The sequence below is a fragment of the Numenius arquata genome, chromosome 1 (genome assembly GCF_964106895.1).
Source record: "Numenius arquata chromosome 1, bNumArq3.hap1.1, whole genome shotgun sequence".
Taxonomy (NCBI): Eukaryota; Metazoa; Chordata; class Aves; order Charadriiformes; family Scolopacidae; genus Numenius; species Numenius arquata.
Genome location: NC_133576.1, coordinates 57,484,409 through 57,628,587, shown reverse-complemented (window position 1 = coordinate 57,628,587; position 144,179 = coordinate 57,484,409). Strand labels below are relative to the sequence as shown.

At 39.9% G+C, this 144,179-nt stretch overlaps 2 protein-coding genes across 2 annotated transcripts; one reads left to right on the top strand and one right to left on the bottom strand.

Moving 5' to 3' along the window:
* Nucleotides 1-41,336: 41,336 nt before the first annotated feature.
* Nucleotides 41,337-119,239, bottom strand: CTPS2 (CTP synthase 2). The gene is made up of 19 exons (XM_074159617.1): nucleotides 118,983-119,239; nucleotides 115,726-115,931; nucleotides 113,195-113,365; nucleotides 112,809-112,909; nucleotides 110,835-110,951; nucleotides 109,365-109,448; nucleotides 105,978-106,058; nucleotides 103,660-103,811; nucleotides 103,274-103,406; nucleotides 94,013-94,101; nucleotides 93,108-93,202; nucleotides 92,220-92,282; nucleotides 91,550-91,593; nucleotides 60,807-60,903; nucleotides 58,683-58,738; nucleotides 56,697-56,793; nucleotides 53,149-53,293; nucleotides 44,459-44,569; nucleotides 41,337-42,768 (listed from the first exon to the last, which is right to left on the bottom strand). Exons 2-18 carry the CDS (start codon nucleotides 115,889-115,891, stop codon nucleotides 44,500-44,502), a joined length of 1,761 nt encoding a protein of 586 aa, XP_074015718.1. The 5' UTR covers nucleotides 115,892-115,931; nucleotides 118,983-119,239; the 3' UTR covers nucleotides 41,337-42,768; nucleotides 44,459-44,499.
* Nucleotides 119,079-141,636, top strand: SYAP1 (synapse associated protein 1). Its single transcript, XM_074159629.1, has 9 exons — nucleotides 119,079-119,628; nucleotides 123,453-123,571; nucleotides 125,860-125,926; nucleotides 127,583-127,656; nucleotides 128,006-128,145; nucleotides 129,889-130,034; nucleotides 137,296-137,354; nucleotides 138,341-138,488; nucleotides 140,041-141,636. The coding sequence occupies exons 1-9, from the start codon at nucleotides 119,427-119,429 to the stop codon at nucleotides 140,166-140,168; spliced, it is 1,083 nt and encodes a 360-aa protein (XP_074015730.1). The 5' UTR covers nucleotides 119,079-119,426; the 3' UTR covers nucleotides 140,169-141,636.
* Nucleotides 141,637-144,179: the final 2,543 nt, after the last annotated feature.

Sequence of the window (144,179 nt, the reverse complement as noted above, 5' to 3'; positions counted from 1 at the left end):
TCACTTTGATGGTCTAAAACACAGCCCTCCTGTTGTCTTAGCCACAGAAAGTAAAAGAACACACAGAAGAGCAAACCCAGCTTTAGAGCAGAGGAGCATCCACACGGGCCCAGCAGAAACCCAGGGCCACATGGCTTAGACATGACCAATCTGCACTAGCAGCGGGAGCAATAGAGACATGATTCAGTCCGCATCCATGCAGCCAGGGAAATCCCTTACCTGGCCTTGTAACTGGAATGTTATCTCCCCTACTAGAGGCCTTTAGTTTAGGTGACACTGTGCAGCCAAAAAAGCCAACTGAAAGCCATATATTGCTGGGTAATAGTGACCATAGCACGAATTTGTGGATCCCATCCGAAGGGGTTAGGGGAAAGTTACAGACCACATGGGTTTTCCCTTTCCTGCTCCTGTGCTCATAAAACTGAGTCACAGGGAATTCCTCCAGGCAGGCCAGGGGCAAGAAATATCCCCATTATGCGCATAAAGGGAAGTCTTACTGACCAACCCTTTCAGATATCTCAATATAAATTGTGAGGTGAACAGGGAGGGATAATTTCTCTCAGTGTTCCTTAGCAGTTATGTGTTCTTTCATATTGAAGGAAAACCATATCATTTCTCTCAGCAGATAACCCAAAATGTTTTTGATAGTCTGTATGGCGAAAAACACTTACTTACTTATTAACATGCAGAAATTGTAATGTATAAAATTACAGCTTTTAATTGAAAACTGGCATTGATACAAGTACGTTGCTGGAAAGGGAAATATGGTTTGTGATACTAGCAGTGTTGAGCCCCATAGTGGGCTGTTACTTCCTAATGTTTTTATACATACAAAGCATACACCCATTAGCAAGCTACAGTAAACAAGTAGAGTACAACTGTAGTTAACAATTATTGCAACTGAGCTAGTACTGCATACAGGCTCTCCCAATCTGCGCTCAGACATACAGGCTTTCCCCTTTAAGCTTGATGCTTATGCTTACGTGTGAAAAAATGAGCTCTGTTTTTTATATGATTTGCCTTTCTACATTATCTGCAGAATACAAGTATAGCAGCAGGGCTGAAACTCTCCAGCATGACTCAGAGAGCTAAGAAAAGCCATCAGCCACCCTGCTAATGTGATGAGAACTCGCACGCAGAGCTGCTAACTGCTTCCCTGCAAAAAGCCTCCCCCGTGCTAATACATCTCTGCTCACTGTCTTCATATCATCTCTTCCACATGTATATATATACACACAGTGGGGATGAGCATGTCGCAAAAAAAGTGGCCTCAGTGAAGTCAATCATCATACCCTTGGTGAGTTAAACAGGGACAAGAGTTTGCCTCGGGTCTTGAAGTCAATGTGCCTGTGTAAAATTACATCTGAACTGTGGGCCTGATCTTAGCATGGGGTGTTTGCATTTCAGTTTACCCTGGAGGGAACCCCAGGAAAGTCAGTGTGTCTTAAGGTTGACACAGTCTCCATACATCAGCAGTCCCCTGGCTGAGGCATGAAGAAAGTGTCCCCACTGCTGCGATCCATGGCCAGCCCAAGTTCCCCAAGTACTGCAGCCCAGCCTTTAACCAGGTTTGCTGTTCCAGTAGGCACAGGATCCCCCAGTGTCAGCACGCCCTGTAACCCCGTTTATTGACAGACCCGTCTTAAGGGAAAAGAAAAAAAATATTTGTTCTCACAGAAGGCAGGGACAATGTAATTTATTTATGGAACTGGGAACAAAGTTACAAAAAAAACCCCAAACAAAAGAAAACCTAATGGTAACAGCCACCTGAAGTATTTCTCTGTCCTCATCTGCTCTGTCAGGACTCACTTGCAGATATTGCTGTCATGGATAAATTTTCACAAGCAAATACCCATCGGAGTGTTATTTTGGAGATCCTGCTTATTCCTCTGCTCACAGTCCCCTGTTTTTATGCTTTCTTAAAAAAAAAAAAAAAAAAACAGAACCTGTAAATAGTAACCAACTTTCAAAATTTGACCTATCTCCCCAGTATTCCCCGTTTCAGCTATTAACATCGGAGTTTGCACTGTATTTCTTCATTCTTACTTCATTGCTTTTTTCCCCTCCTGCCAGTCAATGCAGACAGGTCCCTCATGGCCAGCTTGGTGGCATCCTGGTTGAAATCTTGGCCTCAGGCATCCAGTGGGACCATGGGAGGTTGCGTTGCCCCTCCATGCCCAAGGATAAAGCACAGTCATTCTGATTCAGCAGCCCTTCAGAGATGCTCATGCAGCCCGACCGTGCAGCAGTACCTGACGCCCTCCCCTCCGCTCCAGTTTTCTGCTCATAGGATGAAAACAAAACCCATTACTGACCAGCAAAACACAGCAGATCAAAAACCAACCCATGCTGCAGGGAGTACGTGTTTCTCTAATTAGGGCACCTTCCCGGTATCTCTGTTTTTAACTGCTATGGCAACAGGCAGTATGGACATGAACCAATCGAATAGAATGGGAGGGGAGGCTCTGAAATAAAGAGAAAGACCACATTACACGAGTGGACTGTGCAAAATGACGCAGAAGCCAGTGAGCCTGGAATTGATTTAATAAGTGACACGCAACAGGTACAAATGTCTTGTGTCTAGAAAATAGGGTAAGAAGTATAAAGACTTATCAGCTGAATCCTGGTAAGTTGTATCCCATATAATTATCTTAACATCTTGAAGTGCAGAGGCGTTGGTTGAAGTAACCAGCATTTGTTATCTACAACAAACCCAAGCAATTACTCTTCAATGTAAAAAATATGTTTAAAGCAAATTCAGGGCAGTGCAGCAGTGCTAAAGTGGTTTCTGTTTCTCATGGCTGCAGTGTTTTCCTGAAGGAGCTCTAGTGTCTGGCTGCACTCACCCGCCAGGACAAGTACTTCATCCACTCCAAAGACCAGGAGGCAAATATCAATGCTACAAAAGTCCTTCTAAAGCAGGATGGGCAAGCAGGAGAAAATGAAATACAGCTCTTAATCTGCAGTTACAGACAAATGCAGATACAAAAATCAAAGTAATGCAAGACAAGTGTATTTCAAGAGAAAGGGACTGAAATATTAGATAATATACCGGAACAACATACTTAATGCATGACATGTGATTCCTATTTCCTTACTTCTCTTTCTCTTTTCTAGATGGGAATTCAGTTCACCCTTTTCCCTCTTTACTGGCAAGCCCTTATTTTTGTACTGTGTTGCGATACCGCAAAATACATGGAAAGAAGAGCCTGTGAGGGGACAAACCCAGTAAGTTCTTACCTCACCCTATTGACTGCAGACCCATTTTTCCAACTTTCTCTTTTAAAGTTCTTTTTAACATATATGTACATCAAATTCATATACCTACAGAGCATAATGCAACCAAATCAATAAAAAGGCGAAGTTGTTTTCTCCTGGAAAATCACCAAGAAAACAAACACAGAGTGATTACTACTGAGGATTCTTTAATATTGGAGTGCTGCTCACTCACTACTGTTACTTGTTAAGTAGCTACTTCTAGTTAAATAAATAGAACTAACTAGTTGCACTGGTTACTAGGAGCCATAAAAACAGCCTTCATATGAACTGGTATCAAACCCTATCACACTGTCCATCAAGCAATCTTCTAGGAAAAGCTTCAAGGGTCAATACACACGTATTCCTCAATTGGTGATATTGCTTACTCTCAAACTTTGAAAAGAAACTACAAACTAGCAAGGTCTCTGACACAAGTCTGTGTGCTCCTGAAGGTACCCAGCACTTCGCGCAGCTGAGCTCAGTCCCAGTGGAATTTACAGATGTTAATAATAATTTGTCAGTTAAAAGTTATCATATTGAAAGAATACATATTACTTTAAGTAATTCCAGAAAGAAAAGAAAATAAATCATATCAGCTTTGAAGCTGAACTCAGTCTGCCCATCTGTCCAACAGTGTCAGAGGCTGTCAGGACCTCCCAGGCATTCAGTTGCCTCTGGGAGAGTCACAGGACCTCGGCTAAACATGAGCTGCCACCTCCCTTGCAGCGCTGCCATCTCCAGGGCTCTGCTCACTGCTCTCTGTTCACCAGAGCTCCACAAACTCCTCATGAGCTACCAAAGCAGAACCTTAATTTCAGGAAATTAGTTTTCTCATTGAGCAATTTATTATAATTTTGGCTTGGAAGTAATGAGTGAGCGTTGCTTTCAGAATGTTCTCTGGGCTACACAGCAACACAGGTGAAGGTGACGATGTCTAATCAATTTTATTGGTTTCAGCATTGAAATCCAGTCTTCTCCAGCAGACATGCTGAAAGAATAATATTTAGTATACAGTACATAAAATGAGAAGCTTTGCAGTTTAGAGGCTTAAATTCATACAGTGTGTCTATGAAAGACAAGGCTTGAATACCTATGGATTTAGACATGTTCAGTTTTCTTTTACAAGTATATGAATCCTATGCTCAAGTTCACTATACATACAGTTTTCTAAATCCCTTTTAAAAGACATAAATAAGACTCATTTTTAGTTCACAGTGTTCCAAGTTTTATCAGCAGAATACTGTGTCCCATATATTCTTCCAAAGTCCAAACACAAATACATGCTGAAAATAAACCCTGATTACTTTGCTAGCTTTACTTACTGGGACATTCTTGCCTGTTTTTTTAACTCTAGGCACTGCTGTATATTTATGGATTCAAATACAAACAGCATGAAAAGGAAGGCAAGTGGGTTTTCTAAACAGCTTCTGTAAAGACCACTCTGAAAAAACTAAAGGAAAGACTGGTCTTGCCTCAGCTTTACCTGGTCATCTGCCATAGCTGCCCAGTGGAACAATTTTTTAAAGGCAGAAAAGAGACGCTGGATAAAGGGAGCTTTCTCCTGCAGGAAACACATGGGGTTTCCTTTCCTTACAGGTGAAGTTAACCAAGTGCTCTACTACGTTTCATCCAGTTTTCTCCAGAAGTCTCAGGGCTTCTAGAGAAGCTGCTGTGAGGAGTGCAGACAAACAAAGCAGCAGGTGTTATGCAGGACTGCAAATACCAGTAATCCCAAGGAGGTCTGCTTTGGGCACCCAAGAAGCAGAACTGTTGTGAAACGGGATCAGCATCTGAGACCAAGACACGCTGGGCAGTGAAGTTGCCATCACCCCTGAGCCCCTGTCCCCACAGCAGTACGGGTTGTCCCAGTGCAATTCCCGCTCCGAACCAAAAGAGTTTTTCCCTGTTTGCAACTAGCATGAACTACCTGGACCACAGGCACCGTGCTGCTACTGCATCTTGTCATGCTGTGGGCTGCTTCCCTGCCGAGACTTCCCGGGTGGGACTCAGGCATTCTCCCATTCTCAGTGCTGAGAAGTGATAGAGCCTGGCCTGAGTACTTACATATAATGCTTAAAGAGTACTTTCAGCTCTGTCTGGTAAAGCGTTATTGCCCAAAGGATCTTTTTAATCAGGAGAGAAAGAGGACTTTGTCCTCTTGACACCTTCGTCAAGCAGCTGCTGCCAGCGTATAAGGTCCAGGGAAGAACATCCTGGGTCCTGCAGAGCAGACTGATAGAGAGCCTGAAATGCTCGAAGCCAAAAAAAAAGTTTGGAATTACAGCGAGCTACAGCCCTCTGGAGGTCATGAAGTTCAACTCTCAGGAGCTGAGAGATGACTGGAAAGCTGTCATGACAAACCTGGACCCCAGAGATGACCACTGAAACAACCTTTCGTCAAGCAAGTTATGCATATAAATTATCCATTCCTGCTTTCAGATGCAAAAGTGTCTACTCCCCAAACATGAGCACCTATAAACTTCCAAGTCCGTACAGATCTAGGAGGAAAGCCTGATTTAGTCAAATAAGCCAGACCTGTGGCAGAAGAAGGAGCAAGCTACAGGGGAAGAACAAGTTCACAAGGACAATGATGGCTTTCCAAATTGTACCTGTGCCCTGAAGGGCCTTGCAGTTCCTCAGGAGGGGGAAAGGAGCAGGTCCTCACTTTGCCTCACTCCTTTCCCTAGGGTTTGCCAGCCAACTAATCTACAGCAACCTCTATTCAGTTCTGCCACTTTTTGGTCCTCATTCATACTTTTTATAGCAAATTTTGGCTTTGGAATTAACTGATTTTCCCACAATTCCCAAGACACTACAGAGAGCCCCTTGGAGGCTTCAGGGTAGAAGAGCAGTGGGATACATGGTTTAGAAGTGAAATAGGGATGGGCAGTTTCTGGGAGATGGCAAAGAAGAAGTGTCTTTGGGCTAACAAGGGAAAAGCCTTTCTTACTCCACCAGCTGTGGGGAGAAACAGGACCAGTCTGTTGGGAAGTACTGCCCACAGCTCCAGAGTGGGGAGGGAGCCTGGCATAGCGCTGTGCCCCAGGGGAGGGGAGAAAGGCAGTACCAAGAGCATCTGAGCACCAATGGTTTTGCTAACTCATCTTCCAGCTATGAAAAATCATAACAATGGCAGGTATCTCCTTGATAAAATAGGCCTTTCACTGGAAGGAATCTAAAAGGGACCTAGAGACCATTTTTTGCACTCTGTTAGATTCTGTGTGTTTTATGGTAATTTCTGTTGAATTTTATTTTCCATGTAGTTCTAAAACTTATCCCCCAGAATTCTACAGTTACAGTTTGTCTTTCTTTTAAAGAGATAAATTGCCTTGAGAATCCTTTTCAAATATTATCATTTTCTATGAAGTTTATTTAGGAAAATCCATATGCACAGGAACTTCAAATACATAAATAGCAGGTATGGATATTTTGCAGGTATGTATCCATACATAGTAACTCATATTATGCAGGTTTCCCAAATCAAACAATCCATGGGAGGGAATGAAGAAGTTATTTTCTTTACCAGATGTGTTTTTTTCATTTCTTCTGGCAAATGAAAAGTAAACATCTCAATACACATCATTTGCTCTAAATAAATACAGAAATTGACTTACTTTCCACAACTTCAAAATACCATTCATTATCATCAAACCCTGCCACCTCATACCAATTAATTTATTAATTTATAAGCAGCCAAAGGGAATGGATTTAGATAATACCTTAACATATAATTGATGAGCTCAGTGTTGCAGACGCCTTTGAGTTAAATAGCAGGACCAAGCTACTCCAGTCTGACTGAAGAGGTTTTTAATGAAATGTCCCATGTGATGAGTTATTGCCCATGAACACTGTATATCAGTTGGTCTACTGACTGGACAACTATGCATCGCCTGCAGCTGCTGCAAGTCCTCCTTACTTCCAGCTTTTAACATAGGGCAGTTTCTGCAGGTGCTGATTTTCAATAGCTTGCAGTGAAATACATTGTCCCAGACGTGAAGTTTACAAAATCATAAAAAATAATTTCTGTTTTCCATTATTAAGAAAGGAGTTGGGCTTTGGCACATTCATTGAATTCATTGCTCAGCCTCATGGCTAATATTTTATTCCAAACTTTCTTTTCAAAAAATCTGAAAGGCCCTGACATTTTCTTACGCTCTTAAAAGGTACAAAGTCTCCCATGTTTTTACTCTCAAAAGGAGGGAGAACGAAAAGAACAGAGAAAAAAAATCTTTTCTTCCTACCCCTTCCTCCTATTCCCCCAAGCTCTCCTCATTTTCCCCATAGTTTGAAAACCAGATGTAGCTGCAGTGGCAATGGAAGAGGGTGGGGACATGAGCGCTGTCTGAGGCGGCTTTGATATCTTCTGACTCTCACACCTTTTAATGTGCAGTTGAAGCGGGTGCTTGTCCTCTGGCCTCTCTGGCGTAGCCGAGGAACGACTGAGCATTTGCAGGTCCAGCTTGTGGCTTCTGCTACCTACGGCACTGGCCCCAAGGCAGCAGGGCAGGGCAGGGATGCTTTGAGCTGGGATTCCTGTGGGCAGAGGAGTTCAGGGGCTTGCCTAGTTATTGTGGTCCTCACCGCCAGCCAAAATTTCTTTATCCTTCCCATTTCTGTTAGCAGGAAAAGAGAACTAACCCATTTGAGACATTTCCAATGTTACTGGCCAAGACTATTAAGGGAAGTATTTTTCCATTGGCAAATCCTGACTGCATTTGCTATTTCATAGCATGCCACAGAATAAAAGGTACACTCCTGGGTGGCCTAGAAGGGAACATAAAGTGAAATTTCTGTGTGCACTGCGAGATATCTCTTGTGAAAATCAAAGCCATGACTGTGGATTCAAGTTGTACTGAAAAGACCTTTAGCTAGCTCATTAGAAACATTCTCCTAACATCAGCAACCCGCTTTTCAATTCCTCTGCCGGTTTCTCTCCTCTAGAGGTTGAAATTTAGCTACTGCAGAGAAACACAGAGACTCTCCCTCACAGCTGCAAACTATTTTTGTTTTTATTTATACTTAGGGCCTATTGTCAGTAGTCATACAGAGAAGGTGGCACATTTTCTTTTTCCAGGCCAGGGGCACGCTGCTGGGTGTGACACAGGCCAGGTGTAGTCCTTTCATAGAGAAACAGATTCAAGTTGAATCAAACGGGGTGAGGGAAAATCACATAAGGCACTCCACACCACTTACGAGTTGGTGACTTTTCTTGGGTAGGCCAAAGAGGGCACTAAGGGGAAGAGAAAGCTCTGCCTTACCCCTTTTGGCTCAGTTTGGCCTGACCAGTGCCTTTTAAAGCAATTGCACAATATTAGTTCAGGGGCAGTCCATTAAGGTCACAAGGAACTGATGAACAGATCCACATTGGTTCAGCTTCACTGGTCTCCAGTTACTCTGTCCTCTCCAACCAGTGTTTGCTCCCACCCTGCCCCGACCCCTCACAGATAAAAGTCAGTAGAAAGCCCCCAGGGTTTACCCTTCTTTAAGATGATGTTGCATTTCTCTCACTTCCACTAGCAGAATAAAAATTCTGGGATTTTTTTGCACTAATATCACTGTGGAAAATGTGAATAGATTTTGTCAGCATCATAGGAACAAACTCTCACAATAATTTGGCTTTGATTTGTGGGGATGATGATTGTATCAGTGAGGGTAAGTAGATGTTTTAATTTTCACCTGTAGCAAGATTTATTCTGAAGAGTTAAAATATATTCTAACACATACGCACGCACACAGGCACCCACATGCACATACACCCCTGCCCACAGAATTTGACCTGCTTAATTTAAAGCATTTTAAAACATTTTGCCCTTAGGTCTACAAACAGTTCATCCATGAGGACATCAATATGCATTATGTAGTACAGAGAATTAAATGTAAAAAAACCTGTACTGGCATTACAAAAGAACGGGCACCGATACTATAAAGATCTGAGCAAGAAACAAACTCCCCTTGTAATAGCAGACAGGGATGTGATTTTTCTCTCTAAAGCCATATCTGCCTCTTTTTAGGATCCTATACATTCAATTCACTCGGAGCTGTTTCGTTCCAGCAGTGGGTGTTGCACAACTTCCCACACAGCTGTTGTCATTTAATAACAATGGATTATTATAATAAAGCGAATAGCCTATTAGTTCACATCCTGGTTTATTTTCACGCCTTACTCTTTAGAAAACCAATAGGCAGCTGCTCTGTGACTTTAAACTGATCCTTATTCATTTCCTACAGGGTGTGCCTGGACACCAAAATGTATTATGCATGTACACCAACACAAAGGAGTCTCGTTCTTGATTCAAGCGTGTGAAAATAATACATTGGATCTGATGGTTATATAAATAGTAGTAATTATGCAGAAAACAGCCCATGTTCCCTTGGTAATGGCACCTCATTAATTTTGCTGAAGTCTCCCTAAATTATAGCAATGAATTCTGCTGTCAGGTTTTGGTTGGGTTTTTTCTGTTTGTTTGTTTTTCCCTTTCATGAGCAAATTGTGCCATAGAAGAGTAAGAAGGGAACGTTTCTGCTGGGTTGCAGTGGACAAATTGCCCATCAGATAAAACAGCGGTGGGAGAGAGGAAGAGCTGTGATAGATAGTATACACTAAAATTGTGCTTGCTAACAGCTGTAGAGAAAGTATTACTTTGACAAAAAAATTCAAGAAGTAGTTCCAGAAGTGGTGGAGCCCAGTTTCCAATGGATTTTTGTCTTGTGGGTAGCTAAATTGCATGAAGACTCTAGCATGAACTCACCGTGTCAGTAGACATGAGAGAACACTCTGAGGAGAAAGAAATAATATGAATTTTGAGAAAAAATGCAATTAGCTAATTTGGTTTTTTTTATTAGTAGTAGATGTCAGACAATGTCCTTAGGAACCAACCATTGACAGAGGAGAGGACTCTTCACTTGTTACTGTCCCTATGATTCGTGCAGCTGAAAGTCAGCCATGGAATACAAATTGCTGGAGGCCTTGAAGACAGCCAGAGCGTCTCTTCAGTCTCCATATGGATCCTCTGGCAACTAGTACGATTTGGGCTCAGGCTGGAATATCTCTCCCTCAATAAGGAAATGAGTGAAAATGCAGTGTATTTGAGACCTTCAGTAGTCTGTCAGATTTGGTTGAAATTGAACTGCAAATTTGAAAGTTATTGAGAAGGGAGCTGATGGTGGACAGATCTGTGCAGCAATGGAGAATGAGCTTAGTCTCTTCAGAAACCAGGCTAATAAAGAGATACATTTTCATGATTGTCACCTTTCTGGTTCCCAGGGCTAGCTGGAAATAGTGTCACCAAGCTGATGGTCTCTACATAAAAGTCTACATGTATTCCTTTCAACCTCTCTGTCTTTGGAAGTCCAGGCCTTTAATATATGTATTTCTCTTCAACGGACAAACACTAGCCTTCTACTTTCTAAAATTAAGTATCACATAACTTTTCACATGGAAAACTGTTCCTACTCAATGGGTAAGAGGAGTAACTAACCTCAGAATAAGACAACACTGGCAGGTACATTGTAATAGATCGATTAGCTTGTGTGCTGAAACAGTCAATGAAAACATAGCTCAGTATATGTGACCAGTTTTTAGAGTGCAGCCTGGGAACTGGAGGTCACAGAGACTCCCTTCTCCTCATGCATGGAGATGGAGCAAGCAGGTACTGTTCCAGTGGTGTTGAACTCAAACAGCCTCAGCACTTTTCAAAATATAATTATTTCAAAATATAATTATTTCATTCTTTATTCCCACTTTCAAAAGACTACGAGGAGGCTTTTTCAAAGACTGAGAAGAGACTCAAAGCTGGTTCGATTCCATTTACAAAATATTGGCTAGATAACTAACTGCTAATCAATAGTCTACAAATCCCAGTTGTGTGTGAAATTTTGTCCCTTACTACTCTTTGTGAAGTCCTACAAAGGGCTTCCTTTGATTTGCATTTGGAAGCGGGGGGGAATTGTTATTGTAGAGCCTCCTATACGACTAACATCGATTGTTAAGTAAAGTGCTTCTAATGCATTTCATTTTTTTCTCTATACTACTGGATGCAGCAATAGGAAGAGCTGATTGGGTTAATTCACCATTGTTGCCCTCCTGCACATACAGAAGCATACAGTCTCAACTGCCATTTCTCTACCTTGCAACTTCAGTTAGTTATCAGTGTGTTTCTGATCATCATTTTTTCCAATCCTTCGTTAGTTTTACCTCGTCTAACCTTGTAACTCCTGGTGAGGAAAGCTCCCAAAGAATCCCAAGAATCAGTTATTTCATGAGTTTCCCTCACTCCCAGCTGTGTCCCAGCTTTTACCCTGTATGGTTCGCATAGCTGAAAGTGTTGATGAATGCTTTAGTATTCATGTATGCCATGCCTTTCTGTCTCTTGAGGTCAGCAAGCTGCAGCTATATAACGTCACTGCTTTATTTCATTCTGCCTTATTCATTTCTTTCATAAATTGCATGCCTGTGATATGTTTTTCCAAACACTTCTCAACAAATATGACTGTGCTACAGAATCTTGATGCAGTAAATAGTTAATAAAACTGTAAAACAAGTATTAAAATATAATCTGAAAAAAAAAAAAATAGAACAAAATTTGTGTAGATGAAGTAATTGGCATGAGTATGTAGTATTTCTAAAAAGGCCAGTGAGAAGGTTGGAGAACACTAGGGAAACCCCTGGGCCACTCCTCCTTTCTACCGCACTGCCAGAAGTGTGCAATTTATTAGAGCCAACATACCTGTACAGCCAGGTCATCACTTTCAAACTCAGTTAATCCGACAGTTAGAATATTGAGTAGAGGTTGACTAGAGTTCTTAGTGACTGTAAAAAATAGTGTTTTCTAAATTAAATCCCCAAGTGGGAAAAATATCAGTCAATGCCTTTCTTACTAGCTCTTTCAAATTATTCTCCTATTTCATTGTATTTGGTTTACATGGCAAGGTTTTGGCAGCATGCAGGCTGCAGGGGCAGCTCCTGTGAAGAGACACCAGAAACTGTCCCCATGATGGACAGAACCAGTTCCAGATGGCTCCAAGATGGATTTGCCACTGGCCAAAGTGGAGCCCATTAGTGATATGGTGGTGCCTCTGTAATAACATATTTAAGAAAGGGTGAAAAACTTTGTACGGCAACTGGAAGAAAGGGGTGGGAAAATGTGAGAAAAACGGCCCTGCAGATACCAAGGTCAGTGAGGAAGGAGAGAGAGGAGATGCTCCAGGCACTGGAGCAGAGATTTCCGTGCAGCCCATGGAGCTCTACAGCAGAGCAGTGGAGCTTGGAGGACCCCACGCTGGAGCAGTTGGATGTGCCCTGAAGGAAGCTGCAGCCTGTGGAGACCCCACACTGGAGAAAGCTTCTGCGAGTCCATGCAGGAGCAGGTTTTCTGGCAGGATCTGTGAGCCTATGGTGGCCACAGGTGACCCATGCTGGAGCAGTCTGTTCCTGAAGGACTGCACCCCATGGAAAGGACTTATGCTGGAGAAGTTCATGATGACCTGTATCCCATGGGACGGTCCCCACAGTGGAGCCAGGGAAGAGGATCAGTTCATCATGTTATCTCTGCACAACCCCCATTCCTAGTCCCCCTGCGTCACTCAGGAAGCAGGACAGTGCAGAATGAAGTTGAGCCTGGGAAGAAGGAGGGTCAGGGAAGACAGTGGTTTTAGTTTTGTTTTATTTCTCACTACCGTAGTCTGTTACACTTAATTGGCAATAAATTAAATTAATTTCCCCAAGTTGAGTCTGTTTTGCCCGTGACGTCAATTGGTACGTGATCTCTCTATCCTTATCTCAACCCATGAGTTTTCTTCAAATTTTGTCCCCCTGATCTGTTGATGCAGGGGATTGGTGGACACCTGGCAGCCAGCCAAAGGAAGCCCACCGCATTCATCTATATATTTACTCTTTTTCAAAAGTCCTTCTGTGTCTATTTTCTCTGTTAGTCTCCCTATCTGGTACACCTTATTTTGACTCTCTTCTGTTGAAGTGTTTCTTATGTAAATACATAATCACCCATGTTTTTACTAAGCTTTAGTTACTGAAATTGCTTCATTTTTATTCACAAGTTGTGCTACTTAATAATTTTATTTCATTTTGCTTGACCCTTTGAAGTCCATATTCAGTCTTTACTGGTGCAACACATTATTCATTCAATTCCTGAGGTACACATAGTAATTTTGACAAATGCAACAATAGTCTGTTCTCTAACAAGCTTACAGCTGAAATAGATGACAGAAGAAGCCAGAGCTGGGGGCCATCAGGGAATGATAAGATTTGCACAGTATACACTTGAGAATGAATTGACACAGGATATATATAGATCATCACATCCTTGATGGCATGTAACCATATAATCAGGGTCTGATAAAGGCTTCAAGACATCAAACCAATGAGGTTTTAGAACAACCGTCTTGTTAGAGGTGTGGGGACTAAAAAATAAGTCATCCTTAAGCTGAAGCCCGGTGTGTTTCTGAAAAGGACTGAATGATGCAGTTGCCTGCAGCAGCAGGAGAGTGTTTTGGAATTGTTTACTTTTTTTGACAGTATTTTTGTATTTGCTTGTTGTGAACATGGGAGGGAAAGGGGCTTGCTTGAGTGTAGGTTTGCAGAAAGTAAATGTCAAAGATGAACGCATGAAGGACAGCAATCAAGGAATAGCATCTCGTGAATGGATGAAGAAGTGCTAGCACAAGATCTAGTGAGAAAGCATTGTTACTCAATGGCTTTCCAGTGGTTTTCCCATCTGCTCCTGTGGTAGTTCCTGTCCATGCTCAAGAGGTGAAAGTATTTGATTTATTGCACAAGAGACAGGCATTGTGCTGCAGACCAGCCAATCGTGGACTAACCCAATGATGGCTGCCAATCATGCGGCATGCAGAGCTGTAATCAATTGTCACCAACCCTGCTGACTTGCCAAACCGTGTTAAAAAAAAAACAACCATAAACTACTTTCCAAATAAGCAGTTGCTCTATTAGAGAGCTAATAAAGGCAAGAAGAGGAAGGAAGGTGGTCTGCTGGGTGGGGAAAAGAAGGAGTGGGGGGTGGGGAGAATGGCCAGACAATGATCTTGCAATTGACTGTGATCTGTTTTTCAAAAATAGTTTGTACTCCATCTGCAAACAGTATATTTCATAATAAATAGCACTGCTGGTAGAGTGGCTAGACGTTTTAAGAAAAAATTAAATGGTTTATTTGATTATATGGAGATAAAGCATTTGCGCAGGCAAAGTATAATTAAATACCAGGTTCTCTACAGCCCTCAGAACGTTGCTGCAAGGTCAAGCTATTGTCTTTTTCCCTTGTGCACCGCTTGCTTGTTGATTACACACACATACATATGCACGTGCACAAACACACATCTTCCCCCAAATCTGTCAGTCTGCTGGATTTGCAGTTTGTTTCCTGATTTGAAACAGTAGTATCCTACCGGAGAAAATACTTTTATACCACCACTGGTAGCTTCCCAAATACTGGTGGCATTCAGGAAGCAATGACAGGAAATGGCTTATTCAGCCTGTGTATTTCTGTCACCAATATCTAGAGACTGAGTCCTATTTAAAATGCAGCTTTAATTCCTAACAGACTGTTTGCCTAGAAAAACAGAGGTATGAATGAAAAAGTCTAACTTAGGAGGAAGGTGAGGTGTGATTACAGCCTTTAAGTTTTTTATTGGATTTCAAATAGGAAGAATTTTTTTACAGTGCTACATGTCACGGAAATCAAGAGTTTCTGCACAGCACCTGCTTGGTGGCTTCGGAGCCCCGGGTCCCAGGAGCCACACTGGCATGTAATCAGGCTGCTTTCTCCCTGGTTTCTGCCGTGCCTGAGCTATCTCCACTGAACATTTCATTTTTGTCACTCCACAGAAGCCAGGCAACGCTGTTTTGTTGGACTTTTCCAAGCACTTCTAGGCGCTCTGGCATGTAATTATTTCTACAAAAACCTTCTTCAGCTCCTTCATTCTCTCCTTACTCCACCCTCCTCCACAAGTCCCCTTTTGCTGCGCGGCTGCTGAAACCTTGACACGGGAAAGGCACCTGCTGTTTCTGCAATTGCTGCTCCCTTCTGCCCGGCCCGTCTCTCCACATCTACCCATGGAAACTTGTCAGCCAATTGTATTGTCCAGTGTGGGGGCAAGGATGGGCCTTGGCTGGCACCCGACACGCTGGGATCCCTCTCTCTGCAAGCACTCCTGAGAACAGCGGCAACACAGACATATCGACAAAACTGTACTTCAAATAGAAACACTCTCAAGAGCTCCTTTCCCCCCCTCTGTTGCTGTGAGAACAGGAGTTTGACCTCTTCCTGTGCACCGCCTTCACCAGATGTCTTTTGCAGCGTGCCCTGAGGATCAGTGGGCCTGCGTTATTTCAAACCAAAGCAGCTGCCTTTAAGACCATTCCTCTCTGAGCGTGTATTTTGAATGCAGACGCAAAAGTAACATCTCCTCCTTAATTTTCTTGGAGTTTTTTTACTGCATTTCATAGTGTTTTGACTTGCTCTCTGCTATTTATTCTTAGGTGTCTTTCTGGAAATAAAGACGTATTTTGATTTTTGATCAGAAGGCTAGAGCACCTCTCCTATGAAGACAGGCTGAGAGAGTTGGGGTTGTTCAGCCTGGAGAAGAGAAGGCTCCGGGGAGACCTTAGAGCGACCTTGCAGTACAGGAAAGATGGGGAGGGACTCTTTATCAGGGAATGTAGCAATAGGACAAGGGGGAGTGGTTTTAAATTAAAAGAGGGGAAATTTAGATGAGGAAGAAATTCTTCACTTTGAGAGTGGTGAAGGACTGGAACAGGTTGCCCAGGGAAGTTGTGGGTGCCCCGTCCCTGGAAGTGTTTAAGGCCAGGCTGGATGGGGCTTTGAGCAACCTGGTCTAGTGGAGGTGTCCCTGCCCATGGCAGGGGGGTTGGAACTCGATGATCTTTAAGGTCCCTTTCAACTCTAACCATTCTGTGATTCTATGATTTTATTCCACGAGAGTGGAGAGTGTTTATTCCTCAGCTCTGTAGATGCCCATCACCTTACTCCATCTCTTTCAGGATAAGCAATCACTAGCAGGGCTGGGAAAACATAGAGCTTTCTGAAGCTAGGCAGGAGCAAAAAAATCTTGGGTGTGATGATAGGACAAGAGGAAATGGCCTCAAGTTGCACCAGGGGAGGTTCAGATTGGATATTACGAAAAACTTTTACACTGAAAGGGTTATTAAGCATTGGAATGGGCTGCCCAGGGAAGTGGTTGAGGCACCATCCCTGGAGGTATTTAAAAGACGGGTTGACATAGTGGTTAGAGACATGGTTTAGTGATGGTTTTTTATCAGAGTTAGGTTGATGGTTGGACTAGATGATCTTAAAGGTCCCTTCCAACCTAGGCAATACTATGATTCTATGATTCTATGATGCATGCATGGGATGTTACACTTGTGTTATCATCTTGGTGAGGGAAAGGAGAAGAATTCAGCAATCCTCACTGCTGAGGCCTGCAGAGACACTTCTTGCTCAAATCCGGTGGTGGCATCCACAACCTGTTCTCCAGAAGTCGACTGATGGCTGCAGGCATGGCAAGCTATGGCATATGCCTCTTAATTCTTGAAAAATATCCAAAAACTATGTCTAAAGATATATCACTCCAAATTCCCTGAAGGGAGGGAGAAATGGGACAAAATGCAGGACAGGAGAGGACTGGATGGAACGGCCATCCTGCCAGCAAGAAGTGTGGTCAGTGAAAGGCTCTCCGGAACAGAGGACTACCCCATTGCCCTGGGAATCAAATGTCACCTTGCTGTCAATCAAATTTTTTGGCAGTCAGTTCTGTGGGGAGGTTTTGTCCTCTGCCCTCTGCCCCACATCTGGAATAAAAGCAGAGAGCCTGAGAGAAGTTTCAAGTTATAACCTGGTATCTTCAAAGGGCTTCCCAGAAAACATGATTGCAGGTGCCATCAGACAAAGCTCTTCTTGTCCAGCCTTTGTCTGGAGATCCAGTTTCTCTCTTGACACTCCAGTCAACTTCATTTCAGACACCTAAAATCGGTCCTGCGTTATTCTTCTGTGATCGTATACAGATAATGGCCCAGAAGTTGCAGGCACTGTAATAGCTTAAATTTGTTTCCAGCTTAGCTTTCTTTCAAAAATAATTGCAATTTCAGATTAAGCCAAGCTTTGCTTTTGTCCTGAGTTGGGACTTCAGACCAACTGAAGTTACATGTAAGCCATTCGTAAGGCTGCCTTTGAACTTCCCTGTAAGAAAAAGGCCTACATGTGAAGAAAAAGGATATAGACGTGTGTCACTGTATCTACCTTGATATGAATTGAAATGATAATTGATACCTTGAATCTAAATCATACTTTATGCTTCTTAAATTTAAAAAAAATAGAATAAACAAAGGGTTTGTTCATAGCTGCTGTTAGGCAAGAAGAGACCAAAACACGTGCTAAAACAGAGTTTCTTTAGCACTCCCCCAGAGCCTTTGAATCTCTTTTGACTTAATAAAAATTTGGGATATTAGGAAAAACTGATTCACACTGTTACTCTAGGCAATTAAAGAAGCACTATCATGTTTTCACACTTTTAAAATTCCTGGCTTTCAGTTACTGAAGCGTCTTAAACCATATGTCATTCACCGTAGTTCTAACAACAACTGTAGTTTCCTTGGGAATACTTCACTTGTCAGAAATTAAAATTCATTATCACTAATTAGATGTTCTGATTTCAGGTTGTCATTTCCGATTCTAAATATAAAAGTAATTACCAGCACATATGACCCCCCCTAATGGAACAATTTTATCATCATTCCCGGAAGTAACATCAATACTTTTGTTGCTTCTTGTAAACAAAAAGCCTTTACCGTAATGACCCCCTGACAGTCAAGTAGAAGCCATTACACAGATACAAAGGAATGAAGTAATCACATCAGTGATTTATCAACATTTTCTACTTGAAAGAGCAAGAAACAAATACAAAAAGGTAGTTATTTAAGTTATTATGTACAGTTATATAATGCAGCTTTTGTTTTTGCTTCCAAACTCATGGAAAAAATTACCCAAAATGTGCAGTTGAGTCTCTGAAAACTGCAGCAACACCAGGCATTGAAGAGAAGTTGGTGCTACTTGTAAATCTCAATAAATAAAATGCCCTTCCCTTTCTTTCCATCATGCCAATATCTCACTTTGTAAACCATACAGCTATTCACAGGAGGCCTTTTAAAACACAAGCAGCAGATTCACAAACAAGCTGGATTTTAGGGATAATTTTGTCAAGTGCAAACCTGGCATCTGTGCCCTTCAGCACCTCTCCTTTTTCAGCATCCCTTTAGTAGTAGGCAAACGTTTCTGTAAGCATCACCATCCCTCTTACGATTTGATCCTGTCAACCCTGTATGCTCCACATGGATTTCCTGTGTTTGATATAGAATATCACAAGATTCTAAAAAGGGAGTCACACAAGTAAATGGGTATTTATAGACTCTACATTTACCTACCACTCATAGTTAAGATTATCTAAATAATTGCTGCATTCTTATACAACCTATTCCTATTCTGCAATTGCATTGAGTATCCCTGCATATGTCTATATATTATAACACAACTCTATGTAGCCCCATCCATGCTTTACAAAATGGATTTTTAGACTAGTAATAGTGAATATATTAAGAACAGTGAATGATTACATTCTTCATTACTTACTATTTGTTACTGAGAAACTGCAATCTGTACACACTTTTCTGGTTTATTTTAATTGGAAAGTTTTTCAGAAGAAAGCATTATACTGGATATCTGATGAGATCAATACTTAAACAGCCATTAACTATGTCCCCTTTTCCATTCCCATTTCACACCCATTTGAAAGACATGAGAACTTGGTGGATTTTTACCAAAATTCTTCTCCTCCTCCTGCAAGAAAGACCATGAGATGAGATAGATGAAGAAAAGACAAGTGGAAAGATCTTTGGTTGTAAGATCGAGTCTCCTGTCACTTCTGCCAGCCATGCCATACACATTTTTTCATAAAGAGACAAGTATGTAACATTTTTTTTATTCCTATTAGAAATCAGCTACTAGTTAGGAGCATTGGGTTCATTTCCACTTTGAAATTATCCTTGTCCGTGTTTATTTCCGGTCCTTCCTGTATCACCATTTAGGTCAGTTAAACACAACAAGGTCCTTTGGTTAAACATTAGAAAATGGGCTTTCCTTTCTTCTGATCCTCTTCTCCCTCTTGCCCTGTTCTTACCCCTCTTCAGAAAGGATGGGTTATGACAACTGTGTGCAGCATTTTGGGTGGGAACTTACCAGTGGTGCACACAAAGGGAAAAAAGACTTTTCCAGTCTCTGCTGGAAGTGCTCTGCCTGATCCAGCCATTGTTGGCCTTCCCGCAGTTGCATCTCAACCTGTTCACCCTGCAGCTGCTTAGCACAACAAGGTCTTGTTCTTTCCTCCTTTTTTTTCTAGTTGATGAATTCCAGCTTACAGCAGGAATTTTTGCTACTTAGCAACCTTGTAATTTTGACTTTTACAATTTCATTATTTCTTTATTATGTCAAGATTTAAGGTCATCCAGTTGTTCCTGTACTGTTCCTACCTCCCAGCTGTTACCATCAAGAGTTCATCAGCATATTCTTACATTTTCTGCCAAGCTCTAACACACTCCTAAGTCCCGCATCCAATCCCCAAGGAATTCAGGTCTTCTTTCCTCCTATTGATTAGTTCCCTTCCACTGCAAGCCTCTTGCTGTCTGCTTATTGGCCATTTCCTTAGCTATCATATACTAAATGACACACAAAACTTCAGACCAATTAGTCATTTCCAGTGAGGAAATGTGTTACTGAAGTCCAGACAGATTGGAGCTATTTCACTTCCCTCATATCAAAAATTAATTGACTCATGAGAGATAACTATTAAGTGAGACTGGCACAATCTACTGTCAGGAGATAGTAAATCTATGCTGTTTTATCCCATTCCCTATCTAGTTCCTTGACTTTAATTTAATTATTCTTTCAGATTTCTGGGACAAATATTGCCTAACTTTCTAGTTTGACTGCATTCGGCATTTTGAATTCAATTTTAGTTATGAGAATCAGCATATTTTATCATCAAGTTCAGAGTTACTGGGTTCAGTTGAAAATATGGTTACATTTCATTATTTGCAAGGCTATCTTTCGATTATGCAATATGCCTATTTGGGCATTTATACTGCTAAAGAAACTGTTCTTATTTGGTTTAGAGTGCATTTACAAAGTCCAAATGGGTGCCATTTTTCTGCAGTTCTGATTTCAGTCATAATCTTCTTGATTTCCAAATTGTCATTTTTTTGGTTGATCTACCCCTTCTTTATTATTGGTCAGTCTGACAAGCACCTGTCTCTCTATACAGGTTCTAAAGATACTCTCAGTGACTCAAATGTAGGAAGTCTTCATCAGCATTGGAGATACCTAGAAGCCAGGAAAAAGGAAAACCAGCCTGGGAGTCTTTCAAAATACACTGTAACTAATTCAGGAGTTATGGACTTGACACATGAAATAAGGCTCTAAGTCTTGTTTTGTGAAAATCAAGTATAGGATGCAAATGGTCCTGTTGGATTCTTCTCTAGGTAATTAATGAGGAAGCTTGTAACTAGCCACATCCAGGAAAATTGTGCCCTACTGTTATTACCATGGTTCTTCATTCTGCACTTGAGAAGGTAGTTTCCTCATTCATATTCCAATTCTTAACATGTTTTAGACTTGGAGAAGTACTCAAATACTACTGTACTCAAACGCATTCACACAAGCAAACACAGAGAAAAACAGTGGGGGAACAAAAGGGTCAAAGACGTGAGTGAAATAATACTGCAACGCACAGTACAGTAGTACATTTGCTTTAGCAAAACTAGTAGAAAAAGCTCTTCTCATTGCCATTCCTACTAGCATCTCTATAACCACCTGAAGCGTTTAGCTTCACACGTTTTTCTGGTGTAGTAAGAGAACTAGAGAATTTGACCTAGCTGCTAGATTTAAGAGAAACAAGACAGACAAAGGAAGAAGCTGGAAGTTTTGAAAGCAGGATGTTGCCAGGGTTACAAGAATTTGCTCATGCAATGCTCTCCACCACACTCAAACCATCCCAAGGCTGTTTCCTGGGCCCACACACTGAAATAAGTGCATATGCACAGGTCTTGAGAATGTCATTTATAGATAATGGGAAGTACAAGATGCCGTATTTGACATTGCTTTCAGCTCATTTTATTCCTTATTCCTTATCAAACCAAATGTTCTGTGTCAAAGAAAAAAGAATAAGATGACCTTGGTTTGAGGAAATTAATTGGATTGTCAAGATGTTTCAGTTGTATTCCCGGAATGGCATCATTTGAGTAGACTCTTAATAGTTCATAATGGACTTCACAGTAGTGCTATTTCAGAAAAGTTTCAGAAAAGCAAATCTACTTTTAAAGTCTGTATTAACGCATATTTCACCTTATCAGCATCTGACCAATACCAAATATTTATTACAAAACAGTACACTGTAAAAACAACTCAGAGAAAGCAAAGCATTAAGACTTGAAAGGTGTAAACCAGGAGCTTCCCTGGTCACTGTCCCTGCCTGGGATGCACCGCAGGTCCCTGTACCCTGCCACATCCCTTACCAGCTGGGCACCCTGGTCATCATCGTATCCCCAGTCCTGCCTGGCCTCGCCTCCTGCATGAACCTCAAATGCTCATCGCAGCAGTGCCTCTGCTGCTGCCAGCTGGACCCTAGACCTGACTTGTTACCTTGCTTCACCTGGGACTGTTGGCAGATCCTGCCACTGTCACCACCTCAGTCCTGATCAGACCCTGAAGGATATCAGAGAGGGCAAACTAAACCCAAGCTCCAAAGGCAGCAGGGCTGAAAACTCGGTGCAAAGAAAGCACAAGCCCTGTAGGAACTGTTCTGAGAATGAGGCTTCCCCACGCTTTAGTTCTTCTAGACTTTCCTGAGGCTCAGGATCAGTCCAACTGGGCACAGCCTGGCTACACTTCTGCCACACCTCTTCTTTTGAACACTCCTCTGTGCAAGAAGGATTACGGTAGTGTGTGCAGTAGTTAGCTTTGCATGCCAATGGGGAGTTTTCTTCGGCCTGAGAAGGTCCTCTTGCTGGATTACACTCACGGGAACAGGTTGCCCAGGGAAGTTGTGGATGCCCCATCCCTGGAAGTGTTCAAGGCCAGGCTGGATGGGCCTTTGAGCAACCTGGTCTAGTGGAAGGTGTCCCTGCCCATGGCAGGGGGGTTGGAACTAGATGACATTTAAGGTCCTTCCAACCCAAACCATTCTACAATTCTATGATTCTACGATTTAATCTCAGAAATATCCAAGCAGTTCTCTGAATGCTGATGGCGACAGATTCTTATCACACCACAGGGTGTCAGAAACTAATCTTGGTTTCTGTGAAGCAGAACCTCTGTAAAGTTTCTTTAAAGGTTCTGTAAAGAACCTCTAAAGGTACGCTCTGTAAAGCACTCCTTTCCTTCCCAGGTCATGCTGCTCGTTCTAGTCCTTGCTTTGTTTTTCATGGCTAGTCACTAATTATCCCATAGATTGGTGCAGAAAGCTGTGAGGACAGGTTGCTTTTCACATCAAACAACTTTAAAATAACCCAACTCATTAAGGAAAGTTGGAGATGTGGTTTGTCTGATGCTCATATGGATAGAGTCAAAAACCCTGTTAGACCCATAAGTAAAGCTGAGACTAGAAAGATCTCATGGGCTATATTTTTGTAAATAAAATGCACCCCAGCAAAGGGTTAACATTACTTGAGCATGTCTTACGTGGGTTTTTGTGAGAACACTTCATGTGCTTCCCAGCACATCTTAGGCTTTGAAGTACTCTGCCATCACAGCGAAGGAACGAGTTCAGCCTGCTGGTGGGCAGTCTGCCATCGTGAGCGTATTACGGTGTTACACAAACGTAATACCAACAGTCCCAACGCTGTTCAGGCACGTATGTATAAATAAAACACACAGCGTTCAGCACAGAGGCATCACGCCCTGCCTTGCATCACAGCGCACAGCTCAGCCCAGCTGCCTTTTGTGCAACCCAGCCCCAGAGCCTGACTCCACCACCTGCTCCACAAGCAACTCCTTGCACTCAGCAGCAAAGAAGGGCAGAAGGCCAGCTGTGCTTTCCCCACCTGCTCCTAAGGGCAGCTCTCCTGGCTCCCAGCCCTGCCTTAGAGAGGAGCAGGGTTCCTGTGGAGGGTCTCTGAATCCCTGCAGGAGGAGGAGATGCGGGAAAAGATTATGCTGCCATAAAGAGCTGGGCCAGGAGGAGGAAAGTCATTGTATGACCTTGACTAGCAATGTTCGCTGTGGAGACATATCCCAGGCTCATCACCTCTCCTTTGTTCCTGTTCCAGCCGAGCACTTAATGTACCAATTCTCTCCTCATCAGCGTCACCCTTTGTAAGCAATACAGGAAGTTTCCCATTTTCTAGATAGAGCAAAATAATGCCTTGATTGAATTTCCTCCATGGAGAGAGGCAGAGGGAGAAAGACCTTCTTCCACCTCTGCCCCTACACCAAGAGCCCCTCAATGAAGCATTATCTACAATACTCGGAAATAAATTTACCTCGATGCCTCCAGAACTGAAAAACGGGGCAATGAAGAATAGCATAAAATCTGTGCTGTCGCTGCTTTAAAACGCCCTTTGACTGACAGCTCTTAAACTCAGCATCCTTAAACCCAGAACTGAGGCATGTCCAGGCAGTGAATGACTTAAGATGCAGTGTGACTGACAAGGTTACCAAACCTAGACTCCTCCGTCTCATTTGTTCTAAAGTTTATCTCCATAACCTGTAAACTCCCACTGCAGCTAGTTTTTCTTTTTAAAGTGAGAGCTTGGTACTGTGTGAGCCTCAACACTAGTAGTATCATGGATAAAATACTCTAACTGGATAAGGGTAGCATATGCCTGCAAGACAATAAATAGATCTTTGCAAGCAGTTCCCACTGGGAGTCTTTGAAATCATGCAGTGTGGTTACTTAAACATTTGGCTTAGCTACTGCAAAGAGATAGCATTCAGATATAAAAAGACAATATCAGCTTGTGGGAACTTTATTCCATGGTTTAATGGTCCTTGGGGCAGCATAAGAGGCCTGTGCATGAAACAAGAAAGCAGGCAAGGAGGCAGTGGTCCTGGCAAACAGCACAGTCATTTATTCTAATTAACTGAATTAAATTACAGGAGTCAGACAAACTGTCTTTTTACAACCAGCCAACAAAATCAATACCAAAGATTAGTCATAGCAAATTTAGTAGTGTTGCCTGTTCTGAAGGTGGCTGGACATTTCCTATTAGAAGACCTGGTTTTGAGCTAATTGTTCCTTGGAAAAGTTCATCTGTCTGAACTGAAATTTTCCATATGTGATATCTAATTTTGACTGATCCTTCTGGAAAACTTTAGCAAGAAGAGCCCAACAATTTGGAAAAATTAAAATAGTGAACAGGATTCTGCTTGGCCTTGTTACTTTCCAGGACCTTTCTTTTCACCTTCTTACCCTTTGCTTTGGAGGAGGGGTTTGAAATACAGTAGAAAGTGGAACCAGATTTGTGCCTCCCCATAGGGTCTATCAAAGCTCAGCTAAGCTTCACAGTCCTCAGACATTCCACAGATGCTCTGGAGAGTTTAATAACTGTGATGCCCAGAGGTCCAGCCCTCCCTGAGGGCACTATGCCCAGCTCCCACACTGACACGACCCAGAGGATGTACAGCAGCAGTGGGAAGATCCCCTGAACAGCTGCACTCAGCCATTCCAGGCCTGCCTGGGATAAGCAAAGAATTTGTACTTAACTGTAGCTTTGAGGGAGGGATCAGTCCCACTTCGAATAAGGAAGGGATGCAAATCAACGTAACGGGAAAGGAAAAGACAGAGGAATCAGACCTAGGCCTGCGACAGGGAGAAAAGGTGGCTGTGGCAAGAGGAGCAAAAGGACCATGTTGAGACAAGCACCCAGGCGACAGCCCAAGTCCGTACTCTGTGGAGGCCCTGGCACATATCAGCATACTCTCCGAGGTGGTTTCCACGGGGAGAAAGATCCCTGGGTGCAAGCCAGACAGAAACTTCACTGCAGTCCAAGAGGTGCCGACTCAGTGTGATGAGGAAAGCCAGGACAAGGGAAGGAAAGAGAAGTGGAAGGAAGCAGAGGATATAGCATATTACCAGGCAGGAGAGAATACTGATATGAGTGAGGGAAAAAAGACAAATATTTCTTATAAAATCAAAGTTCTAATCAATAAGTATTAAGAAGACAGTAAGGTAAAATTAACACATTAATTTTTATTAATCCTCTTGCTCTCCTAGCAACTTCTGCTGACTATTTCTGGCCCACAACACAAGAGGTAAGCAAGCATTAGCCAGCTACACAATGGAGCTATCAATAACTCTGTCGCCAGGATGCCTAAGGGAATTCTCTCCTAAACTGTTTAAGTTCCAATGAGCTTGGGAGTAGCTGTCAGACCGGACTTTGATGATCTGTTCTAATCATCTTTTCAGGCCACTGGGGAAGAAATAAAACTGAGCATTTTATTATCTGACTTGCCGTGGGTTTGGGCTTGGGTTTTCATCATTTCTCATCTGAGAAATTCAACCTCCAAAACCTTTTACCTACTTCCTTGGGTTGGGGCTTCAGGGGCTACTCTAACCATGGTCAGATGTGCTCTGCAGAAATCCATACATTATCGCTTTCCTGATGGAGGTTAACACTTCTCCATCTGAATCAGGAGAACCGATTGTCGGAGTTCTCCTTAACCTGTCCTGCACCAGCTGCTAGGTTGATTTAATATTCACTATAAGGCAGTTTAACCTACCCTGGCTTACTTTGCCCTGAGGTTGATGAAGAGACCTCATGTTCCTCCAGCTGGGGGAGCAATCACCTCTGAAATCATCACAGGTATTCCAGCAGGAATCATCTGCCTCCAACCTAAACTTACCTTGTGCAAATGCTTAGCACAAAGTTTATGTCCCAGAGCATCTGTTTGCTGCCACAATTTAGCCCACATAATGTTGAAAAACAGACAAGTGAGGACAACCCAGACACTGCTGTATTTCAGCAGCTGACAAACATTCAGATTGGAGACATTGGCAGGGTGGCATACAAACACCTATAGTCGAGCAAAGTAATCTCCACTCTTTATTCATATTAGGGTTTCCAATGGCATCTATCTGTCATGGGAGAAGGCTGTCCTTTTATTCTCTGTATCTCCTCTCCTGTGAATCTGAATTCTGAAAATGCATGAAGAAAAACAGAAGCAATTCAAATATACATTAGATCACACTTTGTAAAAAAAATGACATAAATTTTAATGGTTTCAACAAAAAAGGCCAGGCACAGGGAAAGCATCTGAATGTGGCACATAGATGGGCAAATCTCTCTCTGATTTTCACCTCAAAAATAATTTGGCTTCAGTATTCTTAACAAACAGGTGTCATTGTACAATACTGAAGCAGACATGCAGAGTTGTGACCGATGAAAAGATCAGCCAGCAGTCCAACCAGGCATTTTGGCTATTTTCCTTCATCAGGCAGAGCCGCCGATGCCACTGCTAGCTATCTATAGCAGTCGTGGACACAGGTAGGGTGGCCATGTAAGTACTACATCATCTCCCTTCAGCTTCCCTATCCGTGCTGGTGGGAAAGGAGCTATGAAACAACTGGAAACGCTCTTAACTTTTAGGATTCCAATTCTTCCTTCACAAAATGGGTTGAAACCTGAAATCTGGTTTCAATCTGTGCTAGCTGTCAGATATCCTGATTTTTTCAGGGCTTTGGAACTGACTTGTGTTTTTTGAGAAAACCATGGCACAAGGACCATTCCCCAGCCTCTTTTAGAAAGTCATCACTGTGGTTCCAGCCCCAGCAAAGGAATAAACCCATTTCAGGCAAGTATAAGGAGAGGGAGAGAAAAACAGAAACACACTTTCCTCTCCTCATCTCAAGTCACTGCATTTAATAGAGTCAGCAGTGCAGTGGTGAAGTCTGGCCAGGAACCCCCACTCATAAGTTATTCCATGGAGAAGAAGGAAGCTCGGGAGCTGAAAGCCTGGGTAGGCATCATACCTGTGATTCTCTTCCTTTGTCAGGCACATCTTGCTTTAGAGAGTGTATGGGCCTCCCTAACTTGACTACAGCAAGATGTTTTAAGAATTATTAACCCTTCTTACCCAACACTTAGAGAATTTCTCTCAAATTTTTATTTGGGACATTGTTATAATACTTTGACACACGAAAATAATCAGTGGTAGGAGCTGGAAATTACCTATTGCAGAAATGACAGGAAGGAAAGAAAGAAATGTTAAAGCATTGGTTGTGGCACAGACCTTTACCTTGATACCTTCCGATGCTCAAATTCTCCTCAGCCTTCATTTCTTTTTATTTTCTGTTTATTTTCTGTTTCTTTTCTGTTTCTTTTTATTTCTCAGTTGTTGCAGCCTGTCTCTGTGTGGCCTTCTATGGTTCCTGCTTCCTTGCATCCAAAAGGCATATATTAAGCCTCAGAACCATGTTAGGCCTTTTTCCCCATGAACAATGGCCAAAAATAAAAGAGAAAAACAACAAATTCCCATTTTTTTTTAAGTCAGTGCATAACTGTACCCTCTGGCCTCTCATACTTCCAGCTCTGAAGTTCTCCTATTCCTGTAAGGATCAAATAGATAATGTTCTTGTTTTCATACAATGTGTCTTCCTGGTTTCATTCCAACATGCATTTCTTGTCATCCTTGTAGAAATAAAGCATGCAGCTGTTCATAACAACAAGAACATGACGTTTTAGCAGAAAAATAGCTCAGGGGGCTCATATTTCTCTGTTCCCTCCAGTCTAGCCTCCTCTCATCATTGGGATGAGAATACAGACAACTTGGCCTTTGGAAAGACATTACAATATTCTCTTTTTGAACCCCAGGTTGTTAAGCTGCTTCCTAGCTGACACCTTAAGAGGTCCATCCTTGCAGCTGTCTTGATGCTGACTCTCTCCATAGGACTGGCTTGCTGGCAAGGAGGCAGCCCTGTGCTCTTCACCACCCCCTGGAAGCCAGCAAACAAAACCAGAGTATTTGGATACTTAAGCACCACACGCTTTCTAACCCTGAACCCTGAGAATAACGATGAAGTTTGAAGGCCAAATCTCCCATAGCCTCATACCTAGAGTATCGTGAACTATTTCACTTTGTTAAGCTGCATTAGTTCTTCTGTGTCTCCCAGGGACAAAGCCAGCCTTGATCTTAACACCCAGCAACTGGTTTGGTGACACCCGTGCCCAGATTTTTTCACAGTGTGCTAAACTCTTTGAAATATCTGGTTCCATTTACATCAAAGAGGAGATCTGGCCTCTTAATGGGTGTATCACAGTGAGACCAGAGAAAGTCTAATGAAATCCATGCTGAGATATTTCATTATCTTGCAGGCAATAAAGCCATCAAAACAAAGCCATTCATTATCTTGCCTATTAGGGGAGAAAACAAGTGATCTATATCATTTAGATTATCTCATTGTCCTCCCTGGTCAAAAATGATAGTGGCATAACGAACACTAAAGAAAGCAATGTATATTATTCACTTGTTTGTTTCCACAGCAAGAAAGCAGTGCCTTAGAAGTAAGAATAAGCTTGAGGGCTCAGCTGCATAAAAATCGTCTATTTTACAGCTCATTGCATTGTTAAGTAACATTACAGTGTAATTTGTGTGTTGGGATGTAGTTTTACATAGGGTAAGCTAGCACTTGAACATTTTTTTTAATGTCCCAAATACGTTACACATAACTAAATTCAATATTTGGATTTTTAAATCTGTACTAAATGGAAATGGCTATCAACATACACGACAGCAGGCAGCTTCTGGACGCCAATTCTGAAAACATAATTGTTTCTAAAGTGATATATTAAACACTTCAGAATTGCTTGTCTCTGCTGTCTATCTTGTTAAAACAGATTATAAGGTCTTCATGGTAAGAGCTCTGTCACATCAGCTTGCCAGTAGGCTGTGATCATAATAAGAGATTTGGGATGCTAAAAAAATTACAGTGATAATAATAACTTTTGTCCTGTTTCATAAGAAAAAGAGACTTCCGTGACTGCAACACTTTTCCCCCATCTCTTCCTCAGCCTGTCAGTGAGCTTCTCATAACTTTCAGGAAATTTTCAATCCAGTGCAACAAAGAAACAAGGGAGTCAGAAATGTTAAATTCCTCCAAATTTTGTGGAAACAGGCTAGAAATAACTAGGTAAAAGACAGTTATTACTGATAAAAAGCACCAGGGAGCTGGGCCAGTGCATCACCTAGGTGCAGGCTGGGCTGATTTGCACTGCCACCATGGCAAGTCCTAGCCAGAGATCTTCTGGTGTGAAGTCACAGGCAACTGCTCTGGGGCTTAGTCCCTCATCTCTGATGGTAACGAGAATGCTCTCTCATGGGCTCAAACAAGGCACACCTTGCTCCAAAATACACATCTTTCACAGCTGTCTAGAATACTTGGGACAAATAAAAATAGTACCTCAGCTGTTGCAATTAGTCATGTTTTGCTTAAGCAGCAAAAGAAAATATACCAGTGAAGTATTCTCCCAGCTTATACCTTCCAGCTCCTCCTTTGCTTTTCCTGGTACTTACTGCAAGAAAAAATATATATGCAACTTTTATTCTTGCTTTATTCTTCTATGTAAATATTTGAATAGATAACACTGTATTGTGCTAATAAGCCTGACTAGCTTATAAGGACTTGTTTTTTCAGGTCATCCTCTAAAAAGGCCTAGCCATGTCCAAGGGATTACCTGTAGACAACCATCAGATCCTAACATGCGAAATGTGTCCAGTCTGAGACAGATAGCTCTCAGCTTTCTAAGCTTAAAATGGAGGGGACAGGGCCATCTTTACCACAGCAGAATCTCCATTGGTTGCATATGGAAGACACTCAGTATAGACACTGTATTTAATGATGATTACACCAGAAGTTGACCAAGGCAACTCTGGAGCAGGTTTATTGAGCATTTGGATTCAAGAAGGCTAGGATTTTACACGTAAGAAATGCCTTTTCACAGTTTCCATGGCGTTTTTATTTCAACTAAACCAGAATGAGATTCTACTCTCCCTGGCTGTGGAAAGTAATCTGAAGCCAAAACATATGGCTTAGAGGCAACAACTGAAATCAAAGAGAAATTCAGAAGAATGTGTCATTATGATATTGCCCATGTCTAGATGACTAAAGAAAACAGCATCTCAAAGAGGAGCAGCATATATTTTACTTTCAGACTGGAGCCTCCTACAAATAAATGACAACAAAAAAACCCCAACATTGGTAGTAAAGACAGTCAGACTGCGTGAAATCAAGAATGTTCCAGGTTCCCCCTGATAAGGAGTTTCCCTACAAATAATATGACTAGCACACACAGTTTTTAAAAAGCTCCCTGGTAATAAGATAATTTTTTTTTAATTTAGTAGAAGAAATTAAAACTAGGAAGAAAATAGTGAAATTTCATTTCATGAGAGGAGAGGAAATTCCGGATTATGTTCTGGAATTGGATTCTTAATAAACAAACTCATTATTGAATAGCTGTTCATTCAGGCAACTAAAATGGTTATCCTGTGGAAGAGCCTCAGTTCTATATTATTAAATAGATGGAATAAATAGATAGAAGGTCATTCTCCGAAGTTGGACTTTCATTTTCAGATTCACTGTAACACAAAAATCTTTAATTGTAGGTCCGCAATAGATGGTCCTTTGTGGTAATTTAGCTTTAAAGCAATTAAGATCTTAATGCCAATGTAACATAAATTTTCTCTACCATTTTCAGCTTAGCAGAAAAGAGAGGGCCAAATGTTGCCTTTGGCCACATTAATGTAAGTTACACAGACAGATGAATGAACTTCATATAGTATTTGAAGTTATAAATTCTCATTTGAATCCAGAATAGCTATATCTGACTCTGAAGCTGTTATCTGAAATATATCTCAGCTTAGGTCATAAAGTATGAAAACATAATCCTTCTTAAACAAATTTTTCATCTCACCAAATACTTGCATAGTACTTTTCATGCACAATGCTTTCCAAAGGACATCCATCTGGGTAAACTGAGGCACACACTGACAAACTCATTCACCTAAGGTCAGGCTGTGAGGAATAAAATTCCATCTCTCAATCCTCACTTCTGGACTCTAGCAAGAAGGCATCTTCTCCAGATCCTAAACCAGATATGATCATATATCTAACCTGCAAACTACAATACAGGTCAGAGATACTAAAGCTACCTTTAAAAAAGATATTTTAGAAACTGCACAGTCATGACAACAGGAGCAGGACGTACAGTGATATTGGGAATGAATTACCAGTTTCACAGATACTATTGCCAAAAAGGTATCATTTTCTTCACTGTAGGTTGCAGTTTTAAGAAGTAATAAAACTAAGAAGAGATGGAGTCTGTCTGAGAAACATGGAACAAAGCCTACTAGACATCCAGTTGCTGATTCATCAAAGAGGATTTTGAACTCATTTTAGAGGGAATTGTAGCTAAAATTGGTAAGAGAAATTAGAAAAGAAATTAGAAACAACATATAAATAAGTAAGCCCCCAGACTGAGCTGGTCAAAAATCTGCAATGAGGAGTAGAGAGGGTACACAAGCTCTCCTTCAGGTGACCCAAAAGCTTCTCAAAACTCTTCTAGATAAATCTTTTCGTTGCATAAAGACCGCTACATCTACCTTCGATTTTGTTTCTCCTCTCTATCTTCACAGTCAGTGTAACCGATGTGTCAAAGAGGCAGCAAAGCCCAGGGTATTAGTTCAGACAGCAGTAGGCATCTGTTCTTTTACCAAGCTCATGCTGCTGAACGCTGCAGTAAATATTACCAGAATATTTATAAGTCTGTACAGTAGAAACAAAAATGACATAAATTAGCACCTTTGTAAATTAAGGCTCCTTCCTGTTAAAGAACAAAGCAAGCAAGCAGATTGGGTGACGGGCTTTTACCCCTTTCAGAGTCACGTATTCCCCTGCCTCACACAACAAGATGACCAATGGGTGTTGAAGGTATCACCTTAGAAAAAGCAGTTTCAGAGAACTGTCACTTGAACATTTTATATTGTGCCTAGGTTTTTACTTTACACAGTCATATTTTGGCTCTTGATTAAACTCTTATATTTGCATCACTGCAACATTAAATATAAAAGCACATAAACATAAACTTTGTGGTTAGTCTAACCTGCCCTAGGAAGCCTTCTGTCAAAAGCCTCAACTAAAACAATCCCAGGACTACTTCTACACACTTCTCGATTTAACAAGCAATCGTGTCTTTGTTCCCCAGTGAACTCAGAGCCGCATTACCCTAAGCAAAAAGCAGATCGTTACATGTATAATGTCATCCCTAATTCACTTAGTTATGCAAGTAGCAAATTGTCCAATTCATGCCACTCCAGAGGTCTGATTCTCTCCTGCTCACAATACTGTGCTGCTACCTAACTTCATGTAGCCGGGAGAACTTTGTGTCTTCAATTAGTTGAAGAGAAATGTTTGTTGGTCAAAACCTTTCTTTCTTAAAGCTTGTGTAAAACTGCAAAAAGATGCTCCCAAGAGTGGTATCTTTGTAAGTTTGCATTCACAAGTCTGGCTATAATACTGATGTTAGCAGTAAGACAGCATACACAGAAATAGATCAAAATTGGGAACCTGCTTTAGACTCAACTATAAACTCGCACTGACCAAACTTTGTAAAAGATGTCACATTATGCTAGCAAGACTAAATACAGGGAAAGTACATTAGCCACCCACAAGCTTTAGAAGTTAGTGTTTTTATTGTTCAAAATTTTGGATGCCTATTCAATTTCTCAAACCTTGAGACTCAACCAAAGCATATTATTAGGCAAGTATGTTAACAGGAGTTCAAACTCTCCCAGGTAGTACTTGCATTGGAACTATGCTGAGAATAGTTTTCTTTTATGTTTACAAACTTCCTTCTATACCTTTTGGAATTAACTAAATTAAAATCTTGGGTAGGACAGATGAATGAGTAGCATATCCAGCAGAGGAAGAGATAATAAGCATTCCCCAGTCTGCAGCTGGCACTAGCTGAAGCTGGCACAGGCTCGTAGGAACTAGCAGGGATAATAACTGGATGGACAAAGCAGTGATGCAGCAAGTCCAAGCCATTACAGTGAAAACAGAGGTGCTGTCACTTCTTCCTGCTGAATCTGTGCCACCCCAGATAACAGGGTTCAAGATTTATTTGGCCAAAAAGAGAAAGCAAGAGGGGTTCATTAACCTATTTATTATGGCACTGGCTTAGCAAATGGGAGTCCTATGCTCCAGCCCCCTTGCCAACAACTGTTTCTGTCTTTTGTTGAATAACTAAAAATACATACGCAGTCTAAAGAGCTGTTCTCAGGTGCTCTCCCCGCCTCCCTCTCTTCCAAGGAACCTCCTGTTGCCTAACCTACGGGATCATATACTTGCTATTTCTCCAACACAGGACCGGTAGGGTTTGGGGGTTTTTTTGCAGATTGCCCTAACGTAGTTATGACAGCAATGAACATTGGCACTGAGAACTGACGTTTAACCTTGTTGAGTGGGCAGCCCCCAAAGGAGAGGGGGCTCTGGCTGCCTCTGAAACTCAGGAGAAAATTGGCCATGTCTTTTACAGGCCAGGGGAGTGCTCTAGGAAAGGGATTGTAATTTGGCAAGGGAGGGAGGCAGACTACATGGTAACACATGATGGCAGATGCCGATGCTACCTCTTGCATGCAGCTGGGCCCAGCAAGGGCATTCAGAGAATGTTTCCCTGGCCCACGGGAAGGATGAATGTTGCACTCTGGGGAAGCTTAGGCTACCCAGGGAAGAGTTGGCTTACCTGAGCCCCCAAAAGAAGGGAGCCAGTTAAATCTGGCTGCTTAGAAACGATGAGCAGTGGCTAATCACCACTTCAGCAGCTACACATCAGGAATAGGATCATCTAACCAAGCACAGATACCTGAGCCATTTGGGATAGGTTCTTCTTTGAGGTTCATGTCCAGAACAAGGCAATACCCATGGGTGATTCATCTGATCTGCTAAGGAGGACTGAAAAGAACCTGCTTTTCTCTGCTGATTATAAAAGGAGCCTGTGGTGAGTAGCTCACACATAGGAATCCTCATTTAACTAAACTGATACTGTGCAGGTGCATAGATGAGCATGGTTCACCTATTTTAAGAACAAGGACTGCGGTGCCGCGTTTTACATGATGTCCCACCACTCAAGTAGGACATATACCAAGCTCAAAGAGGACCCAGATCAGGCCATCCAGGGTGACTCAAGCACTCCGCTGCCTGGTTTCTCTTCTCACCTGGGAGAAGCCCCAGCAACTCAGAGCAGGATGTCTGGGTAGAAGTTTTGAGGAAGCTTTCAGCAAAAAAAAAGGCTGATAGGAAGGTGAACACAACACACATATAACACAGGAACCATTTTTCGGTGTTGCAGGAATGCTCAAAGGTTTGAGCGCCTTCTATTGGCACACACTCATGAGACACACGTTGGAGGCCCCCATGGCGGGGTGCTTCCCCAGGTGGGTTCAGAACTGAATCACGCCAGCGTTTGGAATGGATCTTCAGTTTTGTTTCCTCCAAAAGGAACTGAGGTCTGATGCGAAACAATTGCTGTGAGAAAGCAAGCACATGTTGCAAATGGAGAGGATTTGCTTCAAAACTGCACTATTTCTTCAAATTGGTAATTTAGATTTAGACAAGGAAGAGCATGTTGCAAAGGTAGCAAAAGTGCTATTCAAACTAAAAGACACCTGAGGTCACATTTTTATTTCTCAGATTGACTCTTTGAAATCAGGAGTTTATTGAAGCTGGTGTTGGGTGAGGTTATGTTATGCAGAAGCTCAGAGCAGACTATCCTAACTATTCCTTTAAATATATGGAGTTTTGGATTATGTTCTAATCCAAGATTTGAATCAGTTCTTAGGTTATCCAAACTATATTACTGTTAGCTTCACTAGCAACTTCCAACTGTTAAGTTTCTTCAATTATTAACCATACAGCCCACAGAGGTAGAAAAGACAGACTTACCTTTCCAGGAGCACTCCTGAAACACAGAAAGTGTCTACATTTCAGGCAAAACTGGATTTCTAGGCTCTGATCCAAATCTGTGAGAGTGTGTTACCAGTAAGGCATGAGACCAGTAAGGCAACCAATTTCCTCAACTGAACTAGGATGTTACAAGCCGAGAAAATATTTCACATACAAACAAACCATCAAAGTGTAAAGATTAAAGTACACAGTTTTTAAAAGATGAAAGACAGTTTAACAGACATTATTCCAGCAGTAGGTCAGCTAGGTCAGACCAGGATGTTAGATCCAGCAATCCATGAGGAATTTCAAGGAGCAAGGAACCAGACAGTACTGAAGATGACTCACTTAGATACGAATAAAGAACAACAGAACTAGTTCATCTCTGTGCTCCATGAAAAGTTAATTCCCATTTAAAAAAAAAAATTACATAGTTTAAAGAAAAAAAAAAAAGCTTAGAGAGAAAAGCAAGAGAATCAACCAGAGATTGGAAAATCAATGTTTCTGGAATTGTTATTCAGAATGAACTTCCACCTGAGGCAACATAGACATTTTCTTTGGATATCTAATAGATGCTTATGTAAATACTCTGAGTCATTTTAAGGGAATTAGACAAATATGAACCTCCTACATAATAGAAAATATGTAGATTCTTTTCATATCCTTATTTAGATGAGTCCTTAATTCATTCCACCCTGTCAGCACACAGTGGTTAACAATTCAGATACAGTTGAATACATGAAAAATCTAGAAATTACTAAGAACCTGATACAGGGAGAGATATCTGAGACACTAAGTTCATTGCCATCAAAAATATAAAGGCTGCAAATTGGGAAAAATAAGTGAAATCCCTGAAAAAAGCACTCATCATGTCAACGGTGGGAGCAGGGTGAAGTGGTAACAGTAAGAGTTTGTCTGGAAGTTGTAAGAGACCTAACAGCTACCGATCTCTATGCTCGCAGGGAAAAATTAAAAACTATGTGGGATAAAATGCTGAAGCACAGAAATATATCACTACACTCATGCAGACGCCCAAGTGAAGGAGCCTCCTTCTGCTTGTGTGCAAGGATGAGGTGCTACTCAGTCCTAGGTACAGAAAGAATTGTATTGTTTGTTTGCTTCCCTGTCATGTTGCAGTGAGTTTCCCCAGGATGCTGGAGGAGGCCACACGCTCTCCCAAGGGCAATGTTATTCTGATTCCCTCCTTGATCCACCTGACTCCCTTTCTCAGCAAATTTTAGTCACCTCACATATGCAAACAGTGAAGTTGGAGGAAATGAGCTTCTGTCAGTCCCACACAGGTTTTCACAGTCCAAGTTCATAGAATCATAGAATCGTTTCAGTTGGAAGAAACCTTTAAGATCATCAAGTCCACCTGTTAACCTAGAACTGCCAAGTCCACCTTTACACCATGTCCCTCAGCACATCTACATGTCTTTTAAATACTTCCAGGGATGGTGACTCAACCACTTCCCTGGGCAGCCTGTTCCAATGCTTGATAACCCTTTCACTGAAGAAAGTTTTCCTAATATCCAATCTAAACCTCCCCTGGTGCAACTTGAGGCCATTTTTTCTTGTCCTATTGCCTTTTACTTGGCAGAAGAGACTGACATCCACCTCACAACTTCCTCTCAGGTAATTGCAGAGAGTGATAACGTCTCCCCTCAGCCTCCTTTTCTCCAGGCTGAACAACTCCAGTTCATAGAATCATAGACTCATAGAATTGTCTAGGTTGGAGGGACCTTTATGACCATCGAGTCCAACCATCAACCTAACACTGCCAAGTCCACCACTAAAACATGTCCCTAATGCACCATGTCTACCCATCCTTTAAATACCTCCAGGCCCAGATTCCACCACTTCCCTGGGCAGCCTGTTCCAATGTTTGATAACTCTTTCCATGCAGAAATTTTTCCTAATACCAATCTAAACCTCCCCTGGTGTGCTCCCTCAGCTGCTCCTCATAACAACTTGTGCTCTAGACTCCTCACCAGTTTCACTGTCCTCTGAATACGCTTCAGCACCTCAATGTCTTTCTTGCAATGAAGGGCCCACAACTGAACACAGTAGTCAAGGTGCGACCTCACCAGTGCCAAGTACAGGGGGACTTCCCGAGTCATGCTGGCCACACTATTTCTGTGCTGATCTGGCTTCACTGCCAGCTGTAGCCAAGCTGACTCAGAAGTCCTGTATGCTGTAATTACACTTCTTACTGTCATCAAGACACACACCGAGAGTTTGGGCAGAACCTCTCATTTGCACTGCTATGGTAACTGTAACATTGCTCCCATGAGGAGGTTAGCTCAGGTTGGTAAGTCACTTGTTGCTCTTGCACTTGATCCTGCCTTAGCCTCCTCCACACCCTTTTTGGCAGGAAGCCCCTGCCCTTGTGCTCACTGCAAATCTGCCTTTTCTTTCCTGAGAACTTCCTTTCGCCTGGGACTGCAATTCCTGCTTACACAGGTTCTTGAAGAGAACTCAGCCTCTACTTTCAAGCTATTGCTCAAAACCTCCTATGTCTTCCTGGCAAGCAAGGGCTTAGACACCCGAGAGAAATATAGGAGAATCATGCTTCAGTCCCATGAATACCAGGTGACAGTAAGCCCTCTTTGGTACCACCCTGTAATCAACAAAGTCACACTTTGTGTGATATGAATATGGCACCACTTCAGTGGCTTCAGAAAACCAGCAAGCTAGTGCAGGATCCAGCCCACCCTGCCACAAGTACTCCCTAATGAGGAACAGGCTGGTTGGCCAAGCAAATCCTCCTCAGAAAAACTTAATATATGCCTCTCCATTAGATTCAACCTCTGCAGGCATTACACATGAAGGTTATCTCTCCAAGCTGCTAAATAAACTAGGAAAGATACCTCTGCTTCAAGGCAGTACATGTTAAAGTATGTGAAGCAGAAGCTAAAGGACTTCACATGTAAAGATCACAGCGAAACAGGAACCTATGCTGCCAAGATGCAATTCTTGAATAGAGATACTCAGGAAGACGCAGCTCTGGCCACAGTATCAGTTAAGCGCAACACCTACCCCACAGTCACATCCAAACTTGGATGCTGCTCCCTTTGTTTATAAACAAGCACAGCCTCTGCTCCAACTCAACCAAGCTACCAAACAGGACCACCTTCCGGATGATGTAGGCATAGATTTTAAGTGTCCTCCTCCAACATACCCAACAGGTATTCCTGACACCCCAGAGATCTTCAGTCAGGTTTTCCCAGACAGTGTGACTTAGCTATCTCTAGGCTAGTAAAATATACAAGCTCACAGAACATGCCCAGGAACAGGTACGTGATCATCCACTCTGGCAAAATATAGCACAGCTTTGTCCCAGGGTATCCAGCACTCTTCCCTGGGTACCTTTCTGAGAGTTAGCATGCACTAAGGACCTTTCCCAACAGCCAGCCTGAATGTGGCCCCCTTCTTAGGAGGTAGGTGAGTTTCATAGAATCACAGAATCGTTGAAGTTGGCGGGGACCTCTGGAGATTGTCTACTCCAACCCCTGGCTCAGAGCAGGGTCAGCTACAGCAAGTTGTTAAGGGCTGAGTCCAGTTAGGTTCTGAGCATCTCCAATGATGGAGACTCCATCACCTCTCCGGGCAAACTGTTCCAGTGTTCAACCTGCATAATAAAAAAGTTCTCCCTTTAAGTAGAATTTCCTGTGTTTTGGTTCCTGCCTATTGCCTCTTCTTCTGTTATTGGGCACCACTGAGAAGAGTCTTGCTTTGTCTTCTTTATTGCCCTCGCATCAGGTACTTATAAACATTGATAAGATTCCCCTTGAGCCATGTCTTCTCCAGGCTAAGCAATGCCAGCTCTCTTTACCTCTCATCCTAGGATGGATGCTCCATCTCCATGGTCCTTCACTGGACTCACTCCAGTACATCCATGAAAGTTTAGCTATATAGAAGCAATCTCAGCCACTGCAGTTGGGCTGAAAAGAGACTACTAACCTTGCTCTAATTTACTATTACAAATACAGCCCTTGAACCTGAGCAACTGAGCCAACATAGGATAGAAAATACAGATTTCAGACCTTGCTGTGCTTCAAGTTTATGGTAAAGAGGAGTTTCAACCAGTGGTACTGAAGTAAACATTTTAGTGTATTAGGTTACCTGCTCAACAGTTCATGCTTCCCAAAGAGGAAGACCGGATTCAAGTCTATCAAGACATGATCATGAAACATACAGATGCAGATCAAAACTCTCAGAGCAGATAAATCTTTCTTTCTACATCGCTTTCATTACATGCCCCACTTTGGAACGAAAACACCAATGCAAATTGCTTTATTTCATTGTTACCCCTTGCAAGAATCCAAATGCCATTATTCACATGCAAATGAAAAACATATGCACAATCTCGCTTTGTTAAAATTTGGTGTGTATTTCTGTATTAGCAGGCTGTCTTTCTTGTCCTGCCACAGCACTAACAAAATACCGCTCTCTGCAGGATGGCTGTATTAGGTGTAAACATAAAAAATGGAAATGAATACATTTCCACTGAAGGTCCTTACCTGAACTGGGTAAGAGGTCTGAAATAATGCAAAAAGCACGCTTCACAAACATTTTGCTTCTGAAGGGTAAGGGTCAACCTTCAAACTTTACCCTCCATCCATGCTTAGGAATTATTGCTTCAGACTTTGGACTGCGTGTGTAAGGTTTGGCTTTTTCACATTCTCCTCTCTCTTCAGTGAGAGAAGCCTAACTATAGGTTGCCTGTGACAATCATGCCTCATTTCACAAAACGGTTGAGGTTGGAAGGGACCTCAGTAGGTCATATGGTTCACCCCTGCTGCTCAAGCAGGGCCATCTAGAGACAGTTGCCCAGGACCATTATCCAGGCAGCCTTTCATTATCTCCAAGGCTGGAGACTCCACAACTTCCCTGGGCAACCTGTGCTAGTGCACAGTCACCCTCACAGTAGAAAAAGCGTTTCCTGATGTTCAGACGGAGCCTCCTATCTCAGTTTGTGCCCATTGTCTCTGGTCCTCTCACTGGGTACCTCTGAGAAGAGCCTGGCTCTGTCCTCTTTGCACCCTCCCTCCAGGTCCTCATAGAGATTTCCCCTTCTCGAGCCTTCTCTTCTCTAGGCTAAACAGTCCCAGCTCTGGCAGGAAGGTGTTCAGCCATCCCCAGGAAAACAGGGCTTCATCGTGTTTAACAGTAACCTGGGAAGATAAATGCCATAACTCTGAACATCCCCCCTTCTTCCTTCTTCCCCCAGCATTTATTGCTGACCATGACGTCATATGGCATGGCATATCCCTTTGGTCAGTTGGGCTCAGCTGTCCCAGCTGTGTCCCCTCCCAACTTCTTGTGCAGTTCCAGCCTCCTCACTAGCAGGGTGGTGTGAGAAGCATTGCTCAGCAGTAGCTAAAACATCCCTGTTATCAACACTATTTCCGGCACAAATACGAAACAGAGCACCATACAAGCTACTGTTAAGAAAATTAACTGTATCCCAGCCAGAACCAGTACACTCTCAGCCTTTCCTCACCACAGGGATGCTCCAGTCCTTTAATCACCTTAGTGGCCCTTTGCTGGATTCCCTCCAGTATGCCCATGTCTCTCCTGTACTGGGCAGTCCAGAACTGGACACAGCACTCCACATGTGGTTTCACCAGGACTGAATAGAGGGGAAGGATTACCCCCCTCAATCTGGTGGCAACCCTCCTAATGCAGCCCGGGATTTGGCTGGAAAAGGCTCATTTGCCTTCTTCAATTTTGGAAATGGCACGCTGCTGCTTCTGTCAGCTCAAGTGGGAGGTGGATCCCTTGTGACAGTGATGTGTTTATCTCCAGGATAATGCTTTTTGTAGCACAGTAAGCAGGAAGAGGATTGATAAGGACGCTGGGACATTAAGGTGCTGTTTCCAGTTTCACTCCAGGCTGTATGTCTTTTCGTCCCCTCATTTTTTTTTTGATAAATCGCAGCTTCTCACAGACAATGCAACTCCGACATGACTAAATGAAAAATTCCCTCCTTGACACCACAGTTCACAACTGGCACTATGATTCTTTTAACAAAGCATCTAAACACATCTGAGTAACATAATTCAATATATTTGAAAATACATTTGCACATTAGAGACAATCTTAGGAAATGCTTCACCTCTCACAAACCAGTGGCCAGTGTCTTTCACTGGGGAAGACAAACAGTGACACCAATTCTGTCAATATCTGTTATTTCTAAGGCACGTATTTGCAGACCACTTTAGAAAAACACTGCCATAGGCATACATTTTATATTTCATTAGCATTAAAGCTTTTTTTCTAGTGAAGAGATAAATTGGCTGTGTAACCTGAGATTTTCTAAAGCAATGCAAAGTCTCAAATGTATTGTTCTACTAAGCTGTAATATGGGACGTGGTGCTTTCAATTTTTGTTCAGATATTTACCTTTTGATGAATTAAAAAAGTCACTTTGCCCAAAACCAAAATGAAATACAAAGCTCACAATTTAGAAGTTTTCTTTAGAGGAAAGGGTGTCCCAGGCATTCGGAGGCCATCAGTTACATAGCTCAGGTCCAGGTTCTGTTCTATTCTTCTAATCATTCTATTCTACTGGGGAATGAGTGCCACGACCATGAAGTGGATCCAGTGCTCACCGGATGAGGGAAAACAAGGGTGAACCTCAATTCACCTTTATACTCATTTATTGACATTAACTGAGTGTTGCACGGCTAGAGCCCAGCTAAAGCTCCAGGTCAATGACTGGTTCTTCTACAACTTTCATACAAGTCTTCAAATTACATTTTAACATATAAGTGTATTTACTTTCTCTCTTACAAAATACAAATACAAATACAAAACCACCTTCTAGTATCACTCCTGTAATTTTGTAGGTCAGAATTACATTCAGTATTACCAGACTTTCAGGAGAAATAGAGCAAACAGACCTGAACTTTTGTAAAGTGAAATCACTTATAAAAGCAAAGTGAAAAGATGTGTATCCAACATCAATTATTATAATCACAAAGAGCTGAAATACAGCAACAATTTCTCATTTGTACATTTTGAACAGCAAAAAAGTAAAAAAAAAAATATATATACAACAAGCTTAATAGGGAAACAAACCTGAAACAGCTCTCTTCTGCTCATGGATAAGACAACTTCCCCTTAAATTTTTTAATGCATTCCCTCTTATTCACAGGAACTAACACATTTTATCTTCCTGTTCTAAGGCGAACTGAAAACAATCAAATCTTCCTTCAAATCAAGAACAGTTGTGAACTAGTGAATTAATATATATTCACCTGAGATCATTCTGAACTATAGGACAAGAACAATAATGATTAACAGCTAAGGTACACAACCATTTTGTCATTTTTTAAGAGAAACAGCATTTATACAGAACAGTAAAACTGCCGTTTGTAAAGAGAATTATTGAAAACAGTATAGGAGGAGACACTATGAGGACCGTAACCAGCTTCTACTTCTACTTTCTTCTATTCGGTATTGTCCTGTTCCCAACTTTCTGTAACATAAAAAGAAGGAGGGGAAGGAAAAAATTTAAATTAAATGGGAAAAAATGAATTATTAAAAATATTTCTTCTGTAACTGTTTATTTCATGTGTATGTCAGTTTCTCTCAAATCCATTGACTGACTTCATAGTCCTATGGTAAATACTACAAGTAGATGCATTTCATCTAGGTCAAACAGCATAAAGCAAAACCACAAAGCTATATATAGTCTACATGTGTATCCAGCTCTGATTAACAAGTAGAATTAACCCTGAGATAAAAATAAATGAGTCAATGCTTCTATCCTTCTTTTATATATGGAATTAGTTATTTAATCCTTTCTAGAGTAATTCTGTTGGATACAACTGGCATCCACTAGTGACATGTTCAAACAAAATCAGCTTGCTTTTGTTACTGATAATTACTTAAAAGCATCACAAAAGTACATTCATCCAAGCACTGAAAAAGTCACATCTGTAATGATAAACAGATAATTATCATTCATAAATGCTATTGAGGAAAGCAAGGTCAAAGCAAAAGGGGCTGTCCTGTACTATGTGTTGGCGTCAAGAAACAGAACCATGATATTTGGAGGTGGGAAGGATCCAGGCAAGAGTGAAAAGGAACATTTTGTCACTCTAGGACATGGATCAGGATTGTATTTGCATGCACCAGGTCATGAAATCATTTAACAGTCTGTTCTCCACTCTCATGATTTGGGGATGTATTATTATCTTTAACATGTGGTACATGAGAAGAAAAAAGAAATAAATAAAAAATCACACAAGAAACCCATGCTGTGGCTAGGGACTAAACTCTAATTTCCAGCATCTCATGACAGTATTTTAATCAGGAGCCCATCAGGCAGAAATGCATCATTCATACACAGCCTTAATCATCTGCTTGGCACAGCTGCTTAGTGACTACACCATGTGAGAGGAATAAAATCAGAGGGGAAAGTTGTGTCCTGCTTACAGAAGTGCTCAGAAATCCTGAAAAGCATGAATGTATACATATATCAGAGTACCATACCAGCCACAACTCTGTTGAGTCTGTGTAGGGAAAATAAAGACTAAGATTCAAACCCAGATCCTGCAGAGATCGGGTGTCTCACAGGAAGTATCACCTCCGAACTGTAAGGAAATCTATGGCTACCGTGTTTACAGGTGAAAAAACAACCAATCCAACATCACTTTGGCAAAGCCTATGGCAAACAAAGTTACAATTTTATAAAACTTGTTTGTATCTCTATCACTCTGCAGATTAAATCCAAGTATTTATCTTGGGATGTCTTTGTGGTATCAATGCATCAAATGCAATTACAGGTGAATATTAATGCAAAACGAAAAGCCACATCAACATGGTGTACTCAAAGCGATCCAAACTTGCAAACCAAAGCAACAAAAAAAAGGAAAACATAATTTAAAAATGCGTTTTCATTGTATCTTCAAACACTAACACAACTTGATTTTGTACAGCATCCTACATATAAGCTGCATCCAAAACACTTAGCAGACTTTAATACAACAATTGTAGAGTTAAGCAGCAGAAGAGGAAAACAATTAAGTGCTGCAGGCAAGGAAGAAAACATAAGCTCTCAGATGGGATTTGAAACAAAATGGAGAATCAAGATAACTTTGTCTCCTGTTTCAAGTCTAGAAGAAATAAGTGTCATAATGCAGTATCAAAATGACTCTGTTTACCTCAGTAGCATCATCCATTTCTGTGATCTCATGCAATCATTTCAGCTCATTTCTGAATTAGAGAACCCTTTCTCTGGAGAGCTGTCATCGCTGAGGTCACTGTAGCTGTCACTGTTAAAAGCATTACACAGTCAGAAGAATCTAAAATACTGTATTTCAAACCCTCCAACCTAGATGATGCATATGACAAACACTTTCCTCAAATGCAACCCATTTCCAGAAAACTACTTTAAGCTCATGCTCAATTTTGGTATTTTAGAACATCTTTCTCTACAGGAATAGGCTTAAGTTTGGAGTCTAAGAACTGATGAGAAAAAATATTCCACCATATAAACAGTATGTTCCTTTTTTTTTTTTTTTCTGCTTGGCTCCCGTACATTCGTTCTGCAGTTTGCTGGTGCTGTGTGCCTGCAACCGTGATTAAAACTATGGAGAATAACAGGTATTTAGAGCAAGGCTAAAAGGAATTTCTCCTTTATGATAAAGAAAATGACTGTTTTGATCAAAGAAAAAGTTAAGACAACTTTATTTACTCAGAATGCTTCAATTTATGCTTAAATTACAATTCTTGCTCTTCCAATCACAACATAAATAATTTTCATTGCACCAAGCAGTATCCTCACAGTTTCTCCTGAGGTTTCATTCTCTTCTGCTGTTTTCTTAGAGAAGTGGACTGGTTTTCACAGAACAAACTGCCATGCAAGTGACCGTTTGTAAGTGGCCAGAACAAGTAAACAGTGAAGGACAGGAATCACCATAGCGACTAAGAGAAAGAAGTGCCTACAAACCACATTTTCAGTCAGTTGTGACAATTACCAGGTCTCCAGGTTTATCTTAACTCTAAGTGCACCCCTTCAGAAGAACCTCCAGCCTCAACCTCCCCCTGCTACACTTCACTTCTACGGGCTGTTTTCCAGATACTTGAATTTCCCAAGATCAGAAGGCAGCACAGGGAGCCCAGGGAACTGACAAGTACGTTTGAGCGGCCAGTTCTGTGATATATCAGAGCGCAGGTCATGATTAACACAGCACAGGTGGGAATCTCAGATCTCATTTGTGTGGGTACGGCAGTGCCAGCCTTGGGTACCAACTCTACTCCAGCCACTGTACGCCCCTCTTGTCACATCTCTCTCATCGCATACACCTTCATCCTCCAACCAACAGGACCTCGGTCACATCAGGCTCCCCTGCTGTGGGCGTGATCTCCCACTGAGACATCAAGCCCATAACCAGCCCGTGGCCCACCCGGACGCAGCCTTAGCAGTTGATCCGCAGTGACCGCCTGCTGTGTGGTGTTTCAAGGGGAACTACGTAACCCCGCAGCTGGAGAGCTTTGATCTGGACTGCAATGTGGAACAGTGAACAAACTGCGCTCAATTATACCGGTGCTTGTTACTGAGTGCTGCTTTGTAGCCTGAATTTCACCCTCTCTTCTTTGCAAAAAAAAAAAACCACCTAAAAATCACAGCCATTTAATAGAGCGGGACAGGAGGAGTGGCACCAACAGTCATCTCATTTAATTTCTACCTCTGTTCGGAAAGCCTCCCACAGTTACAGCAAATCACTGTACCAAATTCTGTACAAGACAGCACAGATACTCCGACTTTTCTAACATTAAGACTTTGCCTACAGCATTCTGCCCTTTCTTCGCATGACATGCATGTTGCTGCTGCGTTTCTTATAAAGAATGTGTCGTATCAGGCTAGCGAGAAATGCTCAATTGGATCATTTCACCAGCTGGCAAACAATTACACAGTTCAAGTGAGGAAAGTGTTGTTAACAGTACGATCAAGCATGCCAGATGCACACAGACAAACACAACATCGCCAAGGTTGTACTTACTTCTTTCTGAAAGTACCCATGGAAACATGGAATAAAAATTCAGTATTATTAAAACAGTTTTGCATTTTCACATCACAGCAAAATACCAAAAATTGTCCATAGAACAGAGGGTAAAACTGCGATTGCGGAGAGCTGCATAATCTCATCAGTTTAAGCCCAAAGTCTTCAGAGAACATTTTTTTATGGTCTCTGCTGCCCAGTGGCAGTCACAGCCCAAAACCATATGCTAGAGCTCCATATACAACACTCTACAGGAGACAGATACTTAAGTAAAAATGCTCAGGGGCCAATGAGGTGAGTGGAGAACTGCCCAGCTTCCTCTCTTGAAGACAGTTAGGCGCTGATCCCCACCCAGCACTCTCATCATGGGTCCTCCCCCAACTCAGTGACATGGGGTTTAGAGGCATTTGCCCACAGACGCAGTCACACAACGCTGGCTGCTTCCGTCACTTCACTGACTTACCACCCCAGCTTCTCAGGCCTGTTGCCAGCTTGTGGAAGCTGAGCGTCATTTGGATAGCCACTAGCCCAGAGGCTAAAACGCTTATTCGGCTGGTGACAATTTTGTTCCTGTTTCCACGCTGCCCAATTCAGCACAAGGTTTGACTCCACCGCATTTTTGACTGTTTTGCAGTAGCACCTCAAGTTCTCCCCTACTTTAAGGCTGTCCTGCTGGCTGTAAGTCAGTTTTATTTCTAACAGGCAGGCCACAGTGGCAAGAAAGGTAGAGGAAATATCCAGGTAACGGTCAGCCCATGGGTTTCAGACTCAGGTAACTGTCAGTCTCACAGTTTCAGCTGCTTGGATGATATAAGCACCCCAGAAGCGGTGGCATCGTGTTAGCAACAACTTGGGCTCCAAGGAAACCTGAACTTCTCCAAGAATTAAGTTGCCAGTGGACTTGAAAGCGAACAGGTACTCACGAATCTTGGCGTATCTGCATCTGGGTGCTACAGCTTCAAACCAGTGCTGATGTCCAGTTTGTAAGATTTACTGTGATATGAACTGTACTCAACTGATAAGTAATCTGAAGAAAAACTCCAGGTGGTATTAACCGCAAATGAGTCATCACCTCTCTTTGGCATAAATGTGTACTTCCTTCCAAATTACACTGAGCTGCTACACAGATATTAAACACAAAAACCAAGTGGATATTTTGTGCTCACAGTTGCTAACATTATGTAACATTACTTAAATGTGCTGGCTATGAAAATGGTGGAAAATCCAATAAGCCTGGCTTTTCCTTCATGAAATCCTTTTTCACATTAAGCCTTTAACTGAAAAAATATGCTTACATTTCCTTCGGCAAGTTTTCTCCCAGTTTGTGTACCAATTAATTAGTAATTATCTTGGGCAGGAACCTGACACCCACTTAATCTTGTTTGTAACCATTCCCACAACACTGGTCTCCAACAAAAAGGAGCTAGTGAGCAGATGTAAGGCCACCATGGTGGTTCTATTCCATCTCTTTTTTTTTCATGGGACCTGAAGTATAAAAATGTGGCCAAGAGAAAAACAGAACAAAACTCAAGAGTATGCAGTGTCACTGCATCTAGTCAGTCACTTCAGTCTTCAAGATGAAGAATTTTGGTCACTTTGATCCTTACACATAATCTACCTGTAGTTAATGGAAATATATTCACTGCAAAGTGAACTATTACCCAGTACATAGCTGGTATTTCACTTTGCAGTGAACTGCAACATATTTCCAGACTGGAGCAAGGAAAATATCCTCTGTTGAGAAATTACATTATGGGGTTTTGGTTTGTTTTAAAGTTCACTTATCCTCAGATGCCTGTCTTCTCAAGACGTAAGCAATAAAAAGAGCTTTCCCCTGCATGTGCTCCATTATTTCCAAATTCATGCCCTTTTCAGATCTCTCTGTTCTACTGACAGAGGCGTCATCGTGCCTCTGCTGTGCATCAGTCTAAAGCAGGGAAGGAGGCAAGATGAGAAGATTCCCTATTGGTATGGTACAGAAGGCACCTGATAGCTGGGGCCACACAGCATGAAGCTGGAATACATTACCTCACAAAACCACTAGAATTAAGACTCAAGATCAATTTTAAACCTGTATTTCTCAAACAGCTGCTCAAAAGCACCAAACGACCTGCTTTCAACGCTTTTATTAAGAAACAAGAGCAACTGTAAAATGGGGTTTGTTTCATTTGGAAAACCCAGATCAACATTCTTTAAAAACAAAGGATTTGACACAGTTTCAGAGGGGCTTTTTTCATCCTTTTTTAATGTATCATTAAGAAAAAAAAAAGTCCTTTTCCAGAAATGTAAGCAATTTAAACAACTGTTACAGTAATGTTATTCCCTGCAAAGGCAGGAGCCAAGCTAAATGCATTTCTTCTTCAATGCAAATTAAAGATAAATGTAATTCCATTTAGTGCAGGCTGTGGCTGTTTAAAACAATTGTTATAGCTTTTGAGAACCTAGCAAAAAGCAACCTGTCAATTATTATTATTTATTCTCCCCACATAAAGCTGAATGATTAAAATTATTATAGTAATTAAAACATTATTTAAAATAAATGCATATTTGATTGTGCAATGGTTATAATTGCAGTCACCCATATTTCTCAGTGCATTTTTTATGATCATTATATGATTATAAAAATCAACATATTTATTATAATCCCCATCGTTATATGATCCTGTGCTTCCATGAAACATCATTTCATTAAAGAATCCCTCACCACATACCTAAGACTCCCCAGTTCCAACCTGCCAGACATTTGCACTCACATAACTGAGTGCATGGGATTCAATTCATATAGCTTTAGACATACTCATCTGAGATAGCTGCCACCAGCTTCTTACAGTCAATGGAGAGAAAAAGGCACTTGTAGAGCATAATGCTTCTGATCCACTCAACCATTAGTATGAGCTATTTGGCTCCTTTGAAGTGCATATTAACTTAGACACTACAGAAAAAGACTTGGGGTGACTAGCTCCGAAGTCTTCACTGTAAACATCTAACATTAAAATGACAAAGTAACTGCCATAATTAACCATGACAAAGTTCATCACTAAGTATCACTATGGCCAAAAAGGGATTTCCTTTAAAACTTTTTTTGTCATTTTCTGTAAGAGCTCTGAGGGCTGGATTTGGCCAATGGCAGAAATACGATGCTGTACCAGATGTGTTATTGGTTAGGAACAACGTCCAAGGGATATCAGAGATAGCCCTGCCCATATCTCCTTTGTCCCTCATACACCAGAAGACACCACACAGGCTGTTTACTGTCCTGTTTATAGGTTCTTGCGCAAACCTGCCCAACACAGCTGGTTTGGGACACAGCTGGACCATGTTAGTGCAGTAAGCATCATAGGGACAAGCTTTCTGAGGTTTTTTTCTTGATGCACCGCTCCTTCTGTCCTCTGGCCACTTCTGTTCCTTGTCTCTGAATGCAACTCCTAAGTCATCTTTTACTAATAACCTGCCCAGAACTTAACAGATTACTCTGACTAGATGGCATTGGATTGGTGCCTTCCATTAACACATTCACTAATGACTTGCAAAGATTTCTTTTGGCAGCAGTCTCAGTTGCCCACACTTTCTTACCTAGCAACATCTCTCACTTCCTACATTTCCTCCCATCTACTGGACATTTGCGTTTAAATTATTTATCTTTAGCCTGTTACTCTCCTCCTCCAAAGAAACACAATATTTCATTATTTTCAGCTCAGGTTTCTAAATTCTCTATATCTTTTTATGTTATTTCTTTGTCATGAATAGCACTTTCAGCTCCTCTTTGAATTATATTATTTGCAAATATCATTAATACACTGTGGTCTACTCTTGCAGGCCATTAATAAAGATGTTGGTTGAGGAGAAAGAAGAAGTAAAACCTGTTGATGCTAAACTTGCTCTGGGAAAACAAACAAACAAACAAACAAACATGGTTTTATCATACATCAGTGGTTTTGCAATCCATATGACACTGTTCCCAAAGATAAGCCAGTTTTTATTATTTTCTCCAAGTGAAATTCTGTAAGACTCAGTAGAAGCCAACACTACATCTGAAGTTCTTCTCTTAATCCACTGGTTTTCTATTAAAATCTTTTGGTTTCTCTTGAAAAGCAGGCATCTCCTGTGCTTCTCGTGCTCTCTGTCCTTTAAAAGCAAATATGTAAACTGGCAGCCTCTCACCTTCCTCAGCTCCTTATGAACTGGTGACTTCAGTATTTCCATTGAAAGATTTTGAAAAGGTCATGATTTAAAAGCATTCACAAGGAAATGAAGTGCATGGCTTTGTCTGATGGTTGGGCACTCATGCTGTAAAGCACGAGAGGCTGAAACCACGAAGGGAACTTAGATGCTGAACTACCACTTCGGGTAACTAAGAAATAACTCATCACTGAGTTACTCCAATCATTTGCTCAGTTCTTAACTGCCTCTGTACACACCAAAGCTCCTGGGAACTAAGTTTACCCCAGAGGATGCATTCCAGTCTCAAGCTAGGTATGCTCATGCCTATGTGTAAGCATTCTCAGACTGTCTACCAGACTAGGCCTCACAAAAATTTAAGAGAAGGTTTATTCACTTTTATTTATTTAGGGCACTCTCCTGGGAGGTGTGACACATCTTTACGTTTACTGTTTGCTTTGCTTTGAAGCTAGGGCTTCTGTCCAGGTGTCAGATGTTCTAAAATTGCATCCTAATTATGGGGCTGTTAAATGTTTTGGGGTAATGATTTCCTGTTAAGAATCTTACGCTGAAATATGTATTTCCTTTTGTCTCAGGACTTCATCATTAACTCTCTTTTTAGTGTTTTTAATAGCCTAGTATAGGTAATCTGCTCAAGTTGCTGGCCTCCACAGGTTACGTGTTTGCTCTAGTCAACGGCATGACTACAACTCACGTAGGCAGTGCTGGATGAGGTGTGCAGAAAACCCCCTCCTCAGATTTGTTTCAGTCTTCTTATGACAAACTTCAGCTTTACTGTTCAATGAAATCACTAGCATTCTGGGGTTTAAAGGTTTAAATTGGAAATCCTTTCCACTCAGCAGGTGGATATGTTAATATGAGTGGGTGTGATCTACTTAGCACTGAAATTCCCTCCTCAACGTTCTTCCCTGCAAAATGCTCCTCTTTTCACCTCAAAATGTTTTTCTATTCCAGTGCTCTTTCTCAAGACAGAGGGGTTTGCTTGATTGGTGTGTAACCAGGTAAATGGTAAAATTTGTATTTTTTATATATAAAGTTTTGGGCAATGGATTTTTGTCTTTGCTAAATGTTTAAGTGTTGGTTGGAGTTTATTGTATGAGCATGAAGAAAAAGATACTTGGCTATACTTTTTTACTGATTATATATTAATTTAAATAAATGTACGTGCAGCACATTCAGTAATTGCTGAAACTTAAAAGTCAAGGTTAGAAAACATTTGCTGTAATACTAAGGGATGTAAATTTAAAGTAGTGGGACACATGCAGATCACTCATTTAAAAAAAGTAATTTTTCTTTAGCTCAGAGACATGAATAGGTATAGTCATGGGAGGAAGGAGTAAAAGAAAGGACATTGGGACCTGGGAAACAAGATGAACTGGGAGACAGAGAGTGTCCACAAGAGGAAAACACTGAAGATCTTTGTGCTTGAAGACTCTCCTTCCTGCCCAAGCACCATAAAAATTTGACCTGTGTAACGCACTGGCACAAATTTTAAAAGGTAAATAATGTTATGACCGCTAATAACAATGAAAGGCTAAGGTAAGAGAAGTATTTCAATCAAGCTGTAGTTTGCAGATGTCCTGGTTTGAGAGATTCTCTCTGTATCTACATCATTGCAAAATTGGCTAGAGAGAGCGAAGATGAAGTGCATTTATGAAAGACAACTGATACCCATAAGGAGAAGGGTACCAAAATAGATTAATCTGGTCTGGCTTGGCTATTTTCCATTACTACTGAAACCTGAATAAAATTTCTATTTCTCACTTAAGAAAAGGACTTAATTTTAAGAATATAAAGCAACACTCAAAAAAAACCCAACCAGAAAAACCCAACCAAAATGAGTAAGTTTGGTGCCTTGTTTAGACGAAAAGCCAGTAAGCCAGGCTTAGATCTGTTTTGTTATTATTCAGTCATCCTGTGATTATTTTTTTTAGGTTTTTTTTTTTCATTTTTGTTATTGTACCCTAGGCTGCCCTCTGACCTCTTTATTATTGTTATTGTAATGAAATTGTAACTGTTATTAGTATCATTCAAATAAACAAGAATGAGTTAACACTGGCTAAAAACTACTGCTACATTCCACAAACCAAAAACTCCGTGTCCAAGGGAACCAAGACAAAGTATTTTAGTTTGGCTGAACCACATAGTTTTGGTCTAGATCCAAACCCTTCCATAAGTCTAAAGATATCCCAACTGTTTTGTTTCAGGCCCATCTCTGCTAGATGGTATTAATTATTTAGCTACTGCAAAATAAAATCAGTGTTTTTCATTTTTGTTACTGTCATCATTCAAATACAACTAGGTAAGAATTTCACTCCATTATTTCACCCTCTAGGAAATCTCTTTCCCTGTGGAACTACTGCTAATGAAAGTTAACATAGGAGGCAACTAACTTCACATGAATTGACTACAGGTTTTTTACTTCCTTTTGGTTGTAACGTATGGATCTGGCTTTAGCTCTAATAGCCTCTGAAAAGGAGGAAGTCAGGAACTGTGCTTAGTGCTTACAGATACTTTTACACCAGGGTTTACGTTAGGCATGCAGAGGAGCAAGTAAATCAATACATGAATAACTCCTTTTCCTCTTATGGACTTCTAAATTGAAGGATGGGCTAGTTTGGACAAAAATGTGACCATCAAACTGCAAGAAAGTAAGAAAGAAAGATTACCTTGGAGACAATTTACATCCACGTTGCAAGTATGCATTGAGTGTCCCAGTTGCCGCTAGCAACAGCCCAAGGTACGGAGGTGAAGGTTTCATAGGCCTTGAGGAAAACTCTGGGTGGAATTGTACTCCCACAAAATATGGGTGATCTACAAGATAGGTGTCAAAGAAAATTATAAGATGTAGGAAGAAGAAAGTAGAACAACTGTTAGGAAAAAAGTTTATTGAAGATTTCGCACAGGAGTCCAGAAGCCAGATCAGCATGTGTGAATTTAAGGGCGAGGCAGCAGGAACCTTAACTTTTTCCACAAAAAGCAACTGACAACAGAGGCAGAAGGTTAGTAAGACAAATTAAGGGAAAATCATCGTGTGATTCAACCTTAACGTGCACAATGAGGTAATTAAAAGCTAAATAATAAACCTGTACTGACATGTAAGGGGGGGTGGGGGGGGAGAGGGGGAAACAACCACAAAGTCTACATTTATCATTTATTTTCATAGTATTTTGGTTTCCGATACATATTTATGCATGTATATTCAGAACATGCACCCGTACCTATCTAAGGGAAAAATAAAACAGTTCTCAAACACCAAGCATTACCATACAGCAACTATTTACACACTAAGAGATGGATATGAAAGCAATGTACAGAGAAAAATGGGGAAAACAAGCTTCAAATAATTAGGCCTAGAAGGGATCTCCTGGGACGTTAAGTCCAGTCTCCTGTTAGCGAATGCAGCTACATTGCGTAGTCTCACGCACAAAGGGTCAAGGCTCTGCCATAACACTTGCTAGGTTATTTTGCTCCCACTGGAAAGCTCTTCTGATACTCTCTCTATTTGCTTGGAAACTTTTTGCTTTTCCTTTTTGCTTTTCCTAATTCACAGGCCATCTTCGTTACAGTCAACTTATACCCATTTCTTATGGTGCTGTTCTTTCCTGCTCTTTGTCCTGTGTAAATAAGTATGACAATATCACCATCATTCAACTCCGTCTGCTAAGCTAAACAAGCCAGGCTGCTTCACCTTCTCTTAAATCTTCAGCTCACTTTTTCCCAAACAAAGCACCTCTTTACTACTGCTTCTGCTTCCCTTCTGTCTTCTTTGAAAGAACGGAACAATGTTTTCATACTCTTCCATGCTGTGCCCCTTTTCCTTCTTTGAATATTGTTTTAAAGGAACTAACATTAACCACTTCTAGTGCCAGGATACTGGACAAAACTAACCACAGATGTCTTCTGGTTCAACAATTTCCAAAACAATCCCAAACATTCAAGGAATTTCTCTGCAGTATAGAATAAGCGATAACAAGAAAGCTGGGGGGCTCTTCTATGAAGATAAAGCAGATGATCTAGTATACTGCTAGAACTAGTCTGCTGCTATGTCTTAAAGAGAACCTGGATCCTAAATTTATCCCGTAACTTCTTTCTCCCTACCATGCAATTTAGTTCTTTAAAGCTGTAAAACAAGACAATGACAAAGCATCAAATATTTCCTGTGGGGTTATTTTGCTTAAAAGCTTTCCCTAAGCTACCTGGTGTACCGCTATTTCTATGCTTCCTCTCCAACCCACCCTCCTCCCAATGATGATTGTTTTTCTTTAGTAATCAGAATCTCCTTGCAGCCCATTCTGAAATAATTCCAGGTTTTACTGCCGCTTTTATTCTTTTCACAGTAACATGCAATTTAAAAATCCTGCCTGATTTATTTCACAATGCTTTCTATAGAAGTTGTTTCATGCAGGGCAGACAAAATAGCCTCCCAACACCAGCATGCATAACAGAGGTAATCTATCAGGAGCAAACTAAACAAAGAACACCATGACAATTAGGAGTTTATGAATTCACATGTATCCTTTGCTCTCAGATTACCCTCTATGGTGCAGTTGCTTGACATTGAATATAGACACCTACTTATAAACCCAGGTTCGAAATTACAGCACTGTTCTTCAGCATACCATGGAGTATAAACTGAATTCTTGGGAGCACCATGTCACAAATAGCACTCCATAGGATGATAATGTATTCTTATGATAAATTTATGTTGTGGAGTTTATCTTAACCAATGGTAATTAGGGGCCATGTAAGAAAAGAAAAAAAATCTTTTAAGGTAGTCTGCATCTTCAGGTGCCTGATACTCATCTAGCCCACAATGACTTAACAGCAAGGAGTTAATCAAAGAATCAAGCAAAATCAAAGGGATTATTTCCAAAAGCTGCTCTGTGTAGCATTCAACAAATATATGCAGTGTAGCTCCTTTTTATTTCAGAACCTTTCAGAAAAGATATCAAGTCTTACTTGCTAAAGTAGTCCAAATTTACCAGATTTCCACAGTATCAAACCCTTCTTTATCTGAATCACTTCTGTGAAAGAGCTTGCTTCCTATTTGATTTTCATACTTTTTTTCTATGATTCTGAAGAGCGGGTAACTGAAAGGGACACAAACTGATTGGAAGGCATCTTGGAAAATCTCTAGTCCCACCTCCTGCTCAAAGCAGGGTCAAGTTCAAAGTTAAATCAGGTTGCTGACAGCTTTACCTAATCAAGTTTTCAAGGTCTCTATAAGTAAGGATGGAGATTTCACAGCCTCTCTCGGTAATATATTCCAGTGATGTTATATACTTTGGCTATATTGCATGCATACATATTTCATATACTCAAGCAAACCAAACATATATTAGTTACTGGGACCCAACTAAGAATACTTGAGGGTGCTTAGGGAGCAGGCCAATATCATCGTGAAGCTGGTTGTTATCTTTGAAAGGCCACGGTGATCATGAGAGGTCCCTGATGACTGGAAGAAGGCAGTCACCATGTCCTTCTTCAAGAAAGACAAAAAGAAGGATCCAAGGAACTACAGGACACTCAGCCTAACCTCTGTTTATAGCAAGATTATGAAACAAATCCTCCTCCAAGGCATTTCCAGACACATGAACGACAGGAAGACAGCTGGACACAACAAGCTTGGGAATAATAAATCTCTGTATGCAGGGAGAGCAGTAGCATTCCTTTACCCTGACTTCAGCAGGGCTTTTGGTATGGTTTCCTAGCATCCAAGTTGGGAGCTACGGACTGTGGGTAGACTACAAAGTGGGTTAAAAAAGGCTGGATTCAAAGAGCAGTGGTGAGTGGTTTGAAGTCTAACCAATAGGATACTTGGAGATACTCAAAACTAGACTGATACAGCCCTCAGCAACCTGATCTATATTCAAAGGCAGCCTTGTGTTGAAGTAGAGGCTTGGACCAGATGACCTCCCAAATCCCTCTATGATTCTACATAGCCAAATTCCACTAAGCTAGAATTATGACCTTTTGGAAAAGAAGCATGTCTCCCCCCGATAATCAAATACACAGCCCTTGAGAAGTGTAAGACTTCTCCTAACATCCTCTGAATCTACACCCACTGTTGTACACAGGTGGAGTCAGCAGTATCTCCCAATATGATCTTGGCTGTTATGACAGCTAAATATTGTGCATACGTGCCATTTACCAACCAATAGTTTACATGGTTTTAATAGACGCGGAAAGTACTACAGACAAGTAAGACACTCACTCTCCAGTTCAATAATTTCCATTCTGTTTCCTTCTGTATCATGGCCAACAAATTTCAAACCTTTCTCTTCAAAGCAGTGGGTCAATTCTGGGTTCACCTGAAACAGTGAAAGTAATAATAATTGTAGTTCTATTTATTTTTGGATTTAACAAACAGTAGTAGTTAATTGTAATGTTTTTAGTATGCATACAAGAATGAAAAGAATTGAGAAAAGAGTTGGGAACTTTTATTTTCTTGTTTTAACAACTCTGGTAGAAATTTGTAAAAGTGGGCATGCTTATTTAATAAGAGATGATTCACTAATTTTAAAATTTACTACATAACACTCAAAAGATTAAAGCCAAGGTCCCTTCTGCTTGCTGTCCTCCTGATTCTGAGAAGCTTTCCTGGTTTTTTAAATGGCCCACTACAGTAGGAATAAAGACTGACCTCTTATTTGAACACTGCATTCCAGTGGTTATGACACAAGCTGTGGTTCAGGTCCTCCTTGAAAACGAGGAGCTCTGCAGTGAGCTGTTTCACTTCCTTGGTGATGTTCTAACTACTCAGTTAATATTCAAACTCTGAGCCTTTACCACCATTCTCCTTCCAGCTTTTTAAGGACACTTACCATTGTCTGAATCAGTTTGTATCACGCACACATCTCATAGCTCAGGCCCCTGCGGAGATACTGATGGAGTCAGGTCCCTTCTGAACTGCCTCAGAGATAACTCTAGGAGTCCAGCTCTTGCCTGTCTCCTTGAATGACAGTGTTTTGAATGTACACAGACACCCTTGCTTAAATGGTCTCAAGCAGAGGAGTGGGCCTATACAAGGGTCCTACAGAGTTGGATGGTAGGAATCAAGTGATCTGAATTAGCCTCCAAGATGTAGATATCTGAAGTCTGCCTACATGAGAAGAAACTTCTTTAGGGTGAGGGTGACAGAGCACTGGAACAGGCTGCCCAGGGAGGTTGTGGAGTCCCCGTCTCTGGAGATTTTCAAGACCTGCCTGGATGCAGTCCTGAGTAACATGCTCTGACATGCTCTGGGCAATCCTGCTTCGGCAGGGGAGTTGGACTAGATGATCTTTATGGTCCCTTCCAACTCTAAAAAATTCAGTGAAATTCAGTGAAATTTAGTCTATGAAAGAATATGCACTACCTGAACATAATCTAAGCCTTTAAATAAGCCAAATCGCCAAGGAGCAATGCATTTAAGGATTATAAACCTTTACCTTTCAAATACTTCACAGGAAGTCAAGTCAGGTAATATCTGACATCACTCTCCAAGACCATTTTGCTAAGTGACTGCACCATGTTTACCACAGAAACAGTGCACTACATTATTCCCCTCTATTGAACACTTGCAAGAACACCTCTGTGATATTCTGCCTAGTTTCAGGTCCCTAAGTACCAGAAAGAGATTGACAAAATGTTGCGAGTCCACAGGAGGTCCAACCCGGATCGTTAAGGGGGGTGGACCACGTGCAACATAGAAGAGACTGGATGAGCTGGATTTATTCAGCCTGGAGAAGGCAAAGGGTGGATCTCATTGCTGAATTCAACTATCTAATGGGATGGTATAAAGATGACTGAGTCAGACTCTGCTCATAGACGCACAGCACAAGACTGAGGTAAAAGAGAAATTCTCCTATTAGACATAAGGGGAAAAAAGGTTTCACAATGATGTGGTTAAGCATTGGAACAGATTGTCAAAAGATGTAGTGGAATTTCTCTCTTCAGAGAGATTCAAAACTAGATGGAAAAAAATCCTGAGCAGCCTGATCTAATTTTGAAGTTGGCTCAGCTCCAAACAGGGAGTTGGACCAGAAGACTTACAGAGGTCTCTTTCGATTTAAATTATACTATCTAGCCATTACTAAATTTTGGGCTATGTTTATGTAAGAAATCTCCCATTGGTTTTAAGGAAAATTGCATCTGCCAAGAGAAACACAATTTGCTTAAGCTTTAACTTTTGAGCACAAAGTACATGAGTAGTGCTTACCTCATACCGATGCCTGTGTCGCTCCTCTACAAACATTTCATCACCGTAAAGTTTCCCTGAATATACAACAAAAAAGATGTGTTGCAAATGTGTTGCTTTAATAGGTGTTACAACTATTTCTTGTAATCTAAACCTCAAAAAAAACTCACATGTAAAACATAACAGGACACTATTCACCTCACTCCAGCTGTCTGTTTTACAGAGGGATGACTAGTTTATTTTAATTTACTGTTCCCTGAGTTTATTCAGGAACCATATTCAGCATTCCTTCAGCAGAAATAGCTTAGGTAGACTAGAGTCTGAAGGCCATGCTTAAACTAATTTAAATTGTAAAGACCAGAACAAAATAAAAAATGTTTGAGTGAACAAGCAACATAAAATTGTTGCAGGGTTTTACAACAGTTGTACGCAAAAAATGCAGTGAAGGAAGCCTTTTAGTACCGTCTGTTCCATTTTAATATATTATGCATGGCAGCTGGCATAATACCTTTTCTGACAAACAGAGAGTATTGCTCTTCTCCGTTTTCCTGATCTCATTACCCAAATGACTCTTACAGTCCTCTGAGCCTAATCTGGAACACTCTACATTGCAGAGCAACAGGGAGTAGGTTAGAGGTATGCAGTAAACCAGTATTTAATCACATCTCTCATTTAACGTCATAGCTCAAACTTTGCTCTCAATTTATCCTAGTGTCATTAGGATTACTATCTCGATTAGGGGTTGGTACAAGAACAAGACTGCCAAGATCTCCAAAAATTGTAGAGTGATAGTACTGCGATTTTACAAAATGTGATATATGTGTTAATTTTAAGGAACCACCTTTTCAAAACCATTATTTCCATTCAAACTAAAAAGCATTAGGAACAGGAATCAGATTTCCTGAGTAAACTACCAGAGCTTTCTAGGAATCTTTGACAAACAGAGTCATCTAAACAACTCATAATAGGAGTCAAGAGTTACAACACGTTGATTTTTATTAACTTTTCCATAAAGTATATAGGCCACAGAACAACTTGTACATTGTGCTATGCATATCTGTATCACACCTAGGGAAAGTATCACCCAGATCAGTCAGATCACAAGCACAGGCATTCCCTAGAAAAGCAGATTTTTCACTAAATGGGCCTATGTATTACACTTTGGTCTCCTGCTGAAGTAGATGTCGTTTTTAAAAGCTCGGAAGGATACATTCCATAAGTTCAACATAGCTAAATATAGTAATAGCTCAGATCAATGTCAAGGGCAGAGCAATAAAAGAAATATGCCCATATTTATCGATGGACAAGAAACCACTTTACACTTTCAGCATCACTTATATTACTACTCTATAATAGGCTGATTAATAGGAGACAAGTATTACTTCAATTTTAAAATACATATAGATCAAATTGAATCTTTTGTTCTATATTCTGGTTGCTTTTATCTTGCCCTTTGAAGCATGCTGTTACAGCAAATCATTTTCCTCTTCTACAATAAATAATTTGCTTTCACAAAACAAGACTGTTTCCAGGGCTGGGCTAGGCCTAGGACAGTGCTGGATTAGAGACTGGAGTTAAGCAGAGCCTGACTATAATTAAAATATAAACTAGCAAACGCTGTCAAGAGAAGGTGAGGACTAAGGCATTGAGGCCAGATGTCATTTAAGGCTGAGGTGTACTGGCAACAACTCTAGGGAATGACAAGCAATGTTTAGGTCTGGCAAGAGCATGATGGGTAGGAGTTTGGGTTAGTTCTACCAAAAAGCTTCAAGGGTAGAACAATACGTCCTATCAACTCATAAAGAAAATAGGAAGAAAATGTGCTGATCTTCCCAAGAAAATAATTAAATAAACCACCATAAAATGCATTTCAGTTATCTAAACAGTCTCCTCATTGTTAATTTAAAGCATTGGACCCTAACTGATCTTTTCACTGGGACTTCCAGATGTCTCTCATTTCTTTCTTTATGTCCTGACCCTGGATAAATGTATAAGGGAACAGGATCATGAGCCTGGGGAAGCTGCCACCCAGATGCTTGCTTGAGGTTGTAGTCCTTTAACAAAATGTGCTTTGCTGTTTTTGCTTTGCCATGTTACAGAGTTCCTATACAAAAGGCAAGTCACAAGAGCAGAAATGTAACTTACTTAAAACAGAATTTTGTGTTTTGAAAACAGTCCTCCTCTTCCCCAGTCTCATTGTTCCACCCATATCTCCAGGATTGTGTTCTGGCATGTCAATAACCTGTAGAGAAAAATTGTTTAAACACTGTTTCATCCAACAAAGAAAAAAATTACGCAAGAATTGTTTGACAGGCTGTATGGATTTATAAAAAGTAACAACATTTATTTTTCCTCCAAGCATTCCCAATTATGACTTCTCTTTGGTATTCCTAATGCTTTGTTCTCAGTACTGGGACTGTATAGACAGAATATTAACTAACTGGTGTGAAACTTTTTCATTTAATGTTAAGATCAACAAAAGCAATTTATTAATTCCTTAATTTATTTTTGGGGGTGAAAAGAATCTTTCTTTTAAAAAAAACACCAAAACATTAGCAATAGGATAATTCTGCCAAAAGCTATTCTTGGTGCTATAAGAGTACATAGATTTTTAAAAACCAATAAACTCATAGACAAAGAAAATCCACAAAGTGATAAAGACATCATCTCTGAAAAAGTCAGTCTCTGAACCACACAGTGATAGAGGCTGAAAAATTATGCTGGGTAAATATTCCTGTACACTTGGCCCTTTCTTATACTGTTCTTCATATACAATGTTCTTTCTTATGCTAAGAGGCAGAAAGCTGTCTTATCAAGACAGCGGAACTCCTCTTTTCGGAAAGTGGGAGAAGAGAAGGGCATGGAGAAGCAGAATGAAAAGAGAGCACTTGTAACAAGACTATAATCTAATGTTGTAAATATGGAGTACTAACAGAGGTGACTCCATCGTGTGCTATTTCAGATCATATTTGTAACTAATTTATTGCAGGGAGAAAATGGAAAAACCTCTCCCCCTAATTCAGCTTTACTAAAGGGTTTCTCAAATTGCCTAAGAATCCACAAAATAGTGGGTTGCCTTGTATGAAGAACATGCTATTTAACATAACATTTAAAGAAGTGGATATACAAATACTGGTTTTGATGACTGAGGTGGGTGGGTCAAATGGCTGCCACATGGGTCAAGTGGAATCCAGGATGGTAGGATTCAGGGGATGTGAGAAACAATGGCTTACTGGGAAGGGTGCATTTAGTTTTGCTCAGTTTGAAAAATCCTGCTGGGTCTCACATTCATGTTTAGAGGAAGTCTGTCTCAGAGAGGTAAAAAAGCTCAAAATTGTAGAAACAGATGAGCTGAAACTATGACCTACGTGCTTGTATTCACATATACACACTCTGTGAGGAATACAATTGACAATGAAAGGTTCTAAAAATACAAATATTCACACATATGGGTAATCTGGAATTGGATTTTTATTAACCTTAATTTGCCCTCTGGGAGTAATGAAAACAATTTCTGATGATACACTTCATAAAGTGAAGTTATTCAATTTAGAAGGGATGGAGGAAAGTGCTTAGCCTTTGGCCTTGTGCCAATGCATTTCAGCTGTGTAATTATCTCAGTATAACCTTATACCTTCAAAATGTTATTTATAAGCTATATACTCATTATAAAATGTCACCAGCAGAAGTTGTGATCAAACCAGTGGGATATTACAAATCCCCTAATTACCTCCCAAATCATGAAGGTAAGGACTATGCAGCACAGTCAGCTAAAAAAATCCCACAAACTAAAAAAAAATAATAAATCATTCAGTACATCCTTATTACTAAAAAAAAAAAAGAGAGAGATTGTCTAATTTTACTTTATTTCCTTCCATTTACTTTCACTTCTGAAGTAGTTGCCACAGAAAACCAGAGGACATCAGAAGCGCTTAGAATGTATACAGCAAACTGTGTGTATATGTCAAACACTCTTGATCTTCTGAAATCAAACGTGTTCCATGAGGTGTTATTTACTTGCCTACACCCATGCTACAGATAACCTTAAAGTTGTGCTCCTGACTCTTGTCAAATGGAGATGAAGTGCCAACAAGCAGCCATCAAGTACTTCAAGTACATTCTTCTCTTCCAATTACAAAAATTTCACTTTATCAGGTGTTTAATGAATATTTGCAGATGACAACAAAAACTATGGGGAGGGTGGGTTGTTGTTTGTTTGAGTTTTTTTATGTTTGGAGGCTAATAATTAGCCATTCCTTCATTCTCAAAAGTGTATCAAGCACCTAAATACTGTTCCCTAACCTCGGCTTTATATTTTTCTTCCTAAAAATTTGTGGCAGGATGTCTTGGTCTAACTTTGCTAACTGAATCACGGTAATACCCAAGTATTTATGGTCTACCTCCTTATCAGAAAAAAAAAAAAAAAGATTTCACTATTTTCCCCTTCCAGTATTTGCTGTTCTAAGATACTGTATCAAAACATTTTGAGAAGGAAGCATGGTGATACAATGAGTGGGATGGTAACTTCTTGAAGGACGTTGGTGAGCTCTTAAACTCCTCAACTAAAACACTGGATCCAAATGAAGTGGACCTGTCTATGCAGTCCATGGCAGATTTCACCAATTTACTGCGCTTAAATGTGTTCTCCAGGAATACTCAGAAACATCAGTTAGAAAATATATGGCCTCCTTCATTAAACAGAGTGTATCAGTTCCAACAGGTTACAGCCACACTCTCAGTTCTTCCTTCTTTCAGTAGGCAAAAACAACTACTGGATCCTCATGAGTCCCACTAAAGGTCTAGATAATGGAATGGAACGATGCCAGGCTGTGAAAGCACAGCTTCATCTGCTCTGCTGAGGGCTTCTACCACCCTTTGGGTCAGAACTCGACATGGGGCTGCAAGGCCAATAAAAATTCCAGTGGAGAAATGACCTCACAGGGAAGATTGGAGCATTTTTCCTCAATTAATCTTTGCCTTCTAAAAGACCTGCTTCTTTGCCTGAACAGGTACGTTAGTGTGGTCAGGGGCATATATTCAGAAGAGGATCCGACCCTTAAAACTTTCACTAATGTCTATTAAGTCTTAATTGAGGTGTCTTTTAAGAAACACTGCATGATACAACTGCTCCATCTTATTTCTATCTGTGGCAGATTTTCTGCCAATACGACAGTTATACTGAGTTTCAAGATCAAGCAGATTACCATGTGTTCATGTTTTGCTATTGATACGTGCATTACAAACCAGCTCTTCATCTTCCCCAAGATTTTTAGGTTTAGGATAGTTAGAAAATAGACAAGGCTTCAAATATTAATTTTTATAGTCTGGTGAGGAAAGGAACTACTTATGAAGTAATACCTCAGGGATACTCTGACTCTGAATCTTCCTCTTTGATCTGTTCTGTGGCTCTGATCAACTTCTGCAACACAACTATCACTCACAACCCTCAACGTTTATATATTACATGAGGCTTTCTACAACAAAGTCTGTGCAAGAAGCTTTTGAAAGCAAAGTGCCACTGCTGCCCTACAGCCCACCGACAGTAATAAGTTTCAGAAAAGCAACTCATATTATGGAAAATTTTGCCATATTTTACAGATTTTATTTGATCAGATAAAAGATGAACCTTCAAGTGGTGGTTATTTTGCACAACTATGCAACTGAATATATTCTTCAAAGAGCTTATGCTTCCTTCCACAGAATAAATCAGCTCTTACTATGCATTAGTTCTTTGAAGAGCAGAGAACAGCACAGAACAGGCACCACAAGCAACAAAAAAGCATCAGCAGAGAGGGTGCAAGAAGAGATAAGGTATTAACTAGGTCTTTCTTACACAAAACTCTGAAAACTGCTAACACTACAGGGATTTTACAGAGAGCATGTATTACCTGGCAGACGGCCAACATGAAACAAATCACGAATCACTCTGACATAACACAAAGCACATTCTAGATATAAAACAGTCTGATCAGTATTTAATCATGCTACCAATGAATAGTGACTTTAACTACCCACGAGCTGCAATCTTCCTTCAGAAATCTACTGCTTGGATCGCTTCACTGTCATTTGGAAACATATAAAAGTTAATGAGAAAACCTCTCAAGCTCAGACACTCAGCAAAGGCCCTGAAAACCCATCACCTATCATTTTATTAATCATCCCAGGACCGTTAAGTTTTGTCTTTGTTTTGCCTTGCGTCCTGCAATCCCATTTTGAGGAATACATCTACCTTGATTCCTTGCAGGGGGGAGTTGTTTATTTGGGTTTTGTTTGGTGGTTTGGGTTTTTTTTTTCAGGGGAGAGGAAGCAGAGAGGGAGGGAGGGAGGAAGGAGACATTACCTGATTTGAACAGCTCCTTGGAAGTCAGCTTTGGAAGAAGGTTTTTAGGTTTTTTGCCTTTTTACTCTGTCTTTGTCTGGTGAGCAAATGATTTGTCACTGCTGAAAGAAATTGCTATACATGCAAGCACTGATCAAAGCATCAGGAGAAGCCCCGACCCTAAAGATTAATTGAACACTGTAAAGAGGTTCTAAGACAGTACAGAAGAGACAGAGGGAAAGACAGAGGGAAAGCTGACAGGAGCAGGAAATACAGTGACAGGTACTGATGAACATTGATCCCTCCTGAACACGGCTATGAAAAAATCCCAGCAACACAAACTGACAAGGACTCAACCCAAACTAGAGGAACCCATTCTTTCATTGACTCTTGCATCATTCCTCTGCAGGATTAGTCAGTACTTGCTGGATTTGATCTGATCGGTTTCAATCACCAGTTCATCAGTAAACAGACCCAGCCACCTACAAACGGGATGTTTATACTAACATTTTAGAAACAATAGTACAAACATTTTAAAGAAAAAATTGACAGATGCAACACTAAGAGGGGTACAGAAAGCTTTCCAACGTGGTGAGTAAACCAAAAAGCCACTCCCCATTCACTCAAAAACAGTAATTTAACATTTTCAGTTACTGAAAGAAGGTGCAAGGATCACATATCTGCCAGACGCCCTCACTCCCTTGTACCCCAAAGATATCCTAGTCCCAAGCAAACCCCATCATTGCCCATCTATCTAAAGCACTCAACCCTCTAGGATGAAACAAGTTGCCATAAAGCCACTTGCAGATTTCAGCTTCCTCAGTGCTCCATTACTCTGACTGAAGTAATGTTTGTTTTCAGAAAGATGAGCAGCATAATGTATAAGATCAAAGCAGAAATCATCGATAACTGGTTCATGCAGCTACATAGCAACATGAGTAACCAGTTTGAACAATCTTGTCCTCTACTCTCTTCACTAAACTACAGCACAGTATCCAAACATTCCAATAAATATCAGTATAATTATAATTTCTCAAACTCTTAAAATCCCATACCATGTCACTGCCAACCATTTTCCAGTTTGGGCAATCCTCTTTTCCAGAGATTTGTTGTTTCCTATTTTAGAATTAAGTAATTGCCCTAGAGCATTTATTTAATTAAAGCCTAAAAACTCTCTAAGAAAGATTCTGCCAGAATAAGCAGAAATTCTGATACAGAACATTTTGTAACATTTTCTTCAGAAAAAGTCATAAAGGGTGTAACTCCTTTTTCAAACAGTGCTTACTCACTCATAAGCATAGTGCAGTGAACTGAGAAAGTTAATGGAGATGTTGATATGCAAAACCCATATAGATATTGCTTAACAGCATTTTAAAACTCATTCTAGTTATTCCAATCACATGTCTCAGAGTCAGCTTAAAGACTTAATCAAGTGGAAATTTTCAGACTGTTAGTGCTAGCGAAAAGAACAGGGTGAGACAGTGCTTAGCTATAGAAATATGCCAGAGTGCCAGTCATGCCATGCCAGGAAGTGCAGGATTTGCCATAGACTTGTATAACTAAAAAGAAATAGAAGAGTTGGACTGGTCCAGCTCACATTACAATTAATTACCAGTCACTAATTTAATTTCAGGAAGATTAGCACGTCTGTAGCTCAGAGAAATCCTTCCCTTTCTACCACATACATCTATTTAAAAAATCAGAACTCTGTCACTGCCTTTGAGGGGGACTTCTCCAACTGAAACTGCTAGTAGGTGAAATTTCGCCCTTAGCAAATTCACGTAAATCCACGTATCAGAGGGAGGAAGGCATGAAGCAAGTCTGTGTTTCTGAGCATTCTAAAGCAGAGGGAAGAACCTACAGAAGGAGACAGAGCCTGATCCTCTCTTCATCAAACATCTCAGCCACAAAGATGAGATAACAAACCCCAAAACATCCCCCAAAGATGGGGATAAACAAACACAGCCCAAGATTGTTTAAACGGTAGTACGCTTGATGGTCTCTGACTCAGAGAATTATTATATCCTACAGGCAACTGCCATGAAGACTCAGCCACAGAGAAGCCACAGAGAAGCCCCGCTAGCTAAGCTATGCAAAGTAGCCAAGGAGACATGAGATTGTCCTTAGTAGAAACAAAACACAGCACGTTTTACCCTCCAAACTGTCCACCTTGTTCTGTACTCCCTCTACCCTCAATTACCACGCATGAGCGAGCATCCATTCCGCTTCTTTCTCATTCATTAACAAGGTAGCATTAGTTAGGATATCTTCATTATCAGTTATCTCTGCCTTAAGCAAGCAAGAGAGAAAAAAACATTGCTTACTTCAAAGAAAGTAAGCAGGAAAATTGCTTACTTCAAGTGCTCACTGCTCCAGACCCTCATTGAGGAGAATTTCTGGTATCAGCTTCCAGGCAACACTCAGTACCATGACCCACACTATCCTAGTATTTATTGAAGAAATTCTGTTCATTTGCCATAAAAATCAGTATCTTCATAGGGAACAGGAGGAGAACTAGCAACTGTTTTCCATCCTATTTCCCTAATGTAATCAGACCACTTCCAGACTTGCAAGCAAGACTGCCTGGATTCTAACCATTGATTCTTCTCACAGAACAGTGTCACCAATCATCCTGATACCCTGTCCATCTTCCAGATCTGCCCAGTGGTGATTTGATACTTGATGATCAGAGATGCAGAAACTGAGTCATTTCTTTTAGAAGGGAAGCAAGTGGGCAGCAAGTAGAAAATTTTAGATTGACCTATTTTAATTTTTATTCTAGTTGGAAGGTACTTTTGTTGTGCTATAAAACTTTCCAGCTAACTTAAGAGCTTAGAAGAAATCCTTGCAAAGGTCCTGGATCAGTTGAAAGAATTTTTTTGAGTAATGTATCTCAAATGCTAATCAGAACAGCAAACCATGGCCATTTTTTGTAAGTCATCCTCCTTTTTCAGGCCTGCCAAGGCAGGTGCAGAGGCATGTTTGCCCCAAATTTGTTGAAATTGTGTGTGTACGTGCTAAAATATACCACTTGTTGCAATGGAAATAAAATACATCTGTGGACATTTCTTTAATTTACTGGAGATGGAAAAGCATCCTATTGAAAGGACAGCTATTTGAACAGAAGAAGTAAGGTAATGATACAATACTGTACTTTGATATTGAAAATAAACTGGAAGTCTTTGAGTAAGAGTTCTACTCCCAGAGGAAAGTAAGACATACAAATGCTATCTAGAGCTTGAAATCCATGTCAGTCGTAAGAATACAAACCTGAATTTATTTTTTTTTTGTTTAACTTCTGTTTTAGAAAAATGGCGTTACTCTGTGATTCAGCCTGATAAATCATTTTTACGTAATCTGACAACATATGACTGATTAACAACTTCATGCATACAGTTTAAGATGATTGCACCAATTAACATTTGTTACTGTACATTTGGTTAATATATGACTAAAATGAGGTTTAAAACTGAAGGGAAAAAAAAGATACTATCACATTGCTTGATACTGTCACAAGAAAATGCCTTATTTTGAATTTGAAGTAAATGAATGAAACAGAAATAAAAAAGTATTCTAGCTCCATAAGGACTTCCGTGCTACAGATAGGGTAGGAAGCAGCCCGTTACCAGTCTTTCCACAATTAGGATACCATGCTTTGTATCATGACCAAAGATTAGTGGCAGACCATGAGATTTAACGATTGATTGATCAGCTTTCGAAACAGACACCAGAATTTAAAACACGGCACTTCTACATTGAGAATTCTCTACCAGCTGAACTAAATCTCTAATAGGTGAGCATTTTATGAAAATCAGTTGAGAAGAAGGAAAACAGAATATACTTACTCATAAAAAAAATCCCTAATGTTTAACTCATAACTTCTAAGAACAAAAAACCCCACAATACAATCCAAGATCCCAAGTAAAGGCAAAGTAGTGAGAAAATATCTTGAAATGCTTTAAAGACACTGCTGAGCAAATATGTTAAACTTCTACAAGGTATTTTGCAGGTTGTGTATCTTTGCAAAAAAATCCCACTGAAGTTGTAGACAACTGTAGACAGTTCGTGAAAGTAAATGTTACTCTACTCCTGGTGCCAAAATCCTGTGCCAATCTAATTCGTTTAACAAGCAGCTCAGCTGAGTCCACCCTGCAAAACCACGCAAAACAACCAGCTATTGCCAACCACTGTAACCTTTAATTGAAGCAATTTGTTCTGACGAGCAAGTCTATTTTCTTTTCAACTCTTTTTTACATTTAAACTGTAAATTTATTGAAATGAAGATAGATATAGATAATGAAGAAATGTAGACAATGAAAGCTGGAGTAGTTCTCATACTCATTTACATTATAGTCATGCTTCTTCCTACCTTGCATCTCCTTTTCTTTGTTTCCGTTTTTGCGTTTTGAAATGGCATCTCACAAAGGATCACAACCAGGAATAACAAACACTGTGCAAGCTAAAGTAACTGGTTTTGGAAGGCAAGCACTTTTGCTGTTTAAACAGAGATTCATATCTACTATGCAGATATCTTGTAATGTTTTATAGGCATTTTTGTATTGCCCTCCTTCCCTCTTCCCCTTTGGAAGCTTTTGTTTTGCTCTAACTCCTGTTTAAATGTCATGCCAGTTCCCTCGCCTCTATCACTCAGTAGCATTCTGCTTCCCATAACAAAAGCATACAAAATAAAAGGACCTATAGAACTGAAGTTGGCCACCCCATTGCTTAGTGGTCCTCTCCTTTAATTTATTAATTTGAGACATTCTAGTAGTGACAATCTTATGGACTAATTGTGTAACAGACATATTATAACAGGCAATTTCTAGGCACAAAGTCTCTGGCACCACAACTGTAATTTTAACTACTACTACTTGTCTTCCATGGCATACCCAAGACAATAAAAGTACCTTGTCCTATCAAGTCTCTCATGCCTGTAATTTGGCCAAAATAACAGAGAAAAACCTGAATGCTGGATATCACATTAGTCATACAGAATGGACATCTAGTCCCTTAGAAAGCTCTCTAGCAAAGAGTTACGGGATTCTCTTTCCCCCACAGAGTAGTAGAGAAAGCAGTAGTGGAGATTACTTTCATGAGTCGTTATCCTCCCTCCCACACACATCATAACATTTCTCATTCCAGCTGGAGAACTGTAAGAACTAAAGCAAGTGCCATATATCATATGATGGTAATCAAGGTACTGACTTTTTATTCTAGGATTTCCTAAGAATGCTGTAAACTATGTAAGAAAAAATAAAAAAGACGACAGCATAGATAGATAATTACAATGATACAACGTTAACCAGTGAGATTATCTTGCAAAAAAGTACCTTGGCATTTTCACTACTGTCTATCCAACATAACATATCTCACCAGCTTCAGAAAACCAAAAGGAATTCTATATATTAATATCATAGCAGAGATCAATTATCTTAATTGCCTCTGCCAGCCATTTCAGGGATGCTTTGAGTCACAAGCTGTACATTACATTTAATAGTTTCCTGCTTCCACTCAGAAAAGCTTCAGCTGGCCAAAGATCATCTTGTCTGGAAGAATCTTCATTCTGGTAGAAGATTTATGACCTACAATTCAAATCCTTTTTATTTCAAGCAGAAGCTACGAAGTCTTCCTTCAGAACAGAATCCCTCCTGTCTTGCTTTGTCTGTTCTGCCTCCTCCAAAAACCTGGTAAATATCACTGTCCAGATCTTAAGTTAATTCTGCAGTCCTTGTGATCCTCCCCCTAGCACATTAACTCTATCCCCCTTAACTTCAAATGACAAGAATTCTTTGAAATTTGCTTTCCTTAATTGTCTTTATACAGGTATCAGGGGTCAAGTTCAGACTGTGTTTAAAAAGATAAGTGCCTTGACCAGTTGCATCCATGCCACCTACATCGGCAGAGCTCAAATGTTAATCACTTCCTCCCCCAACAAAGCACCAGTGAGCACCACCAGCACGCTTGGATTCAGCTACAATGTCCAGAGTTAACATGACAGTACAGACATAGCTGTGCAGCTCTTGTTTGCTAACATCATAAAAACAGAATTGAAAATCTACATATTCATTTTTAGAGATGAATATGGTACACACTTTTAAGATATAATCAGATAGGAGGAGATACATACAAGGAAGAAGAAGAGAAGCAGAGAGGATGTGTGCATGCATGTGGAGAACCATTAGCAAAAAGACCAGAAAGAAGGAGAAATGATCTTCAGATTATTTCTCATTTAGCAACAAGACGGTGAAAGCCTACAGGAAATATTTTACCAACATTGTTTCTAAGAATGTAACATCTATAGAATAATGTCACCTTTATACTAGCACAAATCAAATAAGCATTTAATGAACGTGACATCAGATGAACACACCCAGCATAATTCAGACATCCTCTGTGAAAAGCGTGGGTGGCCAGGTACAGATCGATTCAACAGATAATCCAGTGATCCACTCAAATGCTACAACTGTTTACCAAGCAACCAGCAAAAGATATTGCCACACAGCAAAAGTTCTAGCCTGTGTCACCAGCTGGCACAGCATCACACACAGCATTGCATCTAGCACAGCAGCCAGCTCTCATACAAAACAACACAGAACTGCTACAACCTCACAAAGTAATCAGTTATTTAACGGTGCCCATAAAAATATCATTTTTATCCTCCCCCTGCACCTCTAATAGTTTGTGTTTCCAATGGCAGAATGAAAGTTAGGGTGCATGAGAAACAATTTCTAGTTAAAAAGCACAAGTCTACAGAGAATCACTGTCAAATCTAGTTCTGCAAATGCAGTTCTGTTGTTCAGTGCGTAACTGCACAGTATGGAATACCATATAAGCACATAAAAGTCAAGGATGGGAGGCAAATCATAGAATCATAGAATGGTTAGAGTTGGAAGGGAGCTTAAAGATCATCGAGTTCCAACCCTCCTGCCATGGGCAGGGACACCTCCACTAGAGCAGGTTGCTCAATAAATACAGAATTAAGGAAACAGAAAACCTCATTTAATAAAAAAAGATCTTCCTTTTGGTGGAACCTTTGTATTATTCTTCTACCTTGCTTCCAACAGATAATTTGATAGTAGGATATGTTTTAAAAATAAAACTTTGGCTAACTTTTTTTATTTTTAAATAAAATTATACAGTTCAGAACATAATGAACAGACCACTCACATCTCATTAAATCCACCCTCCAATACAGCTACGCAACCGATCTGAATTGCTCAGGTTTTTCTTGCCTGTGCACTTTTAGGTACAAGTTCAATTCCAGTTCTCACTCCTGGATGTCTACAAGGCTGTTACGAAAAGGGTGGAAATCCTCAGCTTCACACACCTTCTCTTTGCAGGTATCAAGACACTTTACAAAGGCAAGTGTGATTCATTACCTCCACTTGGTATGAGAAAAACAAGGCAGATTAAGTGATTTGTTTAAACCGCCAGAACCAGGACTTCTGTGACACCTGATCTTGCTCCTACAGTTTAGAAACAAGGCAACTAACAATACAGAAACTCACACATTTCCAGGTGAGCTTCTAACAAGGCCAGTGCTGTAATGTAACTTGGTCAGTTATCTAGGCAGGAGAAACTTCTATGGAAATGGCATTCATAATATTGAACATGATTTCATATCGTTTTCCACACGTGAACTGCAGTATACAGGTAATCTATTTCATGTTTCCTATCTTCTTTTTTTTTAATACACAATTTCCACAAGCTTGTTTGTGTGGGTGTTTTTTTGGGGCCAGGGCTGTGGAGGAGGTGCTTTGGAGGCGTTATATTCAGCAACATAATCACAGTATTAAGGGATCTGGACAAACCCCTTCCATATTTACTTTATTTCATTGATCAATATTGCATTTTTAACTTGTCAAACAGGACAGCTGTGAGGAACTAGTTTACCACAGTGCTTCCAAGTTAGTCCCTGTCTGTGGGAATCACCTCACATAACTTTGGCTGCATATCTTTCAAATAGATAATTTAAGGGGCCCGCCTGAGTGCTCCTCTCTATAGAGAGCAGAGCACATCCAGAGGCCAACAGATTCCAGATGGAGAATCACACAAAAACACTTGGCAGCCTGAAATCCTCATCTAAGCCATAAGGCAGGCAGGGCTGCTCTGCCCCAACACGTACAACCTGCTTGCACAAGACGGTTTTGTGAATAGCTCTTCCACATCCATACTTCGACAACACTATATATAACTCCCCCGGAGCATCCGTAGTTCATACTGAAGTGACACACTATTCAAACATATTGCAGCATTACCGAGACAGACTTGGGCATACAGCCCTCCATAATATGAATGTTCTCTGCTTGTTAAATCAGACATTGACAGATACTCACCTACGTCCACTTCATCCAGAAAATTGTTTTGTACATAGCATAAATTTCCATATTCAATTTAGAATTAGTTACAAATAATGCCTCAGGTAAGTACTGGAAAGCTCAAAGACTTTCTGAAAATGTAACATGCAATTCTATTTAGAAAAATCCTTCTTATGAAGAAAACCTTAAGAAAGCAAAAAAGTGGGAGGTTATTTACAGCAAGAAGGCATCCTTCACAAAAACTAAATCTATGTCCAAATGAAGATAAACACAAATACTTTTAAGTTGAATATATAAACACTAAATCATTAGTCTGCCCTAAAATAGTCGAGAAGCAACTTCTAAAAGGCATCAATAACTAAGAGTAAATGATTTTTCATTCTTTTTCATTTAAGGTGAAAAATCTGACATTGTAGAGCTAATCAATTATCAGGATTAAAAAAATAATATAAAACTCATACTCGAAGCTATCACCATGGCATAAAAAAAAAATGAGCATTTCACTTGTGTGCACTGTCAAGGAGTTTGAAAGACATGCACAAGCTAAAAGCTTTCTTCATGGGAGGCTGATGTGCCCATCTCAAATTGAATCATAGAATCATAGAATAGTTAGAGTTGGAAGGGACCTTAAAGATCATTGAGTTCCAACCCCCCTGCCATGGGCAGGGACACCTCCACTAGAGCAGGTTGCTCAAAGAAATTTTCTGACAAAGAGTCCCTCTCCGGCTCCCCTGTAGGCCCCCTTCAGATATTGAAAGGCTGCTATGAGGTCTCCCCGGAGCCTTCTCTTCTCCAGGTTGAACAACCCCAGCTCCCTCAGCCTGTCTTCATAGGGGAGGTGCTCCATCCCTCTGATCATCTTCGTAGCCCTCCGAAGTGTTAAAAGAAGTGCTTACTAAACAAACAGATGAAATAAGGCAGTAAAAAATCAATGGAAACGGATGGTAATCACTCAGTTTTGACGCAACTGAAGTGTGAAATAGCTGATCTAGTAACTATGGTAAATAACCTCTCAGCAGCCTTGTCACCCAAAGACTCTGAAGTCGCAAATGCTTCAGAGGAGATACAGAGATCTACAGACTGAAACACCTCATCTACTTGCCATGCACCCTAGAAGAACCTTTAACAAAAATATAGAAGTAAGGGGCACCTGGGCAGCTTTAACAGGCTGGGACACTGCCAACAAAGATTTTGTAAAGGGTGGTTGTCTGTCTGTCACCTAGCTATGGAAGTTCTTCAGTGGAAAAGTACATGGGTAAGGGAGATTTGGTTGATAATCAAAGTCCACTTGGATTTCTAACAGACATTACCAAGGCATGTAAAACATGTCATCAAAGATTCTTATAAAAATCTAAGCAGCTATGGGATTAACATACACAAAATACAGTTAAAGTACAAGAGTAGAATACAGTTCAGTTTTTCACAGTGGAAGAAATTCACTAGTAGAGTTGAACAAGCCTCTAGGAATAGTACATTTAACTTATTTGATAAAAAGCAAAAAGAACGAACAGTAGGTGACAGCCTGCTGATGACACCTAATTTACTGAGGGTAATAAAGATGATGGCTTACTACAAAGAATCATGAAAGGACCTTCTGAAACTTAGTGATCAAAGATTAAAATGTCAGGTGAAATTCAGCAGAATCAAATATAAATCCATGCACATGGGATAAAACAAGCTTAATTTCACATCACAGTTACAGGCTTTGAGCTCATCACAGCTCCTTGGGAACAGGACCTTAAGACTACAATAGACAGTTCTATGAAGATGTCAGTTCAACACTCAGTAACAGTCAAAAGCTATTCAACTTTATTAGCAATTACAAAAGGAAAAAAAAAAAACCACAACAGAGGGGATCATTGTAACACTTCTTATGTTTGTGCTGGCAACAGTTTATATTGGGCAGTTTAAGTCTTCCAGTCTTCTCTGGTGTGAAAACATCTGAGCTGTAAGTTGTAGGACACGAGAAAATATACTGGGGAAACATCACTTTACACCTGCTCTACAATTACTCATAGATGACAATGGAGACAGGTGATGGGCCAAATGGGCCTCTGATCTAGATGGAGCTGTGGTCTGATCCAGTGTGTTTTTCTTAAGTAAAGGCAATACCATGACGTGCACTGGAGAACACCAAACACATTTCCTACGTGTGATATAACCATAGGTGTGCTCAGTTCACAAATATATTTCATCAGTTCAACCTGGGTTCCAAGAGGAAAGCAGCATTCTTTCTTTTAATTAGTTACCTCAACTAATGGTCCTCCCAGTGCTACTTGTCACTTGAACTTCAGGTTTTGTTAATTTTCAAGGACATGGTGGATGAAGAAGTTAAATAAAGTCACTGAAGAAGGAATTTTTAGAAACTTTTTCGTTGTTTCCTTAAGTAATGGCTCTCTAATGCCCCCAAGAAGACAGAGACAATACGTGTCACTTAAATTTCAACTCAGAAAACACAGACAAAAAGCAGTGAAATTGGGTGAGAAAGTGCTTATATAAATATATTCACCACATAATGTTGCTAATGATACTGAATTTCAAAAACAGTATTTTATTTGGTGTTACAGAATTCATATCATTTCTGTATACTGTCACTTACTATTCCAGATTCACAGTGAAACAGCAAGACAACACAAACCTTGTAAAAAATCTAATTATCTCTACTTAAAATGGATTATTTTGAGGAAGTTTAGAGCATTTTTCTGCCACAAGACAAAAAAGTTTTGCACGAAGTCAAGCTGTGCAAGAAGCAATGGTTGCTGATCTGTGTTGTTTGCAGACACAGCATGTCTGCTGTGATTTGTCAAAACTTACTTTTCATCTTACAGATTGAGCAATACTGAGGCTTTGGTATTTTTGCCAGGCTCTTGGGCAACTGTTGGGTTCCCTTCTCATCAGTGAAGACCAATGTTAACAGTTTCATGGCAAGTTACATCTCGGATCCCTATGCAGCCTCTCTGTAATTAGCCGGGCCAAATCATAATCCCAATGGAAGCCACAGCTAATTAAATCCATATTATCTTTTAGCCACAATGCAATAATCACCAAGTGGCTTTATACATATATTTTCATTATTTTCAAATCTATTTTTCCAGATTCTTCATAGCTAGATATTATGGCTTTTTAACCCTAGGGTGTGATGGACAACAGAAGGTGAGTATGTAGAGGTGCTGGGAAAAATCAACTTTAGTAACACCTCAGAAGAAAACAAATGTTTCTCCTTTTTTGATGTTTTAGCAGTTACGACATACAAAGGCCACACAGCATGCAGAGGTATCTTGGGCTTATTGGAACAAAGGTCTGTTCCAAACTGATGCTAGCCTTAAGGCCAAGCTCCACATGGCACCTGGTGCACACCCTTACAAGCTAAAGACACTTAAAACTTCTTTAGAAAACCCCTTCCACTCTTGATTCTGAATCTTAAGAAACGTCTTAAAGCTGTAATTTTTTACAGCTTAGCTGTGAACTTCTGTGTATTACAGGAAAGAAAGAAAAGCAAAAATCAAAGCCTTTCTGTGTTGAAGGCAAGACTAGTCACTAACCTAAAATAAATGAAACTGGAGGTTGAATCTTCAATTCAACTTACTTGATACTCAGGTTCCTCACCAGCACAATTGACAAGTAAGTTATGATTGACAGTGATAATTTGTTAATTTCAGTTTATAACAAAATGCAAATTTATTTCTTTCAAGTTTTGTTTTACAGTTGTTTATAAACTGCTTGTTTTGACACATTTGTATAAACTGAGAACTTCCAAACTACTGTTGCTGTTACTTATTGAATTTATTATAATTTGGCTTTGATTTAGCAATCACATTAGGTAATCAGAAAATCTAAAGTTAAGCTAGATACACAAGCACTATTCCTTCTTGACTACAGTTTTTGTTAAGTAGCAATAGCTTCATTTCTTTCAATAGGCCATAATCACATATAAAATATTTAGACAACTTATTGCTCTATACTGTTAGTTAGGCAATGGCTACTCTTCTCGTAAGCCTGATTGGTTCCTTCTGATTTAATCTTTGGTTTTCTCTCATGTCGCAGGGTAACTCTTGACTTGGTTAGAAGAGGGGGGAGACTTCTCTAGCAGCCTTTTGCTTCCATTGTCCCAAACTCTTGTATCAGAAAGAATTGAAACAAAGTTATTCATGGTAATTCACTTAAAGAATATTTTGACAGTCTTCCTTTGGAAAGAATCTAGCAAATACCTATTATATCTACAAATCAACACATCAAAGTGCAAACAGATGAGGGATTTGTATGTCAAAGGTAAAGCCATTACTTCACAACATCATTTTTGTTATGTTTCACATTGATAATGAAATGTATCCCAGAATACCACTAATTATCTGATTTTACATGGCATGGCACACTTGCAGACTTCTAAGAACTTGCCACTATTGGAGTTCAACCAGTGCATATAAGCGCTTCTTTCCCTTGAATCAAAGAGAGAGCTCCAAGGTTCTTACCACTATGCTACTTCTCCTCCGCAGCATTTTGTGCTGCTGAGCCTGACAAGGCCAGCGGGGCTGATCTAGCTGTTCTTACAGAGTGCTGAAGAAATTGAACAAGGAGATTCAGAGGCTGTGGCCAAAGAAGCCTTGTACAATGACCTCCATTTCTTTCTCCCTAAGAGCACCTCTCATGGTTGCTGCTGTGTTCCCCAACAAGTGGCCATTTCCTAGCACAAGCACCTTTACTCAGTACTGTGTGTGGCACTCTCTCAATAATTCCCTTCTACTTCAGCAGCGAGGCCAGCTCAGCTGCAGCAGGGTCACAGTGACCTAGAGGGTCACTGCAGCATAATTCTGATACAAGACCTCAAGTGCCCAATTTCTAGGGGCTTAAGCATCATAACTGTGCTGAGGGCCCACTGTCCCTACCCAGTGTACAAAGACATCCACACAAGAGTGCACGATGGTCAAAAATTCAGAATACTCATTCTCCCAGGTCCTGCTGTTTAATGTAAAAGGCAAAATTGTTTCAGACAGACAAGCCAGAACCCAGGTTTCCCCATTTTCCCCACATGCACACAAAGAGAATCAAGAGTATCCTATCACATCACCATACCATCTCAAGGCTTGCTTTACAAGAAAGCGTCACTAACTCATATCATATCAGGCCCCTTTCTATCAAACTGCGTTAAATAAATTGTGAGAATACATAATTGATTAGGCCCTTCCAGGATTGAGACAACCAGATGTGTCATTTCTGACTCACTAGTAGGATTATTACATTGTCAAGCTGTAGTACTGGACTTGCATGGAAACAGTTTATAGGTATTTCTAGGCAAGAAGAAAGCTGGGCAAAGGAGTTTTTTACTAGTATTTCCACACTTTGGGATTTAGGCATCTCCGTGCCAAGTAATTCCTACATTACGCGCCCATGTGGTTTATTAGGTTCACCTCTAGACTTGTTTCAACAGTCCATTGCGTTTGCATTAGGAGCAACAACGCTTTGAAAACAAACTACAGAACACAATTCTATTTCTCCTCATCGATTTCATTTTCAGAATGAAGATTTCCTAGATAGCGCTGAGACATCTAGAGAGTACAGGCATTTCCAAGGTCAGAGGACAGCTGAGAGAGGAGTTAGTATCATCAGGAAAATATCAAACTTTCTAGTGCCCCTTGCACAGTATTACCTTACTTACACTTTTTTGCCCTACCTGAAAAATTTTTGTTATTCCTCCGTAAATACATATGTGCCTTGCTGGAATGGAGATTTATGCATTTTTGAGCACTACTAAGAATGTCAAAAAAGAAATCTGAGTTTAGGAAGGAACAAAAAATTTTAGGGTTTCAGCAATTACACTAACTGCAAATTTCAGCTGTGGCAGCAACGACCTTACTGCACTGCTGTATGAGCCAAGGTTCAGAAAGTGGAAGGATAAAACCTCTGCTTGAGACACATTCTCCCTCAAAACTGTCTCCTGCAACATAGAATATCTACAGCACAGGGAGTTTCAGCGATATAGTAGTTTTTCTGCCAGGTATGTACATATGACAGCAAAAGCTGACACATATAGCTACAATGAATAACACATCACCAATTTAAAGCTGACTACAAACAATGCATCATATGAAATCATTCATCCCCGTAGCAGCCGCACCCAGTCCTGTTTAAGGAGACACCTTCAACATCTCATTAGGTGTATGTCATAGTGTAACAAGGGAGGGCCTGGAAGAAACTCTTGTCAGGATAACCCATATAGTTCAAGTTTAATTTGTGAGATGAGACAAGCCTTTTACACGTCACCACTGGAGGTTTTACAAACAATGGCAATTTTAACATAAGGAATGCATCACCTGTGACACACAAAGGATTTTACAACCCATCCTCAACTTCCATCTAACAGTTCCATACCTCAAAGCAACGCCAGGTTCTCTACAATGGCTGTAGTGCAGTTTGCTAAACTTCTCACACATAATTATTTGATGTTTTTCAAAAAATTTGTTAACTGGATGTTCCTTCTCTTCAACCTGTCCTTTGTTTCCTCCTAGCCTGACAGTAAGAACACATGGCAATGGCAACATTGAAAAGTTCTATCACAGCTCCCCTATTTGCACTAGAGTTAGTTCCCACATCTGCCAACATGCACCTTGAAAAATGTCCCATGTAGTAGACTGACTATCAGGATCCCAACTTTAAAGCCTTTTCCTTTTTGCAGGTGGAGCAAGAATGTCTGAAGATGACTGCAGTTGCAAGACTGATTCTCTGCAGAACTCACCAAAGCCCTTATAGTCAAAATGAATATATATCGTGGTAGCAGAGACACCTGCATCTCCACGGCTTTCCTTTTATTATTTGCAAATTATCTAAGGCACAACTATTTAAAAACAATATATTCCTACCTATCTATTATTGTATGTATCCCATATTTAACTTCAGATGCAGCATGGGGACTGGTATTTTAAAACAGGCATAGACAAATGTACATTCTTTATACAAGCATTGGTTCTATACAAATACAGCTCTGCTACTTTACTTAATAAGAAATCAAACTTACTTGACACCCGTGCAAGATTTCTTTGCAAATCAGGTAAGAAATCGTATGTTCCACAGAGTCCCTAATCCAACCCAATTTATTTAAACTGGCCCATCATTCTTCTCCACTTCCAGGTCCAGAAAGTAACCAAAGTTAACTAAGAGCTTTTGATCTAGGACTGATGTCTGGAAGCTAGAGATGATGCACAAGCAGTATACAAGTATAAATAAGTGAATACTAAGCACAAAACCACCTCCTGCTCTTTCTTTTCAAATGCACAACATCCACAAATATATGTTCTCCAATTATAGCCAATTTCACCTTGACAGTAGACATTTCTATACTGCGGTCTGGCTGTAACATAAGCCTCACAGAGGTTCCTCAACTAACTTTCAGTAGTTGGGCCCACCTACAAGTAACAGTGAAGCTGCTACAATAAAATACACAGAAGAAACTGGAAAAATACTGGAGAGTTAGGGCGTTAACCCATCAGCAGAGGATTAAATAGGATGACCAAGATAGTTGCTGCCCCCAGGTGACAGCCCCACCCCTATTGAAGGTGCCTTGTGCCTTCCAACAGTGCCGGTGCATGGCATAGAAATCTATTTGTAGACCAACCCAATTTATAGTCCAGCACTTTAAGGTAAACAAGGAGCACAGATTTACATACCATTCAGCCATCAATAGTGGCAGGAAGGATGTGACAAGGGCAAAGAGATAGCACCTGAATTACCACCCCACTTAATCCATCATTAAACTTGCATGAAGACCGTGTGACCATGATGCCATAAAATTCACCACTCCTACTAAACTTAGTAGTGTTGCCCAAACTTCAGTCATCCCTGCAGCTTGTATTCTCATACTCTCCAATGAGACTGCAATTGCTTGCTTCAAATATGCCAGCAAACCAGTTTACTAGGGCAATACTCAGCAATAGCCCATTTTGTGTGAATATTGAATCTGCAGACACCATCACTGAAAGAAAATGACACACAATCATCACAGGGACATGTGTGTGAGATGCATCCCTAAACAGACTTACAACACGCCATCAACTTAGTTCTTTTTTTGCTAATGGCTTTGTACCTAAGCTACAATAAAAATGTCAATTCCAAAAGGATATGGTGTTTACTAACATGATTTCTCTAGCTCAGGGCAAACCCAATTGAATTATGTCATAAACTGCAGGAACGATATATATTCATACATCCAAGAAAGAGCAGCAAAACACTGTAAACCTAATCTGGACTGCTGCTTCTACACTGGGAGTCAGCTTGCACAGACATCAAAGCTTGTTATCAAAGTGGTGTTCTTCAACATAGATAAATGGTGCTATCTGCTAGTCACATATCATCTAATAGTGCCAAAAGTAATATCTTGTCTTCCCCTGCTTTTTTTCAAATTCTTGGTCAGTGAGCAGAATTCCTTACCCCTGGATATCATTCTGCCATTGCTGGGTTGCACTGGATAAACTGTACCTACTTCAGAATAGCACTGATGTCCTGCAAAGGGGTGTTCTGGCAAAGGCAGTGTACTGGGGCCTGTCAAACTGAATTCTGTTGCTGATACAGAGTTCAGGGATGCCACACAAATTATTGGAGGAGGGCATTGCAGTCTAAATGAGAGAGAAGACAACAGAGAGTTGGGAGACCAAACTGCAAACCCCAACTCTGCCACTCTCTCACTCAGATAACCTCTTACAGATTACAGTGTATTGTGAATAAAGCTAACCTGAGGAGATCCCAGATTTGGCACGCAACTCTTGTGCAACTCTTGAGCAGGTCACCTAAATTTCTAGACATTGGTGTCTCACTTCCATGGGAAGATGTTTAAGTAAAACTGGTTATGCTATCTTGCAATTAGATGGTGTTCTTTAATGAACCCTGAATAAATTAACAAGGTTAATGTGCTGAATTCCTTGAGTTGTGATCCCTTGAAATAGAATTCTTCTTCCATACTACTAAGCATCTTACTACTACATCTTTAAGACAGGGAAGGGGCCTTTGGTACAAGTAAAGACTAGTCACTTGAATACTTTAAAAAGAGTTCTGCAAATACTGTAATGTCAACAACACGAGGCACACCAGCTTCCTGACACTGCTTCCAAAAGAGATAAAGTAGTAAGTGTGGTGAGGCTATCACAGGCAGAAGCTTTAGGGAAGCAGACTTAGCAGGGAGCAGCAGACTTAGCAGATCACCTGGTCATGCACTACTAATCAAATTTCATCATCTACCAAAGGCAGAAAACAATATGGAAGGAGAAAGATGTCTGTTTTTCATTTTGTTTGCAGAAAGAAGAGGAAAAGATAAGGACTAATGAGTATCTTGCTGTCATGAACAACCATAGAGTTCATGCCTCTGGTGTATGGGTCTTGCCCTAACCCATACAATGCACTCAAAACCAGGACTCCCAGACTGGCTTGCACTGTTACCACCATGTACCACAGCAGCAGCAGAGGTCCTGCTAGTGATGAGCAGCAGCTCCTGACTTTCTGTTGAGTCAAAAAGCAAATACAGGAAAAATGTGTTTCCAGCTTCATCCCTCAGTTGGATTGGACAAAGATTGTGGGATGTCTGATCCCAGCTCTCTGATCCTCAAGCAAATGCCGGGCTTTTGTGCTGAATTTGAAACCAGTGTATTTGTCCTCCCCACAACAAGTTTGAAATAAAATGTCAAGAAACTTGATAAAGTCTTCCACTATTAAAGGTCTGTAGCCTGCCACCTTCTCTGTAAAATGACAAATGAGTCCTCCTCATCAATCAAGGACTTCAGGCACTATTTAATTTTCCAACACCATGGCACCTCAAGCAGGAGGAGAAGCAACTGGAGAAAGTCAAGAAAAGATGAGTAGATCCAAGAAACAGGACTCCCAAAGGAAGACTAAACTAGCAAGGATTTCTGAACAAAAAAAAGGAGGATGAGTTTTCTCAGATACATTAAAGGCCATTTTAAGAAGGAAGACCATAGGTCCGTTCTCCCTATCTGTGGAGACAGGAGAAGCTACGGGCTTAAGTGCAGCAAGGTATGTGGACATTAGTAATACTGTCTAATAGTAAGATAAGGAGTGATTCAGTGATTCAGTGAATAGACCAGATAAGGAGGCTGTGGAGTCCCCATTATTTAAAGCACTTAAAACTATGTTAAGCAGACATCCAACATAAATACCAGTGATCCCACTCTAGGGCAAAGGGAAGAATGAATGATGATTCAGATCAGAATATGATCTCTGGAGGACTCTTCTAATACTCTTCTCTATGATACTTTGGGAAATAAGTATAAGCGCATCCAAGCAGGTTGCTAATGCAAGGTGTATATCTACAAGATTCATCTAGCAAAGCTTACCTAGTCTTCCCAGGAAACCTCCTACTTAACCTGTCATGGAACCCTAGACCCATATACCTGCAGTTCCAAAAACAGCCTTCCCAACCCATCCGTCTCCTACAGACCCACAAAGCTCTTGGCTCAAAGTTCTAAGTGATGCAATGATGATTGATTCTCAATAAGAGATGCACAGGGTGAAAGATCTAGTAAGTAATCCTGGAGCTAAGCACCCAAAAATGACAAAAGCAGACATCAGACAGATTAAGTAGCATGTAGAAACCAGAGCCAGCAACTCAGCAGCTGCAAAACCAGCAGTGTTGGGTCATGAAGCATCAACCACAGGCTGAGTATCACTCAAAAATGTCCCACAGACCATCAACGGAACATGATTTCAGAACCTGCAGAACACGATAGTCAATGATGTTCTCAAGAAGGAACCGTTTTTCAGAATCTTAGATTCATCTTTCCCATTTAGAATGCTCCAGTCTTTTTTCATTCACATCATGGAATGTTTTGATTCTTAATAGTAGCAACCAAAATTTTACCCCAGAACAAACTAATCACTCTCCTGTGCTAAGAAATAGCACAAAATTTGGAGAACTGACTTTGGCATTGGTGATTATCAACTCACACAAAGGGCAAGTAGCTTCTGCATATTTATTTATCTGGATCTTCTAAAAACAAATTCATATTTACCATGTTCCAAAAGACCATTATAATAACAAATGCTATGCGTATCCCCATAGGAGCCTTTTTCAGGCTTCTTTGGGTGTGGTACATCTTGAAGTGTAAAATACACAAATTTAAGAGAGAACACCTCTCCAGGGTGGTCTACAAAGACCAAGAAAACCTACATCAAGTGCAGTGGTGGATGCTGATGCTGACCCATCCCAGAGATAACAAAAAATATTACTCATTTCTATTGCTAAAGTATCCTATTCCTTTGACCATTGAAAACAGTAAAACCAGTGCACTGACTCAATGACAAATGCTCGTTTCATAATTAGGGTGGAGCATGCAAGCAACTATAAAAGTTGCCCCAATCTGTGACTCTCACTTCTGCTGGATACATTTGAGAGCTCTGGATTATCAGTGAGGTAAGCATAACCTAAACATATTGGGTATTTCAAATCTTTGAACCTAACTTAAGATATTTTTTTTCTTGGGAGAGTTGATCCAGTTTTATAGAAAGAAAAAAACCCACCATCACCCCCCCCCCTTTTCACCTAGGTTAAGTATGAATAATTTCAAATGGTTAGTAAATGAATTAACAGGGTGTCAGGTGTATTTAAAAATTCTGATGCACAGGATTGTTATTTTATGCTTTGTTTGCAGTTATTCTTCAAGACAACATCTGAGAAACATGGAACATTTACTCAATGACAACCTTCTGAAGTATTTTACCCAGTATGCTTTAATGGAGGGTAGCACCAGTGCACTGTCCATTGGTGGGCTGAAAAACCTACTTCAGAATCAATTTTCACAGTATCTGAAGGTAAGTTTCACTCATTATGTTCACTGTATTTCCTATGAAATGGATAGGAAACAGGAAATACAGGCAATGATGTTGCAAGGCAGATTACTGTGCCCAAATGTTTTCACTGACTCCGTAAATAATCCTTAAATAAGGGTTGGCTTATAAAACTTCACTCATATTAATGAACAGTGGCTCCAAACAGTGGCTCCGAGTAGGGAGTTTATAACAAAGCCCTGTGCAAAAATCTAAGAAGCTGTTTTGTTTAGGTTTTTTATGTAAGCCAAATTTCACCTAGAATATTGCATCTGAGTCTTATAAAGTATTTTTTGTTTCAGTCTAAATAATAAATCTTGAATCTAGAAAATATATAGAAAAATCTATAAACCAAGTAAATTAGTAGGACAAATTTAAAAGTAGGAGACATGGGCCAACTTCTATCTAGATTAAGTTCCCACCAACACAAAATAAAAGGTTTGCTATTCCAGACAGATGCCAAGTAAAGAAAAGAGCTGCCATCAAGCTAGAGAGAGAAATACCCATTGCCTGTAACTGGAAAAAATCTAGATTCCAATTTCATAAGTATTCTCTGCCAAACCTTTCCTGAACTGGATTAGGACTCAATTTAGATTCTTTTGCTAAAGAAATCCTTAAATACTGTGTTTTGGATAGCTGACAAAAGTAATTTTTGCTAATGGTCTGAAAGAAGTTGCAACCTCAAAAATCCAGTATTTTGAGAACTACAGTAATCCAATTTAGTCATTTCATTAACATGAAGTAGCTAATTAAAAAAAAAAATCAAAACCATAATAAAACACAAAGGTTTTTTCCCTTAAAAAATGTGTCAGAAATGAATTGCCAAGAATTAATAGGAAATGTGATGGAAAATTCAGAAATATAATACTTTTTATATTAGCTGGAGACAATTTGGCACCATACTCATTTTCCCAGATATGGAAATAGAAGCGTTCAGGAAAAGCAATAGCGATGTTTTCTGTCTGGATATCAAATATTTTCAAGTATCTACTCTGTTTGCAGAACTATATGGCACCATAATAAATCAACATAAAAGCAGGACAGGACATTACAAAACATGCATAGACATAAAGTATGAAGAAAAAAAATTTTAAAAACGTAAATTATAAATCAGAAATGTTTTTATATTATTTAACTAGCCTGATCAGCGATGTTACATGCACTCTTATCAGACATGACAAATAGAAGGAGCTACTAATCTAAACGAGATTTAATACATTAGCAAGAAATTTTCAACAGTATTCATAGAGAAAAAGCTGAGGGAAAGAGACTCTCAGGTCCTGGTCAAAAGCCTAACAAAAGTAGTGACACGTTTTCAAATACTGTATGTAGGGCCCAAATTAGTATCTAATAAAGCAGTAGGTGGTGTGCATATTAATTTTCATCAATGACTATGTACATGCTGTAGCTATTCCATCTGCTCCGTTTCCTAAATTCCAGATTTACCCACAAGACTGAAGTAACCTGAGTAATACTTTATACTTCTCAAATGGTTATCATATCTTGGTTAAAATTTTTGGCAGGCAATAGCAGGCACTGTATTTCTAGTTTAACCAGTAAAACTGGTAAATACAACCCAGTAACATCTTCAAGTAACGCTGACTGTTATTGACTGCATCACTTTCTGGCAATATTCCTCATAGGAAAATAGTCACGGCAATCTATTTATTTCATTCTTTTTTTCTTTTTTTAATTCTTTTCTTATAAAAACAGGATTCATTCTCACTTGACAACGTAATTAAATCATTGGACAAAAATAATGATGGAAGCGTCAGCTTTGATGAGTTTGTGATGCTTATAAAAAAGATAACTGGTACAGGACAGTAAGGCATCTGCAAGAATGAATATCACTGCTTTGAAGGAGAACAGCCCAGCGTTCATGTATATTATACATACATTTAAACCCACAGATTTGTTATGAATTTAAAACGTACAGAATAAAGATTTGACATATAACAAAGTATATCTTGTATTGTGTTTCCTGCACACTCGCTAGCCACACTTTTCAGCTAAGCTGTCTCACAATTAGTTCAGAACTATACCTGTTTCTATTTCACGCTACATTTGAGAAAGTGTCATTTAACAAACCCTGCTTTACCTGAGCTATTATTTTGACTTCTAGAGCAATTCAAATCAAATGATTTCTAAAACACACAAAAGGAAAGATGTATCATTCCATCTGAGGAGCGTCCCCTAGTGCATATTGTCCAATACTTCTCCCAGTTCAGTTTCATCATTCGCATAAGTCAACACTTCCATACACTAAAAAGTTCATGTACCTTATTTTACATGTATGTACTTTTTTTATTATGACTCTTGTAAACGGGAATACCTAAGCATATATAGGAACTGAGCGATTGCCATTGCAAATAAAACATTCATTACATTTATCTGGTGAAGTTTTAACCTTTTCATTGCACAATTCCCTGTGACATACGTATTTTCCCACATGTAATTCATGGGCATTACTATTTACTTTAAGAGGAAATTAGCGAAAAAGAAGAGAAATGAGAAGAATGGAAATTTTGAAAAAAAAGTGATTCAGTGGATTAGGTACTAATCCTACTAGAGAACTTTGGAATTTTGGACTGAATTTTAACACCAACATCATCCATTATCCTGGCAAATCAGTTAGATCTCAGAGTTACTTAAAGACTTAAAGACTCAACTTAATTGCAAAGCCTATCAAGTGCATTCGAGATCCCACAGTACAGTGGTTCCTATCCCTGAATTTCCCCTCCATGAAATGAGGAATAAAAAACTCCACACCAGTGATGCATTAATAGAAGCCTCAAAAATTATGACATTTAAACATGATAGGAATGTTCTAACAGGCTCCTGGGCCATTCTTTTACACAAACCCTTCAGTGGTTAAAATGTGTTATGCTTGTCAGAAGAAAATCACAATATTTATTACTTTTTCTGGTTTAGGAAAAAAATATTCTAAATTTTCAATATGCTTTGATTTCAAAACTAAGTATACTCCACACATATTTGCTTACTAAGCTACATTAGCTATTTTACACACATAAGTAAAACCACAGAATTTTAAGAGGTGCTTTTGTGTAAGTGGGACGTACGTTCCTTTTCACCTCTTAGACAACCTTGGAAATTTTTTAATTCAGTCAGGTTACTGACATCCTACTGAATAGGAAAAGCGGGCATAAAGAAACAAACATGTTATAGCAGTGTCACCTACTGGCAAAATCTATTTCTGCACAATTTTTTGAATTCATAGAAAATGCACCTATTTTTACCCAGCACAATACCTAAAGTTTCATGATCCTACACAAGATGCAACAGGTCATAAAGAACAATGGTCACAATTAAAAGTAGCTTTTTTAAATTAAAAAAAAAAAGTGCATTAAAATTGTTTCTAGAAAGAGATGTCTTTTTTTTCTAGAACAGTATTAGATATAGTTGCAATGAAGTTTACAGAGAACATAATTAAAAGGCTCATCAAAAAAAAAAATCTAAGTTTAATAGTAGAGGAAGACTAGGCAAGTGGAACAAAACAAATAACTCTTTTGCCATCCAATGAATCCAGTTCATTAGCAGTTCACAGATTATACAGTTTCCCTTTAAAGGAGCTAATTTTAAAACTATCATTTGCAACAGAAAGCTCATACTAAGCAATACTCTCAAGCAAATGCATTACTTTTCTGAACAGCTATCTTCCTGCAAAGAACAATAACAATTTACTTATCATCATTATCCAAAAGGCTCGAAAGTAAAGCAGAAAGCTTAAGAAGATATAACAGAAACGTGACCTGCAAATAATCAACCAAGATGAGATGAAGAACTTAAGATTGGTTGTGATCAGTGTTCATGTACCTCCTGCACTTTCCCTACTGCAATCAAACCTGTGTTAAAGAAGAACTGAACACAGAAGAACTGTGTTAAAGAAGAACTATTTTGATAGTGTAAATGGTATGCTCTGGTGAATACAGGTAACTGCCGTACCAGAGGTTTTTCTTTTTTTTTGATTCGGAGTACACATTTTTAATTTAAGCCTAAATGAAAATATCTAATAGCAACCTCAAATCTCTCAAACACAGCTTATAAATATATTCAAATTCTAGGTCTCATTTTCTTTAAGTTTTCAACACAGAGATATTCAGCTTTAGGAATATTTTCTTCCCCTACAGCATTTCCAAAACACAATTTTGGTTGTTTTACATCATTAAGTCATTAACTTCCATTTTTGGTATGAAGAGACTACTATTTTTCCCAAGGTATTTGAAATCTTAACTCTACAATACTTGCAGTCATTTACATGCCAATATAATTGATATCAATATTCATGCAAACAAGCAATACAGGGTTATACAGGATTTCTCTCCTATGTAAAATTACTCCTGTGTGCTTTTGCAGAACCCAGGTTCGGCAACATTTTTGTAATGATAGTCAGCAGAAATAGGTGAACAGCTAAAATGAAACAGATATTCAGCATTGCAGGCAACTCTCTGCATATGGACATTCAGTTGTGCACTCGTTACTGTTCAAAACAGAACAAGCCACAATTGCCTCATCATATAAAAGCCTTTTACAACGGTCAATCTTTTTACTAATGCAGACAATGCTCTTCAATAGTACAACTACTTGTGTTATTTTAACTGAGAGACAGTTGCCAGTAATATAATTTCTCGTTATTTCAGTGACCTGTTTTTCCTTTGGAAGCCTAATTCTGAGTGACATGATTACTTAACAAGCTCAGGTTTTATTTCTAATAAAAAAAGGTTCAAAATTCCACAGATGTAGACAAAAGGAAAGCAAAGCAGACCAAGATATTTTGTATGTACTTTAGATGAAACTATCAACTTTGGTGAGTACAGTTCTGCATATTCGAATGCTTAGCAAATTAAGAAGGGATGTAAGCAGCTGCATAGTTTATGGTTGCCCCTGAGCTCCTCTGCCAAACTATGTATTTGAACTTCTGTCTTTTTTCCTTTTTCTTAAAAATAAAAGGAAATAGAACTACTGCCTCACCAGTGCCTTTCTTCTCCCTCTTCAGTTTCCAAAGGAGCAGGAACCAAAAGAAAAGTACACTTTGGTCCAAAGTTAGCGCTCAGTTGAACCACACAGTAGCATCACAAGATATTATCAGTGCTGATATGGTGTTTCCAATTAACTTTCTTGGACAATGAAATGACTACATCAGGTAGTTCACGAGCCTCACCAATCTGCTTCTCTTCTTATCGTTTTTATTGATTTGTTATTATATAGAATATCTAAACAGTTTTTAGCACAAGATGGACTCTTCTAAGGTAGATTATTTAGCAGTTATAATTATTGATAGTGCAAATTTCCCCCTTGGAATGATTTACATCTGTTTCTCACCCAGAATTGAGATGTCAAAGATCAGATTAAGATGCTGAAATATGACTGGTAATAACCAATTTCAGAACCTTAATGTAGCTCAGAACAAAAGAATATCCATTATATGTACTGTAAGCACACTGCTTCAATTGTAAACACTGTATTAATCTCCTATGACACATACATTAACTCCATTATTTTCTTAATTTTACGTCCACATAATTTTCTCTTTAATATATATACCTTACTTGCCCTTGAATGGAAACTGCAAATCACTCAGTTCATTACTTGTGGAATAAAATTTTGTCCTAGATATATTGTACTAATACACACTACAGTTTCTGTAATAGAAGAAACTGCTGGTAGGGCTGCAGCAGACAAATATCCATGTTCCTGACCAGTTAAGTGTGGAGCTCTGCACTAGAGCCAGCTACTGTGAACTTAGAATAATGGTCAAGGGAGGTGATTCTGCCCCTCCACTCTAGTGAGACCCCACCTGGAGTATTGTGTCCAGCTCTGGGGCCCTCAACGTAAGAAAGACATGGACCTGTTGGAGTGAGTCCAGCGGAGGGCCACGAAGATGATTCTACCATTGGTATACGATACAGAGAACCCTGTCACATCTACAGAATTGAAATTTTTCTCAAAAGGAGGACTGTGAGATGCATAGGAAAGGATGGGTGTAGTGGTTATTTATACTATTTATATAAAAGAAAGACAAGAATTTTTCAACAGCTTTCCATATAATCCTTACCTTTTTATATAAATTTATATTTTTATAATAGCTTTGTGCTACACTTTCTAGCTTCCCTTTATATTTTATTCTCCAGTAAGGCCAACCTAACCATTTTTGTCTACTCCTAGAATCAGTCTACAGCAAAGGAAACTATTAGAAAAATTACAAAAATACTAAGGCAAATCACAGAAGTGAGCAGTGAAGGCAACGGACTATTAAAAGAAAACACCTTTCTAAACAACATCAATAGGGACAACAGACACCTCTTCTACCATGTAAAAATATATATAGACCTTTACTTACACAGAGGTAACTCCCTTTTTCACAAAAAGATTTATGTTCACAAAACATATGCAGAAAAAAAATCAGTACTTACAACAGGGTTTTTTGTGTCTGGGTCAAATTCTGTAGAATTTGCATCTGAAACAGGAGTTCAAAACAAACACAGTACATTTCCATTGTTCTACCTACGCTGTAAACTCATCATAACAGTTCTGAGGCATTTTAGGGCTTGTCTGCATTTAAGCTACAATCTTGTATGTTGAAACACATACTGCACCATTTTTGAAGCAACCACAGGAAGCATATGACCTCAGTCACACACACTCCCTTTCCTACCTCCGAAAACCTTTTCTTCTCCACTCTTAGTGGTAGAAATTAATTGGTGAGGTAAATCTCTTCATATTACTACCACAATGGCTATGGTTTGGCTACTACAACTAATGAAAGCAAGTGAGAAAACCGCTTCTCACTTTTTACTCCTTACCACGTGCACGCTCCAGAAAGAGACTAGAGAGGTGAACTGTAAGCATGCTTTCTCCTAGCTCCTTAGATCAAGAAGCAAGTTTCAAGCAATCTGCGTAATAAGAGTTCCTAATGCCTTGTACAGAAAGGTAGCACAGGGTGCTTAGCTGAAAACGATCATGTTGCAAGAGCTAAGTACCTAATGATTATAGGATCTATACAACAGTTCTAAATACACATTTCACATAGAGAATAAAATTTCTTCTAAGCAAATCGTATTGACACTAGCATACTGAGCTCACCTTTCCAATTCAAACAGTTTCTTGCAAATTCCACAACTGCTAATTGCATTCCCAGGCAAACTCCTAGAAGAGAAAACAAAACCCCCAGAATTTAACAGGACAAAGAGTAGGACTGACAAAGTACTTGCTGTTCTGTCTTAAACTTGACTGCTTAGAAATCTTGGTACCCAGTGTATATACACAGACTTACCCAAAATGTAAAACAAAAAAGGCTACTCAATGTAAAACTCACTCTTCAAACTTGGCATGATATAAATACATATGACACAACTATGTGCTTTTAAGCCCTTTTTTTCCTCCCATCTATTTTACCAATAAAAAAATAAAGACAAACAGAAGCTGAAAGCCTGTGTATATCCAGATTCAAATTTTGCTTTGGCAACTAGTCACAGTAGTCACTTATAAAATTGTAAGAAATGTGGAGTAGGAACCAAAGCTTCAGAGGCACTTACACAAACAGCACTTAACTGCTAGGCCAGATGGCATCTTCAGACTTAGCCATAATACAATATACCAGTAAATCAACAAAAATTATTTAATATAGTAAGTGTGTGCAAAGACACCTATGTTCTCTGCACACTGATTAATATCTGTAATGATGCTGATTTAATTACAGTGTGAAGCAAAGACTCTCCACATAAAATGTGAATACAGCAAATAAAACCTTTGGAATAGGAATGGTCTTTTTCTTCCTTCCTTATATAGCAGATGTAGTACATGACTATGACCCTGGGCATTACTTAAAAGGCAAATATTCACAGCACACATACTCCCCTAAGACAAGATCCTTCCCTAGTGTGCACTTGTTCTGGTGGTTTTTTTAAATCATATCAATTAGCTTGCTATACACCTCCAAACCACAATAATTTCTGACTCTAATGATCTTACCAAGAAAAGGTTTTTTCTTTGTCCTTGCCCAGGAGATAGCTTGGAGTTTGCCTTCTGTTCCCCTAATTCCAAACCCTCCTGGGACCAGAATGCCACTGTAATGACAGCCATACATAAAGCAACCAACATGTAGAATCAAGCCAGTAAAGGAAGTCCATACAAATTGAAGAAAGACATTTTAGATTATAACAAAGCAAGCACAATGCGCAAAAGGCATGTTTTGTATGACCATTCAGAATACAGAATTTAAACACATACAGAACACATACAGAATTTAACTCTAAATTTGGAGATTTGTCTCACCTACCCACCCCAATTGTCATCTGATCAACCTCATGCTTCACAGTGAAATTCCTACTGCTTAAACACGTATTGCTTAAATAAACTAGCTACATATCCACTACTCTAGGATCTTAACACAAGAACTTCATGGCTAGTAAGTAATACTGAAGAAATGAATGCATTTTGACAACAACATCCCTTTACAAATACAAATTGAAATACTGCCAATTATTCTTAACAGAGATGTTTGCTGAATGTCACCAGCATTTATTAAGCTTTTATCTAACTACCTTTCACTATGATGCACGCTTACAAAGAAAAATCTTTGACAACTGACCTGTGTTGTAAGGAAAGTCTAGCTATCAAAAAAAAAAAAAAAAGGCAAAAAAACCCCAACCAACCAACTGCAACCTGTCTAAAGAGATTAAAGCATAGTTTGAGGATATAGGTTGATACTGTAATTTGCTATGTCTGAAGTTTGTCACCAACCATGCACATCTACCCCTATACGTAAGTAACAGAAGTTTGGATGCACTGAGAAATTATTTACCAAAGTCTTTTTCATCACATGAAATAAATGCCACAGGCTGCATTTGGGATACAGAATACCCAATGCCACTTACTCTGCTTTGCACAGTTTCTGCCATGCCTGGTGATATTTCACCGAGTTCTCCAATTCTGTAGAACGTTCTAGTTCTGTTGAATCTATATACTAATAAAAAAAAATGCAATAAAATAGTCATTTCTTCCACAGAAAAGAGCAGCATACACTATATAAAAAACTTTTAATAGCATTAAGACAAAGCTATTAAAGTTTCAAGTGAATTTCCTAATAAACCCATAAAATCTTCACTGAAGACCCAGTATTTGCTCTGGAACCCCAGTATTTGCCCTAGTTGCAGTAGTCCATGCACCTCCCTTTGTACATAGCTTCAAAGCTCTGTCTGCCTCCAGTCTCATTTTGCTACCCTCCAGGTAAGCAGACTCGGTAGAATCTCCATAGCTCTGTACCCAGGTTTTCTTCGTATAGAAATCAGAGCACCAGTCAAGGGGTGATGCTGACCTTATCCTTATCTCATCCAAATGAGATGTGGCCAGTGTGTTCACTTTCCTAGCTTTTGCGTGCCACAGTTTATCTAATCCTATCACAGACTGGATAAACCTGCATTGTCTAGCCTGTGAGAACAGCATTCCTGGGGACTGACGTGAAAGCATCAACTGTAGAGAGGGAGGCAGACTCATTATGTACGTCCTACTAGAAATAACAGAATCACAGAATGATATGGGGTTGGAAGGGACCTCTGGAGATCATCTAGTCCAACCTCTCTGCCAAAGCAGGTCCACCTAGAGCAGGTTGCACAGGAACATGTCCAGGCAGGTTTTGAATGTCTCCAGAGAAGGAGACTCCACCAGCTCTCTGAGCAGCCTGTTCCAGTGCTCTGCCACCCTCAAAGTAAAGAAGTTCCTCCCCATGTTTAGATGGAACTTCCTATGTTCAAGTTTGTGCCCATTTCCTTTTGTCCTGTCACTGGGCACCACTGAAAAAAGACTGGCCTCTTCCTCTTGAAGTATTTATAGGCATTGATCAGACCCGCCCCTCGGTTTTCTTTTCTCCAGACTAAAAAGACCCAAGTCCTTCAGCCTTTCCTTGTAAGGAGAGGTTCTAGTCCCCTAATCATCTCTGTAGCCCTTTGCTGTACCCTCTCCAGCACTTCCCTGTCCTTCTTGAACTTGGGAGCCCAGAACTGGACACAGTACTCCAGATGGGGCCTCACCAGGGCAGAGCAGAGGGGGAGGATAACCTCCCTCGACCTGATGGTCACATTCTTCCTGATGCACCCCAGGATACCATTGGCCTTCTTGGCCACAAGGGCACATTGCTGACTCATGATCATCCTGTTGTCCACCAGGACTCCCAGGTCTTTTTCCTTAGAGCTGCTCTCCAGCAGGTCAACCCCCAACCTGTACTGGTGCATAGGGTTATTCCTTCCCAGGTGCACCATCCTACACTTGCCCTTGTTGAATTTCATCAGGTTCCTCTCTGCCCAACACTCCAGCCTGCCCAGGTCTCACTGTATGGCGGCACAGCCTTCTGGTGTGTCAGCCACCCTTCTCAGTTTTGTATCATCAGCAAACTTGCTGACGGTACACTCCATCCCTTCATCCAGGTCATTGATGAATATATTGAAGAGGACTGGACCCCATACTGACCCCTAGGGAACACCACTTGTTACGAACCTCCTACTAGATTCTGTGCCACTAATCACGACACTCTGAGCTCTGTCTTTCAGCCAGTTTTCAATCCACCTCACTGTCCATTCACCTAACCTATACTTCCTAAGCTTACCTATGAGGATGCTGTGGGACACTGTGTCAAAAGCCTTGCTGAAGTCAAGGTAGACAACATCCACCGCCCTCCCCTCATCTATCCATCCAGTCACGCCATTGTAGAATGCTATGAGGTTGTCAGACATGATTTCCCCTTGGCGATTCTGTGTTGACTACTTCTGATAGCTTTCTTTTCCTCCGTATGCTTTGAGATGACACCCAGAACGAGCTGTTCCATCATCTTTCCAGGGATGGAGGTGAGGCTGACCGCCCTGTAGTTTCCCAGGTCCTCCTCCTTGCCCTTTTGGAAGACTGGGATGACATTGGCTTTTCTCCAGTCCTCGGGCACCCAGCCTGTTCTCCAGAACCTTTCAAAGATGATGGAGAGCAGCCCAGCAATGACTTCTGCCAGCTCTCTCAGCACTTGTGGGTGCATCCCATCAGGACCCACAGACTTGCAGATATCCAGTTTACTTAACTGTTCTCTAATTTGATCTTCCTCAACCAAGGGGAAGTCTTCCTTCGTCCAGACTTTCTCTGTTACCTCCAAAGTCTGGGACTCCTGAGGGCTGGCCTGAGCAGTAAAGACTGAAGCAAAGAAGGCACTCAGCAACTCCACCTTCTCTGCATCCTCTGTCTCCACGGCACCCGTCTCATCCAACAGCAGGCCCACATTTTCTCTGGTTTTCCTTTTTCCTCCAATATACTTGAAAAAAACCCTTTCTTGTTGACTGACATCCTTTGCCATACTGCATTAGAATCTCTACTGCCATTAATAAGTATGGCTCCTGAGGTACCTCTAGAGCAAATGAGTGAGGCTGATATGTACTGCTCTGGGGACACAAAAGATGAGAGTTTTATTCTTGGTTTTGTCAGCCTTTTTCTCAGGATAACATAATTAATAGCACGCTGCTGTAGAGTCCATCCCCCATAAAAAAGAGATCATCTGAAATGACGGAACTCTGTGTGCAGAGGAATGAAACCAACAAGATGATCACTGAAAGTTTTCCAGATAAGAGTGTGTTCTAGCAAACATTTTCTACTTTTTCCATGCTCCAGAAGTCATCAAAATATAACAGAAAAATAACTTCTTATGAATGTTGTTATTCTATACTAGTAGGATGCTATCAGATAAACTAAAAGGACACTTTATCATGCTGGGAGGTTGGAAAGAGAAACTAATTACAGTTTAAGTTAATTGTGGTTTCCTTGCCAAACATATTGAGCCAGTACATTTATCACCTCAAGCGGCATCAACATTTCATCATTCAGAAATAGGGATTGTAGGTTATGAGCTGGACGTCACATGTAATATTAAGCAGCTCCTTCAGAACACAGGATTATATGGAGAGCCCTTGGACAAAAACACTGAAAAGGAGGTTAGCACATGCAGGTAAGTACAGTAGGAGCCCTTGTCTGTTAACATTTCAGCACTGTGCTGGAGCTCCAGCAATCACCAATTTACATGCTTGTTAATGCAAAAGCTCCACTGAACTTAAGACTAGCCGCACACAAAGCTAACCACGCATTTGCAGACTTGGCGCCTTTTACTTTTTTGCTAAAAGCAAAGTTATTTTACATATCATAAAAATTTCTCACTGTGCAGCTGACAGTATAAAAGAGTATTTAGAGTGACAGAATCATGTAGGTTGGAAAGGGCTTTGGGAGGTCTCTAGCCCAACCACCTGCTCAAAGCAGGTCAAATTAGAGCAGGTTGCTCAAGGCCGCTTCCAGTCAGGATGTGAAAATCTCCAGGGACTAATTCTGGCTGTTCCCACTTTCTTGTTTTTTGTGCACACAGAAACAACTTTGTGGAGTATTTGCCACATAATCTTCCCAGGGAATGAGGTAAGGGTGACTACCTGCCATTTCCCTAGATCCCCCTTTTTGCCTTTTTTGAAGATTGGTGTGATATTTGCCCTTTTCTAGTCATAAAGAACTTTCCCCAGTTGCCACGACCCTTCAAAGCTGATGGAGCACTGGCCTCACAATGACACCTCAGCTCCCTCAGCACTTTAGGATGCATTTTGTCTGGTCTCATGGACTTGTGTATGTCCAATTCGTCTGGGTACTTCACAACTATATGTGTATGTATATCATGGAAGAAAACTTATCGTGGAAGAAATCTTATCTGTTTCCTATGAATAGATTTATTTTCTTTTTTTTTCCTCCATGATACCTCCTCCCCTTTCCTTTCAAGGGAAAGAAGACAGCTTAAGCCTTAAAAACATACACTATTTCTTCTCTAAGATGAGTTTCTAATGATTGTTTTGGGGTGGTTTGGTTTTTTTTCATTTTCCCTGATACCTACCAATTGGCATCTTAGTCACATAAACACATACAGTTTACTTGAATTCTGCTTAGTCCTTGTAATTTCAGAGATACTTTTTAGCAGTGAACCCTATATATAAGTTACTTAGTATGTAGAAATATATTTCCTCTTATTAAACATGAAGTTATTTTGTTTTCTTGAGTGGTTCCCCAGCTGTTTTACATGATAGGCAGCAACCAGATCTTTGTCTCTATACTATTCAACATTTGGCATACCTCACAGAGGGCAAGAGTAGAAGGACACTAAGGTAAGTTTCTGGGTTTTTTCCTTTTCTCATGATAGGAAGTGCCTCTTCCCCCTCCCCAGACACTAAATCAACCCACTTCTCTCAGTAAAGAACCCCTACAGAAAAAAATAGTTCAGATTTGCTTTTGTTTGTGCATCTCTGCATGCCTCCCCTACTTGAAAAGGTTCTGGGATGAAATCAGCAATGAGAAGCAAAAGATGAAGGATCTGCAGCTGACTGATGTGCCTGACGAGGGGCAGAATGATGCTGTGAGAAAACAACAGGGTGATTTCAAAGCCCACAACAGCGCAAGACACGGTGAAAAGTACGCGCTACATCATCACAAGCTGCTGCAACTGCTTCACCTCTGATTAATAGACCATCAGAACCAAGCAGCGATGGGAGGGTACAAAACATGATTGTGTTATGCTGGTACAGGGCTAGTTACCTTCTCCACCAAGTCACTGAAAAGAAAACACCTGAGGCAATAAATTCCTGGTGACCTGTGTTCTCAAACAGAAGTATGTTACCAGAAACTCATACCCAGTTGGCTGAGGCTGGGCAAGATCTTGGGAGGGGACACAGCCAGGACAACTGACCCAAACTGATCAAAGGGATATTCCATACCATATGACATCTGCTCAGCAACAAAAGCTGATTAGCTGATTAGTTAGAGAAAAGGAGGGGGAGGGGGACATTCATTATTATCACGTTTGTCTTCCAGAGCAACCACTATATGTACTGAAGCCCTGCTTCCCAGGAAGTGGCTGAACATCATCAGCTGCTGGGAAGCAGAGAATAAATCTTTTCTTTTCCTTCACTTCTGCACATGGCCTTTGCTTTTGCTTTATTAAACTGCCTTTATCTAGACTCAAGAATGATTGTGTGGAATTTCTGTTTTAATTGCAGTGGAGGGACGAGAGGTGCATTGTATGTAAATTGTCCACTTTCTTTCAGTGTTGTGATAATGTTGCTTTGATGGCAGTGTGCGGAATTCTTTTTGTTGATGTGAGTAAAGATTGGGAGGATTGTGCAACAAATGTGAATTTTAATGATAATACTTAAATATGTGATTCACAGAGGCGAGGGGTGGAATGTATTTGGTTTGCATGGCAAGGGTTTAGTAGCAGGGGAGGCTACAGGGGTGCCTTCTGTGAGAAGCTGCTAGAAGCTTCCCCCGTGTCCAATCACAGAATCTTCTTGGTTGGAAGGGACCTTTGAGATCATCGAGTCCAACCAACAAAAAAAAAAAACACAACCAAAAAACCCACCAACACCACAACACCAAACACCAAAACAAAAACAAAACAAACACCCACAACCACACACCACACCCACCCACAAACAGGCACAAACCAACACTAGAGCATGCCCTGAAGTGCCACGTCTACACGTTTCTTAAATACCTCCAGAGATGGTGACTCCACCACCTCCCTGGGCAGGCTGTTCCAGTGCCTGACCACTCTCTCAGTAAAGTAATTCTTCCTAATATCTAATCTAAACCTCCCCTGCCACAACTTTACACCATTTCCTCTGGTCCTGTCATTATTCACTTGGGAGAAGAGGCCAACACCCACCTCTCTACAACCTCCTTTCAGGTAGTTGTAGAGGGCAATGAGGTCCCCCCTCAGCATCCTCTTCTCCAAACTAAACATGCCCAGTTCCCTCAGCCTCTCCTCATAGGACTTGCTCTCTAGACCCCTCGCCAGCTTGGTGGCTCTCCTCTGGACATGCTCCAGCAGCTCAATGTCCTTCCTGTAGTGAGGGGCCCAGAACTGAACACAGTACTCAAGGTGAGGCCTCACCAGGGCCGAGTACAGAGGCACCATCACTTCCCTACTCCTGCTGGCCACGCTATTCCTGATACAGGCCAGGATGCCGTTGGCCTTCTTGGCCACCTGGGCACACTGCTGGCTCATTTTAAGCCGGCTGTCCACCAACACCCCCAGGTCCTTTTCTGCTGGGCAGCTTTCCAGCCACTCTTCCCCAAGCCTGTAGTGCTTCCTGGGGCTGTTGTGACCGAAATGCAGGACCCGGCACTTGGCCTTATTGAACCTCATCCCATTGGCCTTGGTCCATTGATCCAACCTGTCCAGGTCCCTCTGTAGAGACCTTCCAACCCTCAAGCAGATCAACACTCCCACCTAGTTTGGTGTCATCTGCAAACTTACTGAGGGTGCATTCAATCCCCTTATCTAGATCATCAATAAAGATATTAAACAAGACTGGCCCCAAAACTGAGCCTTGAGGGACACCACTGGTGACTGGCCGCCAACTGGATTTCACCCCATTAATTACAACTCTCTGGGCACGGCCGTCCAGCCAGTTTTTTACCCAGTGAAGAGTACACTTGTCTATGCCATGATTCGCCAGCTTCTCCAGGAGAACGCTGTGGGGGACGGTGTCAAAGGTCTTACCAAAGTCCAGGTAGACAACGTCCACAGCCTTCCCCGCATCGAGAAGGCGGGTCACATAGTCATAGAAAGAGATCAAGTTGGTTAAGCAGGACCTCCCTTTCATAAACCCATGCTGGCTGGCCCTGATCCCTCGGCTGCCCTGCACTTGCCGTGAGAGCTCACTCAAGATGATCCTCTCCATGATCTTTCCCAGTACCGAGGTCAGACTGACAAGCCTATAGTTTCCCAGATCCTCCTTCTGGCCCTTCTTGTAGATAGGCATCACATTGGCCACCCTCCAGTCATCTGGTACCTCTCCTGTTGACCAGGATTGGATCCAGGATTGGATAGAGCCAATGCCAGCCAACTCCAAGATGGACCTGCTGCTGGCCAAGGCTGAGCCCATCAGCGACAGTGGTGGCACCTGTGTGATAACATATTTAAGAAGGGGGAAAAAAAAACCTGTCACAGAACAGCAGCTGGGAGAGAGGAGTGAGAATATGTGAGAGAAACAACTCTGCAGACACCAAGGTCAGTGAAGAAGGAGGGGGAGGAGGCACCCCAGGCCCAGAGCAGAGATTCCCTATAGCCCATGGTGAAGACCACGGTGAGGCAGGCTGTCCCCCTGCAGCCCATGGAGGTCCACGGTAGAGGAGATATCCACCTGCATCCCATAGAGGACCCCACACCAGAGCTGGTGGACGCACCCAAGGAGGCTGTGACCCCATGGCAAATCTGTGCTGGAACAGGTTTGCTGGCAGGACCTGTGACCCTGCAGGGGACCCACGCTAGAGTAGTTTGTTCCTGAAGGTCTGCTCCCTGTGAAAGGGACCCATGCTGGAGCAGTTCATGAAGAACTGCAGCCCATGAGGAGACCCACGCTGGAGAAGTTAATGGAAGACTCTCTCCCGTGCGCGGGATCCTGTGCTGGAGCAGGAGAAGAGTGGGAGGAGTTCTCCCCCTGAGGAGGAAAGAGCAGCAGCAACAATGTGTGATGAACTGACCCGCAACGCCCATTCCCTGTTCCCCTGTGCTGCTGGGAGGTAGGAGGCAGAGAAAATCGGGAGTGAAGTTTAGCCTGGGAAGAGGGGGGGGGGGCGTTTTTAAGATTTGGTTTTATTTCTCATTAGCCTACTCTGAAATGATTGGCAATAAATTAATTTCCCCAAGGCAAGTCTATTTTGCCTGTGATGGTAATTGGTAAGTGATCTTTCCCTGTCCTTATTTCAACCCAAGAGTCTTTTGTAATATTTTCTCTCCCCTGTTCAGCTGAGGAGAAGGGGGAGTGACAGAGTGGCTTGGTGGTCAACTGGCATTCAGCCAGGGTCAACCCACCACACACTGTAAATGGGACTCCCATGTATTCATTACTCTGAGCTTCATTAAAGAAGCCTGGTTGTTCTAGGTCCTCCCATTGCTTCCTCCTGGGGTAGATGGACTGCGGCCACTGAATGGCCGCTACATCTTTGGCCTGCTGCCTTTAGCGACCTGGTAAGTCATCCTGGACATTAGTGACCTTCCTTGTCAAGAAGTGGTTAGTTCCAGTGACAAACTTTCTAGAGCTGAGTGGAAACAGCCTGGTTTCATTTCACAAGCTTTATCTTAGCAACCCATCCATAGCTTTTGACACACTAAAATTTCTACTCTACTATCTTCTGGTTTTTATATCATGAAAAGGGAATGATCAACAAAGATCACAGGGTTCAGCAATTTTCAGCAGTTACCAAAGTGCATAAACACATGAACTTGCTTCTATCAGAGACTGGCAGAGATCAAAACCTACTGAGCACGGTACAGCCTGCAATGGCCCACTTTGATCAATTTATCTTATATCATTTAACGAATGACTCTAAAGCAGTGTGTTGTTCCTGATACTTTGCAACCATTTATTACTCTTTTGATACTGCAAGTTGCTAAAACGTCCTCTGTATCCATTAAGTGATAATAATACATACTTCCACAGTTTCTCTGCCCCAGACTTTTCACCCCTAGAAACTGATAGTTCCACCAGTGAGAAAGCCGATTAGTTTTTCCCCATGTAGCTCAACTTTCTATTCTCATCAAAATGAGACAAATTAGATCCCTAAATAGCCCTTTATTCAAGGAAATACTATCTTGGAGAAACTAAGTTCATGGCTTAATTCTGGTATCATTAGAATCCTGCTGAAAAGAAATTGGTTGGGTCTTAGAATATTAACTGAAAGAAAGAACAACAGCTTCTGGCACCAAATTTTAAAAAGAAACTAAGCTTTCCAACTTGCCTATTTTCTCCTGTCTTTAAGCTAATCTCATTAACATGATAAGCAGTCTCATGAGAACAAGTGAAACCAACCTTTGGTAGTAAATATAAATTTGCAGGTAAAGTCTGCTTTTTTTATCAGATCCTGTTTTGCGTAATTGCAGCATTCCTTTCAGGTAAGTTTAGTTCCAAATAAAATAAATAAACCTGTAAACACTTCTCAAAAGAAATGAGATGCCGGTCTGTATTTATATGCATGATCCATTTTCTAATTTCCACACAAATTAAAACAGCCTCACATGATGGGTACTAGTAGAGTATATTCAAAATATTCCTGAAAGCAGAATCCAGAAATGTCCTCACCATTAAATCCAGTTTGTGATTAATTGCCAGCGCAGAGTGTTCCAGAGCCTTGAAGACAGATGCGTAGCAATCACTTAGTTTTGTATACTTGCCAACGAGAGCTATGGAACACACCTTCAGCAACCTTTCGTATCTGACAAAAAAAAGTTTTTCAGTTATTACACCAATTTTCACAAAGAAAACATTTTAACACTGTTTGCTTTTTCTTTAACTTCACAAAACACGTTCTAAAATCTCAAAACTGACAATGTTTTTAAACCCAGACCATTCACAGGTGTTGATCAGCAGCATGCTACTGAATCCAGTCCAGTTTGGTGACTTCACAGCAGCGAAAAACCTAATTTGAATTAAAACACTTCTAGAAAAAGCAGGAGGAGTTAGAATACCTGTCAGCCATTTTCTTCCATCTCATTAGAAGATCACTTGGCTGATCATCAATAGGCAAATTCAACCTCTGTTTAAAATACTTAATGATGCCTTGCTCCTCCAACAGAATTGGTACTCGATAGGTGGAAGAAACATCATGGATAAATATCACCTAGCAAAAAAAAGCATAACGTAAAAGGCTTACCTAAATATTTTTCATAGGAAACATACATTCTGGTTATTTGTATACTACATACGCTACATGTATTCTAATTTTTAAATACTTTCCTTTTGAATGAGCAGGGCAGCAAAGCCCACATTTAACGTTCCACTAAATCTACAATGAAAAAGTTACCCAAAAGGTAAAAACGTGCTTCACTTCTACATCACACCATCATAAAAAAATAACTTGTCAAGCCTATCAACACATCAGATTTAATACAAACATCTGGCCCCACAAGCTGTCATGTTTACTAACACTTCCTTCTCCCTCTCTCAAACAAACTTGAAGAATATTAACTGGGAAAGAAAGAACACAAAAGGAAACTAACAAAACAGACCCAATTAGGTTGTGATAAAGTCTCCTAAAGGAATTTTCTTAGTGAATTAGCTTATGTAATTAATTAATAAGCATTATCCATTCAAGGACCAGTTAGTTAAGAACACATTTATAATCCACATCCAAACTGCTGCCACTTGGCTTACACGAGCTGCAGAGTTCAGAATCCTGAGCACAAGTGTTTTCTTCCCTGATACACATAAGAAGTACAGGATACTTGCTTAGTTATCCTTGAGTGTTCATCACATCAGTATGTACACATGCATGCTGCCCCATGGCTCTCTATGAACCCACTCAACAGTTACACATGGGATTCTTGATCCAGTTGAGACTGGCTTAATAACTGCAGTTGGAATCTGAGCCTGTACATGCTTACACATGGCCTGATACTGCGAGAAAAGCACACCCCATCTTCATTTGACTGAACTTCCAGTTGTCTCTCTCTAGCTGGAGAGGAACCACAAAGGCATTTCTGAAGGCTTTTCCAGAAGCTAGCTCAAGGTTGTTGTCGTCCACGGATAATAAAAGGGAAGCAAGGGGGAGAAGTAACAGCCACAGTGCCCTCTATATCCTCATCAGGAATCTTACTATAAAAGACTTTTTCTTACACACTGCAGAGAGAGAGGTCAACACTAATACGTATTTGAAATACAGGGTAACTACTGCATCTATTATCCCTTTAATATCATCCATTATATTGAAGAGTAAAACGCTCACTTGCAAAAATATTAAAGAGCATTTGATTTATCAAAATTAGTATTTGAATATTAATTAATCACAGAAACTATTAAGGCCAAAAATCACCCGTGAATTATAAAAGGACATATTAACTACATAGTAGATGTTCTAAGCACGTTAAAAGGTATGAATAGCCTACTGCATACTACCACAGTAAGAGTGTTCATGTGGCTGTGATGATCTATGGACATAAGCAAAACCCCTATCTTTAACCACACTTTTTTCACCCATTATTATAACCATCTGAGATGATTTACGGACAATAACCAACCATACATTGAAACTGCAGGCCAGTTTTGGGCCCCTTACCACAAAAAAGACATTGAGGTGCTGGAGTGGGTCCAGAGAAGGGCAACAAAGCTGGTGAGGGGTCTGGAGAATAAGTCTTACGAGGAGAGGCTGAGGGAGCTGGGGTTGTTCAGCCTGGAGAAAAGGAGGCTGAGGGGAGACCTTATCGCTCTCTACAACTACCTGAAGGGAGGTCATAGAGAGGTGGGGGCTGGTCTCTTCTCCCACATCACAGGCGATAGGACAACAGGAAATGGCCTCAAGTTGCGCCAGGGGAGGTTCCGATTGGATATTAGGAGAAATTTCTACACTGAAAGGGTTATTAAGCTTTGGAATGGGCTGCCCAGCGAAGTGGTTGAGGCACCATCCCTGGAGATATTTAAAAGACAGTTTGACATAGTGCTTAGTGACATGGTTTAGTGATGTTTTTTTATCAGAGTTAGGTTGATGGTTGGACTAGATGATCTGAAAGGTCCCTTCCAACCTAGACAATTCTATGATTCTATGTATAGCAATTAACCATGCACTCAAAATCTATTCCTTTTATTAATGTTAATGACCATTTGACATAAAATTTTACATATAAGCTCCCAATATTTTTAAAGTGTTAGTGTACATTATAGCAAGAGAAAAATTGTAAAAACAATTACATATTAATGAAACAGTCTGAAGTTGAAAACAGAAAAGCACAGAGATATTTGTATGCTTTCCCACATGTTTAAATAATGATGAATAAAACATTAAACTACTGACCTGCTCAGGCTCCACATGGCAAAACATGGAAATCTTTTCCTTCACTGCCATTTCTATAGGTTTTGCACTTCTGCAGACAATCTGTCATAACAGAAGGAAAAATCTTAAATATTTACTAGGCAAACCAATAGAAGATCCTCAATACTGTTCATGGAGAAAGCACAAACAAATGTGCCTTTTTTTAGTCTTCCCCTCTTTTCGAGTTCTACAATATATCATAGCTCACAAATACCTGCTAGCAAAGCAGAAGTAAATCAGTCACCCACCCATACTGACCCACTTTTATTAATCTTTCTTTGACATTCTCTGTAACACTGCTTCCTCATGTTCTCCTTTCTTGTAGCTACCATTGCAAATTCTTTACCTAAAGTCTAGCAGCTCTGTAAGTACAAATAATATGATGAAACAAAAGAAATATTGTGATCTTATCAGCTAAATTTAGAGCAATAATACTTAGCTTATGTGCATGTTTTCTACTATTTCAGTACTTAAGCACCTTTTCGTAATTCTTAATTTGCACATCATGATAAAGAGGAGGAGGCTGAAGATGAGAAAAATATTTCATAATTTTGTGGGTTTTTTCCTGCTGCAATTATTCTGCTATTATTTTGCTGATACACTCAAAACACAGTAATTTTAGAAAATATTTATAATTTTTAGCAATAAAGCAAATAAGCCTGTGATTTGGTGTTTGTTGGAAGGGATTTTTTGGCTTTATGTAACTTCAGGCAACTATCTCAAAATGCAGAACTGCTCTGTCAATGTGCTTATTGATTACTCAGTCTACTACCTTAAGTTATTTTGAATCCCAAAAGAATAACATAAAGTAGGATGATCCTGTTAAAAGATTAATGAATTCTTTTCCCCATCTTTCTAGGAAATGCAACTACTTTACACATTAAGACCTTCTTTTGTTCAGAAACTTGTAGTTGATCTTTGATCACGTTGCTAGAATGCAGTTTAGCTACATCAATATTGATGAAGATTAATTAACTTCCCCTACCCTTGCAAGAAATTCTAGAAACAGAAAAACAATGCTGAGTATAAGGGAAAAATAGTGCATATTCTAATTCTCTAAAAAGAATTATGAAACAATTCGTACATTCTATTCAATTAAGCACAACATACTTAAAAACTGGGTACTGTTTGGAGACATAATTCATACACCTTGATAGTATAAGCACATGATTAAATCCACTCTGAAATCTACCATCCATCTTGCCAAGACAAATTTAGAAGTCAATGGAGTCACAGAAATCAAAAATGTCAGAATCAGCATGAAAATACAAAACTACAATAACAGTGGCAGAGATACATCTCAAAGAAACAGAATAGAAAGAAGATGAGGAACAATTCAATTGAATAGGGCAGCACTGACAAGCGTATAACCAGATTTCAAAATGCTGTAAGAGAGGCCATTAAATCTGCAGATATAGTGTATTCATTAAGTGCTTAGAACACCCTATGAAGAATAGAAAAGTTCCTGTACCTACACACCTGAGACTGGCCCAGCACGCCACCTCGGGGAAGCCAGGGACCAGACAGCGAGGCAGCAGGTATTAAGGACAGGTCTAGCCAAGTTTAGACCAGGCAGCCTGGCAGCACAGCTTAAGAAGGAAGCCCTCCTGACGGCTGTTCTAGGAGCTTCCCCATGTGTTGTCTTGGCCTTGGGCCCCTGCCCAAGAGAGCAACCATGCAAAGATTTTCTTGAAGCAGTGCCCAAGCACCTTTACAACAGCGCCAAGAGGCTTTGCTCAGAGTGTAATCTCTCTATGCTTTAGTGGTCAACAGCAGCAGTTTGGGGGAAAGACAGAAAGACAGAAAGAGTACTGTGCTTCTGGCAGTGCCAGAACTGCCCCAGGCAAGAACTCAAGATGTGAGAAAATGACTAGATTAGTCTGTTTTCCTTTTTCTCCACACACACACACGCTTAAAAGGCTTTTAAAAATTAATTTCAGGGGGATGAAGGGGAGGGGAAGAAATCAGGCACTGGCAATTATCTCAAAGGCCTTCAAAAATCACGTGCAACTTTCAATATGCAATTAGCACCTCTAGAGGGATTTTGAAATTTAGGCCCTGAAGCTTGGAATGTAGAGCAGCATTGCGTTAATAAAAGTCTTTCCCTCCACAAGCTGATTACAGTTACCAGGTCACAAGAATTTGAAGCAACCTAACGTATCCTTCACATATCCTATTTATAAAGCCATTGGTTTTGTAGTTAAAAAATATGCTTTTTGATAAATGTAAAATGCAAGAGTTCAAAAAACAATCAGAAAGAAGCACATCACATGATTTAGTTGTGCAACTGTCCTTTTAAGAATAATTTTTCCTTTTTGAGGATATAAATATTTTACAGAAGCCGTGACTATTCTCATTTCTCTTTCATTTCTGAAAAGGGTTAGGAAGCTTTTTCTCCCAGCAGACTTTATGGGAATGGAAAGTGCTCAACGACTTCCAGAATCAGCTATGGAAAATATTCTTTGACTTAACAAGCAGCCTCACATGAAAGAGCAAAAATGTCCTTTTCTGTTCCTGAAGCAGACCTAGAAACAGAGTGTGTTTTCAGCTGCACCAGCTGCAGCTCAGGAAGATATGAAGCATAAATTTGAACTGGGGTTGTACTGGCATTAGAAGCCATGCTGCTCTGGCTTTACTGCTATCAACACTTGACCAAGCAGGTTAACATCTCCAATGGCAGACAGGTAGCTGCAATCTACTTATTTCTCCTCTCTGCTCCCAGGGAGAAGTGCCAGGGAGGTAAACACTGCATCCACATAATAAGCACATGCTCATTACCAGAGCACTGGGGAGACAGAATGGAAGGAGTTGAGCATTTGTCATCATTTGCCAACTGGCATGAGGTGAAACTTGTTGGCTTCAGGTTCGCTATACTTTGCAGTGCAAGTCCAACACAAGAAAGAAATTGAGGAACCTTACTTTGAGGATTCACCCATGTGTTTTATGTATTTCCAAACAGGAATATTTTTAAAGGCTATACTTCAAAGGTAGGATTGCTTCTTCTTAATCATTCATGAAAAGAAATTTCTGAGAGAATGTTATAAGCCAGAAGCATTCTAGGTCTTCCCACAAAGCGAACTGAGACTTTAGACTATTTTTAGCAGTGCAGAATGATTTTTCTGCAAAGACCCCTTTAGAAGAACATATCTCAGTGCTAAGATATTGCAAGAAGTTAGTTGAATTAAGTTAACTTAGAGTAAATTTGAGTAATTTGATTTCTTGTGGCTTTAGTGAAGCAGTACAGCATATATGTTGCCTCTCCTAAAATTCTTGACTCTCATAGGAGACTAAGGCTTATACTTTGAACACAGGTTACGCAAGGAGACTAGCAGATGACCTATAAATAAAAATCTGCATTTATTGACTCACCAAATCTGGAGACAAGCCTAGACCCCTCAGTGCTCGAACACTGTTCTGTGTTGGTTTTGTCTTCTGTTCGCCAGTGGCATTAGGCTAGAAAGACATATTTTGAAAGCTCAAATTGCAATTAACATCTACAAACAGAGCAGTTATAGGTTAAAAGAGAAAATTCATTGCAAGTAATCATGCTTGCAGGAAATAAGCATATCCAAACAGAGACAACAATACGCCAGAAACAGAAATGGCACCACTGTTATTACTTATGTAAGAAATACTGTGAAAAAAACCACATGGCCCTAACTCAGGTCAGGTTTATTTTGTTTTTTTCTTACAGAAGAAAAGTTTCAATATAATTGACTCAGGCAGGAAAAGAAGAATATTCCAAAAATTGGATTTTCCTAACAAAAGGAGAACGTCCAACATAGCACAAAGCCTTCGGTGACTGTCCTCGGAAATAATCAGCTGTAGTGAATAATTCCGTTCTCAAATACACAGAACCAATCCCACTGATTGCTGATCAATCCTTTGATCGATAGCTGCAGTGGTTAATAATTCTCTTTGTATATATACAAGGTGCAATCATATCATCATTACCAACCTTTGCTTACCAAAATCTCCCCAATGAATACCTGCCTTATAAAATAGTAAGAAAACCTACTTGTGAAGTCAAACCCAGTCTGGAATGGAAAAATACTTTTAGCCCTATACAAAAACTTGGTATTGACTGGAAGACCATTGCACATCAAGGAGGTGAACCCTCTGTGGGTTCCACAGAGGAACCACAGCGTTCAGCTGCGGAAGCCCAGGCCTGTCTCCCACATATCCCTCGGCCGCAAGACAAACCCACCCGGCTCCTTGTAAGAGAGGAGCCCGCGGGGAGCTCCCACTCGGCACCTGCCATTACAGCAGCGGCATGGCCTTGCCTTTACCTAGGGATGCAGCGGGAAGTTCTCCTGACAACATCCTTTCTGTTCGACAGTAAAAACAACACAGTTGTTTCCTTGTAATATAATCATCTATTAGCTGAAACGACTGAAAGGAGAGACTCTTCTATGGATGTGGCCTGCCTAGCTTGCTGCTCATCAGGGCCATTCCATGCCCACCTGGAGGGACGTAAGGTCCTTTATACCGTTCTCTACTTACAGTGTTAGCTCTAACAAACACAATTTTAAACGATACCTTACAGTCTTGAGTGCCTTTCTTACTGGGTTCATAATGTACCAGCACCTTCCAGGGCAAAGCACAACTGTATTTAGCCTTCTAGATAAATTGGTGTTGATATGGTTTTTTTTTTTTGTGACTTAGAATATTAAAACAGATTCTCACATCAATAAAGTAATCATCATGGCCTTTATTTATGCCAGTGTGGCTGGGTTTCCTATCTCTGTCTCTAAAAAAACCCTCCAGCATGAAAGGGTTAATGTAAATATAAAGCCCCAATACAGAGTAAAATCTATTTTATTAATTTTAATAACTCACCTGTGGTACTAAACTAACATGGATATTACAGAAGTTCTCTCTTTTTGCTTTGAACTGAAACTGTCTAAATGCTTCAACAAATGGCATTCCTTCAATATCTCCAATGGTTCCACCCAGCTGAAAAAGAAAACTTGGATATGTCAGAGAGGCAGAAAGCATAAACAAAAGAAAAAATACCTACCTCTTACATACTCAACAAGTTTTCTGAATTTTTTATCTTAAAAAAAAACCCTAACAACTGATATTTGTAGGCACGCTCTCAGAGAACCCTCATCCATTTTGCGCATTTTATTTCCTGTGGAAAATATAAAACAATTTTCTAGTTTTGTTATATTTGCTTCATACCAAATACATAAACTACTGAACTATAATCTACTAAATAATACATGCTTTCACACTTTGAATTTTACTTTTTCACAAGTGGTGAAAAAGTAATCAATAGTTAAGCTGATGTGAAGGTTTTTGTACAGAAAAACTTTATTTTCCTGTCTGTCAGATTAATCAACAGTTGTGGCCAACAAGATAAAGACATTTAGCAGTATTATCATAGCTTTCCAACATCAATAAATGCCATATGGACAACATGAAATAATATTTCACATTATAAAAGACTTTAAATTACCAAACCAAAACCCAAGATTAAGTCCATGATAAAGCTTATTTATAATGACAGAAATTAGATGTCTTTCAAAGACACAAAGAGCTGTAATAGACTAAGCACTGAACAGTGTTTAGCATGTAAGTCTTATGAACTAGTTGTATTTCACAATGATCTTTCTGTGCCACCAAGTGGCTTTTGACAGAATTGCATATTTATGTTCACCCAGTACCAGAAAAACTTCAGACAACTACATTTGTATGTGACACACATATTCACTCTGTCTCCTTCAGGATTTTGCCGCAGAAAAACATTACAATTATCATTGAAGTCCTGAAGAAAAATATTTTTACCTGGCTGGAGCTATAACAAAAAAAACCCTTACATGGAGGAAGCAGAAAAAGTTTGAAGTTAAAGAATTGATCAGCACATCACTTATTAATGTTCTTCTGCAACTTCTATATTTACCGTTTTTACACTTATTTTAAAAGAAATGTTTGACTCTCACTGTGCACATCATAAAAAAGATTTATAGCTATGCCAATAAGTATATTTTAATCAAGGGAGATTCTTCTGCGCAAAAAATACTGAGCAATTCTGTGACCTGGGTCAGAAGGTTTATCACATTATTGACTACCGTGGTCACTTCTGGCATTAAATCCATGCCATCTTCTTCTGTCAAATTCTCTCATATAGTTTTTTTCTGTATTTCCCTCTGTAATAACAACAATAGCAATTACTGACTGCCTTTCCTTCAGTTGTCTCAATGCCCTGCTAAGGGTGGGTAAAACTCATTATTTCCATTGTGCATAACACAGCAGGTTAAGTGATTAACAGAGTTGCCTCCAAAGATCTTAAAAATAACACCGGAAACTGGGAAACTAGCTTATACGGTGTTTAAATTTATTCCTTTAAACATGACCACAAGCAACAAGATGGACATTTGAAGCTAGAATGGAACAGCTAGAATGGAAAGCTAGAATGTTACAGGCTCTCCTACCGACCGTAGGGGATTTCAGGTATTACACAAGTTTTCTCCATACTATTAACCATATAAAGCTTCAGTCAAATGTCTGTAATCTTGGAATAGACACTTCACATTACACTGACTGGCTGCTTTAATTTTATAGGTTAATACACTCTTAAGCAGCTCAGTTTCAGCAGTATTCTAGAAAGGATTTAGTCAAGAAAACAGAAGCTGCAGGGATAATGATGCCTATCATTCTCAGAACAAATCAAAGAATATAAAATGTGTCTTTGCAGTGCTGTTCTCCATGGAATTTGTCTGACCTTTTTACAGGAAGTAGCAAAGAGGAAGCAAAGCTAGTTCTTTGTATTCACTGCGGATATATATCCTAAAAAGGTTCCATACTTGCCTCAATTACACAAATTTGTGGCTCTCTTCTGTCATCATCCACCGGAACTTTTGCCTGATTCATTACCCATTCCTGAACTGCATCAGTGATGTGCGGAACAACTACAAGACAAAGCCAAAGAAGGCAAGCGTATCATACGTTAGGCCCACATACAAGTTTTTGCATGCAATAGGAAGAAAATGAGCAGAAAGTCAAAAGGAAACTATTAGCTCCTTTTTCTGTTCCTCCTTTCCTTGAACCCACCAGCCCTACATTACAGGAATATGCCCATATTTCTTGGGAAGGAGAAAGGAATACGATGATGCAGCAAGGAGCAGCTTATTCTAGCTGATCACTCTTTTGTGAAGAAAATATCACCTTGATTTAAAAATTATTAAAAATATCACCTTGAACAGTTTTTCCCAGGTAATCACCATGTCTTTCTTTATTAATGACATGCTGATATATCTTTCCAGTGGTGATGTTGTTATCTTTATAGAGATTGATGTCCAAAAATCTCTCATAATTTCCCAAATCTAAATCAACTTCTCCACCATCATTCAATACAAAAACTTCACCTGAAAAAAGAAAATGGAAACACACAGAAAAGCAATAAAATAATCAGAAATTATTAAACAGACAGCAGGAACACCACAAACATCTTAAAATTGAAGAAATGTTTTTTTAAATGACACATCACAATGACATATTAATAAAGCACATGCTGCAACTCAATCTGCATTGTCATTCTGTGTGACTTAATAATTAATACTTAATCAGACTTAATATCCAAGTCATTACTTTTACACTGAATGCCTCTCCCTCAGTCACATACAGATTTGCAAATAAATTTGTTATATTGCCAAAATATTTAAGTGACTTAAAAATATTTAACCAGCATTTCAACAGCATGATACAATCCTTGATTAGAAGAAAACCGTCTCCAGGAATCATAAATAAGCAACAAATAAAATGTTAATTTACACATGGCAGCCCAAAACTATGCTTTTATAAGCATTAATTATTACACGTTTGAAATGTTTCACTAGAAATTTGTGTTGTTGATCTTAACGATTAAGGCTTGGATCAGGAGTAAAGTTACGATGAACATAAATGCTTCTTCAAAAGCAATCACTGTTTCTTATTTGGTTGTTTCATCTTGTATGTTTGGTTCACTATGTGCCCAGCAAGGGTTATTTCCGACCCTGAAAAATCTAATGAAAATATCCTTCAGATCCAGACTTTTCTTAGACCTCTAAAGAGTCTCTAAATTCTTAATCTAGTCAACTTCTGAAGGAACTAAAGTTGCTAGATCTTAAGATAAGGCTGGAAAGGCTCTTCAGAAAAATCATAAAATGGCCCAGTGAATCCACAACTAAACAAGTTACGGGACTAATGCACAATTTAAAAACAAAACAAAACAAAACAAAACAATCCCCCTGAAGCTATAGTGGGGACTACGGAAATATGTATCACAGCAAGATACAACAGTCCAATTAACAGTTTAACAAAACCACCACAATGTATACAACAGGGTGGAAGATTCATGCCTGATCCCGTGAGGCACTGAGTACCTCCTCTGTACTAAGTTATCATTTAAGCCAACAGACACAGAGTGGAACCATCATTTCTCATAAGCAGGCCTTGGAAGAATAAATAAATACATTATTAAAAAAACCTCTTCAGTTAACTGGAAATCACCAAATTAAAATCCTTTGACTCAATCATATTTCTGCCAAACTGTTAACAAAAGAGGCGTGCCATTCTGGCTTGTGTGAAATTGTACTTACTACCCAGCCAGCCAGTGTTTCTTCACAAGCAGCAGGAAACTCTTCAGCAAATAGAGGAAAGAAATAATTGTGTTGGAATTACACGCCACGGTATCCCCTCTCCCCTGTACCTGATCCAGGGAAGGAATACATCTTCACAATCTCAAGTCATGGCACGAATCTTAACAGCAAAGGCAAAGGCATAACTTCCCTGGTCAACTGCCTAGGTAGCACCACCTGCATTTCTGAAAGTGCAGGACTACTGGATTAATTTCTGAGAGAGGTCTGATGTGCTGTGCCCTTCCTCCACTTAAAAAGAAAAGTGGTCTTTTTTCAGTTCAGGAGATAAACATGTTTATCTCCAGTTCCAAAAATTTAGGTCTAGACTAAAAGTCAGCAGACAAAATCTAACAAATAAAAAGAATTAGAAATGTCTATTAGCTGAAGGTACTTTGGAACTCTGAAAACCATTGTTTTCAATAAAGGTACAAGTAACAAGACAGACAGTTGAAGAACATTCAAAATTATAAATGCATGTCCAACTGTCTTGTAGCTCATCAACAATGTAGTCAATACAACCAATGTAGCTTAGAGACTTAACCAACCAAACTAAGCATCTACTTTAAAATCGTATCACTAGTTGGCTCTCTAAGCTTCACTGATGATTTTGACTAGATCCTCATTGTCTAAAAAGGGAACTTAATCTAACTCTCATGAAGACACAGTAGAGGCATTGACAACTGACATCCAGTGAACAGCATTCACAAGTAACCATCGAGAAGTTTCAAAAATGTTTTATAGTACTATTCCTTTTTTTTTGTTTTAATCAAGTTGAACAGAAGATAGCATTGACTGAACGAGGCCTAGAGCTAGGATTTCTCACAACAAAGTGGAACTTTATAGGAAGGAAGCATCTATTCATAAAAGTATCTTCACCAAACAGGCTTCTCCTCTCCTTACTTGGAGAAGACAATGCCCTTGAGAACACACAGTGAGGAGAAAACTTGCATTGCCAAATACATTATAAAATCACTAATAACTACCATACTATTGTTTTTCAAAAACAAACAAAAAACCAAAACCAAACCCACCCCAAACCAAAAAAAAACCCACCACATTACTGTAAATATAAATATTTATGCAAAAGAGAACAGCACTGCCCTTCATACCATGTTCATATGGTGAAAATGTTCCAGCATCTATGTTTATGTAAGGATCAATTTTGATTGCAGTGACACGTAGACCACATGATTTCAGTATGGTGCCAATGCTGCTTGCAATGATCCCTTTGCCAATGCCTGAGATGACACCACCAGTTACCAGGATGTACTTCATCAGAAAATCAGCACAAGCACACCAATCTCAAGTTGGAAATCTAAAATGACAAAGATGTATCTCCAATGAACGCAAATTCATGCCAGGGAAGAACACAGCCTCAGTATGCAAAGAATCTAAGCTGAAACGACCTTCAGAAACAGAAAACAAAACTGCCATTTTGGAATCTGGGAGTAGGATTCATCTCTCCCAATTTATACACTGATATGTAAACTGAGCACCTAAGCCCACTCTGCAGTCAGTGGACAAACAGATACCGTTTTGATACACTGCCCTGTGGAGGTGCCAAAGAGGCACAGTTCATCCAACCTATTCCTCTCCTGTGACAGGAAAAGCCAGCTAACTTTTAAAACCACAAGTTAGGCAAGAGGAATCTTACCCTGGATTCTTTCTAATTAAAGAAGTTAATCATTTCACATGTGTTTTGAGAAGCTAGCTCAAAGATTGTTACATTAGCCAGAACACTCACATTCTCCACCCAGTACCTTTACCTTCAAAAATAGCGACTGTAGCTTCAAATATTTATTAAAATCAGAATGTTACACCATCCACTCCATTTTTCAGCAGCTTTCGCTTCTGCAGCTTACAGTGTATCAAGTATTTCACCAAAAGTCTTACAATATCCTACAGACCAATAAAGCATGAGACCAGGAAAGAAAAACTGAACCAAAATGTCCATATTAAATATGGACATAATATACTATAGTATGTATTTTTTATATATATATACACTGCATAATATACTGTAGTACATTACTGACCAAAAGCCTCAAGCTCTTTCTTCACATGCCTACCCATTCTCCCTCTCCAGGTAATTACTGTGAGAGGTAAAAAAACAGAAAAAGGATCACCTAGCATCTCTGGACTACGATGCAGAGTAAGAGTTTATGCTGTTCTAGAAAACAACATTGTATCTGTTTAAAGTTTCAGATTTAGAGAAACACCTGATGTTATGACACACATTAGCATCATGAATTCAGAAGGGCAATCCTGAACAGAGTAGCTCTGAGAGATGTGGCATGTGGCCTTCAACACGGCCAATTTATCAGTCTGTTTCCCTGTCGAGACCTGAAATAAATGATTCTTCACAAGAAGGAAATGCAACTATGAGTAGTCACAGACACTATATCTTGAAGACATAAACATGATAGTTAATGCATATTATGGTGATCAGATAACACATCATATTTCACAGTGCTCTACAATACTACTAGCATGAACAACAATGGCTATTCAGATACAGAAACTTCCTCTTTTGAAAATGTCATCGTATAAAAAGTTTGGAAAACTAAAATTGAAAAAAGAAAAGAAGCACCTGCTATGAACTAAGAGATTCAACTATACTGGGCAAAGCATATGATTGGGGTGGGGAGGAAATAACAGATACTAATATATCTATGCCACCCTGCACAGTGTATGATTATGAATGGTAAGGGATGCAGAACTATTAAAACAGATCATGAGGAGACACTCCCACCCTCTAAAAACTCTGACAATTACTATCCTAATTAAAAATTCTTCATCACCCTTCCTGTTGCTATAATCTGCTGTTTTCACCAACTTCTGTTGATGTTGTCCCTGCAATTCTCCCACTTCCCCTGGCTTTCACAGAAGCACAGCTTTTGCCACCGTTTCTCCACCCCGTTCGAAACAGGATGATGTTGTGTGGCACAAGTTGGAACATAGGAGGTTCCACTCAAATATGAGAAGAAACTTCTTTACGGTGAGGGTGACAGAGCCCTGGAACAGGCTGCCCAGGGAGGTTGTGGAGTCCCCTTCTCTGGAGATATTCAAGACCCGCCTGGATGCAGTCCTGAGTAACATGCTCTGACATGCTCTGGGCAATCCTGCTTCGGCAGGGGAGTTGGACTAGATGATCTTTATGGTCCCTTCCAACTCTAAAAATTCAGTGAAATTCAGTGTGTATCTCATCCCTAATTGCATTCGCATTTAGGCAGCTGTGGAGGCTAATGACTGGAGCAATTTTTGAACAATGAGAGTGTGGCTCATCGCAGAGCAAAAATTCTAGGGTCAAGTATATCCTTCCATACTGAAGTACCTAATTCACTCAAAACAACATGCCAACAGCACATGATCTAAAAGCACTCAGGATAAATCAAAGCAGTATGGTTCTTCAAACGCTGACAGTAAGCAGCAGCTGGTGGACAAATGTTGTACTTCTTACTATACTGAAGTAACATAAATAAGGCCTGGATCTTCAGGAGGCAGAGTTCAAGAATGTAACAATGCTTGTCATCAATGCTCTTACGATTGATCATAGGAATTAATAAACTTGTTAATATAGACAAAAGGAAGACCACAACCATCAAAAGTATTTAAATCGGGAGAAAGGGATCATCAGGAATTAACTTTTCCCTGCTATTTATTTTTAGCATGTAACTTTTTTTTTAATAGCATAGATTTTAAGATTTGGAGCCTATCTCCTCTCTTTCAGGCTCATCCTTCATAAATCAGTTAATGTAGTCATCAACATTAACATAATCATCTAAGTCATTTTCAAAGCTACCCCCAGAAAAAGAAGGGGGGTGAGAGGCGGGGAGAAATTAATTCAACAGGTATAAATCATGAATATGTGCCGCTTCAAAACTTTTAAACCCTGTCATCTTGCTTAGAGGAACCAAAACGAAAAGCTCGCTGTGATTTTAGCAAGAACAGCGATTTCCCAGCAGCTCAAGGAAACAATGTTTACTTGCAACGGAAACAAAGAATTCCAAGTGGTTTGGGCAGTCACTTGTAAAAGGAGAAGAAAACAGCTAGGGTAGGAGGGGAAAAAAAAAAAAAAAAGAGAATACTGGAAGCAAACGTTTTGCCTTGAACTGGAACTCAGCACAAGCCGGGAGGAACACGATTTACTCCGTTTAGCCTTATCAGCCGGAGCTGGCTCTCTTCAGCAGGGATTTCGGAGCCCTCCACCCCAAACGCGCTGCACTCCAGCCAGCAGCCGGAGCCCAGACCGGGAGAGGGGCTGCCCCGGCCCGGCCCCAGCAGCCGGGCGGCCGTCACCTCAAGAGCGCGGCGGCGGGGCGGGAAGGGCCATCAGCGACCCGCCAGCCGCCGGCCTGTGACTTACCGCCCCCGCGCCGCCTTTTGGGGGTTTTTTAAAGGCGGATACTCCAACCGGCAGCCAAGCGGAGGCGTGTCCGTTAACCGGGGTCGCCACCGGGCTGACGCGGAACCCGCGGGGGGCACAGGCGGCACCTCCCCGGTGGCCGCGGGCAACGCTGCGCCCGCGAGGCCGGCCCGCCGCTTCCCCTTCGGGGAGGAACCCGGCAGCCGCGGGGAGCCACGCTCCGCGGTCCGTGAGGCCTCCCACCCCCACCGCCTCTCCCCGCCCCGCCGGTGGCGGCGCTCTCCCCACCTCGCCCGCCGGTTCCGCTGCCGCGCCTGGTCCAGGCGGAAGCGGCGTATGCGGAAGCCCGGCTGCCCTCTCCTTCCGCATACAGGGCTGCTCGTCCCTTTAGCGTTGGGAGCGCCCGTTTAGCGGCCGGAGCGCGGCCGCCGCCGCTCCCGCGCCATGTTGCGGGGGCTGGGCAGCTGGTTGGGGCTGGAGCGGCCGGGCGAGGAGAAGCTGCTGCCGGCTGAGGAGAGGAGCAGCTCCGTGGAGGAGGAGGAGGCGGAGGTAGCGGCTGGCGCGGAGCCGGCCGCGCAGAGCTCGGAGCCGGCGGAGCTGCAGGCGGACTCGGAGGCGCTCCTCAGCCAGGCCAAGGGACTCGGCAGTGAGTGTCCTGCCCGCACCCGGCGGGGAGAGCAGCGGGGGAGGCGGCCCGGCAGCGCCAGCCCCTGGGCGCACTCGCAGCCGACCCGCTGTCCCTGCCGCTCCCCGCGTCCGAAGGGCCCCCGCTCCCCCCGTGGTAGCCTGGGCCGCGAGTCGCCTTCCCCTCCCGCACCCACATCGCTGCCGGGGTGCTTCATGCAGGGAGAAGGCTTGAGTAAAGGAATAGCTTCGCTTGCTGGAGGAGTGTGTTATGCCCTGGCATCGTCACCCGGGGAGTGCTGCTATGGGTTGGGGTGGGTTGTTTTTGTTTTCTTTTTTTAAAAAGGTAGCCGTAGCAGCAAAACTCCCTTGGTGTGATGAGAGTAGCACAGGGTAGCGACTGGAGAACTGAAGGTAGGTCAGTTTAGTGCGTGCTTAGGGGCTGGGGGAGAAGTTAGCAGTACTATTGGCACTAAAACCAAAGCTTTAGCTCAACTCAGCAGTTACAGATAGGTTTTAAGATGAGTTAAGCATGTTTGTTCCTAGTTCAACAACTGTAAAAGAAAAATGGCTTTTCATCTGGATAGCTACAGCTCCAGTGTAGCTTGCACACTGGTGCAAAATGAGGAACGCAAGTTTGAGGTGACCAGGATACTTTTTTAAAAAAAACAAAACAGCTCTGAAGCATATATTTCCATATGCAAATGGTAACTCAGGTCAGTTTGGCTAGTATGGAAAATGATCTTGGTGAAGAAGTGTTAAAAGTCATTTTTCCCCTACCCTTTTCTATTTTATGCTTTCATATATCTTTGTTTTGCATCTCTTTTAAATGATGTCTGTTATCTAGTCTATGGCATGCATCACTTCTGTGTAGTTTTTCATGCAGCTTGTCCACTCTCTTCCAGTTTTGAAACAGTCCTAGGCAGTTGGTAAAGCTGGAATTTTGCAAGGGACCTAATTCTCTAATTTCATCTTGATTTTTCTGCATTTCTGAGACTCTTAAAATAGAAATATTTAAGTTGCTAACAATTCTGTGCACAGGATGTTGCCTCACTGGAGATAGAAAAAAAAAAATAAAACATTGGATGTTTAAAATATGAACCAAGTAAATGGCTGCAGTTGTTCCTTTTAGTTATCATGTTTTTCAGAATTGTTACTAAAAGAACAGCATTTCTCTAAGTATCTGTTGTCACTGTGTGAGAAGTGATGTGTACATATAGAATAATGACCTTCATGAAGCTATGTGGGGTTTCTGTGATTGTTTTTTTTTTTTCATAAGAAAGTAATGTGGTTTGATTTTGTTGAACTAATCTGTAATGAGGCAGGCCTGTAACTGGCTACAGGTAAGAATTCTGCCTTACTGTAGTAGATTCTTAGATAAAATTAATCCAAAGTACAGATCCTACTCGTTGCTAAAGTTTGTGGTTTTTTTTTTTAACTGGTACTCTGAAATGCTGGATCAATATCACCTGAAGGGTTAGTCTGAGATGGTTCTTTACTGTGCTTTTCCTTGGGCTGTCTGAGCTGCAGCAGATTATCTATGTAGTTTGGTCAAATACTTGTCTGGTTCTTGTAAATCAACCCTAATCTAGTAGTCACTATTCAGGAGGGAAAAAGGTCTTTGAATTTTCAGGGGGAGAATAAATATTGACTGTTACAGATATAAAGGTCCATCCTATAATTTGCTCTGGAAGTGAGAATTTGGTTTAGTGACCCAGGGATTTATGGATCTGTGTCTGTCTATGTCTTGTCTGTGATGCTAGAGAAGATTGTGGTGGAAAAGCTTTTTGTAAGGATATGGATGTAACTGTTTTAACACATGATAACTCTAGAAATTGCATGACTAACATCCAGGATAGCTGTGTGGAAAGACTCCCCTAGCACAAAAATAATTGGTAAAACTGAACCCTTACATATATTACTTTTTGCTCATTATCACATCATTACAAAGGTTAGGAGAGTTTTTCAATGTGAACTAATAATAGAAATATTGCTAGATACTTATTCTTAATACAGACGTAGATTTGTAAAAGGGAGGGAAACCTTGGTCATTTGAAAGTGGACATGTTGTTTTTCCACCACTAATTCTATTTTTCAAAACCTTTTTTTGAAGTTTATAAGGACCTTAGTTCAGAAGAGTATTTGCCCGTAGTGGAAATAAGAAGCATTTTGCTCTTCAGACTGGTTCCAGGACTGGTCAAAAACACTTTGCCCAACAATACCGAAGCACTGCTGGACAGCAAATGGTTCAGCACCTTTTGCACCTAAAACAATTGTATATGAGAGTTTCCAGGAATACATTTAAAAAAACCCAATAAAAGCTGGTGGGGAGGAAGCAATCCAGTAGACTGCTGCTTCCTCCTCTGTCATAAGGGGGATAGTATATGTGTCAATATCTAAAGTGTAGAAGATAGGCTTTTTATATATATATATATATACAATGTGAATGCTGGATGCTTTCAAGGACCTTCACATACTTCTTAAATTGTGGGGTTCAGAACTGCACACCGTACTCGAGGCCACACCAACACTGACTGCAGCAGATTAATCCCCTCTTTTGACCAGCTGGTTATGCTGTGTTTGATGCATTCCAGGATGCCCTCTTGGCTACCAGGGGACACGGTGACTCCTGTTGAGCCTGCTGTCAACCAGCTTCCCCAGATCCCTTTCTGCAGGGCTGCTCTTCAGCCAGTCCTCTCATAATTTATACTTGTGCCCAGCATTACTCTACCCTAGGTGCAGAATCCGGCATTTATTCTTGTTAAATGTCATGCCATTGATTATTGCCCAATGCTCCAATCTATCTAGATCTCTCTGCACTTATTATATTATTATATTTACTATGGCATTTGCAGACATTATATCATTGTATGTATTGTAACTGTGATATTGCAGTCATAATACAGCTGTTCAAATGTAATAAAGTGCTTGTGACATCCTGTCATTATCTAAGAAATAAACAGTACCAATGTTGTTTTAAGATCCTTTTTCAATAAACTGGTATTTAATGTTTCTGAAGGTTTGTGATGTACATCTTGCTGCTTACAAGCCTGTTCTCCTTAAAAACGAAAAATACAACGCAACTGCCCATGCTACATTGTTCTTTCCTTTCTTCACTTCAGAACTGCTAATATTAAAAAAAAAAAAAAAACACCACAAAAAAAACCCCCAAAACATGCTAGTTAGTCTTTGGAAATATTTGTTACTGCTGTTCCGATACTGAACGTATTCAGAAAAATAAGCAAAAAGCCACAGTGCTTCTCATGGAGCTAAAAAGAGGAAAACAATGCAAAATAGAAAAGGGCAAATATCAACAGCAAGCTTCTATCTTAAGATTTCTGAAGGAATCTCAAGTGTTACTTGCCTGAAATTTTTCATGCATTTGCTGCCTTACTTCATGAGACTCTATTGTGCATGTTGATTTTCTTTAAAAAAAAATACAATTCTATTTTAATACTGTTGCTAAAGTTACTTTAATGTCTCCAAAATACTTAAATGAAATCAGGAAAGGCACATTGCTTCAGAAAAGTCACTGGAAAGCAGTATTTCAAGGACTGTTAGGAATGGTTGATTTTAGCAAACAAGGTTCACGCGTAATAGTTTGTTTTACAGAAAGTTGTGATCAAATGTGCAGTTTGATCATCATCACTAAAGAATATGAACTGGAAAAGAATAAATAGGATTTTAGGAGTTCTTTGTAGGCCAGAAGCTGGGTTAAATGATTTCGAAAGAAGATTTCAAGTAGGTATCCAAATGTCTAAAGAAAAAGGAAAATAAATCTAGTAAGAGAACTGGATGTAAAGAGATCTTTTTTCAGGTCTTTCTTTCTCTTCTTGTCTGTGAAAGGTTACCTCTTCAATTTTGCCACTGCTGCTACAAAAAAGATATCTGAATCCGTTGCGGAAACAGCACAGACGATAAAGAAGTCTGTAGAAGAAGGAAAAATCGACAGTATCATTGATAAGGTATTTATTTCTAGATAGTATTTGCTTACTGTTGTTGTAACGTGGCGAATTCGGCAAGTGATAACATTTTTTTAAGCTGGCTTTAGAAATTACATATTTCAAGAGCAGATATCTCTTGTCACGTTAAATGATGTGACTGAAATTTTTATTCCAGGTAGACATGTCAAAAAATGGTTACTGTGCTTTACTCGGTGCTGCAGCTGTGTTCTGTTCCTTCAGGATGTAGATACGCTGGAGAATGACCAGAAGAAAATATGCAAAATGCTGACGTAGGAGGAAAGGCTGGAAGAATGAGTAAAGACAGGCAGTTGGGGGATGTCTGGGAGATATGTAGGTTGGGTTTTTTTCCCCAATTTATTAGGGTGGAAAGAGGAATGCTATAGCTTGAGTCTCAAATGCATCTTTGAAGCCAGATTCAGAAATAGGTCAGCTTTGTGGATATTGTATACTAAGACCCTAGAGCTATACAGGTATGTTTTCATAAGACCCAGGTAGTTAATGAAACAGCCTACTATTGTCCTGTTCTTTCCCCCACCCTGATTCTGCCACTTATCTCTTGCCCTCATCGTTCCTGGCTGCCAGGCTCCAGTTGCTTAACTTCTGCCAAGTGTTCTTCCAGTGTTTTAAGTCAGGAATTTGGCAGAAATAAGGGGGGGGGAACAAAACAAAAAAAAATCAACCAAAAAAAAAACCCCAGCACTTACTGCTGCTTTCTTTTCTTTTTCTGTGTAGTATTCTGTTTGTCAGTGAGGGTAGCCAGGAAGGAAACTGGCCAAAACCAACACAGCTGTAGTGGGACTGTGTCTGGGAGTGTCAGACATGTGAGATGCAGCAAGACCCCTCCTCTTTGCTCCCATTTCTCAGACACCCCTTCAGGGGAACTAAAGGGTTCCCTTTTTTTTTTAAGTACAATAAAGTTCAGTTTCTTTATAGAATTGGTGTTCATGTTATCTTCCAGGTTAATCATAAAATGACACTTCTAAATTTCTGTTATGATAGAATTTTGTCTCCAGATTTCATTGACTTTTTAGTGACAACTGTTTATAAATAGTAGCAGTTATATATCCTACTACAGTATGTTAGTCTAACATGATTTTGATCTACATCAAAAAGGAAAAATCAAGTAAGAAGGCTATTTGGTAATTTAATACACAAATAATAATGCTCATAGCAAACTGAAGCTAAGTACCTACAGCATATTTTATGCCTAAAATACTATTTTCTTTTTTCTGTGAATGCCTTAGGGTTATATGAATTCCCTGTTTTGATGAGTAAGTTTATATATGGGAGAAACAGGATTATAGCTATATCATCATAAAGCTTTTTTCTTACACCATTTAAATTATTTTATTCCATAACTACCAAAAATTCATATAACATAGCCAGGAGGAACCACAATGATCTACTTCTATAACAGGCACTACAGTAGTTTTCTCACCGATGTTAATCGTAAACTGAAATGCTGGGTTTTGGAAGGAAAAAAAAATTGTAGGAATTTATCAGCATCTAGCTTGAAGACTTGCGTGCTCTTTTGGCAACTTGTTAACCCTTACATCTCACTGCATAAAATTTGTATTTGTGAATGGTTTAATTTCTAATTTCATGGCTTTTTCCCTCTGCTTTAAACTACAGAACAACATTTGCATTGTTACTTCTAGATTATGGCATGTCAACTTCTGAGACCATTCTTCATTTTTTAATTCTAAAATTAATATATGATATTTCTGAACATAATTTTTGATGAAAATTTGTCAACATAAATGGAGAAATTTTTTCATTTTGGCTAAGCAGACATTCTTAAAATCATACTTAACAATTTGGCAAGTCTGATTATTGCAATGGATGTATTTCTTAGGCAACTCTTGAAACTTATTGTAAGGCCAAGGGTATCTTTAAATGTTTAATGCTTTCAAAACATGTTTAAATAAGTCTAAACAGTCTATGTTATCTCTATTTGATATGGCAAGGTGGTAAGTGTATACACATAGCATGTTGATGCTTAAATTATCAGCTATGATTTTCCTCTTTTTTTTCAGTCCCCAGAACTTGGTAAAACTATAAATATAATTTTGAAACCATACACAATAGTTTAAACTTTTAAAGGCAAAACCAAATATTTCGGTAAAGGGGAATGTATGAGTTACATGAAACACCTTTAACTTACAAAAAGAGCCTCCAGGGATATAAGAATATGATCCTGCAGTGTATTTGAAAGCACTTTCTGAGTGAACATGAAACAAGAGGAGTGGGTTTTCTTTTTTATTGTTGTTCCCTAATTTTTATTTTAGACAATTATTGGAGATTTTCAGAAGGAACAGAAAAAATTTGTCCAAGAGCAGCAAACAAAAAAATCAGGTAATGTATGCCTTTTTTTGATAATGCATAACATTGCATAATCTGAAACTTGCTGGAGGCTGGATAATTGAGCTATATATAAATTTGATCTATCATAACTCTGTTTAATGAAACACATTATGGCAGAAATTAAAGTATGTTGTGGAATAGGAAGATGACATTTTTAAGTGAGGTTAGTGTTACATTATCTAGTTGGTTTAGATGTGCTTTTAACCAAATTCAGCTAATGAAGCTGATATCTTATTGTTGTTCTGAATCTTAAGCCTGTGTGTTTATTGAAAACAGGCATGCTAATTACTTTTCTTTTGAGCATTAGCATTTGTGTCATGCTTTCATAGTGAAATGAAAAACATGGGTTAGGGTTTGCACTACAGTATTTAATTAGTTTTGCTGTAGGAGTTGCTCTGCTTACATTAAGGGCATAATTGCTCTTGTGTTTTCCCATAAATCATTTGCGTTATAATTATCTGTGATCTAAATACTTTGAGTTATCCACCCATGTGCTGTTGACATCAGTGGATCTATTTGAGACTTTAAAATAAGTTCAGCTGGTTTTTTTTGATGTAGCATTTCATTATTGGCTTTTATCTCTAATGTGTTACCTGAATGCAATAACTTCTGACAGTCAATCTGTTGTTAATCTTGAAAATGAGCTGTTTTTAAATGGATTATGATAAAATTTTTCATTCTGTCTCTAGTTACTATCTTAGTCTGGTTTCTTCTTGCAAGACTGCTTATGTGATAGTGTTATCTGTATTTCTGTCTTTTTGTCTCTTAGCAAACCTTGGCATCTGTTTATACTTCTACAAGTTGCATGAAAATAGGTAGCTAGATTGGCAAAAGGAGTAGCAGATTGCCTAACTGAAAGAAGCATTAGCATCAGGTGTGAATCCATGTGGGTGAAGATCTTGCTGATGTCAGGTGCATAGCCAAATAAGCATTGTTAGTTTAAGCACATATGTAACAAATGCATCATAATGTCTCGGGTGAATTTGTGTCGACAGTGAAGAGATTAATAGATTTCTGTACATCTACAATAGTTTATTTTCCTCTGTGTGCAGCCTACAGAACTATTTTGGAAGCATCTGTGTAAATATATAAATTGGCTGAACTCAAGTATGCTTATTCAGTGTATAACGTTGTAATTTACCACAAATTTGTAATGTATTTTTCTCCATCGCTAAAGAATTGCTGTCTTCTGACTGTTAGAAAATTAATACAATTGTAAATGATTTTGAAAACTTAGAGGTTTTTTAGGCAAAGTTTACATGTTTAAAGTGGATCTAGAAATTTCTATTTGCAGGTGGCTTAACCAGTTATATAGCACTACTTCAGTAATTAAACAAAGAGGCACCAACTTCTGACTGATGCATGCTGCTAAGAAATCCCCACAGTTTTAGTTTTACAATAACAGAAATCAGCAAGTTTTGGTTGGTTGGTTTTTTACATCTGATAAGCAAAGAGCCATTCCTAGACTTTCTCTCTTATGCCATGAGCTTAGTTTAGGAAACAGGAACAATGGATTGTCTTACTGATGTAAGTCTGCTTATTTTTTTTTGACATCATGTTACTTTATGTAAGTTCTGGGTGGTTTTATGTTTCTTTTTTTTTTTTAAAGTAATACACATGCAATTATTATCCTCCTTTCAATAACAGAAGCAGCAGTGCCTCCCTGGGTAGACAGCAATGAAGAAGAGACAATTCAACAGCAAATACTGGCATTATCAGCAGTAAGTATTTCTTTTCCTGTAAGATCTAAAATTTTTCTGTTGGAGAGGTTAAAACTTCCTTTTTTTTCCCCAAGTAATTTTGGCTGGCATTATTAAATTATATATTTTCAGTATACTTCTTTTAATGTGTCTGTCACTGCGCTGATTATATGCAAGAGTAAATAGTTCTTTCAGTATCAACTTAAGCCAAAGTAGATCCCCAATATAATTTTTGATTTTTGTAAAGCCTTTGCAGCTTTGTGGTGTGATAGAATTATGTGAGAAGTGGGATTGTTTTGCTGGTCTTGTGTGTGAAATACGATATCCTTTTTCTGGTATCAGTTAATGATCATAAACGTGTTCTTCAAAGGATAAACGAAATTTTCTGCGGGATCCTCCAGCAGGTGTGCAATTTAATTTTGACTTTGATCAAATGTACCCTGTTGCAATGGTGATGTTACAAGAAGATGAACTTCTTAACAGGATGAGGTTTGATCTCGTTCCCAAACAGTAAGTATTTTCTGCTGGTAACTATGTATGGTTGTACTTTTTAATGTGTCTGTAAATATTCGTAAATTACTTCTTTTTCTTTTCACTTCCTTAAATTCTTTCTTTATATACTTCCTCTGTATATATTTTATATCTGCTGATTTTAAATGCATGGAATATTGATGTGCATTGCAGTTTATCAATTAGAGAAAAGAACCAAAAGTAGATCTGTTAGAAATTCAGAACTAATAAGAACCTGTTGACTTAAGTATGGGAGAGACCTTAAATTTTTCCATGTCCAGTGTGCTAAATTAATTGAAAAATCTTTCTCATCTTTCTCCCAGACAAAGGTACATGCAGCAACAACAGTGTTCAGATCTACTGGTGTAACTGACACCCCAAAAAGGTTATTAGAGATAGTTAGAGGCTCCCTGGAGAAACGGTAAAAGAACGCATCACAAAACAGCAGCAATACAGGCAAGAAAAACTGGTTTTGAAAACTGGCAATGGGAAAAGCTCTGTGTTGTGACTGCCTAGTGGACCTAACTAAAAGATCCATAAGGTCTTTGTCCCAGCAGTTATAGCCTGTTCCAGTATGGCTTCTTGATCCCAGCTTTATTCCAGTGCTGTTCTCCTTCCTTACTGAGTCCCAGACAGGGACTCAGGTCAACAGGTCAACACTCTTGTTAAGCAGGAGTTCCCAACGTTAGTCTCTTGTCTGAGGACGGAAACAAGAAAGAAAACATCTTTCTTTGTGCGCTTGGCTATCTTAAATCTCCTACACTTACAAACCTTCCCAGGTCCTTCTGTTATTTACCCCATTCCCAGCTGTTCTTTGCTGCTGTCAGTCCTAAAGCTCTGCCTGTACTCTAGGTCTTCATGAGATCTGTCTCTGATGCTCTGTCTTCAGCCTCTGATCATGCTGTCCTTGCCTATCCTACACCATTGCTTAATAATTTTTTTTTTCTGTACTTGGTCTCGGTAGTCACCGTTTGCCTGAAGGGGAGAAAGGCAACTTCACTCTCTTCTTTCTTTTTTTGACCTACACACTTTCCTCTGTGTGGGCCTTGCTGTTTCTGGCTTCTGTTCCTCTGGGTTAAAGTTGTGTCTTTTCTTGCTTGCTGGAGGAGTATCAGAGGGAAATGTTACCTTAAACAATGGGGTACTCTCTTGTTTAGCAGAGCTGGTAATTTGTGAGATGGCAGTTTCTAGTTACAGAAGGTCCTGCAGACATGCTGAAAGATGTGAAGATAGTAAAATAGTTCTGCTGCAAGCTAGGAATGCTTCTGCCTGTAGATCAAAGATGTTCCGGTTCTACCTGAGGTCTAGGGAAGATGTACATGAACATAGTTCGACAATGATCAAATGCTGGGTTTGGAGAATACATGAACAGAATAGGGTTATTTGGCTTGTTTGGTTTGTTTACATAATTTGGCAAGAGAGATGAAACAGCATAATATTTTTCCAAACTATATATTGCTGCATGCCATTAAGCTTTTTCTAAAAAAATAACATTATTCTTGTTGTTGTTGTTGTTGTTGTTATAATACTGTATGTCCAAGTCTATTGTAATTGTCTTGTAAGAGATCAAGAACTTCTACAATGATGGATTTTTTAACACTGTCTTAATACTACAAATTTGTAAGCTTTTACTTAAAAGGCAGTATGCCTACTCTTTCCCTCTGGACATTTAATTTTATTTCATTGCTAGATGAAATAAAATATTTCCAAACATAGTAATCAAAATCTGTTTGCTCTCTCTAGCGTGAAGGAGGAGGTGTTCTGGAGAAATTATTTCTACAGGGTGTCCCTAATTAAACAGTCTGCACAACTCACCGCACTTGCAGCTCAACAGCAAGCAGTAGGAAAAGAAGAGAACAAAGGCAGAGAAGAGGACAGTCAACTGAAAGGTATGCAGTGGATTTGTTTTAGCACAGCTCATTAAGTTAGTGTCATACATATTGACCGTATACATCAAGTGACATCAAATTTATATCCTGGATTTCCTACGAAATCAGAGTTTCTCTCATCATACTTGGTCTGTTTGTCCAGATTGGGGGTAGAGGGGCTCCTAGTGCTTTTAAGTCATTTTTTCCAATTTAGCCAACTTTGTCAGAAGAGTGTAAATCCCAAGAGATGAAATTTTGTACTTGGCTTCTAACAGCTAAAGACCACTAGTTGTCTCTGGAGTGCTTTTTTTGGCTTGCTGGAAAGAAGTAGGAGGTAACATTGGTTCACCTGATAAGACAAGAGGTACTAGCCAATCCAACTAGCTGACATATGGTTTGCTCTTGGCTTTTGCTTAGGCCTCAGGCCAAACAAAGTTAGTGATATAGTGCTAGAATTACTGTGGTGGTGGAGGCAGACACGTATGCAGGACATGGAAGGGCACACCATGTATTATAGAAATGGAGGAAGATGGGGAACAAGAGGCTGCCTGGGATTCAGCCTTCAGATGAAAAAGCCACTTCGGTGTAGGCTTCTTCAGTTACACTGATCAGCTTATAGAGATTATTCTTACTGACTTACTGAACCATTGAGCATATTTATCTGCATGCAAACAAATTCTGCAAGCAGGAATATGTGCAGCTTAAAGAGTATAAAGCAGTTGCTGGCTAAGACAAAAAAATAACTAGCAGCTTATTAAATCTTAGCTTAAGCTAGGTATGCTCAACACCCCTGATAGACACCTGAAGAATCTTAGCAGGCTGAGTAGACATTAGACAGAAGGAGAAAGCCTTCACTGCATCCTGGAACAGATTCTAATATTCCCAAAATCACTAAATTGTCATAATCCACAGAACTCATTCATGCTGAGGTCCTGTTGACGCTGTTTATCATTCCAACTTACCACTCAAAGTTGACATTGTTTTCCCTTGTTTTGAATATAATATCTTTCCATATTGGTATTTTTCCTCGAGTCCTTGCACCGCTAATGATCCCATCTTTCTAATTCTAGCTCAGTTTCTAATTTCACCTTTCTTACCTTATTACAGACTTTCTCACAGCTCTTTTGCACAGCTTAGTAATTTTCTGCACAGTTTGAGCTGGGCCTTGGCTCCTTGGACACAGGCAGCTGAACCCTGGGGTAAAGGGGAGGTTACAAAGGGAATTACAAAGCTGGGCTTGCATGTTGCATAAAAAGATACCTTTTCAAAAATGACTGTAGTAGTTTCATTAAGCTTTTTTGTGTGGTGTGTGTGCATTTGCTGTCAGTGTGTCTCATCCTATTTCTCATAGGTTCAGTTCTGAGTGCGTGTGTGTTAGCTTAAGCAAGGTCCCCATCTAGAATGAACAAATTAGTTTTCTCTGAGTTAAAATCCAATCAATGCTGAAAGGACAGGTCACTCCAGAATCTACTGCAGACCAAGAGACACCAATTCTGACTTCTTTTATGCAGGACAGTTGTTTGCTGTCCCCATGGGCTACATACAATCAAACAATGCAGCATGTCCCTATGTTGAACAGCATGCTGTCAATCATAGAAACACTACTCATGCTATTTCAGGCTTTTTAAGCTTAAAAAAGCATGGCCTCACTTGAGCATATTAAATGGAGCACAGAGGAGATCGAGGCCAAATCTATGCAGTGACCGCAGGCCATGTGCCTTCCAGAGGATGCTAGCCTTTGAGGAGAGCTAAGCTCTCCTCAAACTGTAGCCAGCACATACTAGTGGGCTGTAGGGAGCAGGATTCCCTTCCTGGGAAGATTGACAAAGATAATAGAGAAATACCCCAACATGATTTATGTGTTTACTATAATGATGTAATTCTTTTGCTCACTATAGTTCAAAAGACTGCTTTAAGCAAAGGAGTACGGAACTTGTCTTTGCTTTGTTTTTTTTCTGTACTTTTAAAATGTGTGCAGGTTAAAAAAGTTGAGAATTACATGCTAGTGAATCTTCCTACTGTTTTTGTAGTTTTGTAAGCATATTCTTTTCTCTCTCTGTAAACACAAGAGCAAAAGAGGAAATATATGGAGAAACAACTGATCAGTTTTGTGGAAGCTGAGACTTAATTTTTTTTTCCTTTTATAGGGGAGCTACTATTAAATGTTCTATACTAACTCTTTCATTGTAACAGGAACCTTTTGTCTTTACTTTTTAGGGCAGACTGTATTTAGGTTCATTTCCTACTTCCTGTTCATGTCATGTCACTTCTACACTCCCATCATATTCGGCTCCCCATTTTAGTCATTTTCTATGAGCAAATTGTGTTTACTGTCACACTGTGCAGGTGCCATTTACTCAGAAAATCGCTGGGATTCTCATAATTTCATAAACTTTTGCACCTAACTACCATCTAAATGCATTTATCTAGTTTTCTTTCTTTCTTTTATTTCTTTATTGTTGTGATTTTTTTTTTAAATTTCTTTGATTTCTATTCCTCTAGAGTTGTTTTATTACATCAACTGATAGGACTATATTATAGACTATTAAGAGTAGTGACTCTGACTTCACCTCTGGTTTCTGTAGTGCCTCACAATAGATCTTTGAATCATAGAATTATTATGACTGGAAGAGACCTTTAAGATCATCAAGTCCAACCATCAACCTAGCACTGCCAAGTTACCTCTAAACCATGTCCCTCAGCCGCACAACTACGTGTCTTTTAAATACCCCCAGGGATGGCAACTCAGCCACTGCCCTGGGCAGCCTTTTCCAGTGCTTGATAACCCTTTCAGTGAAGAAATTTTTTCTAATATCCAGTCTGAACCTCCCCTGGCGCAACTTGAGGCCATTTCCTTTTGTCCTATCCCTGTGACTTGGGAGAAGAGACCAACCCCTGCCTCTCTACAACCTCCTTTCAGGTAGTTGTAGAGAGTGATAAGGTCTCCCCTCAGCCTCCTTTTCTCCAGGCTAAACAACCCCTGTTCCCTCAGCTGCTCTTCATAAGACTTGTGCTCTAAACCCCTCACCAGCTTCATTGCCCTTCTCTGGACATGCTCCAGCACCTCTTGTAGTGAGGGGCCCAAAACTGAACACAGTATTCAAGGTGCAGCCTCACCAGTGCTGAGTACAGGAGGCCAATCACTTCTCTAGTCCTGCTGGCCACACTATTTCTGATACAGGCCAGGATGCTATTGGCCTTCTTGGCCACCTGGGCACACTGCTGGCTCATATTCAGCCAGCTGTCGACCATCACCCCCAGGTCTTTCTCTGCCAGGCAGCTTTTCAGCCACTCTTCCCCAGGCATGTTGCACTGAGTGGAGTTATTCTGACTCAAGTGCAGGACCCAGCACTTGGCCTTGTTAAGCTGTTGGCCTCAGTCCATCAATCCAGCCTGTCCAGATCCCTCCGTAGAGCCTTCCTACTCTTAAGTAGGTTGACACTCCCACCTAACTTGGTGTCATCTGCAAACTTACTGAGGGTGTACTCATTCCCCTTGTCCATACCGTTTATAAAGATACTAAACGGAACCGGCCCCGATATTGAGCCCTGGGGAACACCACTTGTGACCGGCCTCCAACTGGATTTAACTCCATTCAACATCACTCTCTGGGCCTGGCCATCTGGCCAGTTTTTTACCCAGTGAAGAGTACACCCATGCAAGCCATGAGCAGCCAGTTCTTCAGGAGAATGATGTGGGAAACAGTGTCAAAGGCTTTACTAAATTCCAGGTAAACAGCATCCACAGCCTTTCCCTCATCCACCAAGCAGGTCACCTTGTCATAGAAGGAGATCTGGTTTGTCAAGCAGGACTTGCCTTTCATAAACCCATGCTGACTGGGCCTGATCACATGGTTGTCCTGCTTGTGCTGTGTGATGGCACTCAAGATGATATGTTCCATAACTTTCCCCAGCACCGAGGTCAGTCTGACAGGCCTGTAGTTTCCTGGATCCTACTTACAGCCCTTCTTGTGGACGAGCATCACATTTGCTATTTTCCAGTCAACTAGGACCTCCACAGTTAGCCAAGACTGCTGATAAATGATGAAAAGTGACTTGGTGAGCACTTCTGCCAGTTTCCTCAGTACTCTTGGGTGTATCCCATCCGGCCCCACAGATTTCTTTGTGTCTGAGTACTATAGCAGGTCATTCACCGTTTCCTCTGGGATTATGGTGGGTTCCCTCTTCTCCCCATCCCTGTCATCTAGTTCAGGGGGCTGGTCAAGAACAACTGGTCTTACTGTGAAAGACTGAGGCAAAGGCGGCATTAAGTACCTCAGCTTTTTCCTCATCTTTTGTCACTGTATTTCCCCCTGCATCCAATAAAGGATGGAGCTTCTCCTTAGTCCTCCTTTTGTTGTTAATGTATTTATAGATACATTTTTCATTGTCTTCGACAGCAGTAGCCAGATTTTCTCCCTGCAGAGCCTTACGCAGTCTTTGTAGTCTTTCTGAGTGGCCTACCCCTTTTTCCATAGGCCATAAACTTTCTTTTTCTTCCTGAGTTCCAGCCAGAGCTCTCAGTTTAGCCAGGCTGGTCTTCTTCCCCACCAGCTCGTCTTACAGCACATGGGGACAGCCAGTTCCTGTGGCTTAAAGATTTCCTTCTTGAAGAATGTCCAGCCTTCCTGGACTCCTTTGCCCTTCAGAACTGCCTCCCAAGGGACTCTGTCAACCAGTCTCCTAAACAGGTCAAAAGTGTTGAGTGTTGGATCCTTTCATTTGCTACTGCATTTAGTCCTCTGTATAGAGGGAAAGATTGCATTTGGAGAGATTAGAAATGTAAATTCTGCCAAAAGATATTTTCTTCACTGTTGTTTATAAACATACTCTCTGTGAAGTTTGTTTACTATTATTATGCTTGCGCTTTCCACTGAGCTTTTTATTTGATTTCTGTGTATCATTGCTTCACTAAACCAATTTCAGAAAAAGAACAGCTGCTGCTGTTGTGGTTAACTGGCTAGTCAAATAGAAGTTACTCTATTGTTAGTTACAGTGCTGGAGGTTTCCTTTACGCAAGCTAAATATGTAGTTAAATGGGCAGTCTTAAACTGTAAGTTCCTAGGGCAGCATAAGCTCCTTGTTTTGTTTTTTTTTTTTGCAGTACTCATATTTGCTAAACTATAGCTGTTTTAGTTGAAGTGTCTCAGATGTACAGGAGAGATGGCAACTGACCCTATTGAACAAAAAAACTGTTATCTTTGAGTAGTCCAAACCCTTGGAAATTGCCAGTCAAAGAGAAAGTTGCTGGAACCCAAAGAGTTCTAGTAATTCTAGTAAAATCTAGAATCTAGTAAAATTCCAGAATTCTAGTAAAATTACCATTGTGACTGAAAAGAAAACATTGTAATTTAAAAAAATCAGGAAAAAAAAAAGTGCACTGTCTTTTGTCCTGCTGCAAACTTTTCACTGGTCTCACAGTATAGGATATGCAGATAGATTTACTGTCCTAATAACTCTATATTCTGTAATAGAAAAGATATATTTACTAGACTGTAGTAAATACATGTTTTGTTTGATTCGAAAATTGCATAGATTTGGGAAGCTCTGAATCATCTGTGTTATTTTTGATTTAAATAACCTTTTTGAAAGTTGGATTCCCTGGTTGGAGGCTAAAACTGGAAGTAATTGCCTGTTGGTAACTCTTCATAATGTTCAGAGTTTCTTCTTAAAGCTGACTGATGTCTATAAAATAGAATTAATTGCCTTCCATCTTTATCTCTGCCTTCTCCTTACCTGCTGTTTCCATAAAGTTAAATTGTCATGGTTGATGTGAAAGGAAAAAAGAAGGGACAAGTGGAAGACATTCCGTGTTCCAGTGTAGAGACCATATAAGATCTATAACAAATTGCCATGTTCTAGTCCTTCTCCGGGTAGTAGTAACTATTTACTTGGGAATGAAGTTACTTCAGGCAGAGAGCACATCAGCAGTGGAGGACATGATGCCGGGCCAGTAGATCCAGAACAGTGCTATTGGTACATTAGTCACATCAGACTGGTACGTGGCCCAGTGCAGAGCTGCTGAGCTGCTTCTGCATGAGAGCAGCAGATGGAGCTTGAGACATCTCTCTTGTACGGTGCTTTGGGCACTCAGTGCTGAACAACAAAGAGTTAGTGCCGTGTTCTACAGCCTCCCCAAGCAGGGAGTGCTGGAGCCTCTTTGGCTGTGGTGTTGGGTGCAGTAACAGATCCTCTGAAAACTGGGAAGGGGAAGGAAGAGCGAGGATGGGATACAGCAGTGGGCATTGAGTAGATGAGCTGTATAAGCCGTGACAGCTATCAGTTAGGGAATTACTTTAATTAAAACTGATCTTTATTTTAAAAATGAAACCTGAGAAAATTCCCCCCTTCAAAAATCGCTGAGTAAGCAGGAAGGGTCCACCTGGGCGTCCTGCTGTAAGCAGAGCTGCAAGCTCAGAGCTGCTTTGCATGTTTAAACAAATAGAACTGCTAAGCAAGCACTCCATCACTACCACAACCTGCCCTGTATGTTAATAGCTCCTGCCACCACCTGGCTCTTTATTGTGACTCCTCTACTCTGCTAGTTGCACAAGGAAGAAAGCTGGGGTGTTCCTTTACCTGCCAAGAAAAAGATCTGTCCTTGCTTGTAAACAATTGCTGTCTTCCTAGCACCATGCTCTAAATACAGAATGCACAGTGAGTTTTCTTAGGAGATTGGGAACAGCTTCCAGGGTTTGTGTTTTTCAGTGACGTCCTCTGTGTGAAAAAAGACAAGGCTGCAGAGCACTTTTCTCATGGGTGTTCAGGTGTGTGCGTGCAGACGTAGTCTGGTATATCTAAGAGCAGTTAGTGCCCATGTCAGTAGTAGTAGCACCCAACCAGGGTAGTTTGGGAACTTCTGTGGTAGGCAGTAACTGGATTTCATTACCAAGTCTACACCTTTGTAACTTTAAAGATCTCATGATACGCAGTGCAATCTGGAAGTGTTTTATAGAAGACATTCTTTCAGATTTCCAGCTGTTCCTATATAGATAGTTCTTTGGATTGTTTTGAGGAGCAGAGGTGTTCCTGTGATTTAACTTCGGAGTCATAATGAGGAAACAGTTTCCTAATTTGCCTTAATTAAGAATAGAAAATTGCTTCTCTTCCATGTTGTTGTTGAAAATGCTTCACCTATGACTGAATTCAACCTTTAAACACCAGGATTCCTTAAAACACAAAATACAGTATTTCCTAATACATTTAATAGCTGTGCAGATTAAATGAGATCTTTATATATTTAAATGTAATCTACCTTTTTTTTTTTTTCTCCCTCTCGATAGAAACAGTACGGCCAAAAACACCGCCTGTTACAATAAAGCCTCAAATAAAATCTCAAGAGGTAAAAATACTGTTATATTTTATCTGGTATTTAGTATGTGAAACTGTTACTTAATAGGTAATTATGAATCCTTTTGAGTAAGTTGTGCTATGAAACCATAATAATATAATACCTGACAGTCCTAACCTGCTGCTGTTCTGCTGTGATACTAATTTTTAGTACATACACTTTAAACTCATTTTCAGTAGAAGAAACAGTAGTTTATCTGAAGAATACTTTTATTAGTATCCTGCACATTATAATAAAATATGTTTTTACTCTGAAAAGTAACATTTCCAAAATGTTTGGAATAGAAGGTTTGCATTGCATTCAGACATGAGGAATACCTTCATAAAAATGTGTGCCATGTTCTGTCCAACTCTTCAGTATTTGTCAGGCTTAAGTATAGGAATATAGCAATATTATTTTATTGCAGTGACAAGAAAAGTTTTGCTTGATACTGCAGAAACCTTTAACTTAGACATGTAATGACCCTTGTTCATTTCTGGATTGTAAAATCAGTGCCAGAGAACACTCTTGGCAGAAGAGCTGTGCATTCATTTGCCAATAATAAGCAGTGGACTAAATTAAGATAGAAAGATTTCCAAAGAACAGTCCTCTCTTAATCTTGTTTGTGTGTAGAAAACTGTTACTGAATTGTGGTCAAAATTTAATATTAGTCTTAGGTACTGTTCTAAAGTACTCACGAGTTTATTATTGTTTCTGAAGATTACAAAAACAATTAAAGTTGTTAAGAGAACACAGAAAGGAGCCTAGGGTGAAAAGCAGGTTGTTTTCAGTAAAACTATCTAACATTTTTGTCTGTACAAAGATACTCCTAAATAAAAATAGCCCATAAAGAAAAATAGTTGTCAGAGTAATGCATTTGGTTTGGGTTTTTTTGCTGGCTGTCTTTAAAAGGTAGTTAGTCACATGAGTGGAAGTATATATCAGTGACATTTTTTTCGCCTTTTTCGATAAGCTTATACAAAACTGTCTTACTACAGGATGAGGAAGAGATTTCCACAAGTCCAGGTGTATCAGAATTTGTGAGTGATGCTTTTGATGCCTGTAATCTGAATCAGGAAGACCTAAGAAAAGAAATGGAACAACTGGTGCTAGACAAAAAGAAAGAAGATACTTCGGTGGTAGAAGGTAAATCTATTATTGCCTTATATGTCTTAAATATAGCAATTCTAAGATAGATTGATTTTTTTAAAACTATGTAATTCACTTTAAGAAAATAGGTTCATGACTGTTTTTCAAAGTCTATGAAATGACCTGCAATGAAATATTGCAGAAATGAATGATAATTCTCAACACAGTTGAACCATGTCCTATACAGAACACTAGCTGTGAGGAGTTTAAATCCAAAGACCCTAACAATTTTAGGTGGCTCTTTTATGAAAGTGACAGTGGAGTATTTTTTTCTGTCTACCTCCTCTTTTCCCTGCCTTTTCTTTCATAGGTCCTTATGTGTATGAATTTTTCTTTCTTTGACATCCGTGTAGGTAAAAGTACAGTATTTGGAAGTCAGGCTATGTTTTCTTCTTGTGACACTAGCTAAAAAAGCAGTATCTGCACCAGACTGTGGGCTTGCAGATGCCTCTGTAAAAGGTTTACGTGCGTTTGGAACAGTTAAAATTTAACAAAGAGATTTGAGAATGATGAGAAGAAATAAAGTGGGGTTGATACTTAAAATAATTCAGAACTAATATCACTGTAAAAAGCATAAAAACAATCTGTGATGATGTGACTGGCCATACAAAAGGAACAATTTACTATGAGGACACTTGTACATGTAGATGCTTATATTACAATTTTCAGAATTCATCTTACAATGTGTTTAATCCTTGTTTTCCAAAATTATTATTTTTTTCCAATACATAGGCAAGCTTGAGGAATTCTAATAAGTAATATCTGTTCGTTGTATCTAGCTTTGTGATGGAACTGTTTCAATAAGTCATGTAATTTGTTCAGAGAGATCTCAGCTGGCCTTAGTGACTTGGACTATGGAATTACGTACCTTCATATCTAGGCTGAAGTACTAACAAGCACGTAATGCATCAAACACCCATCTCCTCCCCCATACTCTTGCATATGATAGGTAGAGCTAATTAAAACAGAGATTAACAACACAGGAATGGCTTCTGACTCATTTTTTGCCCTGAAGTATGAAATATGATTACCTTTAACCTTGATTAAATGAGCATGCATAGCTACAAATGTCAGTGAGGAGAATACCTGCTTCTTTTCTTTTTTTTTTTTTTTTAAGTTATCCACATTATTTGAGTGTGATTTTTTTTTTTTTTTTTTATAAAGGGATATCCAACAAACTTATGAACTTCATTAATTTTTTTTTTTCAGAGATTTAAAAGTACAAAGGGAAATTCAGTTGATAGTAGACTGAGAGACTTTAGGAAATGAGCTTACAAAGGGACATTTGTTACAACTAAGCTCCATATTTGCTTTTTATCCTTTTGTTATAGTACACACATAGGAATATAGACTTGTATATTAATTAATTTCTATCCGTGGTCAATAGGAAGATGAAATTTCTGATGTTGGAAGTTTCTTTAATTTTTAAGGAGAATTGTCTAAAATTTGGGGGATATGAGAGATTTGGTGCAAATGCATCTAGTTTTATATAAATAAGCAACATTCTGTAGTATCAAGTTAACTCTTACACATCATTTATCTCTTGTAGAAGAAACTGCTGATTGGGAAAAGGAATTGCAACAAGAGCTTCAAGAGTATGAGGTGGTGACGGAATCAGAAAAGCGTGATGAAAACTGGGATAAAGAAATAGAAGAAATGCTGCAAGAAGAAAATTAAGCATTTTCAGAAAATCACTATAACCCTAAGCTTTTTCTGAGAACTGACATGGATTTCTGCTTTCATATTTCGCTTACGAAAGATCTTACAAAAGACATAAAAGAATCTAAAATTGTTATAATTCCATATGGGAATACAACCAGTATTTCTGTTCTTTATATGAGCAGTTTCTGACTACAGTCTTCAAAAGGAGGGAAAAAAAAAAAAAGAGACACTGCAGGTTACATGTCACAATTAAAAGCGATAAAATTATTACATGAAGCAACAGTTTAGTTTGAGGCATTTTTAGGTGGTCAAGAAGCTCTGCAAAGAGATTTTTTTAATCTAGGAATCTCATTATTTTTTTTTTTGTCTACAGCTCTCTGTTGTAAAAATGGATGTTGTAAGTAACTTAGTCCTTGAAAATAACGCTTTCATCATATTTGCACTCTGATCTCTGTATAATCTGTAAATGTGTATTATTTTTAAGGTACTTGTAGCTAGTAGCTTTCATGTGAATTTAACTTCCTTAATGTATGTAAAGAACTTATAGAAAACCCTATTCAATAACTTCCAATAATTTGTTAAAAATACTAATTCAGACTCCAAAAGATGTACTGATTAATTATTCATCAGGTATGATTAATGGACAAACATTTAAGCATTTAAATAAGAACAAAGTTATAAACTGCTTGAATTAAACTGTTGTTTTTCTTAAATATTAAGATACTGCCTTTCCCCACAGAAAGAAGTGGTTTAATGCGTTCTTTCTTCAGAAGACTGTTAAGTCTCCATTTAACTTTGCTGTCTGAGTGAGAGCAAATTAAATGTTTCTGTTTAAGTGCTGAAACAATTATGTAAAAACTTTGGCTGGTTTGGTTGTCTTTATTAAATACTGTAGATATGTATAAAATTGGCTCATTTATTTGGGGGGAGGGTAGAGTAGGGGGCAAACATACTTCAGACATACAGATTTACAAATATACTTTGTCACAGTGCTTAAGACATTGAATTTCAATAAAAGTAGGGTTTTTTAAAAGTGCTTTTTTTTATTCTTAGACATTTGGATGTTTCCTGTAGTTTTACTATTAAGTCAGTATCTGCATGTATATAAATGAAAAGTTGATGTTCTGTTTGTCATCTATTTCATAAATTTCTCGGACAAAACATTCATGAAATTCCAAATACGAAGGAAAATGGGTAAAATGAAGTAGGTAGGAGCCAGTAAGCACAATTGAATTATAGGCACGTTACATACAGTAAGCACTATCTTAATGACACAGTTCTGCAGAAAACTTTTGTAAAGACACTGAAAAGATTATAGCTCTAATTATTCAGTCAATATTCATCCCGTGGGAATTGAAAAGAGCAAAGTAGTTTTAACTGATGTTACTGTAAGAAAGGACTATTTAAAATTGTCTCTATTAGCAACTCGGACAGAAAGGCCTCCTGTATTTCTCATTATGGAAAATGAATTGTTTTAAACCTGCATACATTTGGCTTCTCAAGTTAAGTTTCTTTATTACCATACACTTTCGCAACTACAAATCATCTTAAGCATGATTTGCATTTTTATAGTGTTTTTCACATTTAGTTAACAGATGCAAGATAAGTCATGGTAAATAAGAGGTACTTTAGGAGCTTTTTATATCTGAGATTAATTAAGCGCCACAAAAGTTAAATCTGTTACACTCATAAAAATCAGACTATTTAAAGCTTAATGTTTACTCTTGACAAATACAACTGCTCATAGATTTAAGCTGGAGACATTGGGATCTGTCTGCTGTACAGTTTGACTTGACACCTTCTAAAAGACAGGTAGTTCTATTCTTATAGTGGCAGATCTTCCCTGGATGACTAAGAGCTCAAAATCACTGCTCCAAATGTCCGCTTTCTTAAAAACCAGCCTGATCATTCCTAGTTTTTTCAGATATACAACGGGCTTATTTGCATGGGGTTTGTACATCAAGCCCCATCTTTCTTTTCATGTAAGTATAGCCTATATAATGGTTATAGGTATTAAACTCCATCTGTCATAAAAGATGGCTCCTAAGTATAAAACCTTAGTTTTCCAAGTCTCATGAAAAGCAAGTATGCCTAAAAAAAGAAAAAAAAAAAAAAAAAAAAAAAAAAGGCAACCAAAACCCACTATTTAAATTTGCATTTAAAAAGGCAATAATGTAGCAAGGCTGAATCTGACTTGAGCTCTGATATTTAAAGTCTCTTATCAAAAATCGTATTAATATTTTCAAATCTGCATATCTGGTTTTATCCTGGACAGCTGAAACAGGTTTTGTACAATCCTGCAATTTTCAGGACTGGCCCATGGCTTTCATTTAGGTCAGTGCTACAAGCGCCTAGCAGTTTTTATTATGCATGGTAAGAGGGAAAGCATCTGCGTTCCACTTGTCACACGGTCTGAACACAGGTAGACCTCTTCATGTTCATGGTGAATTTTGTACGCCTTTGTAGCCCAAATGTGTCATAACGATGTATTTCATAAGTGACTATGCTCGTGTTTTCTTAACAACATCATTCCAAGCACTGGGAAACAAACAAACAAAAAGATTGTTAGGAAGTTTCTTAGAAGAAGCTAATCTTGCAGATTTTGGAATTAACCTTAGAAAAACAGGGGAAAAGATAGCCCAGGAATCACTTACATTAGCTTAGAACAGTATACAGCTTTCTTCTGAGATATCAACATCTCTAGTTATTCCATGCACTGAAGCATCCTCTTCAACTATTAGTTTACTAATCCAGTTGGTACTGGTGAATATGTGTATGGATTTTTTTAATTCAGTAATTTGTTTGGAGGAGGAGAAAGAGGAAAGATCATAAAATTCTAGAATAACAAAAATGTAGTAAAATGTTCCCCTACGTTTTTACTTGCTCGTGTACAGCTGTTCTCTAAAGAAAGTTAACCAAAGCTTTCAATTTCCTGAATTGTTTCAGTAAATTTTGAATTTCTTTAGTTTGTCATTTCAGTTGGGTCATAAACTTATTTTTTTAGCTCCCTGCTGTTCGGTTACCTTGGTGTTTGTTTGGTGGGGTTACGTGTGTAGCACTGAAGTGCAGGATGTCAATTTTAACCTCATGCATTTAAAGAATAACCTGGTACAGGAACATATCACCTGACCACGAGATGTATCCTTGAACTCTTGGCGGCTCATATATTATTGACTTTTGCTTTGCAATAGCTGTTACATAAAAGGGAACGAAGTGTGTCTGGTTACTCACCGGTGTGCTGCCAAGCAATAGCAGCCACATCGGGCCCTCCGTCCATGTGCTGGATCTAGAGTTTGGTTGAACTATTACAGCGTCAAAAACCACACTGATAAGAGTCTGGGTTTTGATTCAGCAGAAGTTTTATTCTCTGGCCTGATACTGTTTGTCTCAGTACGTGCTGACTCTGATATATCTATAACAACAACGGTACAGTAGCCTACTCTTAAATAACGTTATCCATTGGTAGGCTTTTGTTCCAAACTACTAATTTTCAATGCTTTTTTTCCTTTGTTTTAAATGTTAGGGGCTTTGGGGTTTGTTTTTTTTTTAGATCGTAGAATCATAGAATTGTTTAGGTTGGAAGGGACCTTTCAGATCATATAGTCCAACCATCAACCTCACTCTGATAAAAAAAAAAAAAAACACCATAAAACCACATCACTAAACCATGTCACTAAGCACTATGTCAACCCGTCTTTTGAATACCTCCAGGGATGACGATTCCACCGCTTCCCTGGGCAGCCCATTCCAATGCTCAATAACACTTTCAGTGCAAAAATTTTTCCTAATATCCAATCTGAACCTCCCCTGGCGCAACTTGAGGCCATTTCCTTTTGTCCTATCGCCTGTGACGTGGGAGAAGAGACCAGCCCCTGCCTCTCTACAACCTCCTTTCAGGTAGAGAGCAATAAGGTCTCCCCTCAGCCTCCTTTTCTCCAGGCTGAATAACCCCAGCTCAGCGTTCCAACTTTTTAAATGAAATGGGAAGTAACAGCAAAATAATTTTTTGTTATATTTTCTTTCTAT

Excerpts from the sequence above, each read along its gene's own strand:
- CTPS2 (XM_074159617.1), bottom strand. The coding sequence starts at position 115,891 with ATGAAGTACATCCTGGTAACTGGTGGTGTCATCTCAGGCATTGGCAAA. Across the intron at positions 110,952-112,808 it reads CACAAATTTGTGTAATTGAG|CTGGGTGGAACCATTGGAGA; the intron begins GCAAGTATGGAA and ends TTTCTTTTTCAG. Across the intron at positions 44,570-53,148 it reads GGATGTAAATTGTCTCCAAG|TGACAGCTACAGTGACCTCA; the intron begins GTAATCTTTCTT and ends TGCTTTTAACAG.
- SYAP1 (XM_074159629.1), top strand. The coding sequence starts at position 119,427 with ATGTTGCGGGGGCTGGGCAGCTGGTTGGGGCTGGAGCGGCCGGGCGAG. Across the intron at positions 125,927-127,582 it reads GCAGCAAACAAAAAAATCAG|AAGCAGCAGTGCCTCCCTGG; the intron begins GTAATGTATGCC and ends TTTCAATAACAG. Across the intron at positions 127,657-128,005 it reads AAATACTGGCATTATCAGCA|GATAAACGAAATTTTCTGCG; the intron begins GTAAGTATTTCT and ends TGTTCTTCAAAG.